Below are 130,594 nucleotides of genomic sequence, written 5' to 3' on the forward strand. Positions count from 1 at the left end.
AGATGGAGAATATTTGCAGCCACTGCAGCAGACTTTCATGTGTGTCCCCTCCTACACACCCAGAGCCATACCGACGTGCTCTCTCACTGTGCCTCTTTACCCTTTTGCACTATCAGCTGACCTACATCCAGCCCTTAAGGGGGCAAATCACCCTGCCCATTGTGTTGCTCAGGCAGAGCCTGATCCCAGGTTTGTCCTGTTTTAACTCAAGTCCTAGAGATCCACCTGGCAGCTCCTCCCAGCCCCATCACATCCCAGTTCAGCTTCATGCCTTGAGGGCTTACATTTGTTTCCCCAGCTCCTTAACCCCCCAGGAGGCTGGTTAGCATCTGTCCCTAATTACAGCAGTTAGCCCCCAGGAGGCTGATTAACACCTTCCCTAATTAACAGCAGCCTGTGACAACCTCCCCATCAGTACTGTGCAGGAAGAAGGTCAAGGTCGGACGTGTTCCCGTGTTTCTCTGCTGAGCAGTTTCACCGTTCGTCCCTGACAAGATCTTGCATCAGCCTTAACAGGTTTAATTTCTAATTAATTGCTCTCCTCCTGTTCCTCTCTGTCATCCCATGAGCTGCTTCTGCCCCCAGTTTCTCTTGTGTATCTCAGAGCTGTGCAACGGTTGCTTGGGTGGACTGTTGTCACCACCACCAAATGACATCAATTTGCAAGGTGCCCGGTATCCAGTGGCAGGGCTGGAGCCTCCATGTGCTGCCCAAGGCATCGCTTCTCCTTCCCGCTCTTGCAATCACCAAAAGCCTTGGGCATCAGAGAGGGAGCCCAGACCCCCAGGGAGGGCCCGCTGCAATACCAGCCCCGGGATGGAGGGGAGGTGCTGGCTACCGGCACGGGGCCAGGGCGTTAGCGGGAGGCACAGGAACCCCATCTCCCCCACCAGCAGCATCCCGTCCGCCGGTGCCCCCTGGGCTCTCCCCCATGCGGCTGGTAAGGGGGGACTGGGAGCTGCTCGACACCGGCTCCCCAGCACTTGGAGCCATCACCCAGGGCAGCGACAGGTATTTCTGCACCTCGATGGCTGGGCTCCGGCGGTCGGGGTCTAGCGTCAGCAGGCGCCGGAGCATCTCCAGCGCCCCAGAGCTGAAGCCTCGCCAGGATGCCGGTATCCCCCGCCCTGCTGTGCCACCCTGCCAGGCACTGAAGTCCTCGAACTGGGGGTCTGAGCTGGTGGCCATGGCCCAGGGGAAGCAGCCAGTGCAGAGGCAGAAGAGCAGGATGGCGAAGGCCCAGGCATCCAGGCTGGAGTCCAGCTCCAGTGTGTCGGAGCCTTGGAGCAGGCAGAGCTCTGGCGGGGAGTAGGGCAGAGTACCGGACATGGCACCCACTGCCGAGCCCTGCACGCGTGTGAGCCCGAAGTCACCCAGCTTCACTCGCCGGCACTCGCGGTCGAAGAGCAGCACGTTGTCCAGCTTGACGTCCCGGTGTACCAGGGCACGGCTGTGCATGAAGTCCAGCGCCTCGGCCAGCTGGGATGCGCAACGCTTCACCAGTTCCTCTGCCAGGCCCTCCTGCAGGCAGGGTGGCACCATCTCCTGCCCCACTGCCGCCTCCCCGAAGGGACTGCTGCAGCACCCAGACCCCCACCTGGCACCGCTGACCTGTGCTTTGCCCCACAGCAGCCTGTAGCCACATGCCCACACTGCAAAGGGGCTCCCCATGCATTGCACGAGCATGCACCCCACTACAAGGGTCTCCTCCCATCCACAGCGTCACTGCACCCACAGCAAAGGGTCTCTCCCCATGCACATTGTGGGCATACACCCCACTGCAAAGGCTCTGCCTGCATACTGGGAGTGGGTGCTCACTGCAAGGGGTCTTCCCACGCATACAGTGTCACTGCACCCCACTGCAAAGGGTCGCCACACAAAAAGCATGACCATGCACCCCACTGCAAAGGGTGTTCCCACACACAGTGTCACTGCATCCACTGCAAAAGGTGTCCCCACCGTGCACCCCACTGCAAAGCGTCTCCCCGCACACAGCATCACTGCACCCGCTGCAAAATTTTGCCATCACCCTCTCTTCCATCCTCCCACCCCTCCTAGCCCCCACCCTGCTCCAGCAGAGCACCAGGGCAGCACGCACCCCCGGGTTGAGGAGGGCACACAGGTCCCCAGCAGGAGCGAGCTCCTGCCCGAAAGCAAAGTGCGTGGTGCTCTCGAAGGCAACGGGCAGGGCACGCAGGCAGGCGGCATGGCTGGAGAGACACAGGGCGATGCAATACTCCCGCAGGAATGCCCGCCGCTCCGTCCGCTCCTTCAGCATCAGCTTGAGGACCACAGGTGGGCCTGGGAAACAGGGGGTGGGGGCCAAAGAGAGGTCAGCACCAGCTGGGGCACTGAGGGGGAGCAGAGACAGGGGTGGTTTGGGCAGAGCTGGAGTTTGGCTTGGGTGGGTCAGATGCAGTGGTGGGGCTGTGCACATCTGTGCACACCTGGGGAGCAGGTTCCCCAAACAGCAGCAGGGTCGCCCTTCCCCCCCCCCGCCCCCCAGCACCTCTCACCACCATCCAGGGGCTCTGTCAGCACCACACGGCCATAGGTCCCACTGCCCAGCTCCTCCAGCACGGCGTAGTGCTCCTCCAGCTCCCGCTGCGGCATCTCCCGACCCGTCTGTGCCATCAGCCTCTCCAGGAACTCCTCGTTGTCCTCCCCATCCTCATCCGACTCCTCCATGGGCCCTGGGGACAGCCAAGCCCCCCGTGTTGCTGCAAAGCTCCGCCATCCCCAGCCCCTTGCATGGGAGGATGATGTCAGCACCAGCCTCGTCACCCCAGAGCACCCTGTCGGGACAGCCCAGTGCAGCCCAGTCTAGCCCAGTCCAGTTTAGCCCAGCCCAATTCAGCACAGTCAATCCAAGTATGGCCCAGTTCCACCCCAGGAGCTCTCCCCACAGTCTTCCTGGCTGGGATAAAGCTCTGCCTCTCTTCCCCAGGCACTGTGCAGGCATGGGGGTCCTGGCTGGTGGGAAGGTGCAGCCCCATGCCAAGAGGTGATGGGGACCCCAAAATGCCCCTGTCCAGTGGTGCTTCGCACCCCTGATGGGGACCACAGGGAGCTGGGATGCTCACTCCATTGAGCTCCCATGTCGTCATGTAGGAGTGAGGGTCAGACCCACATCAGACCCCAGAGGAAAGGCAGATAACCCTGTAACCTCCCAGAGGAGGGACAGGCAGCTGCACATCACACCCCACAGCAGCAGTCAGGGCTCCATCTCTCCCCCTACATCCCCCCCGTTGCAAGGGGTCAGGGCTGGCTCTCTCCCACCCCACATCCTCCCCTTTGCAAGGGGTCAGGGATGCCCCTGTGCTCCTCCATCCCCAGCCCTAAAGCAGGATCCTGGACCCTTCTCCCATCCCACCACCTGCAGCTGCCTGCGCCGGCACAGCCGCAACGAGGTCATCGCCACCACCGGTACCTCCAGGTGTGCAGGGCTGGGACAACCAGCCTGTCCCCCCCACACACCCCCCAAAGCCATGGGGCTGAGCCAAGAGAGCCATGCAAGCAAGCCAGAAGCAGAAGCCAGGGTCGAGTGTCCCCCGAGGTTGCACAGGGACAGCCAAGAAGCCCAGGAGCAGCGCATGCCTCACCTGCGTCCCCTGCTGTGTGTCCCAGCAGGGCCGGCTGCTCCCGGGACACGGCTGGGTGCCCCCAGACCCACGACCGCCCCCGGCACCGGGAGCTGTGACTCAGACTTTCCTGCCCATTCCCATGCCGCCAGGCCGCGTTAATCTCTGCCGCTCGCGCCCAGGGAACATGTGTCAGCCCCAACGCGTGCCGAGGGCCAAAGATAGGCAGGAGGCAGGACAGGCAGGGCATTACATGAGGGGCCAGACAGACAGGATGGAGCTGGGGATGGGGGACAGACAGACAGGGTAGAGCTGGGGATGGGGAACAGACAGACAGGGTAGATAGAGCTGGGAATGCAGGGAGAGACAGGGCAGAATGGAGTTGAGGGTGGGGGAACAGACTGGGCATTGCATGGGGGAACGGAGGGACAGAATGGAACTGGGGATGGAGGACAGATGGACAGGGCAGAGCTGGGGATGGAGGACAGACAGACAGGGTAGAGCTGGGAATGGGGGGAGAGACAGGGCAGGATGGAGCTGGGGACAGAGGGACAGACAGGGCATTGCATGGGAGGACAGACGGACAGGGTAGAGTTGGGGATGGGGGGAAAGATGGACAGGATAGAGCTGGGGATAGTGGGACAGACCAGGCATTCCTTGGGGAGAAAGATGGACAGGATGGAGCTGGGGATGGGGGCTGAGCTGTGCTGGGTCCAGTAGGCTCGGTGCACCCAATGCAGGGTGGAGAAGCAGCGTGCAGGCCTCTTGGCTGTGCCTTAGCATGCTGCTCTGCACTGTCTGTCTGCCTGTCCCTATGCTGCTTGTCCACCCAGCACCACACTCTGTCCATCAGTCTTTGCAAGCTGTCCTCCACACTGTCTGTCCATCTGTCCATCCATCCCTCCATGCCACACAGTGCTCAGTCCATCTGTCCCCACATGCCTAGCTTCTTATCTTGGCTGTACCTTCTTGTGCTGTCTGTCCATCCCCCCAGGCCATGCATCATGCTGTCTGTCTGTCCATGCCCATAGTCCTCCGTGACAGCTGCCCCACACCACCTCTGCTTGTCCCCTCGTGCAATGCTCCACTCTGTCCATCAGTCCTTCCCCACGGTGCTGCCGCTCCATCCTGTCTGTCTGTCCTTCCTCACAATGCTGCTGTTCCATCAGAACAAGCTTCTCTGCTTCACCAAGCTCTGCTCCTTGACGTCTGTCTGTCCCCATGTGCAGTGCCCTGTCCGTCCCCCCATGCCTGTCCCCCATGCGATGCCATCACAATGTCATCCCACAACACAGCTCTAACCATGTCATGACACAGCCCAGCAATGCCATGACACAGCTCCATCATGCCACAACACAGCCTGACCATGTCCCGACACAGCCCAGCAACATGACACAGCCTGGTCATGCCATGACACAGCCCAGCAATCACAGAATCACAGACTGGTTTGGGTTGGAAGGGACCTTAAAGGTCACCCATTTCCACCCCCCTGCCACAGGCAGGGACACCTCCCACCAGTGACACAGCCCAGCCATACCACAGCTACACACCACCTGCTCCCCCACCCCCAGCACAGCCCCAGCCCCAGCCTGGCTGTGACCCCTCATCCCACCGCGGTGGCATCCCAGGAGGATGCAGCAAGTCACGGGCATCCCTCCACCTGCCTCAGTTTCCCGTCTCCGGTACCACTTCCCTGAGAGAACAGGGCGGATCTGTTTTGTTGTGTCATCCCCCCCACCCCACCCACTCAGCATCTCACAGCTCCAGTTTCACCCATCTATGTGCCATCTGGCTCCCGCTGGGGTGTGAGGCAAGGACCGGGAGCCAGCTGTGGGCACCAGACCCTCAGATGTGGGCCAGGATGGTTTGGGGACAGGGGGGACATGACACACCAGCCCCGGTTGTTGGCCTGTAGTGATCCCCAGAACCGAGGCATCATCCCATGGGGCTGGCACCAACCCCAGGAGACGCCATCCCCACGCCAAGTCCCCTCCACCACCGTCCCCAATGTCCCCAGCCACGCCGCCCCCGCATGTCCCTACCATCCGCCCTCCCAGCTCTGACTCACATCTGGGCCCCCTCGGCGGGGCACGTTCCTCGGGGGTCTATTTTGGGATGGGACTGGCAGAGCCCGGCTGGCCGCATACGCACCCGGTGTCCTGCCAAATAAGTACCAGCCCTGCCGAAACAGCCGTTGGCCATGGGGGTGTGGCCGGGGTGCACAGAGCCGGGGGGGGGGGGTCTCCCCAGGTTGGCGTGGGGGGAGTGCCGCACCGGAGGGTTGGGGCACCCTGCTCATCCCTCTGCCTGCACCCAAGGGCTGTGCCTGCCTCAGCATCCTCCCTCTCCCCCAGTTCCCAGGCTGGGTCCCTCCCCATCTCCCAGTTTTCAGGGCCATACCCTTCCCTCTCCCCACTTCCATGACCATCTGCCTCTCTGTCCCCATTCCCCACAGTCATACCCCCTCCTTCTCCCTACTTTCCACAATAATACCCACACCTCTGCCCAGTTCACATGACCATCTCCCTCCATCCCTCTCCCCAGTTCACATGACCATCACGACTCTCTCTCCCCACATCCCACAATAATACCCCTCCCTCTCCCCAGTTCCTACAACCATACCCCTCCCTCTCCCCATTTCCCATGACCATCTCTCTCCCCACATTTCCCACAATAACACCCATCCCTCTCCCAATTTCCCATGGCCATCTCCCTCTCCCCCATTTCCATGACCATCTCCCTCCCTCTCCCCTGTTCCCATGACCATCCTCCCTCCATCTCCCCAGTTCCTATGACCATCACGCCTCCCTCTCCACATCTCCTACAACCATACCCCACCCTCTTCCTATTTCTCATGACCGTCTCTCTCTTCCCATTTCCCACAATAACATCCATCCCTCCCCTCATTTCCCACGGCCCCCCTCCCTCTTCCCAGCTCCCAGGGCGTATCCCACCCTCTCCCTCCCCACCTGCTCTTCCCCCCATCCCATCTGCTCGCCAGGTCCTGACCCCGGCCCCGCTGGAAGGAAATTAATACTTGACAGCACATTAGTGGGACCAACTTGGCGGGTGGCCAATGGGGGGGAGGTCATGCCGTGGCCATTACCCACCCAGAGAGTGGGGGCTACTTCTAGGGGGATGACCCCCCAGCCCCCACCATGGGGCGCCAATCAAGGGGCTGTGACCCCCCGTGTCCCACTGGGGACCATCCCCAGGGTCAGGCCATCCAGCCCCAGCGGCACGTCTCCGGCCTCAGTGGCACGCGGAGGATGCAGGCGCGTGTCCCTGTCCGTCCCCTGTCCCGGGGGGTGGGGGGGGGGGGAGCCCTTGGCTGGCCGGTGTCCCGGGAGCGTGGGAGGGAGCGCGGTGGCAGGGCTGTGGGGGCGGAGGGACGGACAGCTGCGGGGGCACCGAAATAGCCGGCAGGCAGCCGGACCAGATGGCACCAGCTTGTCCCCGTCCTCGTCCCCAGGTCTGGGGGGGTGCACAGCCCGGTGCTGAGCCCCACAAGCCACGGCCCCACTGCCCCTGTCCTTGCTGTCCCTAACCGTGTCCCCCCTGTCCCCCTTCTGTCATTGCAGGAGGGGATGTGCCCCCTTGGTGTCCCATTTCCCCACGTCCTGCCCCTCTGCAGCCCATGGCCCCTATTGCCCCATGCCCTGCCCCTCTGCAAGCCCTGGCCCCCATTGCCCCACACCCTGCCCCCCGGCCCCTATTGCCCCACTCCCTGCCCCTCTGCACCCATAGGTCCCACTGCTACACATCCTGCCCCTCTGCAGCCTGTGACCCCACTGCATGGACACGCTCTGCCTCCCTAGTCCCCAGTGCCCCACATCCTTCCCTTCTGCCCCCTTGGCCCCTATTGACCCACACCCTGCCCCTCTGCAAGCCCTGGCCCCCGTTGCCTCATGCACTGACCCTCTGTCCCCCGCCAACTCCTTCTTCCCCCTAAGTCCCACTGCCCCACACCCTGACCACTCTTCCCCCCAAAATCCATTGCCCCACTTCTTGTTCTGCTGCCCCACCTGCCCCAGGCCCCCTGCCCTGGCCCCTGCCCCATGCCATGGGGCAGAGTAACAGGCAGGTCCCTCCCCCGGGCGGGGGGGGGGGAGGGAACTGGAGTGGGACAGGTGGCTGTGGGATTAGTGTTAACAAGCTGTTTCATAACGGGGTCAAGAGGCCACAATGGCGGGGGCGGGGGGGGGGGTGGCCGACACGACACGGCACTGTGGGCAGCAAGCCATGCTCAGCTCAGCCCCACACCTGGGACAGCCAGGCCCCTGTGCTCACCCCACTGCTGCCCCACGGCATGGCCATGGCTGTGCACAGGCACCCCATGGTGCCCCCCACATCTCTGGGCATGGACATGGTGCGGGCAGATGCTCAGTTCTCCATATTTAATGACTGGGAAGGAGGAAGAGGAGCTGGGGCAGGACCCCCAGCTCCCACACACGGCCTCCTGTGGGGTGTTGTGGGGGGAGGTCCCCATGAGGCCAGGGACTGCCTGGAGAGGGATGCAGGAGGGGTGCTCCACAGGGGGACACGGTGGCTGTCAAGATCAAGGGCCGTCTGGGGACAGAGCCACAGTGCTCAGGCGTCCTGCGAGGACAAAAGGGTGACTATGGCTTGATCCTGCTCTGTCAGGCCTCCTCGGGTGTCCCATGGTGGCAGGTGGGGTTGTCCCAGACCTGGCAGACCACGCCAACATCCTCCTGGTGGGTGCAGTCGTGGTGTCCCCAGGTGCGGTGGGCACAATCCCGCAGGGTTGCCTCCTGACCCCGGCAGCGGACATCATCCAGCCAGATGCGCCCAGCACCGGGGCCGAAGCGAGGTCGTCCCCGTGGGAGGTCACTGACTTTACCCGCAGCCCCGCAGCCCAGCTCCCGGCAAACCACCACCGCGTTGGTCCTGCTCCAGCCGTCATCGCAGACCGTGCCCCACTGCCCGGCGCGGTTCACCTCCAACCGCCCAGCGCAGCGCCCGGGGCCACCCACCAGTCGCAGCTGGAAGGGCTCTGCAGGGACACTGGGGTGATGCCAGCCCCACGGGACATCCCCCCACCGAGGGTCGCACCACCCCACCCCGCCGCACGCTCACCCTCGCACTCGACGGCGGCCACCCGCTCCATGGGGCAGGATGATGGCTGCCCCGGCTGGAGGTCGCAGTGCTCCAAGGTTGGCTCCTGCCCGGTGCACTGCACCTGCCGCAGCACCACGGGGGAAGCGCCGGCTGCCACGGGGCTGCAGGGTGCTGGGACGAGGCGCGGGCGACCGCAGCCCAGCTGGTGGCACAGCACCCGGGCGGCCGCCAGGCCCCAGCCCTCGGCACAGACTGAGCCCCACATGCCCTCGAAGAGGAGCTCCAGGCGCCCGGCGCAGCGCGAGTGACTGCCCGACAGCCGGGCTGGCACCCCTACGGCAGGGGGGGAAGGTGTACGGCACCAGTAGGACCAGTACAGCTCCAGTCTGCCCAACCCATCCCTAATCTGCCCAGCATGGCCTTGGTACATCCAGTACAGCCCCACTCTACCCAGTACAACCACAGTCTGCCCAGTGCAAGCCCAGTACAAGCTCTCCTACACGTGGTCCATGCCCCACTGCCAGCCACATCCCATGGTTGCTGACCCCACAGCCCCCAAGTGTCACCAGGGGAACACAGGGGTCACCAGGGGAGCCCAGGGGGACCCCAGGGGACTCCAGGGGGACACCAAGGGACACCCAGGGGACCCCCAACATACCAGATCCAGCCACGATGCTGCAGCACAGAGCTGGGGGGGGAGAGAGGCAACAGCTGGGAGTGGGGATCCAGCCCCCACCCCACAGACACCCCCCCACCCCACTGACCCCCAACACACCCCCCATGGACACCCCCACACGCTACGTGCCCCACTGACCCCCCAACACACATCTCACAGACACCCCAACACCCCACTGACCCCCAACACACACTCCATGGGCACCCCAACACCCCCCCCACCCCACTGACCCCCCAAGACACACCCCATGGACATCCCACACCCTGCATACCCCAGTAAAATCCCCAACACACACCCCAAGTGCACCCCCAGATCTGTGCCCCCCAAGTGCACCCTCAGCCCCATGGCCCCCCAGGCCCCAAGCACCTGCCCCTCCCCCCCCACCCCCCCAACCCCCAGCATGACCCCAGTCCCTCACCGAGGCACAGCCCAAGGCCAACCAGCCACCCCATGCTGCAGCTGCCTGGGACCTCCCCTCCCAGGGACCCCCCCCCTTTTAAAGTTTCCTCCAGGGAGGGCCTTGGGGGGGCAACGGTGGGGAGGAAGGGTGGAGGAAGCGAAAGCGCTATGGGGAAGCACTGAGGGAGCCAGCTCGGCGCCATGCGGCTGGCAGAGATGGGGGCATAGGATGGGGAGCAGGAGCAGGCTCCCCCTCCCAAAGAGGCTCTGCTGCCTGCAACCCCCAGATCACCCCCCTGCTCAAGGATGGGCCTGAGGTGGGGCTGATCCACCTATCCCACACCCCCCCCAGCCCCAAATGATGTTGCCCATCCTATCACTACCACCACAACCTCAAGATGCTCCAGGATTGGGGGGGTTGGGGGGGTCCAGCCCCACTTTATCTCATCTGAGGGTCACAGCAGCCCCCCCGGAGTCACCCAGTTGGGGGGGTCATGACCCCATCATGACTGAGAGCCAGTGGCAGGAGGGGTCCTCGGAAAGCCCCCCAGGAGGTGCTGAAGGGTCAAGGTCAGTGCTCGCAGGTCCCCCCGCAGCCCCCGCACCTCCTGTAGAAGGGCCTGCAGTTGGGGGGCCGGGCAGGGGTGGCAGCTGCCAGACTCCCCTCCCCACTGCTCCCCAGCTCTGGGTTTGACTGGCGGTGCTGCTGGTGGAGCCGGATCTGTGGGGCGAGATATAGAGACCCCCCCTAAAGCACAGCCACGAAAAATGCCCTCCCCAAACCTGTGTCCCTCCAAAAAACCCCAGAATTTGGGGTGCAGAGGGGGCCCCACATTCCCCCACTCACCAAGTCAGGACCCACCCCCATGCTGCCCCAGAGCTCTGAAATATGAGGGGTTGTCACCTTAGGAATTGGGGGTCCACTGGCAGGACCCACCCTGCCACTGTGTCCCCCACCCCAAGCTTACCTGCACATGGGGCCCCAGGGAGCACAGGGTCTGTTGGGGTGCGGGCAGGATGGGTGCCGAGGGGCTCCGTGGGGTGCTGGGAAGGTGCTGGGGGGGTCTGGGTACCAAGGGGCTCCGTGGGGTGCTGGGGAGGTGCTGGGGGTGTCTGGGTGCTGAGGGGCTCCATGGGGTGCTGGGGAGGTGCTGGGGGGGTCTGGGTCCTGAGTGCCTCTGTGGGGTGCTGAGGGGGTGCTGGGGGCATCTGGGTGCTGAGCTTCTCTGTGGGGTGCTGGGGAGATGCTGGGGGGGGCTGGATGCCAAGGAGCTCCAGCAGGGGCTGAGGGCATGGTGGGGGAGGATGAGTGCTGAGAGTCTCCATGGGGTCCTGGGGGGATTCTGGGGGGGTTGCAGTGCCGAGGGTCTCTGTGGGGTGCTGAAGGGGTGTTGAAGGTACCTGTGGGCTGGGGATCTCCATGGGGTGCAGGGAGGCTGCTGGGGAGGTCTGGGTGCCATGGGGCTCCAGGGGAGGCTGAGGGGGTGCTGGGAGGGTCTGGGTGCTGAGGGGCTCCGTGGGGTGCTGAGTGGAGGCTGGGAGGCTATGGGTGCTTGTGGGCTCCATGGGGTGCTGAGTGGGTGCTGAGGGCCTCTGTGTACTGGGGCTCTCCTTGGGGTGCTGGGTGGGTGCTGGAAGGCTCTGGGTGTTGGGGATCTCCTTGGGGTGTTGGGTGGGGGCTAGGTGGCTCTGGGTGCTGGGGGTCTCCTTCAGGGACTGGGTGACTAGTGGGGGACTCTGGGTGCTGGTGGGCTCTGGGGGGCACGGGGGGGGGATGCTAGAGCCTGGACCCACTTGGACTACAAGGGCAGGGGGTGCTGCTGGGATCAGGGTGGGGTTCTGTGATGGAGGAGGTGGGGGGGGGTCTGTGGGGGAAGCAGAGACCCCAGCAGGGCCTTGGTCTGGGTCCACATCTGGGGACGGAAGAAACACAGAGGTCTGTGAGGCCCCACTGTCTCCAGGCCACCCGCCCTGAGTGCTGGGTGAAGAACACTCCATCCATCCATCCATCCATCATCCATTCATCCATCTATCCATCCACCCACCCATACATCCATTCCCCTTTCCTTGCCATCCATGCATCCATTCTCCCACAGATCCTCCCTTGACATCCAGCCATCAATACCTTTCTCCTTTCTGTCCTTTTCTCCCTCTACCTTTCTGTCTAGTCAGTTGCCCCTGTGCCTCTCAGTCTATCCATGCCTACTCCCTACTGTCCTTCCACCCACCTCAACCCTCCAACATTTTAGCCTTTTCCTGAAAATTTCTTCCAGGAAATTCCTTGCTTAGTACCGTCTGGATCCAGATGTGCTGCAGGACGTGTGCTCCTCATCGTACCATCTGGACCTGGTTCTGCTGCAGCATGTGTGCTCCTCATGGTATCTTCTAGACTGAAATCTGTTAAAGAACCTGTGCTCCATGTGGCACCATCTGCATCCAGTTCTGCTGCAGGCTGTGCATACAGTGTGGCACCACTGGGACCAGGTTCTGCTGTGGGATGTGCACTCCACATGGTGGTATCATCCAGCCCCGTTTCTGCTGAAGAATGTGTGCTCTGCATTGCACCATCTGGATCCAGTTTCTCTGGAGGCTGTGTGTTCCTTATGGTACCTTCTGGACCTGGTTGGGCTGCAGGATGTGTGCTCCATGTGGTATCTTCTGGACCCAGTTCTGCTGCAGAACGTGTGCTCCATGTGGTACCATCTGGACCTGGTTCTGCTGCAGGATGTGTGCTCCATGTGGTACCATCTGGACCCAGTTCTGCTGCAGAACGTGTGCTCCATGTGGTATCTTCTGGACCTGGTTGGGCTGCAGGATGTGTGCTCCATGTGCTATCTTCTGGACCCTGTTCTGTTGCAGGATGTGTGCTCCTCATGGTACCATCTAGACCCAGTTCTGCTGCAGGACGTGTACTCCATGTGGTATCTTCTGGACCCAGGTCTGCTGCAGGATGTGTGCTCCTCATGGTACCATCTAGACCCAGTTCTGCTGCAGAACGTGCACTCCATGTGGTATCTTCTGGACCCAGGTCTGCTGCAGGATGTGTGCTCCTCATGGTACCATCTAGACCCAGTTCTGCTGCAGGACGTGCGCTCCATGTGGTATCTTCTGGACCCAGGTCTGCTGCAGGATGTGTGCTCCTCATGGTACCATCTAGACCCAGTTCTGCTGCAGGACGTGCGCTCCATGTGGTATCTTCTGGACCCCGTTCTGTTGCAGGATGTGTGCTCCTCATGGTACCATCTAGACCCAGTTCTGCTGCAGAACGTGCACTCCATGTGGTATCTTCTGGACCCAGGTCTGCTGCAGGATGTGTGCTCCTCATGGTACCATCTAGACCCAGTTCTGCTGCAGGACGTGCGCTCCATGTGGTATCTTCTGGACCCAGGTCTGCTGCAGGATGTGTGCTCCTCATGGTACCATCTAGACCCAGTTCTGCTGCAGGACGTGCGCTCCATGTGGTATCTTCTGGACCCCGTTCTGTTGCAGGATGTGTGCTCCTCATGGTACCATCTAGACCCAGTTCTGCTGCAGAACGTGCACTCCATGTGGTATCTTCTGGACCCAGGTCTGCTGCAGGATGTGTGCTCCTCATGGTACCATCTAGACCCAGTTCTGCTGCAGGACGTGCGCTCCATGTGGTATCTTCTGGACCCAGGTCTGCTGCAGGATGTGTGCTCCTCATGGTACCATCTAGACCCAGTTCTGCTGCAGGGCGTGCACTCCATGTGGTACCATCTGGACCCGGTTGGGCTGCAGGATATGTGCTCCATGTAGTACCATCTAGACCCAGTTCTGCTGCAGGATGTGCACTACTCATAGTACCTTCAGGACCTGGTTCTGCTACAGGACGTGTGCTCCTCATGGTACCATCTGGACCTGGTTCTGCTGCAGGATGTGCACTACTCATGGTACCTTCAGGATCTGATTCTGTTGCTGCAGGATGTGCACTATTCACAGTACCTTCAGGACCTGGTTTTGCTGCAGGACGTGTGCTCCCCAGGCTATCATCTAGAGCAAAATCTGCTGAAGAACGTGTTGTCCATTTGTTACCATCTGCATCCAGTTCTGCTGGAGGACATGCGATGTTCATGGTAGCTTCAGGACCCAGTTCTCCCAGATTCTGGTTACTCCACATGGTATCACCTGCTGGGACCACCATGGTGGGGGTCAAGTCCTGCCTTGCTTTCGGCCTGGTGCCTTGCGTGGTACCAACCGGATCCTGCCCTACTTTGGCTTGAGTGCTATCAACAGGGTCCTGTCCTGTTTGCCGTTGTGTGAACTGGATGGCAACTGCCACATCCTGCCCCGTTCGCAGCTGGGTGGCACCAACTGGATCCCGCCCTGCCTTGTGCTTGGTACCTTTTATGGTCCCAACCAAACCCCGTCCTGGTGGTTTCCTGGTGGTCTGGTTGGCACCTACCAGAATCTGTCCAGCTTTGGGCCGGGTTATCCGTGTGATACTGGTTGGATCCCACCCTGCTTTGGGCCGGGTGACACGGATGGTACTGACTGGATCCCGTCCTGCCTTGGACCTGTTGGTGCCAGCTGGAGCCCATCCCACTTTGGACCTGTTGGTGCCAGATGGAGCCCATCCTGCCTTGGATCTGTTGGTTCCCATTGGATCCCATCCTGCCTTGGACCTGTTGGTGCCGGCTGGAGCCCATCCTGCCTTGGACCTGTTGGTGCCGGCTGGAGCCCATCCTGCCTTGGACCTGGTGGCAGCAGCCGGATCCCGTCCCACTTTAGACCTGGTGGCACCTGCTGGATCCCGTCCTGCCTTGGGCTTGGTGCTCTGAATGATGCCAGCTGGATCTTGTTCTGCTTTGAGTCGTGTGATCCTGAGGATACGAACGGGATCTCGCCCTGTTTTCCCTTGGGTGGCACCGATTCGTCCCTGTCCTGTGGGGTGCTGGGTGCTGCGGGTGGCACCAGTTGCATCCCATCGTGTGGGGTGCTGGGTGCTGGGGGTGGTGCTGGCCAGACCCTGTCCTACAGGGTGCTGGGTACTGCTGGCCCGTGGAGAAGTCCCCGTTGGTGCCAGTAGGTGCCCTTGCCCTGCAGCAATGAGAGGATCGCTCAGCCCAGCTCTGGGGGGGCACCCGGAGCCAGAGGGTGGGGGCATCCTTGGGGACAGGGGCTCTGGGACATGGGGAGGGACCCCAGCAGGGAGGGGAGGTGCATGGGGGGGGGGTGTCAAAGATCTGCTCCAGCCCTGCAGCTGGGCCAGGGCAGAAAATATGGGATTCTGCATTGCGGCTGACCACCTCCCAGCTTCCCGAGACCTTGCATGGGGGGACAGGGACCCCCACGCCCGCTCCCCCTACCCTCACGGGGCGTCCTTGCGGCCGGCTCGCTGGCTGCTGTGCTCCGGGGGGAGCCGGGGCTGCGGGGCCGTGCAGAGGTGGGCACCCGGGCTGGCTTCACCCGCGGTGGGTGGGGAGTGGGCTCTGCAGGGTGGACATCCAGGGCGGCCAGTTCGTCTGCGGGCAGAGGAGAGTGGCGTGAGCCCTGCAGTGGGCGCACTGCATGTGCACTGCACACACCCACACTGCACACACACTGCACCCTGCCCACACACACACGCTGCACAGACTAGGTGTCCCTGTGCACTGCACACACGCTGCACCCTGAACATGCATGCACTGCACAGATTCTGTGTCCTTGCACACTGCGCACACACACTGCATGCACACACTCACACACTGTACACTGCCTATGCACACAGTGCACAAACTTGGTGTCCCCGTGCACTGCACACGCGCACTGCACCCTGCACACACGCGCACTGCACACTCGCTGCTGCTGCTTGCACTCCATGGACCGTGCACCCACGGGGTTTGCACTTCAGCTGCCACGTTCCTGTGGCCACCCACTGCCCCGAGACCCCCACCCGGGTACGGGGACCACGCATCCACTGCATCACCCTGCGGGGGCATGGCCCCAGCCCCCCACATCATGGGTACCTGCACAGACAACGGCGGCATCCTCCCGGTGCTGGCAGTTGGTGACACCCCAGGGGGAAGCTGGGCACCCCAGCAGGGATGACTCGTTCCCTTGGCACCGCACATCATCCAGCCAGATGGGTCCCGTGCCCTCGCCAAAAAAAGCTGCCCGGGGTGCGTCGAGGGCGGCCCCGCAGCCCAGCTGCCGGCAGACTACCGCCGCATCCGGCAGCCCCCACAGGTCGTCACAGACGGTGCCCCAGTGCCCAGCATGGAAGATCTCCAGCCGGCCAGCGCAGCGCCCTGCCGCCCCCACCAGCCGCATGATGGGGGGTCCTGGGAGAGAGGCTGGGGTGAGCGCCAGTGCGGGCCCCGGCGCCCATGGGGGGGTACCTGCGCACATCGGGCATGTGCACACCCTACCTGTGCATGCCATGCCCGTGCACGCTGTGCCTGTGCACACCGTAACTGTGCAGTGTGCCTGTGCACTGTACCTGTGCACACCTTGCCCGTGCACACCGTACCTGTACACGCTGTGCCCGTGAACACCGTGCCCATGCACTCCACACCTCTGCACACCATGGCCGTGCACACTGTACCTGTGCACACCATACCCAACCATAGCTTTGCATGCTGTACTTGCACACGCTGTCCCTGTGCACACCCTACCCGTGCACACTGCGACCTGCACGTGCTGTACTTGCACACGTTATTGCCATCCATGCTGCACCCGTGCATGTCGTACCTGCGCATGCTGCACCCGTGCATGCTGTAACAGGTGCCTGGGTGATGGTGGGCGACGGCGTGGGGGTCCAGGGGGGCTCAGTGGTGCCGAGGGGCTGGAAGTGGTGAGCTGTGGGGAGCGGCGGTCAGGCAAGGGGGGTCCCAGCTTGGCCCCCACCTGCTCACCGCACACAGCCCACCTGAGCAGACAGCGCTGGCATCCTCTTCATGGGCGCAGACGTGGGGACGCCAACCCCGGTGCCGGCACAGGGCCAGGCGCTCCTCGGTGCCTCGGCAGCGCAAGCCGTTGAGCCAGATGGGCCCCATGCCCTCTCCGAACCAGGCTCCCGATGGGGCGGCCAGAGCGACCCCGCAGCCCAGTTGCCGGCAGACCACCGCCGCGTCCGGCAGCCCCCAGTCATCGTCGCAGACGGTGCCCCAGTGCCCGCTGTGCTGCACCTCCACCCGCCCGGCGCAGCGCCCGGGGCCCCCAGCCAGCCGCACTGGGAACGGCTCTGGGGACAGCCCGTGCTCAGGCACCGGGGCCACCAGCACCCACTGGCACCCACCGGGACCCCCTGGGACCTGCTGGGAGCCCTGCGCCCACTGGGAACCGCTGGGACCTGCTGGGACCCACTGGGACCTCTGTACATGCTGGAACTTGCTGGGACCTTCTGGGACCCCTCCACCCATTGGGAGCTACTGGGAGCTCTGCACACACTGGGACCCCCTGGGATCATTTGCAGTCACTGGGACCTGCTGGGACTCCTGCACACACTGGGACCCACTGGGAGCTCCCCCTCACTGGGACTCACTGGGAGCCACTGGGCCAGACCCCTCCCCCACCACTGCCCACCCCTCTCCCGCCCCCCCAGTACCTGTGCTGCGGGGTCCCAGCAGCCCCACTGGAGACCGAGTGGAGAGGATGAGTCGGGGCACTCAGGCATCCAGGCACCCCAACCCTGTCCCAAGATCCCCAGGGACTCCCCCCCAGCAGTGGGGCCCAGCACCCAGTGCCCTGCCCAGTGCCCACTGCCCTGCCCAGCATCCCAGTGCCCAGTGCCCACGGCCCTGTCCAGTGCCCAGCGCCCTTCCCAGTGCCCAGTGCCCAATGCCCCATTCCCAGTGCCCTTCCCAGTGTCTAGAGCCCTACCCAGTGCCCAATGCCCAGTGGTCTTCCCAGTGCCTGGTGCTCCATAACCAGTGTGCTCCCCAGTGCTCAGTGCCCAATGATCAGTGCCTTGCCCAGCTCCCTGTGACTGGTGACCAGTGCCTTTCCCAGTGCCTGCGCCCCATGGCCAGTGACCAGTGAGCTTCCCAGAGCCCCACGACTATCATCAACCAGTGCCCAGTGCCTTTCCCAGTTCCCAGTGCCCAGTGCCCCATGTGCAGCAACCAGTGCCCAGTGCCCCTTGCTCAGTGCCCTGTCCAGTCCCCAGTGCCTCCCATGCCCATTGCCCATCACAGCCCACCCTACCCTGCTCCCCTCCCCATGCCCAGTGCCCAGGACAGCCCAGAACATCCAGTGCCCTGCCCAGTGCCTCACAGCCTTACCTGTATCCTGCACAGCCCAGTGCCCAGTTGCCAGCACCCCACAGTGCCCCACACTCAGTGCTCAGTGCCCAGCACAGCCCACAGTTCCCAGTGCCCTTCCCAGTACCCAGTGCCCAGTTCCCAGTGCCCACTCCCCTGCCCAGTGCCCAGCACAGCCCACAGTGCCCAGTGCCCAGTTCCCACTGCCCTTCCCAGTGCCCAGTTCCCAGTGTCCACTGCCCTGCCCAGTGCCCAGCACAGCCCACAGTGCCCAGTGCCCAGTTCCCACTGCCCTGCCCAGTGCCCAGTTCCCAGTGTCCGCTGCCCTGCCCAGTGCCCAGCACAGCCCACAGCGCCCAGTGCCCTTCCCAGTGCCCAGTTCCCAGTGCCCACTGCCCTGCCCAGTGCCCAGCACCACCCATTGTGCTCTGCCCACCCCACACCCCCCCCTCCCCCGCAGTGTCCCACAGCCCCAGCTGGGCGCAGCACCCCATGAAGTGCAGTGCCCAGTGCCCCCAGCAGTGCCCTTCCCTTCCAGTGCCCAGGGTAGTGCCCAGACCCTGCTGTGCAGTGCTCGTGCAGTGCCCAGTGCCGTATTCAACCCCTCTCCCAGCACCCACCCACACCCGTGCCATACGCACGCAGCCCCGTGCAGCGCAGTGCAGCGCAGTGCAGCCCCGTGCAGCGCAGCCCCGTGCAGCGCAGTGCAGCGCAGTGCAGCCCCGTGCAGTGCAGGCGGTGCCGCCGGGCTCACCCAGGAGCAGGAGGGCGAGGGCCATGGCGGGCGGTGGTGGCGATGGGGACGGCCGGCGGGCGGGGAGGACGAGACGGGGCTGCCGGGCCAAGGATGACTCAGTCCGTCCGTCGGTCCGTCCAGGGGCTGGGGGGGCTGGGCCAGGGGCAGGGGGGGCCCTGGGCCCCCTGGGCTGGTGGACAGAGGGGGGGGAGGGTGTCCCCCCCATTGTGTGTGTGTCCCCACCCGACCCGGTGGGGCTTGGGGCAGGGCCGGGGGGGGGGGTTAATGCCGGAGCCACGCCGGCACCCAGGGGATGCATCTGCAGCGCCCACGCGTGTGCACGTGGCCTCCCACCACCCCAACACGCGTGTGCACGTGGCCTCCCGCCACCCCAACATGCATGTGCATGTGGCCTCCTGCCACCCCAACACGTGTGGGCACGTGGCCTCCCACCACCCCAACATGCGGGTGCACGTGCCTCCCACCACCCCAACATCTGTGTGCATGTGGCCTCCCACCACCCCAACATCTGTGTGCATGTGGCCTCCCACCACCCCAACATGTGTGTGCACGTGCCTCCCACCACCCCAACATGTGTGCACATGTGGCCTCCCACCACCCCAACACGCATGTGCATGTGCGTCCCACCACCCCAACACACGTGTGCACGTGCCTCCCACCATCCCAACATGCGTGCGCATGTGGCCTCCCACCACCCCAACACATGTGTGCACATGGCCTCCCACCACCCCAACATGTGTGTGCATGTGGCCTCCCGTTGCCCCAACACGCGCGGGCATGGGGCCTTCTGCAGCAGCACATGGGCACAGGGCACACACAGCTGTTGTACACTGACACGTGCACAGAGACAAGTGCACACATGTGCACGCTTGCACACACGTGTTCATGCACACATGCACAGACATGCGCATGCACGCACACACTTGTGCACACACACACACATGTGCACACACACATGTGCAGACACATATCCATGTGCACACCCATTCATGCACACACACTTGCATACACACATGCACATATGTGCACATGCACACATGCATACACACGCGCACACACGTACACACTCGTGCACACACACGAACACACATACAGACAGCTGCACACAGGAGCATGCACATACACACGCACACGTGCACATGCACACGTGCACACACACGTGCACAGACACATGTGCAGGCACACACATGCGTGCACACACACGTGTGCACATACATGCAGATGTGTGCACATGTACACAGGCACGCATACAAGGAGTCTGTGGGGCCACACTGGGGGGGATACTGGGGCCATACTGGCGTCAGCGGGGCTGTACTGCGGGGGGGGGTCACAGGCCCGCTAGGGCTGAGTGGGGGTGAGGGTGCTGAGAGCAGGGCGGGGGACAGCGGGGCAGGGTTTGGGGACTCCTCTGGCTGCACGGTTGGGGGTACCCCTGTGCCCCCCCCGACCCATATGTCCCCCATTGTCCCCCAGAGCCCCCCTCCCCCGGTCCCCTGTGCCCTTCAGTGCCCCCAGAGCCCCCCAAGATCCCAGTGCCACCCCCCCGCCTCCCAGTGCCTCCCTTTCCCAGTCCCACCGCACCTCCCCGGTGCTCCCAGCAAAACCCGCTTCCCAGTAACCCCTCTACCCCCTGCCCCGCCCCGCAGTGCTCCCCATGGTCCCTCCCACCGCCCCCCCCCACCCATGGACCCGCCCAGGCCACGCTGCATCTCGCAGCCACCGCCCGTGGCCCCGCCCCCTGGGCAGCAGCCCCGCCCCTAGTAACTGTCCCCGCCCCTAGCGACGGCCCAGCCTCCCCCGGTGCCCCTCCCATTCGCCGGGAAGGAAGAGTGCGGGGGGGGGCACCGTTTATTGACCACGCCCACAGCGGACCCAGGCGTCCGGGGTCCCGACACCCCCCACCCCAACACCCCGGGGACTCCAGGGCTAAGACACACCCCCCCGCCCCCCAGGTCACGCCACGCAGGGATAGCTGGGGGAGGCCAGGGGCAGGGGGGGTTGTGGGGCATCCTGGGGGGGTCCTGGGTGACCCTGGGGCATCCTGGGGGTCCCGGGGGTCATGGGGGTCCGGCCCCCCCCCCCCCCCCCCCCCGAAGATGTGCCTCACTGAGACCCCGGGGCTGAGCCCCCCCCAGCTCTGGCTCCACAGGGGGGTCTGGGGGGTCCCAGGTGGGGTCTGTCCCCCCCTCAGAAGGTGTGAACCAGCGGGACATTGGGCAGTTCCGGGGCGGGGGGTCCCGTTCCCGTCCCCCCCCCACCACTGCCACCCCCAGCCACTCCCCGGGCCGGGGTGGGGGGCTGCCCCCCGCCGCTGCCCCCCGGCACCGGCTCACCCCGGACCAGGAGGATCCGGGGGGAGCCGGGGGGGGGCAGCTGGGCCAGCGCCTGCAGGCAGAGGCGGGCAGGTCCCCCCCCAGCCCCCCGCAGCAGCAGCACAGGGGGCAGTCCCCCAGCTGCCCCCACTACCGCCAACCGTGGGGACGGGGAGGGGGACAGGCCCCCCCCTGCCACGAGCACCTCGGGGGGCTGCGGCTGGATGTTGGGCACCTCTGCGGCCTGGAGATGGACATTTGTCACCTCCATGGGCTTGAGTTGGACGTTGGGCACCTCTACAGTCTTGAGTTGAACGTTGGGCACCTCCATGGTCCTCAGTTGGATGTTGGATACCTCCATGGTCTTGAGTTGGATGTTGGGCACCTCCACGGCCTTCAGTTGGATGTTGGGTACCTCCACGGTCTTCAGTTGCACGTTGGGCACCTCCACGGTCTTGAGTTGGATGTTGGGCACCTCCTCTGTGGTCTTGAGTTGGACGTTATTGAGTTGGACGTTAGGCACCTCTGTGGTCTTAAGATGCATGTTAGGCACCTCCATGGTCTTGAGTTGGACACTGGGTGCCTCCACCATTTGGTGACAGGCGTTGGGCACCTCAGTAGCCTGGAGATGGACATTTGTCACCTCCATTGTCTTCAGTTGGATATTGGGCATGTCCGTGATCTTGAGATGGATATTGGGCAGCTCCATCATATGGTGATGGACACTGGACACCTTGGTGTCTTGAAGATGGACATTGGCCATCTCTGTGGTCTGGAGATGGACGCTGGGCACCTCCGTGACTTGGAGATGGACACCGGGCACCTCAGTGGTTTGATGACACACACTGGGCACCTCAGTGGTCTGGAGATGGACACTGGGCACCTCTGCGGCCTGGAGATGGACATTTGTCACCTCTGTGGTTTGGGGATGGACACTGGGCATCTCAGTGGCTTGCAGCTGGACAGTGGTCACCTCTGCATCCTGGAGATGGATGTTGGGCACGTCTGCGGCCTGGAGATGGACACTGGGCACCTCCATGGTTTGGTGATGGATGTTGGTCACCTCAGTGGCCTGCAAGTGGACATTGGTCACCTTCGTGGTCTGGAGATGGACACCAGGCACCTCTGTGGCTTCGAGATGGATGTTGGGCACCTCAGTGGTTTCGAGATGCACATCAGGCACCTCAGTGGTTTCGAGATGGACACTGGGCACCTCTGTGGTCTGCAGCTGGATGTTGGCCACCTCCATGGCCTGGAGCTGGATGTTGGGCACTTCTGTGGCCTCAAGATGGACACTGGGGACCTCCGTGGTTTGGAGATGGACATTGGACACCTCTGTGGCTTGGAGATGGATGTCAGGTACCTTGGTGGTTTGGAAATGGACATCTGTCACCTCTGTGGTCTGCAGCTCGACACCGGGCACCTCCGTGGCCTGGAGATGGACATCTGTCACCTCCGTGGCCTGAAGATGGACACCGGTCACCTCTGAGGGCTGCGGCAGGGCTTGGAGCTGGATGTTGGTGATCTCAGAGGGCTGTGGCAGGGCTTGGAGCTGGACATTTGTCACCTCAGTGGCCTGCAGCTGGATGTTGGTGACATCCAAAGGTTGTGGCAGGGCTTGGAGCTGGATGTTGGTCACCTTGGAGGACTGTGGCAGGGCTTGGAGCTGGACATTTGTCATCTCGGTGGCCTGCAGCTGGATGTTGGTGACCTCAGAGGGTTGTGGCAGGGCTCGGAGCTGGATGTTGGTGACATCCAAGGGCTGTGGCAGGGCTTGAAGCTGGACATTGGTCACCTCCGCGGCCTGAAGTTGGATGTTGGTGACATCCGAGGGTTGTGGCAGAGCATGGAGCTGGATGTTGGCCACCTTGGAGGGCTGTGGCAGGGCTTGGAGCTGGACACTGGTCACCTCACTGGCTTGGAGCTGGATGTTGGTGACATCCAAGGGCTGTGGCAGGGCCTGCAGCTGGACATTTGTCACCTCGGCAGCTTGGAGATGGATGTTGGTGACATCCAAGGGCTGTGGCAGGGCTTGAAGCTGGACGTTGGTCACCTTGGAGGGTTGTGGCAAGGCTTGGAGCTGGACATTTGTCATCTCGGCAGCTTGGAGCTGGATGTTGGTGACATCCAAGGGCTGCGGCAGGGCTTGGAGCTGGACACTTGTCACCTCCGTGGCTTGGAGCTGGACATTAGTCACCTCTGCAGCTTGGAGCTGGATATTGGTGACCTCCAAAGGTTGTGGCAAGGCCTGCAGCTGGACATTGGTCACCTCGGCTGCCTGCAGCTGGACGCCAGTGACCTCGGGGGGCTGCGGCCCCCGCGGGGGAATGACGCCCCCCCTCAAGACGATGACACTGGCCCCTGCCGGGGCCCCCGTCACCGCCTGGAGCTGGACACGGGGCAGCGCCTGCCCCGTGCCGGGTACCAACAGGATGCTCTGCCCGGCAGCGGTGGGTCCCAATGCCCGGGGACCCTTTCCCGCCCGGGGCGCGGGACCCTCGGCAGGCAGGAGGGTGAAAGCAGGGGGCTCAGCTGGGGGGCCGGGCAGCAGGAGGAGCTTCCGCGGGGGTGCCGGGGGGCTGGGGATGAGCTGCAGGCCCTGGGGGGTCTGCACCAGCAGGAAGGTCTGGGCCTCGGGAGACGGCGGCGGGGGGCGGCGGGGGGTCCCGCGGGGCCCAGGGGTGTGGGTGCGGAGGTGACGCTGGAGGTAGGAGGCCATCACGAAGGCCTTGGGGCAGAGCGGGCAGCGGTAGGGGCGGGCGGCGGAGTGGGTGCGTCGGTGGAGCTGGAGGTTGGAGGAGTGGGTGAAGGTTTTGCCGCACTGGGGGCAGGCGTAGGGCCGCTCGCCGGTGTGGACCCGCTGGTGTTGCCGGAGGTTGGAGGTTTGGGCGAAGGCTTTGCCGCAGACGGGGCAGGCGTGGGGCCGCTCGCCGGTGTGGAGCTGGCGATGGCGGCGGAGGCAGGAGGTGTTCTTGAAGGCTTTGGGGCAGTCGGGGCAGCGGTAGGGCCGCTCACCGGTGTGCTGCCGGAGGTGGTACTGGTAGTGGGATGCCCACTTGAAGGTGAGGCCGCACTGGGCGCACTCGAAAGCCCGCAGCCCCGTGTGAACCCGCTGGTGGATCTGGAGGAGGGAGGAGCGCTTGAAGGCCTTGCCGCACTCGCGGCAGGCGTAGGGCCGCTCGCCTGTGTGGTCCCGCATGTGGTACCGCAGCCCCGAGGAGCCCTTGAAGGCCTTGCCGCACTCAGTGCATTGGTAAGGGCGCTCCGGGGCGGGCTGGGGTGCCACCGGAGGGTCGGGAGCCTCGGGGGGGGGATGCGGTGGGACAGCGGCAGGGTGGCTGCGTTGGTGGCCCAACAGCCCGGCCAGCTGGGTGAAGGTCTTGGGGCAGACAGTGCACTTGAAGGGCCGCTCGGCAGCGTGGCCATGACGGTGCCGAGCCAGCCCCGAGCTGTTCTTGAAGGTCTTGCCGCAGGTGGGGCAGCGGTGAGGGGCGGCTGGGGGGGTCACTGCTGTCACCGAATGGCTGCCTTGGTGGCCCAGCAGCTCCTCCTCACTGGTGAAACTCAGCGGGCAGGCAGAGCACTTCCAGAGCGTCTCTGGTGCCGTGGTGGGCACTGGGAGGAGCGGCGGCACGGCAGAGTGGCCAGCGTGGCTCTGGAGGTGTTTCTGCAGGCAGGCATCAGAGATGAAGGCCTTGGCGCAGGTTGGACACTCGTGGGGCCGGGTGCCAGCGTGGGTGCGCCGGTGGAGGAGGAGGTTGGAGGAGTGGGTGAAGGTTTTGCCGCACTGGGGGCAAGCGTAGGGCCGCTCGCCGGTGTGGACCCGCTGGTGTTGCCGGAGGTTGGTGGCTTGGGCGAAGGCTTTGCCGCAGACAGGGCAGGCGTGGGGTCGCTCGCCAGTGTGGGTGTGACGGTGACGGCGGAGGCTGGAAGAGTTCTTGAAGGCTTTGGGACAAGCGGGGCAGCGGTAGGGCCGCTCACCGGTGTGCTGCCGGAGGTGGTACTGGTAGTGGGATGCCCACTTGAAGGTGAGGCCGCACTGGGCGCACTCAAAGGCCCGCAGCCCCGTGTGAACCCGCTGGTGGGTCTGCAGCAGGGAGGAGCGCTTGAAGGCCTTCCCGCACTGGGGACAGGCGTAGGGCCGCTCGCCCGTGTGGCCCCGCTGGTGGTAGAGGAGGGCGGAGGAGCCCTTAAAGGCCTTGGGGCACTCGGGACACTTGTAGGGCCGCTCGCCCGTGTGGCTGCGTTGGTGGTGGGCCAGGCGGGACGACCACCTGAAGGCCTTCCCGCACTCCCGGCAAGCGTAGGGCTGGTCGGCTGTGCCTGGACCACCGGCCCGGGACCCGGCTGGCCCTGCTGGTGATGTTGCTCCCGCCATGCTGACGGCCCTGGTGGGGGGACGGACGACACAGGGGGGGGCTGGGCAGGGCGCGACACGCTGCGCCCCCAGCAGAGGGATCCCCCAAGGACCGGTCGAGGGGAGGGGGCGGGGCCTCCGCGCGGGGGCGGGGCCTCCCCAGCTAGGGCGGGCTCGGCCTCGGCGCGCTGGCAGGGCGGGGGGAGTGGCCCGGGCTGCAGGGGCGGGGCCCCGCCGCGAAGGGCCCCGCCCCCAGCAGTGTTCCCCTCCAGGCCCCGCCCTCGCCGAGCGCTGATCCCCGCCAGGGCCCGCCCGCTTTGGTCCTCACCCCCCTCCAGACCACGCCCCCTCCAGCCCTCCTCAGGACACGCCCCCGTCGGCCTGTGCTCGCCCTCACGCCCCGCCCCCGCCGCGCCTCCAGGCCCCGCCCCCGCCTCCCCGCAAGCCCCTTCAGGCCCCGCCCTCGCCGCCCGGCCCGCGCAGGCGCCGCCGCCGCCGCCACCGCCCCGGCCTCGCCGCCGCTGCCCCCCGGTGCCCGCTCACCTGCCGGGAACGGCGCGGGGAGGTGCCGCCGCGGCGGGGCTGGGCAGGGCAGGGCAGGGCAGGGCCCGCTCCGGCCGCCCGCCGCCGCACGCCCGCCCGCCCCCGCCGCCGCGCAACGACTGGGCCGCGCCGCGCGCGCGGGGCCACGCCCCTCCACGCGCCGCGCGCACCCCGTGGCCGGGCCGGGCACGCGCGGGGGCTCCTGGGAAATGGAGTCCGCGGCGCCGCCATTTTGGAGCGGGGAGGGAGGTGAGGGCCTCACCGCGCGTCCCCGCCATAACGCGTCCGGGTACTCGGCGGGTCATGCGCGACAGGGGGCCGGGTGCCCGGTGAGCCGCGTGTCGTTCGTGTCCCCGCCCCCACTCAGGGGATTTGGGGGGCTCGGGGAGTTGGGGGTCCGAAGACTTAGAGGAATTGGGGGCCTCAAGGGGTTGGGGGGGCGTGGGCTCCGTGGGGGGACAGGAGGTTAGGGGGGTTGATGGAGATTTGGAGAGGTTGGGAGGTTCAGAGGGGTTGGGGGAACTGGGAGGCAGGAGGCTGGGAGACTGATGCGGATTCGGGGGGTCAGGGGGGTTGGGAGAACTGGGGGGCAGGAGGTTGGGGGGCTGATGGGGATTCGGGGAGTTGGGGGCCTCAGAGGGGTCGAGGGGGGGCTCAGAGCGTTTGAGGGAACTGGGGGGGGGCAGGAGGTTGGGGGATCTGATGGGGATCTGGGGGGCTGGGGATTGGGGGGCTGGGGAGGCTCAAGAGGGTTGGGGGAACTGGGGGGACAGGGGCTTAGGGGGAGCTGGGGGATTTGTGGCTCACGAGGGCTGGGGAAGCTGGGAGAAAGGGGGAGACAGAGGGTGTTGGGGCAACTGATGCACTATGGGGGGCAAGTGGGTTGGGGGAAAATGGGGGACTGGGAGTGACTGGGGGGGTTGGGGGGTCCCCCATGACCTCCCAGAGGACCTGGTGCCACTGAGATATGGGGTGGGGACAGGAACAGGTGGGATCCCAGTCACCCTATCTCCCTTGTCCCCCGTCTCCCTGTCCCCCCAGCCCCCCCAGTGATGTTCCCTCTCCTGCAGGCCACCCCCTGCCCCGGCCATGACACCGAGGACACAGTGATGGGCGCAGGACGGGAGCCCCCTCCCCCGCTACCCGAAGGAGCCCCCGGAGGGGAACAGCAGCCACCCTGGTGAGGGTGCCTGTGGGGTCCCTGCTGCCCCCCCCCCCCCCCCCCCCCCAACTTGAGGACTACCTCTGCCATGTTCCTTGGGAAGGGCTTGTCATAAGAAAGAGGGTGGGGGTCCCCTTATTGCCCCCCCCTTATATCCCCCCTTATTGCCCCCTGCTTATGGCCCCCCCATCTTCCCCTTTCCCCCCTCCCGTTGTTGCCGCCTCTTGCTTGCTAGAGTCAGACCATGCTTCCGCCCACCTTCCCTGTGCACGGGGAGCGTGCCAGGTGTCCCTGCCCTCCAGCCACCTCCATCCACACCCTCTGCACCCTTGGGGACCTTGTGTGGGATGCAGAACACCCGCCCTGCCTGCGGTGCTGCTGGCGACGATGCTGGCAATGCTCCAACGCAAGTTTCCCAGCCCGTGTGCAGGTGGCGTTGGCTGCACCGAGCAATTCAGTGGGCCATCTGAAACGCTTGCTCCTCCGTGACTCCCAGTGCCACTTTCCCTGGAGCAGGAGGCTTCTCCGAGCAACAGAGGCATCAGACAAGCCCTTTCCCTTCCCCAGAAGGTGTTCCCTGTCTCTAACGGTGGCTACTGTTCTTGGTACAACGTTTGCAAGAGGAGGCTCACCCGAGATCAGCGCCCCGTGCAGAGGGGCAGTGTGGGAAGTGGTTTGAAACCCAGGTAAAGTGGGTACAGCAAGTTACAGCTTCACTTCTCCATACTTTGTTGGCCCTTTCTACCTTATTCAACCTCATTTTATTTTAACAACCAGGGGAATAGAAATAATTGGCAAAAGGAGCTTGCTTTGCCTTCCACCCTCCATTTGCAGGTCTCCCCAGACATTTGCCATGAAGCAAGCACTTCTGGGGGTGGTTGATACCAAGGAGCCAGCACCAGTCTCCATCGGTTGGCTGTGGGCTCCAGCTTCAACAAAGCCCAAAACTGAATTCGTAGCTTAGAGCTTTGTTGTGGTGAACCCAAGGTTTGTTCCTGAGGTTGAATCCTAAAAGCAACCCCAAGCTGATGCCTGCCCCAGCCATTTTTGACTGATGAGACTCAGTTGTAGTCCTTGGGTCAACCATGGAGACCCCATCCCAGACCACCTGGGTGAGCCAAAGAGAAAGGAAGGATCATGAGGAAGATGGCAGATTAAGCCAAGCAAGAAAGGAAGACAAGCTAGGCAGGAAGACACGGTGTCTGGCATCCTCTGCTCAGCAGTTAATAACTGGGAGATCCTTGGCTGACCTGCTGCCAGTCGGGGTCCCATGGCCATGTCTGCAGCCTCACCGCCCACGTTGGCCCGTGGGGATGGAGAAAAGGACCTCTTGCAGATGGCCTCAGCAGGTTTGAGTTGAGTTCCTGCTTCAGATTTCAGTGAGATAGTAGCTGAAAGTGGAAGAGGCTGCTCTCCTTACCCACCAAGAGCACCTACTGTCCCAAGCCTCTGAGCTGCTCATGAAGGGTTGCCATGCTGGTGCCCGTGCCTGATCCGGTGGTCTCAGGCCCCTCGGTGGGGCCAGACCTGAGTCTTTTCCTCATTAAGGCGATGGGCCATTTGATGTTCATCCATTTTCTTGTCTGTTGGCTATGGAGTCCGCATCATGTGTGAGCAGACACACTCGCTGGGGCGAAGCTAAGACCCTACAACCAAGCCCTGCAATTCTCCTGGCTCTCTCCTTCCCCCTTCTGATGTCGTCTTGTGCGATGGACACATGGGGTATCACCCACAGCAGCTGCGGCCAGAGGATGCTTGCTGGTCACCAAGGATCAAGCTGAAAGCAGAGGATTCAGTTCCCCTTCACCCACTGGACTCCGCGTGATGCAAGAGCCACTGAGGAGCTGGCGGACGGAGCAGCGTGGAAGGTGTCCTCGCCCAGCTCCCTTCATCAGGTCTTTGTCATATTTCTTCTCCAGTCAGTGGTGGTGGACCTGACCTCAGCCTCTGCCAAGACTACCTCTTCCCACTCTCCTGCCAGGCTGGGAACAGCTTCTCCAAAAGTCCTTTGCTGTCAGCTGGGCACACTGTGGATGACAAACTATCCACCCATGTTGGGCTTAGGGCTGCAGAGATCCTCCTTGTCCTAGCAGGGCTGTGTGGTGAGTGCTCTCGTGTTTCCCCTTGCGTTCCCCGCTCCCTGGTGTTGGTTGCACGTTGTGTTTTGGGACGTGGCATGCCAGAGTGCTGCCACTCTGTTTCTGGGCGGTTTGATTGTGGTTGATGCAAATTTGTAAGGTGCACATGTGGACCAACACCCATGGTTTCATGGTTTAAGGTCTGTATGTGTGTAGAGCAACGCCCATGGTTTCATGAGTGCTTCTGCAAGTAGGGTAGATGCAGACCTGCCAAGCCCAGCTGCAACAAGAAGCTCTCCTCCAGCTGATGGCTGCAGAAGGTTTGAGACTCCCCCAAAAGTGCCAGTATCTTCTAGAAGGTTCACACCACAAAGAGGGGAGAAATTTTTATGGCGATAGAGTTGCACAGCACATTAGGAATAAGCAGTGAAATGTGGGAAGGGTGTAGAAACCAAGTGCACTGAGTGTGTCGCTGTCATTTCAGTAGCACTGACGATGGGCTATGAAGCTTGAATGGCCAAAAGATGAGGAGGAATGGGATTTACTTGCCTTGCGTTGGGAAGGAAATATCATGGTGTTGATGTCCATGGGTCAGCCTGGTCTGAGGAAGCAGGATGGGTGCTTACAGAAAATATGTGCTTTGCTCAGCTGGATTGCCCTTCTCTTCCCACCTAACTTTGGACAAACCTCAAGGCATCTGTGGTCCCCTCAAGGCCGGTGGGAACAGGGAGGTATCTCCATGCCCTTCTAAGAAGGATGTCTGCATCCAGTGAGTTATCCAGGACTGGATGCACTTGCTTGGGAGCCACCTGGACTCAAATGCAGTCTCCCTGGGGAGAGTACCACATGGGTGGTACATCCTGCAGGCACCTCTTCTTAACTGGTCACCCAGACTCCTTTGAGGAGTGAAATCTCCTGAATTAGCTCTGGATGAAGAGATGTTTGCTTTCTCCCCACAGGCTCCATTACCCTGAGAGCTCCACAGCCTCTGCCGCTGCTCCTATTACTGGTCTCGATCATCCCTTCAGTCTTGATGCTGGTCTGCGGGGCTCTTCTGTACCAGAGGTGAGCTCTGCTGTGAGTGAAGGGGGGACGGAGTTTGCAGAAGTGTGTGGTTGGAAATGAGTTTTTTTCAAAACATTTATGTCAGCAGAGTTGGGGCAGAAGGTTCTTCTTCCCTGTGGCTTATGTTGAAAGGAACTTCCTTTTCTGGTTTGAACTCTTCTCTCCCCGTCCCTTTGCCCTTTCTCTTTGTTTCCACTCTTCCCCTTTCGCTTTGACACCATCTTCCCTGCTGATTACAGACACACTGGGAGGTGGGACAGCCCTTGAAGCCTTCTTAAACACTGCCTGCATTTTCCTCTGCTGCCTGCGCTGCCTGTACCTCAGACAGGAGCGCTGAGCAGAGTATGGCTCTGTGGGTTCCTAGCTCCCCGTTGGCATGGGATGTTCCACCTTTAGCCTGAGGGGTGAGAAAAGACCAGAAATTGTGTCTGTTCCTGAAGTTTTAGGGCTGTGGTGGAGACTCTTGCAAAGTGGGGTTACCTGTGTTAAACATCCCCATGTTGTCTTGTTGAACATCCGTCACGCTGATGAAGGGTGCTGTGTGTGGTCCATATGCTGGATCGAGGGTGGCTTCTGCAAAGCAGGCTTCATGTCTGAGTGCTGGCAGGGGCAGTGGTGGTATGCCCTGTGCTGCCAGCATTGCTGGCGAAGCCAAAGAGATTTGAGCTGTCTCCAACAGAGCGAGGATCCTCAGCTGGTCTTGTTAAAAAGGGGAAAGTTTGAGCTGTGTGGAGAAAACCGTCGACTGAATCACCACCCTCTGCAGGTTTTGTGCACATGGAGGAGCTGGGTTGTCTCTGACACGTCCATCTCAACATCTGGAGAAGAGCAAGCAGCAGCCAAGGTGGCTCCTGCTGGGGATGCCAACAACAAGGGAGCTCAGCAGTCTGTGACCAGCCCGGACCTAAAACTCCAGTGATGCCGCTCCATCCCAGCACACAGCTCTTTCACCAAGGGCCCTGGACCACCTCGTCTCTGCAGAACTAGGTCACTAGATCCACCACCCATCTCCATTCCCACCTCAGTCAGATACCCGGAGCGATACAAGGCGTGACACACAGTGTGCGGCACCAGCGATCTGCGCACACAAGGTATTTGAGGTGTAGAAATTTAAAATTTTGTTTTTTTCAATTTTTCTTCCAAATTTTTTTTTGTGCATTTGTGAAAATAAAAACATTCTCTAAGACTCAAGCGATGTTTTACTCTTGGAGGGTTTTTTCTTTTTTTTATAGCTAGTCAGTAGCGGCTGAAAAGTTTACCCTGAAGTATATGCCAAAGGCTTGTTTCCCCCACAGTGGTTAAGTTGAAAGTTTTGCAAACTCCCCCTGAGAGCTCAGTTTAGGCCTCACACAGATATTTAGAGCCATCTGAGAAGCCCTAGTTCTAGGACATTGATATGGGACTGGCAAATGTGACAAAGGACCTACAGCTGACTAGATGCATCTGTATGGGGGCAACTGGATCTCGCTGATCTCTTCCATCTGCTGTATTCCCAAACACACTCCTGTGCCTTGTGTCCTTGACGTCAGTCTCCTGGGGCCTCTCAGAGGACAGGGTCTTCTCATGAAGGGCTTGGAGGGCATGGAGGGGCGAGTCAGCCATGCAGAGGGACGTGGGCAGTAGGTTTAACAAGCTCTGGTCATAGAAATAAGCACTGGGTACCACCGTGGCTCATGCCAACCCAAGTGGTATGAGCAGCCAAGCAGGACCCTGTGCGAGCACCCTGCCACGTGTCCAGGACAGTCCTGCTCACGAAGGACCAGGAAAATAGGTAGCGAACCAGAGGGAAAGCCTTCCATTTTCAGATTCACATGTTTTCTGAGATACCATCACACTTTGCTCTTCCCTTATCTGCTGGCAAAGCAATATTGCACCCAAACTGACTATATATGGCACTTTGTGTTGCGTACTTTTTCTTTGTTACCCCTAAAACTATTTTTGTCCAGATCCAGGCCTGCAAGCTGACAGTCGGTGAGCTGCTGATAGCCTTAGGCTTTCCATTGTGCCCCATCTCTTATCACCCCATGCCTGTCCTCTACACCGACTTGTGTGTTTCCACTTCTCACGGCTACTGCTGTAACACCAGCTTTATGTTTCTCCCTGGGTTTGAGAGCCCCACGACACCCCTAGATGCACTCCTAGATGCTTCTGGAGGGGGTAGGGACTACGGCAGGGCTGGATCCTTCACCCCTTATGCAGTCTCCCAAAGCTATCTCAGCAGGTCTTGTCCCAGCAGGCACCCAGGTCCTGGCACCATGACCTGGGGTATGCAATGCATGGTCCCCTTTGTGCTGCAGGAACACCCCTTTGTCAGCTGAAGCACACCTTATTTCAGGCACTTAGAGATGAAAACACATCAGAATGAAGAGTTCTGCCTTAGGCCACAAGGACATCCTGTGGTGACCCCTAACTGCCTTGGTCCTGCTCTCTGCTAATGAGCAGGGTAACAGTCATTCCCTTAATGACCCTAATGAGGGTAAGAGAGATACACGCAGCAGGCTTTGCAAAGTTAGCTTTTCTTTCTTCTCATTTCTGAAGCTGTGGCCCAGTTATGCCCTGCCTAGGAAAGAGTTTCCTTTTCAGCCTTTTCCTGGAATGGTTTAGAGAAGTTCAGCTCCAGGGTCCTCCCTTGCATGGCTGGGTGGTCATCTCCGGCTGCTGCAGAGCCTCCCGCTCCTTCATCTGCTCTGCAGATGAGCCGTTCTGGACATATCCCTGGGTTGCTTCAGTTTGATGCAACCTGGATATTCGACCAGGGGTGCTGGGCTGGCTCTTTGCAGAGGGCTGGGTGGTGAGACAGGAGATCCAGCCACCGTTGTGGTGGGACAGGCAGTCCACCCACCACCCAACATCTCCTTGGGCACTGACTACAACCTGCCCATCCTTCGGGTTGTGTTTAAAGCCCATGGAGGTGGCAAGAAAAGGCTAGAAGTGGGGTAAAGCTCTTTTTAAGGGTAGAAATGGGATCTGGGTGACTGAGTGCCTGTGTCTAAATGGCACTGAGGGACATTACGGCACCTTGCAAAAAGGAATTGCCACCCACGCACAGGTCTCCGAAACATCCAAGGTTGGAGTGTGGTGATCCTACACATATTTTCCAGCCTGTCCCTGCAGTTCCTTTCAGAGCCCTCTGCAAATGGGCCCTGGGGGTAACTCCGGTCCGTGCCCTGCTGTCCCAGGACGCTGACACTTCTGACCCATCAGCCACACTGACTTCTCCGGGAGGTGATTAAATAAGGCAATGGCCCTTGCTAACAGAGATACTTCTCCATGGGATCTCCATTTTTGTGCCTCCTGAGTATCATGGCAGTGATGATCCCCTGGGAGGGATCTCCTGAGGGAGGCCCTTGGTGGAGGTTCAGTATGGAGGACACCAAAGGATGGGTAGATGAAGGGGTGGGGAGTCCATGTCTGGGCAGGCAGCTGTTTGCTTTGTATCCTCCTCCCCTACTCCCCAGTCACGGCCATGACACTGAGCACAGCTTAAGTCCCTCCCCAGTACCATCTGCCCCCACTCCCAGTCCTGGTGGGGCAGAGTCCAGCCAGGGCTGCTTGGCTGCCTGTGCCAGATCCAGAACCCCAAGGATCCTCAGGGGCTCTGGGGTGGATCCATTTATACAAAAACATTTCAAGCTGTGAGCTGCCTCCATCCCTGTTATGACTGATGGATTCTCCCCAGCTCAGGTTATTCCTTGGGATCTCTTCTTTACCTTTATCTGACAGAGTTTGCAACCAATTAATTCATCGTTGAAGGGAAGGATGAGAGATTTTGGACACTTCATATCAGCAGAAGATGCTGAGATGAGAAGGCCAAGGGGTGACACAAGTTGAGTCTGCTTTGCATCAGGCATGGTGGGCTGAACCATGGAGATGCTGGCACGTGCAGACCTCAGTCATTTGCAAAGACTCCGAGTGCTGAAGTGCAGATATCTGTGCTGGGCTACCATTACAGTCACTGGGAGCAGGCAGCAGAGAAGAACAAGCCGCACAAGAAGATTCGAATTGCTCCTCCCATCTTGCATCCCCACCTTGCAGAGAGCAGTTCGTGATGCTCAGCTCTTGGCACATACATGATCTCTTTGTTCTCCCTGGAAGGTGCAAGCAAGTTTGGAGACTGCAAGGCAGTCACAGGATAGTGTTTCCAACTGCTTGCCCTCGAATAATGAGGTAATTTTCTGCCATCTAGCTGCACATTTGTGCAATGCAATGCAAGGAAATTCATGGTGCAACCATGTCTGGCTTTGTCTGTTTTCCTTTTCCAGTAGGCAGCTGCAAATGAGTTCTCGAAAATCATTATCTACATGTGCTGCAGCAGCCAAAAAAACCCAACAAAACCTTGCATACCCTAGGAAGACCACTGAGGACAAGACAGGACAGGGGGTATAATTTTACTGCAATATACAATCCTGATTCTTCCACGCCTTTTGTAGTGCATGTAGTGCTGGTCACCACATCTCAGGAAGGGTGTACTACAACTAGAGCGGGTCCATAGAGTGCACAAAGGGCTGGGAGCTTCTGGAAGCTGCTGCCCCAGGGAGGGTTGTGGGGGCTGATCTGTCAGCTGATCAGCAAAGAGAAATTAGGCAAAAGCATGAATAATGCATCTAAAAGCAAATGCTAAAGGGAACATGCTTAAGACAAGAAGTCTAGATGCTGGGAGGCTGGAGGCCATCAGAAGAAGTGGCCTGGTTTGCATGTTGACCCCACCTCCTGGCTGGGTTGGATGGAACACTTCTCAGACCTAGCAGGAAATGCTGTATAACTTATCTTTAGCTCTTAGGAGTTAAAGGTAAGTAAGTTATACAATGATCTCTTGGTCAAAATAGGCATCCCTCAACCTCAAACTTGCTTCCATGTCTCTGCTCACAGAACCCTTAAAAATGCGTCCGTGAGGGATGTCAGCATGGCTTGCAGTCCAAGACTGTCCAAGCTGTGATGCCTGCAAAGCTCTTGCACCCTCCCACCACTGAGACCATGAACACACAATCCCCCTCCTTTCCACTTGCTCTCAACAAATGCAGTGAGGGTTGGGTTTCAAAATGCAGCTGCTGGGATAGAAATGCTGGAAATAGAGCATGGTTTGGGGTTTTTTTTGCCCTCTGTCTTACTAGCCAAAAATTACTTGTTTACCCTGGGCATCAGTGATTTCCACTTTTCCATCATGCATTCCACACCTTGCAAGACTTCACAACCCAGCCCGTTATATTCAAGCCTGCAGGGATACAACCTCACTCGGTTTCCCTGGCTTTACAGTTCTTGCATGGTGCTTACATGGCTTCACAAGGAGATATTGGATCATCCAGACTCATGTTTCCAGGTTGAATGGTATTAGTAGCTATGCAAGGAAATCATGGTGGCAAGATGTTGTGCCTCCGTGCTGTGTCATGCCAAGGGCTGGACCTTAATTACCAGGGGGTTGATAAATCTTCCTGCAGCCCCTAAAATGATGTTCAGACTACAGGAAGCTGGAGGTGGGCAGGGAAGCTATTGGGTCTCCTCTTCTTGGCATGAGCCTCCCACAGTGACAGCAGAGAACGGAGAAGGTGGGGGAGCTCTCGTTAGGAAAGGCTTAAACTTTGCAGCTACAAAAGGTTGAAAATTAATTGTCATCTTCCACGACAAGGCAGTAAGGATTTTATATAGAGGCCAGGCTGTATCCAGCTGAGCAATGTGGACTGTGTGGGACCAGGAACTGCCCAGGGAGGGAGTCTGAGGCAAGGACTCACCTGTGGAGGATGGGTGACCTTCCTCCCTGGCCAGGAGCTGAGAAGGGAAAGGGGCTGCACAGAGCTCCCCTCTTTGCTCCCTCTGCCAGGCATGACCATGCCCAGCTCCGTCATCTCTGATGATGGCATGGCCAGGAGCCCACCCAGGCCAGTGTCCTGGCCCCAGGGCTCAGTGATGCTCTGCTCTCCTTGCACCAGCCCCAGGGACTGGGCAGGCTCCTTGCCCCATAGCCATGCCTCCAACCCCAGCCTTGGGATGCAAAAACCCACAGGTCATCCCGGGGGCCCCGTTACACCCCATCCCACTGCTTGCAGGTGACAATATTCACTGAAAACCTGAATTATAGTTGGAGCATGGAGACGTGTCCTGGTTTCGGCTGGGGTAGAGCTAATTTTCCTTCTTAGGAGCTAGAATAGTCCTGTGTTTTGGATTCAGTATGGGATTTGGTATGAGAAGAATGTTGATAAAACAACAATGTTTTCAGCTGTTGCTAAGAAATCAAGGACTTTCCAACTTCCCATGGCCTGCCTGTGCGCAGGTGTACAAGAAGCTGGGAGGGAGCAGAGCCAGAGCACCAGACCCAAGTTAGCCAATGAAATATTCCATATCATATAACATCATGCTCAGTGTATAGAGGAGGGTTGGCCGGGAAACTGGCTCTCTCTTCCAGGATTGCAGTTTTGGGATTTTCCCTTCTCTGGAATTGCTAGCTGGGACCAGGCTGGGTATTGGTCAGCGGGTGGGGAGCAATCGCATCATGCATCACTCATTTGTATATTCTATTATTACTATTATTAGCATCATTATTATTTTATTTCATTTCAATCAAATTGGTTTTATCTCAATCTACGAGTCTCCCTAACCTTTACCCCTCCAATTCCCTCCCCCATCCCCCAGGGCAGGGGGAGGGTCAGCGAGCGGCTGTGTGGCGTTTGGCTGCTGACTGGGTTTAAACCTCGACAGAATGTTTAGCGCAAACCTGGGTGGTTTTGCTAAACCATCACCCACATCAGAGATTGGTCTGCAAATTCCCTTCAACTAAGGATGAGAATCAACACAGCAGGGGGGGTGCCCGAAACCTGAGTGTGTTTGCAGCTTAATCTCAGTGGCTACAGCGGTTTCTGGACCACCCTCCCCTTATTCTTTATATTATGCGATACTCCCAGAGTACAGGCTGTGCGTTTCATACGCGCGATGGCTTCAGTGACATGACTTTGGTACAGAGTCCAGCCAGAGCATGCTCTTCAGTGTACACAACCCCTTGAAACTCCTTATTTTGTCAGGGGAAAGGAGGCTTCTTGCCCTCTGCAAGCACTCTGGGGGTGTCTCTGTATAGCGGGGATTCACCTTTGGATACCCACAAGATGAAACTCGGCTTTTCCTGAGGGTGTAAACCTCCATAAGTGAGCATTGCAAACCCTCCTGCTGCCGGATCCAGAGCCCAGAGCTGGCTGGGGGAGGTGGGGATGAAATGGGGCAGACACAGCTGGGAACGGGGGGAACCTTCTAGCAGACATGGCTCAGGTGCTGGGGGGTGGGCACTTAAACCACTTAAAACCAGAGGGCAAAATCTCTGGGGACAGCAGGGAGGAGGGGTCAGTGCAGGAGGAGGGTTGAGTGCTGGGCAAACTCAGGGCATGTTGCTGCAGAGGAGGGGACAAACCTGCTCTCACCACCCAGGGCACCCAGCTTAGCTTGCAGCTCACACTGAGATGGTCACCCATCCTAAGGCATTTGTGATGGGCATGGGGTTTTGGGGACGTTGTCTCCTGTCCCTGCACAGCAACCTGGCTGGCTTCGCTGGAACAGGGCTCCTCCTCTACCTGGCGTGCCTCTGTGGTGAGTAGCTCTTGCGTGGGGGAAGGAGCATCCTAGGAGAAAGAGGGGGTCGGTGATCTGCAGGAATCTGGGGGGACTGGGCTTGCAGATGGATGGGGCAAAGCTTCCTTTGATCCACCAGGCTTTAAAAAGGAAGAGAAAGCAGTGGATGGGGAAGGAGACCTCGTTAGCCAGGTAATTAGCCTGGCCTCTGCACTGCTGCCCTTGCATGTTTGGGAAGCGGTTGGGAAATGCTTGGAGCCTCACCAACCAGTGACAGTCAAGATCAGAAATTGCTTATTTGTGTTGGCCACCTCTTCAGGGCCAGCCAGTTTGTTTACAAAGGGCACAAAGTCCTCATCCCTGCAGCGCAAACAAGAGCATTTATTCTGCTCTGCACCCTGCAGGCACAAAGTGTTTCCAGGAGGTGACCAACTGTGCTGCAAGTGGGATGCCAAGGTGCTTTTTTTAATTTTTTTCTGCCTCTGCCTGCCTCGTTTTGCATCCCCTTCCCCAGGGGATGCTGCAGCCTCTACCCAGACCCCAACCTGGGCATCCCAGAGTGGCTTGGCCACTCCAGCGCTTATTGCCACAGCAATTAAACACTCATGTTTACCTTTCTTGCTCTAGTTTCAGCCCATGTAATGCCCTCCTCTAAGATGCAGCTCCACTTGGCTAGGGCCCATGGGCAAATTTACTGCACAGGCTCCCTATCGCATCATGCAAATCACTAATTAAAGCACCAGGCTGCACACAGACAGACCCCCCCTTTCCTTCAGACAGCTGGCAGCTACTCACTGCATACAGTTTCCTGGAGTTTTCAGTCCAGCTGGCAGTGTTTTCCTCTTTACTGATTTGGAATACTAAGCAAAAAAGTATCTGAAGCCCCTTTAAAGATAATTGTCTTTCAAAAAGGGGGTTTGCAGAGCATTTTCTTTCATGGGCTTGGATTTTTGGTTTTTTTGGTTTGTCTTTGAGCCAAAGGAGAAGCACATCCATGGTTCACATAAGGCACTGTGTGCAGAAGCGCCAGGAAGCTCATGCAGGCGACACAGCCTTTCCCGGTGCTGCTTTTGTGCACCAGACCCTCTCTATATCCCTCTTTCAGACCCAGTTGCTTCCCAGCGGGCTCCCCTCCGCCTGTCAGATGGCCCACACCGCTGTGCCGGCAGGGTCGAGGTCTTCTACGAGAACCAGTGGGGAACAGTGTGTGATGACCACTGGGACATGGAGGATGCTGGCGTAGTGTGCCGGCAGCTGGGCTGTGGCACAGCGTTATCCATCCCTGGGACCGGGCATTTCAGGGCAGGGACCGGTCCCATTTGGCTCGACGATGTCAACTGCACGGGGACGGAGGTCGCCCTGTCTTACTGCAGGACGAAGGGCTGGGGAAAGAACAACTGCCACCACGGCGAAGATGCCGGTGTGGTGTGCTCAGGTAATGCCCTACGGAAATTATGGGGTGGGGGTAACAATGACACATGGTCTGCAAAGCAGTTCCCTTGCAAGGAGTGTTGCCCCCCAGTTTTCCAAAAGCTCCCTGCGGCAAAGAACACCCATGGCCCCAGCAAGGGATGGTTCTGTGGTTTGTCCCGTACAAGGGACTGCAGGCTGGGGAACAATTTGGGAAGCAGGTTTGAAGATGTTATCTGTGCTAATTCCACCTTCCCGAGATGCTGAACCACCTCTGGGAGAGGTGTAGGGACCCGTTGCACATCACACACCTCTGTGGTGAGCAGGACCAGGCATGCCTTGCTTCGGCTGCGTGGTCTGGGGGCCCGGGTGAGGCTAGAGACCCGTTGTGGTTTGCAGGCAGGCACTGCGAGATGCAACCTTAGGCAGGGAAGAGAACGGCCAGGATGACATGCCCAGATTCCTCCTCCCCATCACCAACACACGAGATAGGATGGTTTCCATGCTCTTGGCTCTGGTGAGCTGCAATCAGCTAGAGAACACTCTTTTATGGCCACAAATTGTGAGACTCCAAAAGCTTGGAGCTTTGGTGACTGATCAAGGTGCTCATGGCAGTTGGTAGATACTGGAACCACCAATGAATCACAGAATCATCTAGGTTGGAAAAGACCTTGAAGATCATCTAGTCCAACCATTAACCCAATGCCAGAATTGTCCCAACAGACATTGGCACACGAGTGTGCTGAGCCCCCTCGGTTGTCACCTTCACCTGCAAAGAGGATGTGGTGCCCCATGAACCCCAGGAAAAAAAGATTTCCTCCTTCTCCCATCCCAGCATCATCAGGATCTCCAGCCACAGCTGGAAAGACCACAGGTTGCTGGGACCACGTGGCATCACCCCTGTCCCAGCCCAAGTTGGCTACACATTGGTGACCACTGAGTGCCATCAACCACTGTAGTGGAGTACAGAACAGTCCTGCAGAAATGAGGGCAAGGGGGTTTTCATGCTGCACCTCTTATGCCCTCTGTAGACTCATCCAGCCGCCCTACGGCCATCCACGCCCATCCTGCAGAGCTCCGCCTGGTAAATGGCCCCCACCGCTGCTCTGGAAGAGTAGAGGTGATGCATGACCACCAGTGGGGAACCGTGTGTGACGACGACTGGAGCTTCCCTGACGCCAGCGTGGTGTGCCGGCAGCTGGGCTGTGGGATGGCGGTCTCAGCCTATGGCAGAGCTCGCTTTGGCCAGGGCTTGGGCCCCATTTGGCTGGACAATGTTCTGTGCAGTGGGACCGAAGCTGCCCTGTCTGAGTGCCTGGCCAGACCTTGGGGTGTCCACAACTGCGACCATGGAGAAGATGCCAGCGTCGTGTGCACAGGTAACATCATGCTTGTGGACCAGGAGAAGTTCAGTGTTCAGTGGAGGATGCTCTGCTCCACTGATACTGGTTTCACAGCTTGCAGCCAAGGGCTGGACAGCAGACACCTGGGTGGGTGACCTTGTCCCCCTTGTCCCAGCTCCAACAACATGCCGCGCTGACACTCTTTAGCGCACAGGTCCGTGAAAGTAAGGAGCAGCGGGGATAATAGGAAGGGAACAATGCCCTTTGGGCAACATGCAGAAAGTGTGCTCGCATGGGCACCAACGAGTGAGGGGAAGCACCGGACGGGGCGCTAGATGCTCCTAGCAAGGTCCCAACCCACCATGCTACAGGGACCAGGAGCCCACAGGCTGTGCAAAGGTGGGGTGGGGGAGCCCTGAAGTCTTTTTGAAGAAGGGGCAATGGCAATGGGGGTCTGCAGAAAGTCTCTCCCTTTGCAGTGGTGCTGCGGCCATGTGAAGGGTTCATGGATGGTCACCCAGGAGGACTGAAAAATGGATTGTAGACGTTCATGGTTTGCTTACGCTCATGTTGAATGGGCACAGGCTCTGAGATTGCATGGCTAGTTTTGCCCACACCTAAGATGTTTAGCCCCAAATTTTAGATAGTCAATGGCATTTTGTGGACACGGGAAACCCCCCCTGTGCAAAACACAGGGGAGCAGCCTCTGGCATGGGTCTCACCACGGTAGCAAGAAGAAGTACCCTGGGGGGAGACTGGGTCTGACGCTCCTCTTGTGTCTTGTATCACAAGCAGGCACAGTCACCGACGCACCAGCTCATCTGCGCCTGGAGAACGGCCCCGGCCGCTGCGCGGGGCGCGTGGAGGTGCTCCACCACCATCAGTGGGGGACAGTATGCGACAACGGCTGGAGCCTGGATGAGGCGGCGGTGGTCTGCCGGCAGCTGGGCTGCGGGACGGCCATCTCGGCCCTGGGCTCGGCTCACTTCGGGCAAGGGTCTGGCCGCATCTGGCTGGATAATGTGAACTGCACGGGGACAGAAGCCGCCCTCTCTCAATGCCAAGCCAGGCCGTGGGGATCCAACAGCTGTGACCACCAGGAAGATGCTTCTGTGGTGTGCTCAGGAGATCCACGTTAGTCGGAATAAGTACTGTGGGGGTTGGGGTGCAGGATCAGCTCAGTTGCATCCCAGGTAGCCAGGGATGGGTGCCTTTACCCCAGTCTGATTTAAAAAATTAAAATTAAATTGAGAGAAGGGTATGAATGCCACAGTAGGTGATACTTTTCCCTGTGGTAGCGCAGGTTGTGAGACCCCAGCATGCTGTTAAGATGGTTTTGTGCAGGAAGAGCAAGCCCGTCTCCTACCTCTCCCCTTTCCGATAGCTCTAGCTACACAAATTCATCAGACAATGCCTCCTACCACCTCCCGTAGGCACTGGTGACCCCCGGACCTTCCCATAGTCACTACTGACCCCAGAATCCTTTGCCAGGCTCCAAGCCCCACGCTCTGGAGTGCCATCACCCCAGTGAGAAGCAAATCCCAAGCCAGACCTGTTGGTGTAGCACCTTTTCCAGGCAGCTGGAGGCTGCGCTCATGGAAGGATGCTTGGATTTTCCCACAGCTTAGCATGTTGCAAGGGCCAACTAGAGCCGTGGATGATGGTCAGGCATGAACATGCCCCTTGCTCCCTTCACAGATGTGGACACTTCAGGGCAGCACACACTGCGGCTGGTGAATGGCTCGAGTAACTGCCTGGGGAGAGTCGAGGTCTTTCATGACCACAAGTGGGGGACCGTGTGTGACGACACCTGGGACCTCCACGATGCTGCTGTCGTGTGCAGGCAGCTGGGCTGCGGGATGGCACTGTCGGCACCAGGCTCGGCTCATTTCGGGCCAGGGGAGGATCCCATCTGGCAGGACGGCGTTCACTGCAAGGGGACCGAGTCCGCCCTCACCGAGTGTGAGCTGAGCAGCTGGGGAGAGCACAACTGCGCCCACAGCGAGGATGCCGGCGTGGTGTGCTCAGGTAACACCAGGCTGCAGAGACCGGGGCGGGTGAGCCAGGATGGTTGGTGTTGATCCAAGGAGGGGCTTGACGGGTGCTGGAGCTGCTGTTCTACACCAAGACTGTGCCAGGCTTTCTCCTCTCTGCTCACTCTTCTCCATTCCCATCATCACAGCAGAAGTCAGCTTTCACCCAGCCACTTGGCTTAGCGTTGAGCAAAAATGCCACCCTGCCTTAGGCAGGAGTTGCGCACCTAACTCATATTGTTTTAATCTAGACTATGTCCCTCTAGCTCATCAGTGACAGCATCCTGGGATGGGCAAAGCCTTGCTTAAAAAAAACAGAATCCAGGCTCATCTTTCCTAGACACAGAAGTCCAGTGCCACTGGGGAAGTGGGCATGGGTGTCCCATGCACGCCATCTCACAGATACCAGCCCTGCGGTTATGTTGCTTATTAAGGCGTCTTGTACAAGGGGATGAAGTAAGGCAATCCATGCCTTGTAGCTTGGTCAGAGGCACTGGTGGCTTGCCTTCATCAGGGCACCAGAAAAAAATGCTTGGGAACAAGTCAGAAGCTCACATCACTGTATGGGGTTGGAGGGGCCACCTCACCCCCTTGCGCTCTTCTTTGCAGGCACAAACCCCTTGCAGCTGCGGGTGAAAGACGGTCCCAGTTCCTGCGCGGGGCGGGTGGAGGTGCTCTACAACAGGACCTGGCACGGGGTGTGCGGCAGCGGCTGGAGCCTGCTGGAAGCCAGGGTGGTCTGCAGGCAGCTGGGCTGTGGGCCAGCCCAGTCGGCGCCTGTTGGAGACCAGTTCAGCCGTGGGGATGGCCATGCCTTACTGGAGGGGCTGAGCTGCCAGGGGACCGAGACGCTGCTCCTGGAGTGCCAGCAGAAAGGGATGGGTCCGGGGCCGTGCAGGCAGGGCTCAGCAGCCGGTGTGGTGTGTGCAGAGCAGAAAGGTGAGCACCAGGATCTCCTGTCAGCTGCTCTGTCTGCATCGGGGCCAACCCAGTGCAGACACATGGTGGAGGCTCCTATCTGAATCCCAGTCTTGGCCTCCTCCCAGGCAGGCAGAAGTGTTGCCATAAGCCTTTTTGCTGGGAGATGTTAGGTGGGCAGGGTAGAGGTGCCTGCAGGCAGTGGCTGTAAGGCAGTGGAGTGGGACCAACTGGGTGAAGGCATCTCAGTGGCCATGAAGATCTGAGCATCCTTGGTGGACACGCTCTGTTTGCATCAGCCCCATCACCCTCCCGAAGCAGAGGGTGAGCTGTCACTCCTGCTGATGTGAGTCAGGCCCAACAACCAAAAGGGCAGTGAGGGAGGATGTTGCAAGTCCCCAGAAACATGCAGCAGAAGGGAAGGGTGAGAGGGGCAGGCCATCCAACCAACTCCCTCTGAGCTTCACTCTTCCTGCAGACCTTACACAGTCCTGCTCGGTGCTGGCAGGCCTGCTTGGCACAGGGGCAATACTCTGTGGGACCCTGTTGGTCCTGTACCTGTGGACGAGGTGTGGAAGATGGGCTGGACGCTCCCCAGGTAAGAGCAGGACCACAGCATGTGGTGCGCCTGGGCTGCTTGTGGAGCTGGCTGCACTCCTGGCTGGCCTGGATGCACCGCAGCCTGGGGCTGGAGATTGCACCTTCCATACATCACCCTGCTCCTTCACTTTGCAGACAAGACACTTATAAAGAAGACAGAGGACACCGAGCCATCATCCGAGGCTTAGGCAGCCATGCTCCTGGTGTTGAAGGCAAGGTTGCAGCAGGACCCCAGAAGACCCCATTCTGTGGAACAAGAAGAGCAGAGCAGTTGCTGTGATGGTCAAGCAGAGAGGACCCTGCTCTGGCAGAGCGGAGACCCCTGCCCTGTGTGCCCCATAGCCCCCAGCTCACTGCACTTGAGCCTCTGTGTGTCCCAGTTTCTCCATGCAGCACCACAAAGTCCCTCAGACCCCAAGCAAGGTCTTCTCAGAATAACTCCTATCTGGTCCTCTGGGTAGGCTCCAGCATCCTAAACCCATCTGCATAGACCCCTCTTATTCCCAGCCCTATAGCCCCTTTATAATACCTACAACGCCCTGCAGAGTCAGCTGCAGTGGCACCTGGTGCCATCACCCTCACCACATTTCCTGCGGGATCATACCTTTCCCCCTAATCTCCCATGGAAGTGAGGATTACTTCCTGATCCAGACGCAAGCAAGCAGGGTGCTCTCCTGCACCATACACAACCATCTTTGCAAAATGAGGAGACCGCTTAAAAGCCTATCCAGAACAGGGTGAGAAGTCCCTCACTCGTATTTATTCAATGCACTTTTGAATACCAGTAAAAACCCTGGAACACAAAAGAACGAGAATGCAGTGTGACAACAAATTCAGGGATATGGAGTGACTTGGCCAGGTGAAGTGGTGGAAAAATAGGCCCCTTGGGTATAGAGGGACTGTAGATGATCGGTTCAGATACAGAAGACTCAAAATTGCTAATGCTGGGTGAGATATTGTCCTGGCCACCAGCAAGGAAGGGTCACCTTCCTAATGGAGCAACCCATGGAGTCAGGTCTGAGCCCCAAACAATCCACCACTTTGGTGAAGCAGGGAGGAGCCATGGGCAGAGGAATGTCCCAGTGCTATGGGGAGGGAATGAAGGGACCACAGGCTTGACCAGGTTGTGATGAAGGTGTGCCTTGTGAGCTGAGCTCCACACAGGGGCGTGAAAGGGAAGAGTTGGTGCAAGAGGCATCAGGGAGAAGACACACGTAATGGAAGCATCACAGCATGTATTTCAGCGCCCTTCAGGTCCAGCCTCTCCTTCCCTCCCAGCCAGCAGCTTGCAGCTGTGACCAGGTTGCATCTTGCTACTCGTCCTAAGCCCCAGCTGCAGGAGCCTCCCTTGCCAGGTGTCTCCTGTCAACATGTGGCCACAGGGTCATCTTCTTCTCCTCCATGGACATCCATGGGACTTCAGGGTTTTTGATCCTTCTGCTGACACCTGATCCTTCTCATCTTCCTGCCAGCTGCCCCAGCAGATCTGGTCCTCCAGCCTTGCCTGTCCAAAAGTTTACATCAAAGGCCCAGGGCTCATTCTAGCTCTGAATAGAGTGTCCTCAGAATAGGGAAAAACGATCTTGGACCCAGTTTTGTGCAATAAAATATGTGCACCATTTGGAGAAGGTCTTTGTAAAAAAGCTGGGGTGAGTTGATGCTCTTCAGGGCTCCAAATGCAGGACCAGCATCTGCTCGGTCCCAGCTCAGGCCATGGGTTACTCCGCAGAGATGCTCTGCAGGACTGCAGTGTCTCAAGAAGGGGTTTCAGACTACCCGGGGGGACACAACACCCAAATTCAAAAGGAGCAGAAGGGACATAGGACCATGACTCACTTGCAGAGTGGCTGTTTATCCAAACTGTGAAAACAGCCCCAGCAGAAATGTCCTTGCCCAGGGCTGCATCGGGCTATGACAGTTCACAGCATTTCCATGCCAGTCGGTGCAGCCTGGTTGTTTGCAAAGAAGGGGAACAAAGTCCTTGAGCCCACCGAGCCTCGATACAAATGCATATAGTCACCCTTCCCAACTGCTCAGCTTTTTATGATATGAGTTTTGACTTATTTCCAGGCTAATTTTCACCTGCTTATTCTTCTACCTTTGTTTAGTGCACCTCTTTTTTCCTTCTGGTCTTCAGCCCTAGCTCTGCATGCCTCTAGGGTTTGGGTTTCTCCTGTTTGATCTTTGTACAGGCAGAAATCTACTCTCCACTCTACTACCCCTCTCAGGTTTTGCTGAACAGATTAAACTCAGTCTGAGACCTTCCTGGCCATGCTGTCCTCTTCTCATTACATGCTCCAATTTTGCTTCTTATTTTTGCACAGACATGGGCAGAACCATCCACCCTGTTTCTGTCAGGGGTCACATCCTTGCCCAATGCAATCCCCATCTCCAATGTACCACCAGCACAGCACCCACCTCTGTCTGAACTCTCCTATTTGGAGCAACAAGTGATGTTAACTTGATGACCCTTTTGCAAAACTCATTCTTTCCAGTGGCATGCTGCTCTGCCTTCGAGTCCTTTCCTTGCACAACTTGAGCATGCCGCCATGAAGGGATGGGAGGACAGCAAACTCTTCCACCCTCTCAGCATGTTGTGACATGCTTGGGGAGCAATTTGCAAGGGACATGCCTGGAGCATCATCTGCATAACAGTATTTGGGAAGCAAACTGCTTATCCAAAAGGGACCCTTGGGGTCTTGCAAGTGCAGCCACAGTAGGCTAAGAAAATGGCAGTTCCCATTGTTTTCCAAATCCAACCGAGCTGTTCAAAGCATCACAAGGTGGGTGTGAGACCCTTTCTCGTCATGGATGGTGTCCAGGCTCACCTGATGGCAAATGGCTACAATGCAGGCGCTGGTTCCACCCTCCACAGTAAGGCTATTTCCAGCCTATAGTAACCTATTTTCTTGCAGCCGATGGTGCCTCACCCCCCAAAACCCAACCAGACACTTTCTAATGAAGGTAACGTAGGTATATTTCCCCAGTTCTGTGCATAAAGGCCTGGTTTAGCCTGTTGAAAGTAGATATCTTGTACCAGTATGCATCAGGGCAGCTGAGGTGCCCACAGGGGATGGCACGTACGAGACGGGACCCGAGCGTCGAGAAGGTTTTGTTTGCTCCATGTTTTCCTGGAACAGCTCACCATTTCGCAAGCTGATGACAAGACTGGCCGCTGCATGGGGCAGCGGGTCAACTCCTGGCAGAGCTTCACAGGAGGTGAAACTCCCAGGGCGGGAGCAGGGCAGCAGAAGAGGAGGGCTCACTGCAGAAATCCCAGTCTGCCCTCCTAGTTGGCCAGTGGGACACCAGGCTCAGCTGGCATCTTTCACAAAGACAGTTTACTCCAACCTCCAGCCCGTGGCCAGGCTGCGAACATGGGGATGCTGGGTGGTCTCCACCCTTCATCCAGCCACCCCAGGGGCAGAAACCAACCCACCTGTGGTAGGACCAAGAGCGCGGGGACTGTCCTCTTGATGGCGTGTCTTTGGGGTGAGTGGTATTCACCTTTGCTGCTGACTACGGGGAGCCCATTGGCCATGTCAGCTTCTCCAGCCTACTCAGCTAGCACTTTGTGGCGCACAGCAGAGGCTGGTCGGTGGTCCTGGGTTTCACTCAGGGGTCTGGGGTAGGGGGGAATGGTTTATGATGGCTTTGGAGGTGGGTGAAAGGTTTTTCACATGAGCTCAGCTATCTCTGCTGCATTCCAAGAGTCATACATTGGAGGTCTACTTCTGCACACGTGGTTTTGCCCCGTAATCAAAGGCTTGTGCCACATAATTAAAGGCTTGTGAGCATTACAAGAGTGGAGGGAAGCATGCCTGATCCTGAAGCTGTCTCACAGCTGGCCACGGCCTCCTGCCCTGCTTTAATCTTGGCTTATCCTGGACCATACATGGCAAACTCATGGTTTTACAGCACTGAGGAGGCTTGGTCAAACCCATCAGCAGTGTGCATTAACAGGGTTGGCTCCCCATATGACAGAGAGGTGAGGAAGTAGAGCCCCACATTGCCAGGACAGGGCTGGCTGGCTGATGGATGTGCAGCACAAGGAACTGAATAGTTTTTGGGCTAACAGGGCAGACAGGCAAGATGCTGGCAAGAGACACGTCCCTTCTTGTGCTCAGGCAGAGCCATAAGGAAGCTGCAGACCCTACAGGTCCCTTATCCGCAGCCATGGTTTGCTCTCACATTGGTGCAAGGATGGGGAAGAGTTCTGCTGCAAGAGCAATATCGTGCTGATGGTTCAATGGCAACTTCACTTTGGAAATGGTTAAGAAAGGTCTCAGGGCTTTGCCCAAGCTGCCCCAGCTCAGAGCAGAAGCTTTGATTTGGGCAACGCTCTTAGTGCTGGTTCACATTTACAAAGGGCACGAGCAGAAACACTCATCTGATCAGGTTTGGAGTAAGCAAAATTAGGAACGTGCTTTTCCTGCTGGTTGTGATTTAATTTTAATTTCCAGGCTGATTAGTTGCTAGGGTCAGTTTGTACCACTGCCTCTTGGAACTAAAATTTTGCTTTAACTTGCTTGGGTTTCCTCCTTCTTTGTTGATTCATGAACAGTACAATTTTCCCACTTCTTTTTTTTTTTAAAGTCTGCTCCTGGAAAAATTCAGTACGGCATTTGCCTCTTCAACAGTCAGTATCTCCTGGCTGGCTGGAGACATCTGGGATGGGACTTGTCCACCCAAGCACAGTCAATGCACAAGCGACCAGGCAGTGCTTGCATGAAACATGCCGAGAAATCTATCAATCAGCTGCAGGGTTGATTTATTGTGTTATCACAGGGTAGCCTCATCGCTCCTAGTAAAAATAAGGAAGGAGAGCAAAAGGCACACAGGGAAAGGGTGAAGCAGAAGAGCCAGCCATCATCAGGACCGTGCTCTTACCCTGGGGACAGGAGAGCTTGCAAACTGTAGACCGAGTGCCCCCCGTGCATCTGGTTCAGCCTCCTCATAGAAGTGAATGCTGAGAGGCGGCTTTGCAAAGGGGCTTTATTGCAAAGACACTTTACTGCAAAGACGCTTTCCTGCTCCCCGCTGCACAGCCTGAATGAAAGAGTTGAGCTAGGCACACCTGCACGCAGCATGCCACAGCTGCTCAGATGCTGTTTGTATTTGAATGACTCAGGGATTTGTTTTTTAACCTGTTTCATCCTCTTTCTGGCCCCCGTGACTTCCCAAGTGCTACAACTGGCCCCTTGCTTGCTGATGGCCAGACCCACGCGCAGATCAGCGCCTGAGCAGTTCAGAAATCATTATCCATGGTCAACAAGCTTATTTACACAATGCAATCATATCCCTCTTGAACTCTTTTTTTCTGCTGACCCAGTTGAGCTCTCCACATGACTAACGCCCAGTTATGGCTCCTTTCTGCACCATTTCCCTTCAGTTAGCGCTCTTGCAAAAGCGTGCGTATGGGACCAGCAGCAATCTCACATCGTGGGTCTTGCACATTACAGAATCACAGAATCATCTAGGTTGGAAAAGACCTTGAAGACCATCTAGTCCAACCATTAACCTAACACTGACAGTTCCCAACTACACCATATCCCTTAAGCGCTATGTCAACCTGAAATTGCCAAGACCCTGAGCTCAAGCACTTTTCCACTCATTCCCACAAGCTTTCCACGCCGCTGGACCCCAAGGCATTACCCACTCTTGATGGTGAAGTTACATCTTTGCTGATGGCCACTTGTACAAAAACATGCATGAGCTAAATACCCATTTTCTGTGCCTGTTACGTGAGCAAGAAAAGCGTTCCTGGGGTGTGGGATCCACACTGAGGTTAAGATGGATAAATTCAGGGTTTAGATGCAGAGAAGGGTCTCAGTTGACTACAGATGCCCAGAGCCACCTGAGATGCCCAGGGCAGGTGTGGGATGGTCAACACCACTTCTGAAACCCTTTTTGGGGGGGCAGGAACTATCGCAAATATGTGAGCAGCTGAGCCCCATCCACCCCCAGGATTTCACCTCCCCTTCTCTTTCCCCTCCTGGCTTTGCAGGCGCGGCTGCTGAGAGCCCAGGGGGGTTCCTTCGCCTGGTGGGTGGCCCCAGCCGCTGTGCTGGGCGGGTGGAGGTGCTCCACAACGGGACGTGGGGGACAGTGTGCGATGACGGCTGGGGTTCCCCTGAGGGCCGGGTCGTGTGCCGGCAGCTGGGCTGCGGGACAGTGCTGTCAGTGGCACCAGGAGTTCGGTATGGAGAAGGAACGGGACAGATCTGGTTGGATGAGGTCAACTGCACCGGGGAGGAAAGGAACCTCTCTGAATGCCGAGCCAGGCCGTGGGGGGAACACAACTGTTACCATGTGGAGGACGCCAGTGTTGAGTGCTCAGGTAGCCCAGGACAGCAGCCATCTGGCTGTGCACCACCTCCACCCCTCCATCCCTTCCTGCTACACCAGCAGTGGTGCACAACCCTTCTATGACTGTCCCCTTGGGGTACCCACAGACTCCAGCATCACTGCCCTGGGCACCCTCCAGCTGCTCAACGGCCCCAACCGCTGCGCCGGGAGGGTGGAGGTGCTCCACAACCACATGTGGGGGACGGTCTGCGACGACGGCTGGGACCTGGTGGATGCAGCAGTGGTGTGCCGGCAGCTGGGCTGTGGCACGGCGCTGTCAGCCACCAGCGGGGCTCACTTTGGGAGGGGTCACGATCCCATCTGGTTGGATGAGGTAAACTGTGCCGGCACCGAGGACACCCTCTTCGACTGCCGGGCCAGAGCATGGGGGGACAACAACTGCTTCCACGGGGAGGATGCTGGAGTGATATGTTCAGGTAACTCACCTCAAGCTGCAAGAGGGGTCAATGTCCAACTTTTAGGGTTTCCTAAGGCATCATGGGATGGCTCCTGCTTACCCTCCAAGGGTGCTTGCCCCCCGCATCCCCTTTGCAGCTCTGGGGAGCACCTGCAGCACCCAGGTGGGCAAGTTGCCCTGCAAAGCCTTTGCCCGCCTCCTGCTGCTGTGGATCCAGTGCTAAGCTGCAGGAACAGCAAAAGGGCCCTTCGCTTGCAGTTGCGTGCATGAATTATCGAGGACCCGCCCCAAAGCCTGGTTTGACTTGGGGGCAACTAGGCTGTACCATACAAAACTTTCTGCAGGTGTAATTTGCCCTCTCCAGTTCCTGCCCATCCAGCCAGGCCAGGTCTGTCTCACCCATCACCTGCGATGAAGGGCTTTTGATGGAGTATTTGGTGCGCTCTTTTATTTGGGCTGCACAGCAGGGAGCAGGAAAGCGCCTTTGCAAAAAGGCGACTTTGCAATAAAGTGCCTTTGCAATAAGGTCCTGCACAGGGGCCAGGGCAACCCCCAGTATCAGTGCAGGCTGGGGGATGAAAGGATCGAGACCAGCCCTGTGGAGAAGGACTTTGGGGTACTGGTGGATGAGAAGCTGGACATGACCCAACAATGTGCGCTCGCGGCACAGAAAGCCAACCATATTCTGGGATCCATCAAGAGATGTGTGGCCAGCAGATTGAGGGAGGGGATTCTCGCCCTCTGCTCCACTCTCCTAAGACCCCCCTGCAGTGCTGGGTCCAGCTCTGGGGGCACCAACATCAGAAAGACACAGACCTCCTCGAGTGTGTCCAGAGACCACAAGGATGACCGGGGGGCTGGAGCACCTCCCCTGTTAGGACAGGCTGAGAGAGTTGGGGTGTTCAACCTGGAGAAGAGGAGGCTCCGGGGAGACCTTATTGTGGCCTTTAAATACTTAACGGGAGCTTATAAGATGGGGACAGACTTTTTCACAGGGCCTGTTGCGATAGGACAAGGGGTCATGGTTTTAAACTAAAAGAGGGGAGATTCAGACTAGATATAAGGAAGAACTTTTTCATGATGAGGGCAATGAAACACTAGCACAGGTTGCCCAGAGCAGTGGTAGATGCCTCATCCCTGGAAACATTTAAGGTCAGGTGGAATGGGGCTCTGAGCAACCTGGTCTAGTTGAAGATGTCTCTGCTCAGTGCAGGGGGTTGGACTAGATGAGCTTTAAAGGTCCCTTCCAACCCAAACTATTCTATGAGTCTATGATACAGTGACTTTGCAATAAGGTGACTGTGCAATAAAGCCCCTTTGCAAAGCCACCCCTCAAAATTCACTTTTAAGAGGATGCTGAGCATTGCAGGACTCGGTCTCCAGCCTGGGCGCTCACTGTGCACGGAGGATGCTCAGACTGGAGCGGAAACAGCTATGGCTCTGACTTACCCTTGTATGTTATTGGCAGCTTCAGGGGTGTCCACGGCCACTGAGCTCCGCCTGGCCAACGGTTCGACGCCCTGCGAAGGCAGGGTGGAGGTCATCCACAATGGCACCTGGGCAGCCCTTTGTGATGAGGGCTGGGGTCTGGCTGAGGCTCGTGTGGTGTGCAGGCAGCTGGGCTGCGGGAGAGCGCTGTCGGTGCCTGACAAGTCACATTTTGGGCAAGGACCTGGGCAAACGTGGCCCAACAGCGTGAGTTGTGTGGGCACGGAGACTGCCCTCTCTGCATGCAAGACGAAGCCCCGGGGCAATGGCACTTGTCACCATGGGAGAGAAGCTGGCGTGGTGTGCACAGGTAACCACCTCGCAGTGGTGGATCTTTGTCCATGACGTTTATTTTCTACCTTTGCAAGCAGCCCTGGATGACATGCCCTCTTCGTGGGCATTTCCATCACAGAGTGTCATGGGGTGCCTGGGGGGCTGGAGAAACTTTGGGCATCCTCCTGGAGGGGTCGGTTCCGATGCAAGTGGGTGGGATGCTGCTGCAGTGCCCCTTAGCCAGCAGGCTCTGGGGATCAGCCAACTCCTTTTTGCGATGATTAGACATGCCTGCAGCACCTGGTGCAACACTCAGCTACTTGAGAAGGTGCCAGAGCAGTTTTCCTTACCCAGGGGACACAGCGTGCTGGCCCTTCCCCATATTTCCCTCCTTTAGGTAACTCAGAGGGTGACCAGGTCCGGCTGGTAAACTATGGCAGCCGCTGTGCTGGCAGGGTCGAGATCTTCCATAACAAGAAGTGGGGGACTGTGTGCGATGACAACTGGGACCTGCTGGATGCCGAGGTTGTCTGCCGGCAGCTGGACTGTGGGCAAGCGCTGTCGGCCCCCGGCGGGGCTCAGTTTGGGCGTGGGGACGGCATCATCTGGATGGATGAGACGAACTGCACGGGGATGGAGAACACACTGTCTGACTGCTTGGGCCGGCCGTGGGGCATCAATAATTGCTACCATGGGGAAGATGCCGGCGTGGTTTGCTCAGGTGACAAGTGCTCACTCCACACAAGGCAGTGGGGAGGGGGTCTGTGTCGTGTCTGCACCCCCAGGTAAGACTGGGGGTCAGCACCAGCAGCCAGTGGGGTTTTCCCAGACCCCCCCTTGCACCTGATGGTCCATCGGAGTGCAGCTCCTCCCATCCCAAGGTGTTTATTTAAGGCAATGGGAGGCATTCCTACAGGGATCCCCATTTCCTGCCCTTCTGCGAACCCTCCTGCTCCAACAAGACCAACCCTTTGCAGGGAAGCTTGTTGAAAGCAACTCACCCAGTGAGCAATTCTTGTAGGGAGTGGGGCTGGGGTCCAGGAGGGTGCAGGACCAGCATGGACCACCGTCTGCAGGGAGATGCTGTGGTGCAGGGTGCTCCTGGGGAGAGTTTTGGGTTTCACCCCTCCTGTTCTCCCATCCTCTGTGCCTTTTGGCAGCTAGAAGAGGGGCTGGGAGCTTAATTGCAATAGGATAAGCATGGAGGGAAACTGGTGGCTGTCTGAAAGCATTAATAATTCTCTCGGGTGTTCGCAGACTCGATCATCCCTGAGCCGGCTCATCTCCGACTGGCAAATGGCTCGCACCGCTGCACTGGCAGAGTTGAGGTGCTTCACCAGGAGGAGTGGGGAGCCATCTGCAACCATGGCTGGGATAAGCAGGATGCTGAGGTCGTGTGCCGGCAGCTGGGCTGTGGGAGGGTGCTGCCAGCAATGGAGGGGCTGGAATTTGGTGCCGGGCCCCCACGCATCTGGCTGGACAATGTGAATTGCCAGGGGACGGAGCCAGCCCTTACAAAATGCCAGATGAGCCCATGGGGAGAGAGCAGCTGTGGCCACGGAAAGCACGCCAGCGTGGTATGCTCAGGTGGGTTTCACTCTAGCACCAGTAATGGGTCAGGATGCACCGGTAATATCCCCCATCCCAGTTGGGAGCAAGATGCCGCCTTCACTCCACTTGCTGCTGAGTCAAGTAAACCCTTTGGGAAGTTCTTCCATGAGGTGGGGATGAGATGCTATGGGTTCAGAGGTGATGTGACCAAGCAGCACCAGCTACGTGCCAAAACGCAGGGTCCTTCTTCTTCCCATGAAGGGGTTGGGTGCTCTGAGCATCTCCCTGCCTGTTGCAGGCTCGGCTGTTTCCAGTTTCGCCCCGGTCCGGCTGGTGGATGGTCCAGGTCGCTGCGCTGGGAGGGTCGAGGTGTTTCACAATGATAAATGGGGGACGGTGTGTGACGACAACTGGGACTTTACGGATGCCAAAGTGGTGTGCCGGCAGCTGGACTGCGGGATGGTGGTATCAGCTCCACGGCGGGCTCGCTTCGGGGAGGGACAGGGACCCATCTGGCTGAACGACGTGCACTGCTTGGGGACCGAGGCAGCCCTCTCTGAATGCAGAACCAAGGGCTGGGGTGTCCATGGATGCGAGCATGGAGAAGATGCCAGTGTGGTGTGCTCAGGTAACCACCACTTGTCGTGGCACTGGGAGCACTGCAGCAAACTCTACCATGGTCCTCCTGGTCTGGGGTTTGACTCTGCTTTCCTCTATGAGTGCAAGGGTTTGCGATGCAGGAACAGTTTGCAGCCAATCTGAAGACCCTTTGCTCTGAAGTCAGCCCCTCGTGGTCCATCCTGGTGGAAGAGGGCAGCTGTATGCAGACGTTAAAGTCAAAGAAAAACAAATGCCTTGCCCATCTGCACGGCTATCGCTAAAAATATGGTCTCCAGCATGCTTGTGGCTGATGTTACCTATCACAAATCCCAGCAGTTAGCACAGGCCAGAGACCATTTCCATCAGGCAGATTGCAACATGGCCACCTACTTCTCCCCAGCAGGGCAGACTGCAGTACGAATGGGTCTTCAACTGTTACAGTCAGGGAGAACTCTCCAACACCTTTGTTGATCCATGGTAGATGTTCCCTGTGATGCTCAGAGCTGCATGAGCCCATGAGAGCCCATCTCCCATCCCTCTCGCTGCTCTCCAACTCTGACTTTCTGCCAGAGGAACCCCGCAGCTCATTTGAGTGACTGTTAAGAAGCTGGGGCCACTGGGTTGCAACCAGGTTGCTTAATATCAGATGGACTTTGCTTAATATCTGGATGTCACTGACCAAGACAGCCAGAGTTGAATTCAGTCACCCCAGCATGGGAAGGTAGCATCTCATCCTAGTTGGGCTAAGAGATCCTACAGGAAAACCTGTGCCCTTCAGGAGCAGAAGCTGGAGGGCAGGCGAGGTATCCCAGGAGTCCCAAACACACAAGGACACCTACATCTTGGTGACAGAACCCATTCCTATGTGTCTCCTTTAGGAGGGTAAAGCATATAGGGTCCATTGACTATATTTGGTTAAGCCCATGCTAATCAAGCCTTGGGCACCACTTGGGCTAGTTCACATCACACCTCAAAGATCTGCCCTCTCTGTTGTTGCAAGAACATCCTTGACCCCCAAGGCTACTCAGCCTCTGATGTAAACCCATTGCTGGCAGACAGAGGTTTCATGGGGCAGAAGGTATCGCCTTAACACATGTACGCTCTCTGATGTTGTAGGATCGGGCATTTCTGACCTCGGAAACCTCCGTCTGGTGAACGGCTCAGACCCATGCTCCGGGAGAGTTGAAGTGTTTCATGATCAGCGCTGGGGGGGCATCTGCACCGATGGCTGGGACCTGGCCGAAGCCCGTGTGGTGTGTCAGCAGCTGGGCTGTGGGGTGGCACACTCTGCTGCGGGGTCTGCCCAGTTTGGGACAGGAGATGGCCTGATCTGGGTGGATGCCGTGGAGTGCACCGGGACAGAGGGGGCCCTCTTCGAATGCAAGGTCAAGTTCTGGGGCGCTGAGAGCTGCAAGTCGAGGGGGCACGCAGGCGTCATGTGCTCTGCAGCTGCAGGTCAGTGGCGGTGAGTCGGGGATCAGTCCTCCCCTGGGGGAGGCTGTGCAGTCCGACCAAATTTGCTCATCCAGCTCCCCCTTGTCCTGGCTCAACCAGCCCTTGTTCCTGTGGTCCCACCAGGAAAAACAAGGTGTTTTCTGTTTTGAGGTCTACCCATCCCTGGCTTCCTTCCAGCAAAGTGCTTGGAAATCCCAAGCCTGTAAAATGTAGGTTTTCCATCACACGCAAAGAGCCCTGGCACACCAGGGTTGCAGCTACCCCTGTGGGGTTTTTTGATCCATGCTACCACACAGCATCTAGTCCTCAGGGAGTCCCTTCTCTTCACCAAGCTATTGCTTGCTCAGGTGCACGATGCACTTGGTGGCTCCTTGCCTGCTTGTCTCCATGGGGATACTCATATCATGGGAGCTCCTCAGTAATTTGGCCAAGTTGACAATCTACTGGGCATGGTCCTAGCAGGCTTGTCCCAAAGGGTGCTCACACACGCACACCCAGGGTGCAGCAGTAGCAGAAATGCTACATGCTGGTGGAGGCCTAGCAAGGGGAGGTCCATCACGTTGCCGGCCGCTTGACAGGCAAGAATTTCTGGCCAGGATTTACTGTTGTCTGATTCTGGTTTTAGACTTGGACCTGGGGAGCTCAGAAGCCCTACGGCTTGTGAACGGCCCGCACCGCTGCGCTGGGAGGGTGGAGGTCTTCCACAGCCACCAGTGGGGGACCATCTGTGACGATGGCTGGGACCTGAACGACGCAGCCGTGGTGTGCCGGCAGCTGGGCTGCGGAACAGCCATGTCAGCCCCAGGCTTATCTGGTTTTGGGGAAGGATCTGGCCCCATCTGGCTAGATGGGGTGAGTTGCCTTGGAACAGAAGCCACCCTCACTGAATGCTCGTTCAAGCCTTGGGGACACCATGCATGCAACCACGTGGAAGATGCCAGCGTTGTGTGCTCAGGTAACTCTCACCACATGCTGTCTCTGTAAGATGGACCAAGCCCTATCCTTCTGCAGGCTGGGAACAGTCTTGGAACAAGCTGGCCAAAAAACTGCCCAGATTGGTAGAAAGTGCATTAAAATAACAGGGTTCAGAGACGTAGGAAAATACGATACACTGGGAAAAAAGCAGCATGGCTTAAGAAATGCCTCAATGTCTGGCACCATTGGAGGTGGTTTCATGGGGTGAGGCACCTGTACCCTTTTGGGAGTGGCAGCTGGAGGGTGCATGGGTGCTGCTTGAGTGGCAGCAGATGCAACTGTGCCCTGCCCCAGCTCAAAAGCAGGCAGAGTGACTTGTGCTGCCGGCACTGTAAAATGCCAGGATGTGCAGATAAATGCAGAAAGATGCACTGGAACCAGCTGCTCTCATGTGATACACACTTCTGAGCTAGCTGCTACAGGTCTAGCCTTGGCCTCAGAAGGTCAATGTAGCAGTCAGCTGTCAGGACAGGGACAACCAGAAAAAGATCCTTTGCCATTTCCTCTAGGGCAAGAAGTGGGTAGCACCAGGTGATGGAGCTTCCAAGCGAGGGGGAAGGAAAGCACGGAGAAACACTGGGGAGGACACTTGGGCATCTTTTCTTCCCAGCATGGTGTTCCTCAGGTGGAGACACACATGCTTTCTCCTGTCCTGTCCTCTGAACCAGGGTGCAACCACCTTGAGGGTGCAACTGGTGGAAGGGATCTTCTGCAGTTCCTTACACCCTGCAAAAATGCCCGTGCTCACTTTGCTGCAAGTCCCTGAAAAAGGGCAAGGGACGTACAAGCTCACTGCAGCAACACCACCCAGACCTGCTGTGGGGAATGTCCTGCCCTCTCCAACCCATCAGGTGTTAAGATGCACAAGCATATCTCTAATAATGCCCATTTTTGGGTATTTTTCAGGCTCGGGGATTGCCAGCATCCCCAAACTTCGCCTGGTGGGTGGTTTGGGCAAGTGCGCTGGGAGAGTTGAGGTGTTTCATAACAACAACTGGGGGACGGTCTGCGACGACAGCTGGGACCTGAGTGATGCGGCGGTGGTGTGCCGGCAGCTGGGCTGCGGGGTGGCCCTCTCAGCCCCCAGCTCAGCTCAGTTTGGGTGGGGAACTGGCCCCATCTGGCTAGATGACGTGAGCTGCACGGGGAAGGAAACCGACTTCTTCGAGTGCCCAGCCAAGATGTGGGGCAGCCACAACTGTCACCATGGGGAGGACGCCGGTGTGGTGTGCTCAGGTGAGAGCCGGGACGGGGCTGGCCAGAGGCAGAGCTCCTGCTGGTACCCAGGGGCAGGCAGCTGGGCCCCTTTGCAGGAGATGCTGTGTGCAGGGCTGGTGTAGGGGCTCCTTGCAGCTCTCACCCATGTGTATCTCCTGGACCTTCACCTCAAGGCCAAGGGTGAGGTCCTGCACATGAGTTGGCAAAACCCCCAGTATCAGTACAGACTGGAGCACGAAGGGATTGAGAGCAGCTCTACGGAGAAGGCTGGGGATACTGGTGGGTGACAAGTTGGACATGAGCCAGCAATGTGCGCTTGCAACCCAGAAAGTCAATTGTACCCCAGGCTGCATCAAGAGAAGTGTGGTCAGCAGGTCGAGGGAGACCCGCTCTCGTGAGACCCCCCTGCAGTGCTGTGTCCAGCCCTGGGGCCTCCAGCACAAGACACAGACGTGTTAGAGGGGGTCCAGAGGAAGCCACAAAAATGGTCAGAGGGCTGGAGCACCTCTCCTATGGAGAAAGGCTGAGAGTTGGGGTTGTTCAGCCTGGAGAAGAGAAGGCTCCAGAGAGACCTTACTGCAGCATTTAAATACTTAGAAGAGGCTTATAAGAAAGAGAGCAAGAGACTTTTTACCAAGGCCTGTAGTGACAGGGCAAGGGACAATGGTTTTAAACTAAAAGAGTGGAAATTTAGACTGGACATAAAGAATTTTATGATGAGGGTGGTGAGACACTGGAACAGGTTGCCCAGAGAAGCCCCTACCATCATTGGAAGTGTTCAAGGTCAGGTTGAATGGAGCTTCAAGGCCCTGATCTAGCGAAAGATGTCCCTGCCCGTGGCAGGGGGTTGGACTAGAGGATCTTTGAAGGTCCCTCCCAGCACAAACCGTTCAGTGACTCTGTGACCCTGGGGCAGCCTCCCCCTGGTCAAATGGCAGCACTCAGCCACATCAATCCCTTTTGTTGGCCGAATGCTGGCCCTGTCCTGCTCCTCCCTGGAGATGTGTGGGGTGCTGAAGGTAGGGGGTGGCCCAAGGATGCAGGCAGGGGCGGTCCAGGGATAGGGGGGTGCCCTCCAGCCATGTGTTCACCTATTTCTCTCTCCACAGAAGCAGGCAACTCCAGCTCCATTGACCTGCAGCTGGTGGACGGGCCACACCGCTGCGCCGGGAGAGTGGAGGTGCTCCATGCCGGGCAGTGGGGGACGGTCTGCGATGACGGCTGGGACCTGAAAGACGCGGCGGTGGTGTGCAGGCAGCTGGGCTGTGGCAGAGCTGAGGCAGCCCCTGCCCGGGCTCGCTTTGGGCAGGGGACAGGGCGCATCTGGCTGGATGATGTGGCCTGTGCTGGGAGCGAGGACGCCCTGGCCCAGTGCCGAGCCCGTCCCTGGGGGCAGAGTAACTGCAACCACAGAGAAGACGCCAGTGTGGTGTGCTTAGGTACATCCATCTCCCTCAACACGGGGTGTCCCAGGGGGGTCAGGGGTGTCCATCCTGCATCTCGCTGCGTCCGGGGTGGTGCTGCAGCAGGATGATCAAGCCCTTCCTGGGGTGGGAGCGGGTCCTTTTGCCCCAGCCCCGGGCATTGCCACCAGCACCGTGTGTGTCCCCAACCCACTGTGATGTTTTTGCGGTGCTTCCAGGCACCGGCGCAACCAACACATCAACTGTCCGGCTCATGGGCGGCCCACATCGCTGCGCTGGGAGGGTGGAGATCTTTCACAATGAGCAATGGGGGACAGTCTGTGACCACGGCTGGGACCTGAGAAATGCGATGGTGGTCTGTCGGCAGCTGGGCTGCGGGGCGGCTGTCTCAGCCCCGACAAGAGCTTCTTTCGGGAGGGGGATGGATCCCATCTGGCTGAACGGTGTCGCCTGCATCGGGAGGGAGAACGCCCTCGTGGAGTGTCGGGCCAGGCCCTGGGGAAACAGTGGTTGCACCCATGAAGAGGATGCCGGCGTGGTCTGTGCAGGTGATGCTCATTCCTGCGGGGTCCTAAAAGCACAGCTTGGAGCTGACCCTCCCAAAAAACAAAAGCCTTTTCCTCTCCAACGTGACCTCAGGAGCATTGGCTGCAGGAAGATTTCAAGGGCACAGGGGCTCATCCCCTTGGCAGACAGTGTTGGCTCCCATCCCCACACCCCAGTAGCTCGGGAAGCTGCCCCAATCCAACCGCCCTTGGCACAGCTGAGCAGGGAATGGGGGGAAAGAGGACATCGATACCCAGTTTGGGATGTGGGCTGCACTGAGACTCTGCTGGATCCCAGCGAGGCTCCAAGAAAGGGGATTTATTTCTCCCCTTCCCCATCAGGGACTGAGTCTGGAGGCCAAATGTAGGTGCTTGGTGGTGCTTAGGAAGCTCAAGGGCCATGCCTGTCCACACATCTCTGCAGGCAGGGTCAGGCCAGGATCTGTCTTTCTGTCCCACCAAGGCTGGGCATCTGGCCTAGGTTTGCACCCCGACTGCTGCCGCCAGAAAGCCTCCCCTGGACACGTGGCCCTCTTGTCCTCAACGCTGCATCTCCTGTTTCTCTGCCCACAGAACAGGCCAGGTCAGCGGTGGCCGAGGTCCGCCTGGTACAGGGACCGAACCGCTGTGGTGGGAGGGTGGAGGTGCTCCACGCCGGGCAGTGGGGGACGGTCTGCGACGACAGCTGGGACCTGAGTGATGCGGCGGTGGTGTGCAGGCAGCTGGGCTGCGGGGCGGCCGTGGCAGCCCCTGGCAGGGCTCGCTTCGGGCAGGGGACGGAGCGCATCTGGATGGATGACGTGAACTGCACCGGGAGCGAAGACAACATCGCCCAGTGCCAAGCCCTTCCCTGGGGACAGACTAACTGCCACCATGGAGAAGATGCCAGCGTGGTGTGCTTTGGTACATCCCATCCGGCAACACAGGGCGTTTGGGGGACAGACGGACAGGAGGGCCTGTACTTCATCTGGCTGCCTTTGGGGAGATGCTAGACCTGGAAAGGCAGGATTTTTGGGAAGGGGGGCTGGCAAAGCATCATAGCCCCTTTTTGGCCAGTCACGTCCCCAACCCAGCAACAGGTTCCCACTGCATTCATAACCGACATCTCATCAAAACCTTCACACCCCCCTCCCTGTCCTACTAAGAGAGTCAAGCCCTGACCCCAAATCCCCAGCCTGGTCCCCATGGCCTGGTCCACACACGTGTATGGAAGAGATACCACCATTTTAGGGCATGAAGGTGCAACTGAAGCCCATCCCTACAGCCATGCTCTTCTGGAAGGGTTGGGGGGGTTGCATCCCTTGCTGGGGGGGACCATAATGACTCTGTATTTGCACTTTGGCTTCTGGTTTGGGGATTTTGTTTTTTTGGTGAGGTGATGGGCATCCTGTTGCCTTTCCTAACCATATTTCTCCTGGCAGACGGCAACGTCACAGAGGAGGTGCAGGTCCGCTTGGTCAACGGCCCGAATCGCTGTGCCGGGAGAGTGGAGGTGCTTCACGAACAGCAGTGGGGAACTGTCTGCGACGACAGCTGGGATTTGAAGGACGCCAAGGTGGTCTGCCAGCAGCTGGGCTGTGGGACAGCCGTGTCAGTCCCACACCAAGCTCACTTCGGACCAGGGTCGGACCCCATCTGGCTGGATGATGTGGAGTGCACCGGCACGGAAACCACCTTCTCCCAGTGCGGCCTTAGGAGCTGGGGACTCCATAACTGCAACCACGAGGAAGATGCAGGAGTTGTGTGCTCAGGTGGTGCCCAGGGGGGATGCTCAGATGTCCTAAAAAAGGGTTTTATCTGGGACTGGGAGGCTGGCAGCACTGGTGGGACATCACTGATGGGAGACCTTGCAAGGGAGCTGAGTGGGGGGAATGGTGCAGCAGGTGCAGGTGGCACATGCCACGCACACGTGTGCACCTTGCACACCCCTCTCCATCTGCCAGCGGGGTCGGAGGGGCTGTCTCACCCCCTTTGCTCCCTCTTGCAGGCACAGACCCCTTGCCGCTGCGCGTGCGGGACGGCCCCGGTCCCTGCGCAGGACGGGTGGAGGTGCTCTACAACAGGACCTGGCACGGGGTGTGCGGCAGCGGCTGGAGCCTGCTGGAAGCCGGGGTGGTCTGCAGGCAGCTGGGCTGTGGGCCAGCCCAGTCGGCGCCTGTCGGAGACCAGTTCAACCGTGGGGACGGCCATGCCTTACTGGAGGGGCTGAGCTGCCAGGGGACTGAGACGCTGCTCCTGGAGTGCCAGCAGAAAGGGATGGGTCCGGGGCCGTGCAGGCAGGGCTCAGCGGCCGGTGTGGTGTGCGCGAAGCCAAAAGGTGAGCACTGGGATCCTCTGCGGTGGCTGCAGCGGGTGGGGGGAAAAGGTCCCAAGGAGAGAAGAAAGTACAAAGGTGGTACCTTCATCCTGGCAAGCTCCTAAGGCCCTTTCCTGGAGGATGCGCCTCGTTTTCTGCCACCCTTGGGAGCATCGGGAGATGCTTTCCTGACCCCAAAACTCACTCACCCCTCCCATTTCTTCTTGGAGTCCAAATTTCCTTATTCCCCCCCCCAACCCTCTGGGCTCCCTTCAGGACCAGCCCCTATTTTCTGAGAGAGGTTGTGGTAGAGCTGGGTCAACCTTGAAGGATGGAGGGTCAGAAATAGGCCTGCGCGAGCTGTAGCACCCCAAGTCCAAAGCGGGATAATGCACCATACAGCTGACGGGGGTTGTAGGAGCAGCAGGAACATGGAAGGTTGCTCCAACCTCCCCATCCCATCATCCACCCAGGGAAATGGGTCTTAACGTGAAGCCTGATTAAGCAAAGCCCATCTCAGACACCAGCCGAGCTGCTGGGGGAGGTCAGGCTACGTTCAGTGTTTGGCTGTTACTGGTCTTGGCTGGAAATGGGATCCCGAGTCCGCTCTCCCCCCAACCCCAGGTGCTTCACCATCCTGCGTGGGGCTGATAGCGGTGCTGGCGCTGGTGATGCTGCTGAGCGGGGCCCTGCTGTGGCTCAACCTGAAGAGGAGGTGCCTGGCAGCAGCCCAGGCTGGAGGTGACAGTCCCACCCCTCTGTGTGCCTGCTCCAGCCACCCCAAAACACCCTGGGGGACGCTCAGTGGCTGTCAGAGCCTGGTGACAGCCCGGTGTCCCCTCCATCTCACAGCCCCCCGGCACCAGAGAGCTTCAGCGATGTCCTTCCAGCCTGCCATCTACCTCCCCACCAAGGCAGAAGCCCCTGAGGACGCCGACACCGAGACGATGCAGCTGATGAAGGAAGACGCTGCCCCGTGATGTGGCCCTCCCCCAAGTTCATGCCCCAGGGGTTGCACCAGGCTCCCCATTTTCCCCAATCTGCAATCCTGAAGACCACAAAGCAGCAGCTGATGGGCAGGACATTTCAAAAGTAGCTTGTGCCAATGACTTCTGTCAGGAGCCCCAAAATAGCCAGCCAAGGGGGTGTCTCCCAGTCTGGTGACATTTATTTAACCACCTTCACAACCTCGGAGCAGCCCCCATGGCTCAGGAGGAGCCCGACGAGCCTGGCAGCCGGTGCAAGGCTGCGCTAAAGGAGCAGAGGAGAAGAAGGAGGGGTGCAAATGAATTAAAAGGGGGCCCCCAACCCTCTAGGTGTGACGGGTGTGAGTGCTGGGGTGTGGGCCATGAGCTGCTTTTGTGCTCCTCTGTCACAGCTTCCCCCAGACCTTGGATGGAGGCGAGTCCCCCATTTCTTGACCCTCCCCAGATGCCAGAGCTGCAATGTGCTTTATCCCGCAGCCCCAGATACTCAGCCCTCCTCCCTGGATCCGTTCTGGGGCAGCCACAGAGCCCCATTCTCCTTGCCCCACACCCCCAACCTGTGACCCACCCTTTGGGACCCAACCATGGGGAACCTCCTTGCTGAGGTTCACAGGGGCACAAGACGTGCCCTTGCCTGGTAGCTCGTGGTTCTCTGCTGGCACCCCATGCCTAAAAGCATCCCAGTGCAGAGGGACACCGATCCCAGCCTTGCCTCGGGGTCCATCAGGCTCGCAAACTGAGGGCTGCACCCCCAAAGCACCTGGGATGGGGGGGGGAGGCCAGGAGGCCCAGCGAGCAGAGGTCCCAACAGCAGGAGATGGCGCCTGCCCAGGCAACCGACGCCTTCCTTGCCAGAGACTGAAGTAAGCGTGGGTACACTGTGCCTGATCCTCCCTCCAGCTTCCCCCGGGATGAATGACATCCCAAAACTGGGAGAGGCACAGAACCAAAGGTTATTTCCGTGTTTCTTTTTCCTGTGACGCTTCAGAGGGGTTGGAGAGCACTGTTCCCAAATTAAGAGCAAAATCAGGGCTGCTTGGGCTCCATCACATTCAGAAATAAACTGAAAACACTCCACAGGAGCCCCTGTAAAGCTGGCCCCTAGATCCCGCCTGAGAAACTCCAGGGGTTCACCAGATGCTGGAACAAACACCTCCAGATGGATTGGAAAAGCTGGGCAGTGCCAGCACGAGATCACCCCTCAGGCCATGGCCGAGAGGGGAGCAGGGGGTCTGCAGGACATCCAAGCAGCACAAAACCTGTAATAATTTCCTCCAGTAGTGAGGCCATCCCTTTCCTTGCCAACTACCAAGCTGGTGCTGGCCATAAGGTCACTGTTTGGTGACCTTATCCATTGCTGGGTGACCACCATCGCTTGATCATGCGACGCATGATCCCAGCAGACGAGAAAAGCCGTAATTCCAAGACGGGCATCTCCAGGAGCAGACAGCCTGGGGCTTGACCCACCACAGATGCTCCTCTCTCCCCACCCGAAATGCAGATCAGGGAGGTTAGCTTGCTTTGGCCTCCAGGATGCCCAGGGCTGGAGATCCCACAAGGCAGGATGTCCATCAAAGGCTGGGGCTTGTCCAACCACAAGAGCACCACCTCCCTAGAGCCAGCCGAGATGCCCTCAAGCACCCCAGACACTCTGGGGGGCTGGCATATAGGACATAGGGACCATAAGAGACACAAGCTCTCCTGGAAGAGGAGCTGAGGGCCAGCTGGGTACCCCAGATCATCTCTGATGGCCTCAGCAGTTGGATGCAACCCCAGATCTCTGCCAATTGTTTGGACACCCCCTCCCTGCCACCACAGGGACACGCGGACAAAGCAGATCTCAGGATGGGAACCTGTTGACATGTGTCCACCACTGGCTGGGCTACAGAGAACGTTCAGGGACAGGCTCAATCCCAAAATCAAATCACAACCTCATGACCCATGGCCAGGAACAGACTTATGAAGAGGCCAGAGCTGCCCCAGTCCTGTCTCAAGGGCTGAAATGGGAGGAAACTGGGAAGCTGTGGGGCAAGGGAGAAGACCAACAGGACCAGAAGGCCTACAAGCATCCTTGCAGAGGGATCCACCAGCCCAGATCCCAAGACGGCCCTACCGGCCCACCCTGCACCCATCTGTGGGGCACGGGCTTGGCAGTGCCAAGCGGGATCCGCCCCACACCCTGGATTTGGCGGGTCTCTCCTTACCGCGTCTGCTGGCAACGCATGCCAGGTGACCTCCCACCCCCATCTGAAGGATGCTGGGGGAAGGTACTGGGTGGGAAGGAGGTAAGACCACCAAGAAATGTACCAGCACCAAAAGCCCATGTCAAGACCCAGCCAGATATGGCTGTGAGCTGGAGGAGACGATGAGACAGAGCCGTCATTAAATAACCATCCTGTAATTACTGTGCAGAGCGCCAAGGAGCGCACACATCCCACCCCCCCGTTCCCAGCGCTACAGGGACCGTACGAAAAGGGGGGACAGGGTGGGACCCAGGATCTCCGGGAGTCCAAGGGACAACACAAGGGCAACGGCGCAGGTGAGGACAGAGTTTTGTCTCACCCCTGAGAACAAAGGTCCGCATGCCACCCCCCACACACAGCCACCAGCCATGGGGGGACAAATCCAGGCTCCAGCAGCAGCGCGGGGGGAGCTCCGGGAAGCAAGAGGAAGAAGAGGATGCAGGGGGCTGGTCATGACTTGCTTGCCCGTACCCCATCCAGGTTCCTGCCTGGAAAGTCCCAGGAGCGGTTGGAGAACTTACAGCACTGGGCATCACTTGCTGAGGCTCCCAAAGTGGACGGCAGCAGCACGTCCCCCCCCTTTCTTCTGCTCCCTACCAGTCCTGCCAGCACCCTGGGGCGGAAAAAAAGGGGGTGATTAACCACGTCATTAGCAGCAGCATGAGATATGGACGGGACACGTGAACCCAAAGAGGTTTCGGGGGAAAGGGAGGTGCCTGCTCCTCACTCTTCCCTGTGATCCTTCTTGCTACCCATACCATCATCGTATCTCCCCCCGCCAAAAAGACACGCAAGTCTGTCCCCTACTGCAGGCAACAGTGTGCCCCGACTCCCTGGGAGCCCCCAGCCCCGGCTGAGCCATGCTCACTGGGATGACTGGGGAGGGAGACCTTGGGATGACTTGAGGGGGTCTCAGCCCTCCTCCTTGCACAGGGCAAAGAGGAGGGCTCCTGTCTGCCCACCAGCGCTGTGCCACGAGCCACGGCACGCCACGAGCCACGGCACGAGCGACGGCACACCACGAGCCATGGCACAAGCCACGGCACACCATGAGCCACAGCACGCCACGAGCCACGGCACGCCCGCCAGGAGCTTGCAGCTACCTCAGCCCATGGGCTTGGGGAGCGTCCTGCTGGGATCACCCCCACGGAGGAAGGAGGAGAGCACGGCGTGGGTCCAGGTTCAGCGAAGGGCTGCAGCTCAGAAGCGCTGCAGCGTTTTGGGGGTCTGCGCCATTCTTTGGGCACGTGTAAGGGGTCCCCCAGCCTGGAGCCCATCTGCTGTTGGTGGCGGCGTCCTTATGGCCGCCACAGGCTGCCAACGCCGTGGCTGCGCTTGCCGCGCCGGGGCTCAGCCGTCGCGGTGCACGCGCTGGTGCTGCAGCAGGTTGGAGGGGTGAGCGAAGCCCTTGTCGCAGACGCTGCACTTGTAGGGCGTCTCGCCCGTGTGCACCTTCTCGTGCACCGCTAGGTAGGCCAGGTCCTTGAAGAACTTGTGGCAGAAGCTGCACTTGTAGGGCCGCTCCTGGCTGTGCACGCGGTGGTGCTGCAGGAGCAAGGAGGGCCGGGCGAAGGCCTTCCCGCACACCTCGCACTTGTAAGGGCGCTCCCCCGTGTGCGCCCGCTCGTGGATCACCAGGTAGGACGACTGCTTGAAGGCCTTCCCGCAGGTCTTGCAGACAAAGGGGCGCTCACCGGTGTGCACCCGCTCGTGGGAGGAGAGGGCGTTGGACTGCTTGAAGCCCTTGCCGCAGAGCGGGCAGACGAAGGGACGGTCGCCCGTGTGCACCCGCTCGTGCACCTTGAGGCTGTGCCCGTAGGTGAACTTCTTACCGCAGACCCCACAGACGTGGGGCTTGTCATCGCAGTGCTGGCGCTGGTGGAGGAGCAGGGCGTTGGAGGTGGGGAAGTCCTTCCCGCAGTCGGCGCACTTGAAGGGCTTCTCGGCGCAGTGGGTGAGCGCGTGGCGTTGCAGCTCGTAGGGGGTCTTGAAGCTCTTGGCGCAGCGGGGGCAGCGGAAGGGACGCTCGCCGCTATGGATGCGCCGGTGCTCCTGGAGGTTGGAGGAACGCTTGAAGCGCTTGCCGCAGAGCTCACAGCGGAAGGGCCGTTCCTCTGTGTGAACCAGCCGGTGGCTTTTGAAGTCCGAGTGGCGCTTGAAGGAGGCCTGGCAGAGGTCGCAGCGGAAGGGCCGCTCCTCGTTGTGTACCACCTCGTGGCTGAAGAGCTCCCAGGCCCGCTTGAAGGCCTTCTCGCAGACGCCACACTGGAAGGGCTTCTCGTCCACGATCACCTCACGGATCTCCAGCTCGCCGACGCTGCTCGCTCCCCGCTTCGAGTGGGCTGGCAGCCCCGTCGCCGCCTCCTCCAGCTCGCCCACCGCGCTCCCCAGCACCAGCTTGGCAGTGGAGTAGATGCCACGCTCGTCGATCAGCTGCACAAAGTCCGGCTTGGGACGGACATCGCCGGGAAGGGGCAGCTCGGGGGAACAGGGCCGAGACCCTCTCTCCTCCTCCTCTTCCTCACTGCTCCGTGGCACCTCCTCCAGCCCATTCTCCATCACCCTCTGTCTGAAGTTGCCCGTACGGCCCCAGATCAACCGCAGCCTCTTCCCCCGGGAAGGTCCCGGCTCTTCGGTGCTCTCCCCCCGTCCTGGGGATGCGGGGACGCGGCTTGTCTCAGGCTTTAGGCACAACCGGTGCTTCCGCCGGCACGGCCGCAGCTCCCCCGGCGCCTGGTGGCACAGGGAAGCCCCCTCGTCCTCATCAGTCTTCTGGCAGGGCCTGCCTGCACCCCGAGGGGTGAGGGAGCCCTGCCCACGGCAGCACCGTCCCGAGCGGCGTGGAGAAGCTTGTCCGAGCTGCACCGGGGAGCCTTCCCCCAGCTCTTCCCTCGGCTGTGTCCCGGCTGCATCTTTCTCCTGAGCCTCCTCCTGCTCTTCTTCACCTTCAGGCCCATCTCTTTCGGAAAGCAGGGAGAGCCTCTGGGAAAAGGGACACTCACAGGCTGGAGGACCTGGCTGCCCGTCCATGGCAGCCCCTGCAAAAATGAGAAAAAGAAAGAGCGTGAGAGGAGCAACAGGCTGGAGCAAGACGGTGAGGGAGGAGGTGTGAAGATGAGGATGTGGTGGCAGCAGCGCAGAGGGAGGTCAGAGATTCAGTTATACAGGAAGGGAGGGGGAGAAGGAGGCAGATGCAGACACTACAGAGAGTTTGCAAAACCTGGCATCACCAATCCCTTTCCCCTTCCAGGGACCGGGGTGACAGGCAGACCTAGTGCCAGAGAAACGGCCCAGATCGGCGCTTAAAAGCCATTTTACCCATAAGCCTGTTACTAGCACCCAAAAGCAGGTGCTATTCATAGCAGGAAGGGATTCACTTCCTTGCAGGGCTGGCTCATAGTTACCTGGTCAGAGCAACAGCCGAGGGACCAGCCCCAACCATCAAAGGCCACACGGGCTGGCCGGCAGCTTCCAGTCTGGAAAGCTCCTCGGAGGGTGCTTGGTGTCCCCGGGTGCTTACGTGACCCCTTGTCTGCAACAGGGAGCTGTTGGCCGTGTCTCGGGCACAGGCAAACAGGGATTCAGCCCCCAGCTCCTGGGGATTCAACAGCACAACTCGGCTGTGGAGCGTATTGGGGTGGTTTTTCAGATCCCTTTCTCAGCAAATGCTCCTCTCTTAGGCCGGTGTTTTTCCAAGCTCCATCCACCACTGGTTGGTTTAAACCAGGGGTTTTGGAGGGGTCTGCTCTCGGGGAAGGGATTAAAGTGTACAGGCAGCACTCGCAGACCTTGCGAGCCAAAGGAACAGAAAGAGGCAAAGCAAGAAAAGCACAAGGGCAGCAAGGCAACATATTTGGGGGAAAAAACAGAAAACGTCTGCCAGAGCGGAGCTTCTACGTGGCAAAGCAGAGAAGATCTGGGGGGTTCAGCCCGAGACAGGCAACCACGAGGGTCCCAAAAAACCTTACGTGTTCCTAAAACACAGCAGAAGAGGTATTCCCCGAGCAGGCAGCGCCACGGCGAAGCCAAACCCCTGTGAAAACAGCTTTGGCGAAGACGGGGCGATGGCGAGTTGCCATTTCAGTCATGGAACTGATCAGGACAACCGGTCCTACCCGCGGAGCAAGAGCTGGGGGCATCACGCGTAGCCGTGAAGGAATTGCTGCCGCAGGCTCTAAATAAAAGTGAGAAAATATGTCAGGAAGGGAAAAAGAATAATTTCAGTGGAAGGACGGGGCTGGTGTGGGAGCGAAGTGGCAGCGGGCAGCAACAGAGGAATTTGCAGCAGCGCAAAAGGCTCCAACCGCAACTGTGTAGGAACTGCTGGGCCAAAAATACATGATTTTTTTCACCCCCCGCCACAGCATCAGTGACGCCCCCAGCCCATCCAGCATCCCCAGCACCTGTGGGATGGCCAGGAGTCCCCACGCAGCCCAGGTCATCACCCCTTTTCCACCCCAGAACACCCCAGATACTCCCAGCATGGCCCAGTCCTACCGCCAGTATCAACAAGGATCCTCCCTGCGCAGCCTGATATCCCCTCCCACCCCGAGAACACCACAAGCCCTCCCAGCATGTCCCAGTATCCCCTGGTATCACCCAGACACTCCCATCACATTCCCCTCCTAAAACCCATTACAACCAGGACCTTCCAGTATGCCCCAGTCCCCCCAGTATCAAACAGACCCTCTCATCTGTTCCCTCCCCTCTGTTACAACCAGACCCTCCCAGTACACCCCAACCCCTCCCAATATTAACCAGACCCCTCAATTCATCCCTTCCCTCACCCCCACTACAACCAGACACCCCCAGTGTGCCCCAGTATGCCCCAGTTGCCCCGAGTATCAACCAGACGGTCTCATCTCATTGGCCTCCTGCCCACCATTACAAGCACACCCTCCCAGCATGTCCCAGTCCCTCCCAGTATCAGAGCCTCTCATCCCACTGACCTCCCCTTTCCCCATTCCAACCAGAACACTCCAGTATGCCTCAGTCCCCAACAGGATCAACCAGACCCCCTCATCTCACTGCCCTTCCCCACCCCATTCCAACGAGACCACCCCAGCATGCCCCAGTCCCCCCCATCTCATCCCTTCCATCCCCCCATTACAACCTCCCCATCCCAATATGCCCCAGTTCCCTCCCAGTATGCACACGGGCGCTCCCATCTCATCTCGTCCCCCACCCCATTGTAACCAGTCCCTGTCCCAGCACTCCCCAGTCCCCCCCAGTATCAACCAGCCCCTCCCCGCTGTCACCGCGGATCCCAAGCCGTTCCCTAACACCTCCCCTCCCGGAACCACCGTTCTCTGACCCCGGCCCAGCATCCCGGTGGATCCTCCCAGCTCGCCCCCTCCCCGCGGGGGAGGGGCTGGCGCGGCCCGTTCCCCCCTTCCGCCGGTTCTGCCGACCCCGTCCCCCCGCGCTCACCAGGCGGCGGCTCCCCCCGGCGGCGCCCCCCACCGCCGGCAGCGCCCCGCAGCGCCCCCCACCGCCACCGCCACCGCCGCCCCTCAGCCCCGGCCGGTGCCGGAGCCCAGCACCTCCCCCGGAGCCGCTTCCGGCCGCGCTCGCGCTGCGCGGCGACGTCACTTCCGGGGCGGGGCGGGGGGAGCGCGGGGGAACAGAAATGGGGCGGGAAGGGAACGGCCGAAGCGCCCGTGGGCGCGGGGACATGCAGGTGGGCGCGGGGCATCCAGCCCCAGCCCAAGGGTTCGTGCTCTGGGTCCCCCCGCTGACCCAAAGGGCCCTTTGGGCTTCCCCGGGGGGACGCCCCGAGACGCTCCCGCCGCCCCGCGCCGTTCGGTACCGGGGGCTCGGGGTCCCCCCGGAGCGCGGACACCCCCTCAGCCCTGCGGGGGTACCGGGGGAGCCCAGAGACCTGCCCAGGGAGCCAGGGGTGGCGCAGTGCTTTGACCTCAGCTCGCCAAGAGGCAAAGCACAAACTGCACTGGGCAGGGAAAGAAAAGACATGCAGGAGCTGGGTGAAAAGACACCGCATCTCAAAAAATAAAAATAGAAAAAACCCCAAACCTAGGTGGCAAATAACCACAGTCAGAGGAGGTGAAGGAAGTCCTTGGAAGCGCAATCAACCCAGATGAGCAATGCCTCCTCGGGATCCCCAGGACTTGGTTTGGGGAAACTGGGGGAGCTTGAGGCATGGTGACCTGGTGGCATGGACCTCTTTGAGGTCCCTCCCAACAGAGGCCCATCGTGCCAACCAGCCTGCAGGGCTGCACCTTTCAGGCACATAAAAGCTGCCACATTCTCTCGATGTTCAGCAGGGAAGGACAGGAATCGCCTCCCCATGGGGCCTGCTGCTCCCCATAATCCCTTCAGGACACGCTGCTGCTCCCCATAACCCCCGCAGGACACGCTGCTGCTCCCCCTAACCCCCTCAGGACACGCTGCTGCTCCCCATAATCCCTTCAGGACACGCTGCTGCTCCCCATAATCCCTTCAGGACACACTGCTGCTCCCCATAATCCCCTCAGGACACGCTGCTGCTCCCCATAACCCCCGCAGGACACGCTGCTGCTCCCCATAACCCCTGCAGGACACGCTGCTGCTCCCCATAACCCCCTCAGGACACGCTGCTGCTCCCCATAACCCCCTCAGGACACGCTGCTGCTCCCCATAATCCCTTCAGGACACGCTGCTGCTCCCCATAATCCCTTCAGGACACACTGCTGCTCCCCATAATCCCCTCAGGACACGCTGCTGCTCCCCATAACCCCCGCAGGACACGCTGCTGCTCCCCATAACCCCTGCAGGACACGCTGCTGCTCCCCATAACCCCCGCAGGACACGCTGCTGCTCCCCATAACCCTCCACCAGCACCGCGGACGCCTCCAGAGGAGACCCAAATCTTGATCGATCCCAAGACAAACCCGTTGGCTATCTGGATCTTTGATTAACCATTCAGTGCCTGTCCTGTGTGTTTAACCAGCACATCCTATCCAGGCAAGATCTGAAAAAAAACTGGTGCAAAATGGATATTGATATTTTTGCTGCTTTATTTATTTATTTCTAATTTTCCATCCAACTGGGGACGATGTCCCATGGGATCTGCAGCAGCGGAGGAATTGCCCAGGCTCCTGGAAAGCGTGATGTGTTTGATTTCTGTCCCACTTCAGCACAAATGGGTTTTCTTCAATGAGGCTTCACTCCTCTAGTACTACTTTAATTAATTCTGAAGTGATAACTTTAATTAATTAACTAATTCATTCTAAATTGCTGTGGATTCTGGTTTGAGTAAGTTTCAGGTTTCTTTCTAAAACCTTAGCGCTGAAGAAATTAATTTATTCTATTCACACCTCATCACTGTGTTAGGATAGCATGCGTTCCTTCATTCTTAGCTTTTAAATATTATCTAATTGCTATTAATTCTGACATGACAAGTTTGATTTGGAATTGTTCCATGTTAATATTTTTAATACTTGGCAATCTTTATAATTACAAGCTTTTCCTTGAAGTTTAACTTAAATGCCCTGGCTGCAGTTTAAAATACTTTCTTTGCCTTTTTTTTTTCCTTTTCTTTTTATTTTCTCTTTTCCCCAGTAGCATGGATGGGTTTTTTTAATGAGAAAACTTAAAAATTTCTAAAACTGAATATATTAATTTCTGGTTTTCTCTGTATCTTAACTAACCAAACACTGCTTATAAAGTTTTAATACCTTTTAATATGATGAAATATGTATTTCTAAAATACAGATGATGCCATTTTTTAGCTAACAGTTCATCCACGCCAAGGTGTTTACAAACATATTTGTTATCTAATTATTTTTAATTATTTTTAATAATTACTTTTAATAATTAATGTAATAATTACTTAGGCTAGTATACCTACTTTTTAGAGGTAGACAAGCGTACAGTTATTTATTAACTGTGATTATGAAAGACCAGATAGATTTCTTTTAGGTCTGTTCTGAAGAATGTAGATACCCGCACGGATTGCAAAGGGAAAAAAAAATGGTAATATTCCGAGATTTTCCTTGTAGTTTTTAGTTTTGCTTAACTTGTTTCTTAACTCAAAGCAAGGAAGGTGGTGGGTAGTCCCAAGGGTTAATTCAATTTCCCTGCTTCCACTGCTAACCTCCTATGGGAGTGGGTTCACATTCCTCTTTGAAGTGTTTAAATATTTCTTAATCCTATTTTCTCTCCTGTTTGCTTGAAAAACAAAGCAGGATGAAAGGGAAATTGCTGCTTTAGTTGGCTGTCTTAAAAACCAACTGTCCTATGCCCCAAAGCCAATATTTACTTCTCAAACACTCTGCAAACACCAACCCGGTTCTTACTGAACTTCCTTTTTGTCAGGACGCATCACTCCTGAGATTGGAGGAGACGATCCTTGAATAGGAACCAGTTTCCTTGGGCCCCTCTTGCCTCCAGGGCTTTATTCTGTGTTACTCTGCCAAGCAGATCCCTGAAGAGGCCGAAGTCTGCTTTCCTGAAGTCCAGGGTAGCGAACTTGCTGTGATCCCTCCTTGATGCCTTAAGGATCTTGAACTTCACCATTTCATGGTCACTGCAGCGAAGGCTGACCTTGAGCTTCCCCCCTCACCCCAGCCCCTCCTTGTTGGTGAGAACAAGGTCCAGCATAGCACCTCTCCTCGTTGACTCCTCTATCACTTTGAAAATGAAGTTCTCATCAACACATTCCAGGAACCTCCTGGATTGCTTATGCCCTGCAGTGTTGTCCTTCCAACAGATGTCAGGGTGACTGAAGTTCCCTATGAGGACCAGGGCTTGTGGATGTGGCCCTGCTCCTCTCTGTCTATAGAGGGCCTCATCCACTCGGTCTACCTGGTCGGGTGGCCTGGAGCAGACCCTCACTGTAGTGTCTCCTGTCTCTACCTTCCCTTTACTCCTGACCATAAGCTCTCGGCTGGCTCCTCATCCATCCCCAGGCAGAGCTCCATGCACTACAGCTGGTCATTGACACAGAGGGCAATCTGCCCTGCTCGTCTCCCCTGCCTGAATTTTAGAGGATTTGGCCTACATTCAGTTCCTGGAAAAACATTGAGCACAAAGGCAATACTTCTATTTGTAGCCGCCTAGAAGATAAGATGCAAAGTCTTACCAATGAACACGGGTTTGTTGGGATTAACTATCAAGTGAGTAATCAACTGTACAAATACAAACCAGGAATTACTGGCTGGACTCACGGCAAGCGGGAAGAACCCAAGGATCAGTATCAAAGCACAACTGGCTGTAGCTCAGCAAGCCTTGGGTATTGCGAAAAAAGCAAACCTCACCTGAGACTTCTGGAACAGGGGGTCCTCTCGCATACGAGATGTCTGTGTGACTGTCATCTTTTCCCAGGAGTCCTGAGGTCTCTGCTGCACAGCAGTGGCTGGGAGTGTGCAGCAGCTTTCAAGAAGGGTGTTGGCCAAGTGTTGGCTTCCTGGAGACTAGCCAAAAGGGAGGCAGTAAGTTATCTAAGCACGGAAAACAGGACAGAGATGGAGAGATTGAAAATGTCCTCAGTGGGCAAAACTGAAAACTAAGCAAACAGATGAGAGCAGTCTTCAAATGCTAAAGTACAGAGCTCATCTGTATTCTCTCCTGTGAGGAAAGGCTGAGAGAGTTGGGGTTGTTCAGCCTGGAGAAGGGAAGGGTCTGGGGAAACCTTATTGCGGACTTTCAATACTTAAAGGGAGCTTATAAGAAAGATGGGGACAAACCTTTTAGTAGGGCCTGTTGCGATAGGACAAGGGATAACAGTTTTAAACTAAAAGAGGAGAGATTCAGACTAGATATAAGGAAGAACGTTTTTACGGTGAGAATGGTGAGACGCTGGAACAGGTTGCCGAGACAGGTGGTAGATGTGCCATCCCTGGAAACAGAATCACAGAGTCATCTCGGTTGGAAAAGACCTTGAAGATCATCCAGTCCAACCATGAACCTCACGCTGACCGTTCTCAACTCCACCAGATCCATCAGCACTGGGTCAACCCAAAACATTCCAGGCCAGGCTGGATGGGGCTCTGAGCAACCTGACCTAGTTGAAGATGTCCCTGCTTATGGCAGTGGGGTTGGACTAGATGACCTTTAAAGGTCCCTTCCAACCCAAACTATTCTGTGATTCATCTGCTCTCAGTTGGATGCAATGCTCTCTTCCACCATACACAGCTTTGATACTGAATTTAATATGGACCTGACTTTAATGTGGACTGATGCGTGTCTTTGAGAAGGCCATGGTCCTCCACAGGCTGAGATTTGTATTTATTCAGGCCTGATTTTCTGGCCCATCACTTTCAGTTTTCATCTGCTGGACCAGCTGTTGCAAAGAAAAGACTTGCTACTACTACCCTCATTCATCTTCCCTGTGAGTTGTCACCCACTCCTACTCTCCATTTCTGCCAGGGGTGTTCTCTCCTTGTCTGTCATCTCCAGAGGGTATCTCCACACTCTTCCTTGGCATGGGGAAGACAAAGGAGGTGTTGCAAGTAGTCCCTGGTTTGTACAGTCTAAGAAGAGGAGTTCCTCAGAGCTGCGCAAACTCTTTTCTGTCCAACACACACTCCCTTGGATGAAAGATATTCCTGTGTGTTAATTTTTTGGTCGTTCAGCAGTAAAGTATATTTTCTGTGTGTTCAGCTGAGCTGTTTTGCACCTGCCTCTGAGGTTCCTAGACGATGCTGAGCTATGGTCCTGTGGGCCCACCTTGCCCAGATGGCTAGTGCAAATGCAAAGAGGGGGTTGAGGGTTTTGCTGAGTAGTGGAGGGCACGGTGCAATTCTCCTAGCATCACATCTCCTTCCCTTTAGGATATCCACCTCATCAGCCCGCCCTGGGGCATCTTCCCCCTTAGCCATCTCCAGTATGGGTGTCTGAATCTGACACCCAACTGCAACTGCCTTCTAGGAGTGCTTGATTGTCTCTGCTGAGCATACAAGGTGTCTAAATGCATTTTTCCAGATGGAGAAGTTGGCACAAGGTAGATCCCACCCCCAGCGGCAGCAGCATCATACCTCTGCTCAGCCGTGTGACTGTCTGGGTGATTCAGCCTCACAGGGGACCAGTGGGCTTGGCTGTCCCATCCAGGGACAGCATCCTGCGGCTTGCACATCTGACTCTGTCAAGACCAGGAGGAAGTCTCACACCAACTGAAAATTAACTGGATTGTGAACACACACAAACCTTGCAACCAAATTTCATGGAGACTTCCTGTCTCTTGGGACAAACATGGGAGAAAATCTGGAAAAAACTATCAGGTTTGGAAGACGCCGCTTTCAGCAGGGGAAAAGGTTTCTTACATCTTCTCGTGCTGTGTTAGCAGCATGGGGTCATACCCATCTTCCCAGCTAAGCCTGGGCACTGACCTATTCCTGCAGCTGCCTCAAGCCAGTCCTGGAAGGCAACTTGCAAAACCCTGTCTCCCCCCATCCCTGCAACTGATGCTCCAGAACTGACTGTCCTGAGAGGACTTATTTGCTCAGCAGGTTGCCGAAACAGCTCACTTTCACAATCCCGCGGCTTACGTGATGCGCATGGCACAAGAGTCACTTCCTGGCAGAGCCTTGGCTTCTCGTACTTGCTGGGCACCTGCCACGGGGAACGGAGGGAGGTTTTTGGGGTGGAGGGGAGGAGTCGCGACAAGGGAGACTTCTCAAATAGCCAGTCCCTTGGGTGCATGTCCTGCCTCCTCCCTGCCCTCCTCTCCCGTGGAGACGACGAGTGCACAGTATCTTTGCCACCAACATGAGGCTTGTCCTCCTGGCATGTCTCTGGGGTAAGTGAGGTGGGATTTTTTTTTTGCTTTGCTTTTGGCTTGGCATCTCTTTGCCAATGGTTCTCCTCTTCCACTATTGCTTCTTCTACAGCCCATGGCACAAAGCAAATGGGACATTGCAAGGAACTGAGATGCAATTGGTGGTATTTGATCCATGTCTGATAGCTGAGTGTGGACACTCAGATCCCCTCAGATGTCACTAGACAGCCACAGGTGGACAGCTGGGTGCTGCCCCACCAATACCTAGACACCTTGAGAAGTGTGTCATCCAGGAACTGAATCCCATCCCTCATGAGCAAAGACAGCAGCACACAAGGTGGAGTTCCCTGCCCCTGTTTCTCTCCTGTGGGTTCCTAGTCTCTGTGGGTTCATAGAATCACAGAATGGTTTGGGTTGGAAGGGACCTTTGAGGTTGTCTAGTCCAAACCCCCTGCAACGAGCATCTTCAACTAGGTCAGGTTTCTCAGAGCCCCATCCAACCCGACCTTGAATGTTTCCAGGGGCGGGGCATCTACCACCCCTCTGGGCAGCCTGTTCCTGTGAGTCACCATCCTCATTATAAAAAAATTCTTCCTTAAATCTTCCTTTTCCCATGCATCAGGGATAAGGCCAGACCTGGTGGCAATGGGCAGAGGCACTGAGTATGCTCGGTGGCTCTGGTACGTGGACAGGCACTTCAGGCTCCCAAGATGATATGTTACCTGAATGCAACTGGAATTTACAGAGAAAGGGGATAACCATTAGGCATCTCAACCCATAAACTTTAAAAGTAGCTAAAAACAAAAAAAAAAAGACAGATGGAAAAAATACTTATCTGGGCAATAACACTAATGCTTGTCCTGGTGTCAGCAGTTCTGCCCCTGCCTGAAGCTGTTGGTTAGTGCTTGGGATCTTGCCCAACTGCTGTATTTAGGAGAAGAAATTCTTGTTTGTGTTCAGGTCTTCTTTGCTGTTGACCTTCTACAGTGGGCACAAAGTCCCCTTCTCCTGAGTTTTCAGGAAAAACAGATCCTGGCAATTTTTCCTCAGGCTTTCCCTCTCAGCGTTTACCTTGACCTCTAGTCTAATATTAGAATAGAATAGAATAGAATAGAATAGAATAGAATAGAATAGAATAGAATAGAATAGAATAGAATAGAATAGAATAGAATAGAATAGAATAGAATAGAATAGAATAGAATCGAATCGAATCGAATCGAATCGAATCGAATCTGTCTGGACACTGACTTTCAGGTGACTGAATCTGGACAAGAGGAATCCTAACTTCTCTGTTATGGTATTTTCACATTGTCTGCCCAAACAATATTTTTTTTTTTCCCGGTAGACTTGGGCTTTTTAAGCTTTTGTCTCCTTAGCTGATCGCTTTATCAAGAAAGTCCCACGGACATGCACTAGGATAGGCAAAGCCCATTGACAGCTGGGTTTGGGAGACAGAACAATGATGGGCTCTAACAGAGCTCACGGAGTCTTGTCTCGTGCCTGGTGTTTTGCTGTCCTGAATCTCACGAGACTCAGACTAACATCCCGTATTTCTTCTATTTCAGCTTCCCTTGCAGGAGTCCTGCTGGCAGGTCAGTATTTGTAGTCAGCACGCACAGCTATCATAAAGTGTCATCCAGAATGATGCTGTGTCTGATCTGGATATTTAAATATGCTGCTTGGGGCCAAGAGACCTTGGTCTGAAACCTGCTTCTGTGGCCAGTGATCTTCTCTCTGTAAACCACATTCTCTTGATTAGCTGATGGAGAAGACCTGCCTCTTTACCTCCCGTATGCTCTGTGAGGTGCAGCTGGTACATGCTGGAGATCTCTGGGCGAAAGGAGCAGTATGATCCAAAACACTGACAAAACAGCTGCTCATTTTAGCAAAATTAAACCATAAATCAGGATACCCTCGATGCTGGGGTCTGATCTCCATGAGATGGAGCAATGCCTGGTGTCCCCTTGGCTCCATGAGCCAGTGTGGAGGTGCTCCAGGGTTTCAGACCCTGGCACTTTTCAGTCCCTGAATTTCTCCCTCTACACCCCAGATCCGTGCAAAGGAACCAGGGTATCTTAGAGATCTCATTCTTGATATTAGGGTGGCAAACAGTGTTGTGATCGGAGGTTTGGCAACTGGAGCCAGGTTTTGAGAGGGATTGTGTGTCCTGGTGGGTTCAACAACAAGAACAGGACTGAGTAGGTCCTTTCCACTCCCGAGTGCTGATTGTCTGTAGGCCCACAACAACACCCAGCAATCACTGCCAATAGCTGAGCAAACCCAACTTGGGGAACGGGTAGAAATATCTCAATTCTCTACACCCTTCTTCTAGTCCTTGTAGCAGCATTTGCTGGGAGACATTGGCCTTAACTACGGGGAAATTTACCCAGAACCTGAATGCTGGAGTAGGTTTGAGGGGGGCTATACCTCTCCTTTTACAGCTGAAAATGAACCCTGTGATTTGTATCTCAGAACAGACTTGTGGTCCCACAAACACCTGCAGCTTTTGGCTATTCCCAGCTCGAAACCCAGTTCCCAACCACCAAAGATTTGGGATGCCAGAATACCCTGGGCTTTTCTTCCCCCCGGTTTGTCAATAAAGACAGACACACTGGGCAGAAGAAGCCCTCTTTCTCATTCCACACCTTCACCATGGGGTGTCTTCTCTCTCCAGAAGATGTAAACACAGCCAAACTGGAGATCCGTCTGGTGGGTGGCCCCAACAGCTGCTCTGGGAGAGTCGAGGTGCTTCACGAGGACGTCTGGGGGACTGTCTGTGATGACCAGTGGGATCTACGGGAGGCAAGGGTTGTGTGCAGGCAGCTGGGCTGTGGGACAGCACTATCAGCCCCTTGGGAGTCAAAATACGGGGAAGGGGATGGCAAAATTTGGCTGAGTGACATGAACTGCAAAGGGACAGAAGCGACCCTCACTGAATGCGAGGCGAAGCCATGGGGAGAGAACATCTGCAACCACGTGGAAGATGCCAGCGTGGAGTGCTCAGGTAACCTCTAAGTGTTTTCTACTTCATGCCACATTGTCCCTTCTGCCTCAGATAAGCCAGGGTGCAATTTCTGACCCATTCAGTTAGGAGGTCAGGCGTGCTGGATGACTTTGTTCAGCTCCACCTTCCTACCCTACTGGACCCAGAGAAGTTGCATCACAGCTCCTGGACCTGGAATAACCTGCAGAGCTGGGAGAGGACACAGATAGTCCCCTCCCTCCCCTGACAGCCTCCATGCTGATAATATTTTCCCTTCAACTTTTCTTCTTAAGCCAGAATTTAGGAAGGGAGCCTTTGACAGGTGTTTGGGATGAGCAGAGACAGTTTTGGTACATCGTGGGAGATTCTGCTTTCTCTAGGTGGTCAGTGGCACAGAGACGTGTCCCAGAACTTCTCCATCATTTGTTTTTGGCAGGAACAGAAATACCTGAGCCAGGGCCAGTCCGGCTGGTGGGAGGCCCGAACCGATGTGCTGGGAGGGTTGAGGTGCTTCATAAAGAACTTTGGGGCACTGTGTGCCATGACGACTGGGATATAAATGATGCCCAAGTTGTGTGCAAGCAACTGGGCTGTGGGGATGCGGTGCTGGCCCCCATTGGAGGCAAGTTTGGACAAGGACTTGACACCATCTGGCTGGATGATGTGAACTGCACAGGGGTGGAAGCTGCTCTCTCTGAGTGCCCAGCGAGGCCATGGGGGGACCACAATTGTTACCACAAGGAAGATGCCAGTGCAATTTGTTCAGGTAATCCTTCCATTCTCCCGCTTTTGCCAGCCATGCGTTAGGGTGTCCTTACAGTCAATGTGGGCACAACCTTGGACAGGAGCAAGGGTTCCTACAGAGCACTCTCCTACTGAGTTGGTGCTAACCTAACAGTCCTTCTGGTGGCCTGGGGTCCTTATGCCACAGAAGAAGGCTTCAGTCGGGGAGGTTCTCTCTTCTTTGCTCACTGGGGTGCTCTGTGGCCATTTTTCTTCAGCTCAGGCTTGAGATTAAGCCTGCCATTGTGCTTCTCGCATGTTATATGTGGAGAAAGCTATGGAGGAGAAGGTGCTGTGTGCAGGGCAGGGTGGGGATGTCTGGGGAAGAGCGGGGACACACACCAATGCACATGGACCTGGGCATGCCCTCTCTGGATGTGTCTGCAGACTCGGGGATCACCATCTCCACTTCAGTCCGCCTGGTGGGTGGCCCCAGCCGCTGCTCTGGGAGAGTCGAGGTGCTTCACAAGGATGTCTGGGGGACTGTCTGTGATGACCAGTGGGATCTACGGGAGGCAAAGGTTGTGTGCAGGCAGCTGGGCTGTGGGCCAGCACTATCAGCCCCTCGGGAGTCAAAATACGGGGAAGGGAAGGGCCAGATCTGGCTGAGCGATGTGAACTGCACGGGGACAGAAGCATCCCTCACCGAATGTGAGACGAAGGCGTGGGGAGACAACATCTGCAACCACGTGGAAGATGCCAGCGTGGAGTGCTCAGGTAAATCCCCCTCCATCACCCATCCTGCACATGCTGGGCAGTAGGATGGGCAGATCCCTCCACACACGTGCCCCCTGCCTGAATCAGGACTGGTCCTGAGCCCCAGTGCAGCTCTGTGGTGTCTGCTGGTGGGAACAAGAGAGGGACACGGATGGTTAACTCATCCCATCCCTGGGTGCAGTGCTTGCCCAGTGACCCAGGGAGGACACGTGGATGTAGCTGACCCGGGGGCAGCATTAAATTCTCTCCTACCTGAGACTGCTCTGGTCCCTTGTCCCGCCTCTGGGCTGCAGGGTGATTACCATCAGCAGGCTCCTTGAAGCAGACAGACAATAGAGCCTGCAGCCATCCATGAAGACCAGGAAAGCTTCCTCCTGCCCTTTTCCCACAGCCCCTCTCCCGGGCTTTTCTGTCTTCCTTCCCACCCCAGAGAAGCCCTTTCCATATCTCCAGTGTGCTCAGAGACACCTGAGCCTCTGCTGAGCAGACAAGCCTTCCACAGGTGGTGGGATGTGTAGGACTTAACATTTATTTTTTGGGCACTGGTGCAGAGGTGGATGTGCCTGAGGTGGGGCCAGTCCGGCTTGTGGATGGCCCAAACAAATGTGCTGGGAGAGTCGAGGTGCTCCACGAGAACCGGTGGGGCAGCATCTGTGATGACCACTGGGACATGAAGGACGCCGAGGTGGTGTGCAAGCAGGTGGGCTGCGGATCACCGCTGTCAGCGCCAGGAAGCGCCCACTATCGTCGAGGGTCGGACATCATCTGGCTGGATGATGTCGAATGCAAGGGGACAGAAGAGAGCATCTTTGACTGTCAGGCCAGGCCGTGGGGTGAACACAACTGCTATCATGGGGAGGATGCCAGTGTTACTTGTACAGGTAATCCATCACCGTGGCATCTGAAGTGGTGTGGGGACAGGGCCAGACTCTTCTAGCAGAGCCAGCAGGCTGGACTGCAGGGTACAGAAGGGGAATTACAGGGCAGGAAGGGTCCCCCCAGCTCAGGATAATGCTGGTGGAGGCAGGGAAGTGGATACAGGAGGGAGCTGTAAGGAATATAGAGCATCTGGTTAGGATGGATGTGATGGGACCAGGTGGTGGGAGAGGGTCAGCAGCAGAGCAGAGGCAAACACACCGCTGACAGTTTGACTATGGGATGGATTCCTCTGTGGAGATGCTGACAAGGAGGCTTTGTATAGGGTGAAGATCCTAAAGGGCAGAAAGAGGGAAAGTGGGGCAGGACAGGAGGTAATGACAAGCATCAGTGCGGGCAACAGCGTCTGGGGCGAGATGCATCTGTACTGGTGCATCATCAATACTCAGTAAATGTCTGAGTTGGACTCTCTGAAGCTCTTGGGAGCTGAGTTCCTCACTTCTCATGCCCTGTTGGACAGACCCTGCACGGCTGAAGGGAGGAACCCTGGGGGTCTTTGGCTGGTTTCATTATGGAGGAGCAGGGCTGTAGGGTCTTGGCTTTCACCTGGGTGCTGCACAGGGTCATGCCATCAAGACCACGTGCTGCAGTCCTCTGGATCAAGTCGTGCATTGTGCCACAGGGTCGGAGTCTGCACTTCACACAGTCCTGTCCTGGCTCCAACAGCCCTGTCCAAAGCTCAGGTGCTGGGTTCCTGACAGCCCCAAATATGTGGGTAAAACCCAACCTGCGGACCTTCTTCAGGAGCAGTCTTTGTCGCTTCTAACAGGCAATTCTGGTGTCAGACAGTTCCTGGGAGCAGATAGTGCTTTACCTTGCCCCTTTCTCTGCAGTTAACAAGAAACTGGAGGATCCAGAAGCACCGTGAGTGCCCGACTGGCCCCACTGGCCCATGCTCATCTTGCCACAGAAAGACGTGCCAGCAAGATTCAGCTGAGGAGACAAAGGGCAGGGATATTGCAGAACCACCAGTGTGCCATAAGGGGATCCAGGGTTTGGCAAAACCGTTCTCTCCCATCCTTTGAAAGATCTACAAACTTGGTTATAACTCCAGTGATGGAAAACTCACCTCAACACATTATTCCCACTGAAAAGCAAATATCACAAAGTATCAATAAAGTGCCCCTAAAACTGAGCATCTGGCTGTCTCATAAATTGCTCATGGGCCTCTGCTGCCTGAACACACACCAGGCAACTGTTGGTCCAACATGATGAATATTTATGTGAGTAATGAACATGATCGATATTTATACCAACCAGCATCTCAGATCCGCAGAGAAACATTTGCCTCCACTAACATTCAGGCCAGTAACAAGGGCAGCCATGAGAACCTTGGGAAGGGTATTAAACATTGCACAAGCTTGTCTCTGAAGGGTGATGGTGATGTCTCCTTTTGTTTGCAAAATTTTAGACTTGTTTCCTAATAATTTGTAATGACAACAGACAGTGCAGTAGAAGTATTAGCATTCAAAATAAAACAGTTAATTTTCTCAAAAATCTATAATGACTTTTTGTATTGAAATATTTACATAATTGCAGCTTCAACTTGTTCTCTGCAATTCAGCTAAACAAATTCTAGCAGGCAGCCCAAACATTCCCACTTTATGTCGTTATGAAGCTTATATTTTTTAAAAATATCTATGCTCTCTACATATAGATTAATAGATATATAACTATAGATAAAGAGAGAGGCTGTGTGTACCCGTACACATAACAACTTTTCAATTATCTTTTCAGTTGGAATAGGGAATTAATCTTTGCAAATGTGAAGTTCTGAGTGCGTTTTCCAGCTCTAGTATTCACAATTGCATAAATCACCGCTATATTATTAGAACGGTCGCCTGCAAAGCATCTTTCAGCGTATGGTTAAAAGAATAGTGTGTGGTACCAAATGCAGAGTAGGAAAAAAAATGTTATTTTACCCTTCTGAAAGCTGTCCTTCTCCTTTTCTGAAAAACAAAGCAACAAACCAAGAAATAGAAGAGCATATTACATTTTTTAGAACATGGGTTCCCCTCCCTGCTGGCATCGCCCTGGCAGAGGTGGCCTGGAAAAGTGCCGAGCTGAGGGTGGCTGAGCCCACCGGCCCCTGGCCAGGTCCAAGGCGGGGGGTTGTGCCTGGCCCCTGCACCCCACACCCACCCGCCTGTGAGTGCAGGGGGATGCTCATGGCTTTGCAAGGGGTCTTCAGGAGCCCGGCTTCTCAGGATCTCCCCTTAGAGGACAGTGGATCCCACCGCACAGGATGGGCTCAGCTGGGCTCAGCACCAGCGCAGCTCAGCTCAGCCACTGCTCCTTGCTGCAGCTGCTGGGTCTCGAGTGACCTTGCTCTAAAAAAAGCCCTCCCTTCCCCACGTCTGCTCTCTCAGCAGCGAGGTAGTCGCCTCCTGCACGCTCTGCATGCTCAGAAGTCGACCACACTATTGCTTGGCCAGACCACTCCTTCGTGCGCGCAGCAGCGGCTCTTATATTTAGAAATGAGATTTCCGTCCCGCTCCCCAACATCAACCCAACCGCTCCTTCCGAAAGACGTGTGTCCCCGTGACGCTTTGCTGGGCAGAGCTGCTCTTGAAGCAGACTTGGAAGCAGCAGCAGCAGCTGCAAATCTCCAAGCCAGGGGCCAAAAGGAGGTGGGGGCGAGCAGAGGGCTGGGGGCTGGACACTGGAGCGGCGCTTGGTGTGGCCATGAGCCCGCTGGCGTGTTCTGGACTGGATGATGACGAAGACAGGCTGCACCTTCCCAGCCCGCTTCGGAGGGCGTTTTCAGCACAGCCCGTGAGGCTCTGCAGTGCCAGCACCCACATTAGTGCATCTCGATCACCAAGCCCCTGTGGACACCCTGCGTGGATGAGGGGCAGGTGACGGTGGCTGCATCTCTCACCCGGGCCACCCCCTTGGGCTTCTCTGCTGGCGAGGAATGTCTCGGCAGGATTTGTTGTGCCTGGAGACCTCCCTGCCCCACACCAGCACCCCGGGACGTTTGCTGAGGCCTTGCATGCACTGGGCCTGCTCGGAGTGATGCTCCTTGGGGCTCTAGATCAGTGGAAGAGGTCTCCCCTTGCTCTTCTCCACCTCTGGTCTGGTTTTGTGAGGAAGGGTGCTGAAGTGGCGTCTGGCCAGACGTACCAACAGTGGCTTTTCTGTCAGCCAAGGTTTGGCTCCTCTGAGTCCCCTCACTTCCCGTGTGCACCTCCAAGATGAAGGCAGGAGGCATCACTTCCAGCCCTGCCTCCGAGCCTTTCTTCATGAGCTTGGCTCTCACCCTCCTTCCCCCTTTACCGGCGATGGAGCCAGCTTGCCTTCTGCTTCCCAGCCAAGTGCTCCCCTCCTGCCTCCACCCCAACCTTGCCCCTGAGCTCCCTGGCACACCAAGGGCCCAGATTCCAGCACTGGGAGTTTTACATCAGGGACCAACTTGGCTCCTGGGTCAGTGACAAGACATGTCGGTGTGGGATGTTTGAGACTCCGCGGGGGGAAGGTTGAGCCTGGGGTGCATGTGGAGGTGCTGATGCTCAGACCCCATCCCCAGCTCTCCCCCAGCCAGACACCCCCCCTCCTGTCTGCTGGGTGAGGGTTTCAGCCGAGTCCCTGCCCCACAGACGGGTGGGTGTGGGGTGCAGGGGCCAGGCACGGCCAACCCTTGGACCTGGCCAGGGGCCGGTGGGCTCAGCCACCCTCAGCTCGGCACTTTTCCAAGCCTGACATGGCTGTCTGAGGCTGCAGTGGGGATAGTGGGGAGCCCAGTGTACTGAGGACATCAGAGGGCGAAGGGGACAGGGATGTCTCCAGGCGTTCCAGCCCCGCTGGCACAGGGACTCCATCTCTCCAGCATGAGGGTGATGAGGAGGTTGGATGCCAGGAGGAGCAGGGCGAGGCCAGAGCGCAGGATCCAGACCCAGAGGGGCACGGCTGGCCCTGGAAGAGAGGAGGGTCACAACGTGGACAAGGCATGTCCAGGAGGAAGGAGATGCTGGGAAGGGCTCATGAGCAATCACTCACCTCTGGGTGGGAGCACTGCCTTGTGCGAGGGGCTGCTGCCTGTCAGAGAAATGCAGACATTATCAGTGTCACTGTCCTGTGCTGGGACCATCCCAGACACCAAGCAGACCCCCCAGCTCATGTCTGGCTTCATCGAACTTCAGGGGGACCACCCAGCTCATGGAAAGCTCTCACCTTTTCTGATGTTTCCTTGTAAAGGTAAAGGGGGGACCTGGGAGCATCCCTGGCACAGCCAAGACTTGTTGGCACCCTGAAACCTGGCTGTCTGTTCCTGGGCACTGCCAAGACACACGTCAGCATCGGAGGTGAGTGCTGGAGAGGGAGGGGGAACGTTTGGCAGGGGATCTCTCTGTACAGCATCCCTCAGTGGAGACGAGACACTCAGCCGGGTTAAGGACGCCCTGCCCTGCGTGCCCCAGCACACAGCTCCATCCTCAGAAGAGCCACGTGGTGACAAGTGCCCTGTCCCTTTGGCCCACACCGTTGTGCCACATCTCACCTCTGACAGCCAGGTGCTGGGGAGCGCTGAGGGCAGAGCTCCTCACCCAGTTTCTCTCGTTCCTGTGCTGGTACCCACACTCGTATGTCCCTGCGTTCCCCAGGGTGACGTTCAGCACCAGGCTGTGGCTCAGTTTCCCCTGAAGGGCTTTCAGGCTGTACTTCTCCACCCCATCCTTGCAGAAAAAGATTCGGGTAGCGGGAGACTGCAGGCCAATGGAGCATTGAAACAAAACCCGTTCTCCTTCCCGAGCACCAAAGGTGTTCAGGACGAGCTCAGGAGCCGGGAGGTCACCTGGGGAGATGGCACAGGGATGCCCCGAGCAGCGTTAATGTTGCTGGGGCTGCAAAACGCCCCTGGATGTGGGAGGGAAGAGTCTCCTCTCCGGCATCCACACACGGGGAACAAACCCCCTCTCTCTCGGCCCATTATCAACCCCCACACACCTCCCTCATCTGCCCCATTGCTCTGCTCACATCACCTGGGGAGCTGCAGGTGTCCTGGGTGGTCATGGTGGCACCTGCACCGTGGGGCAGAGAGGGTTTTGTTTAGAGGGGCAGAGACCCGCACACCGCCGTGCCCCTGCCCTGATCCCCGCTGCCGAGCCCTTTGCTGGGCAAACACCTTCCCGCCCGTGTGGCTCCATCCTGCATCTCCTTCGTCTCCTGGCTTGACACCACCCCAAGCCCATTTTGGGTGGGTTTGTGGTTCCAGGTGGATGCTGGCGGCTCCCTAAAGCACTCCAGCATCTACCAAGTCTCAGGCTTGACCTGACCTCCCTTAGAGGTGTTGGGAAAACGTGCCCTTTGCTCAGAGCTGTGCCGTAGCTGGAGGAGGCAATCGTCTTCCCGCCCTCATGACAACAGCTCTGCCCCTCATTGCTGCCCGGCTGCTCCGCTCGCCCTGTCCCCATCCTCCCCTGTCCTGCCCCGCTCGGCAGCCCTCCGGTCCAGAGCGCCAAGGCAGAGAAATGCCCCGACTCACCGAGCAGCAGCAGGAGGAAGGCAGGGCCAGAAGGACGCAGCCTGGCACAGCCCACCTGCCCCAGCATTTTCTGGGGTGCTGCGGGAACACCCTGTCCTTGAAGTGTCGCTCTGCTCTGAGCTGGGGATGGCGCTTCAGGAGCTGCCTGGCCCGTGGCTTGCAGCGCGCCTGGGACGGGTCCTGCTGCATTTCTGTGGCCAGCAGAGCCTTTCCCACAACGAGAGGCTGTGACGAGGGGGGCCCTGCCCCAGCCCCCACAGTGGACGCTGCAGCTGCAGAGCCCCCACTTCCGTTTCCGTACGCTCAGACTCCGGAGCACGAGCCATGTTTGCCTGTCCCTGGGGGAGCATCGTCCCTGCAAAGCCCTCCTGCCCCTTGTCCCCCACTCTGCTTTGCATCGTCGGGGCTGGAGCTGCCCCAGCCGCTCATGCCTTGGGCTGCGCCTGGTCATGCAGAAAGTATCATCCATGGGAATGACCCCAAAGGCCCCACTGCTGTGGCTGGGCCCACACACCCTCAACGTCTTTCCCCTGCTCTCTCCACCCAGCTTGGGGATGCTGGTAGTTCTAAGGAATCTTCTGCTGACAGCAAGAGTTACTGTGACAACCCTCCACCCACCCTTCCCCTCTCAGCACTGGGCATGATGTCCTTCTCTTTCGGAGTCCTTGCATACAATATAGAAATAAATATTCTTTATATTCTCAATTATTTAAATGTCAATAAATTCTGTCCTCACTAAATATTCCCAATCCAATCCTGATATCTACTCTGGAAACCCGGGGCTCCTCCCTTCCAAACCTGTTTTTGGCTGTCTCCAGCATCCTGCTGGTTGTTGGACACTACCTCAGGTTCTCCCTCCAGATGTCAACAGAGTCGGACTGGGCAGAGTTGAGGTGAGTTCAGCTCTTGATGAGACTTTCAGGCTGTACAAGTTCTTCTTGGCTCCAAGACGTGCAGATTTAGGGGAGGAAAAGGCCAAAACCCCATGGTGCAGGGATTTTCCCACAGCTCTGCTGTGGCTGTCATTGCCCTCCTTGCACGGTGCCAGCCCAGCCCAAGGGTCTGTGGCCATGATGGGCCTCAGGAGGGTGAGGCTGCTGCCTTTTCTGTTTTGAAGATCTCCATGCCAAAGTGCTCTGAGCTTCACTGTACACCAACTTATGAGAAAGCCAGAGGTGATGCCACTGTCTTCTGAGTTACCCAAGAGAAGACAGTGCATTCACGTGGATCCTTCCTTGCTCTCTCTCTCTCTCCTCTGCAAGGATCTGTGGGCGTTTGCTGGACATTCCTGGAGGAGCTCTGGATGGTTCCTTCTTGTGTTGCAATTCTCACATTCCCCACCCAGTTGGGGCTTTAACTCTTCTGGATGAAATATTTGCTTGGAGAGACCTCAAAAGACCCCCAGACCCTTCTGCACTAAAACACCTGCTCCCAGCTTTGTGAAGATCTTCTTGTGCAGGCAGGGAACGCAGAGATGCAGAGACAAATGGGGAAAGCATGGAAGATCTGCCAGCTGTAAAGAAAAGCATGAAGATACATGCCAAAGGAGCTGCTGTTTCCTTGTGTGAGGAGAGGTCTTGAGTGAAATGCGCCCAAGAGCCACTGTCTGGCTCCAGGGGTTGTCACTGAAACCTGGTGCACAGGGCTCACACAGGGACATCAAAACCCAGCTGGCTTGGAAAGCTGCAAAGCTCTTCTTAGCTAAATCCTCAATATTAATGCAAACCTGTAGCTACCAACTGGTGATAATTTCGATGCCAGAACACAGGTGACCCTTGCATGGTATTTTAACACTCCAATGGCATGATCGGTTTTGGGTACGGTAAGGGCAACAAATGACTTTTGGTTGGGATTTAGGTTTGGGAAGGAAAGCAGAGCCAAGATGAGAAAAGAGAGGCAGCAGCGGAGTGGGAACATGAAGCTTTTAGGGTCTGGTAGATGTCTCAGCTGAGCTCAGGGAAGAGGCAGTTCCCCTTCCTACCCCCGTGTCCCTCTACAGTCTCTTCAATCCTCTACGGCCAACCCTCTCTATCTCTAGGGCCATCTCTGGGCAGCTCAGTCCCATTCCTGAAGGGATGTCTAAGACAGAGGTGCAGTCAGTGATAGAAATCCATAGGCGTTTATTCTTCATTTGAGCGAAAGCAGATCATCATCACACATAGCTATTAACAGAGAGGTGCGAGCACATCAGCGCCTCTGTACCGGTGTACCCGTATGTCCGTATGAGCTTCTGTCTGGGTTGATGTCAGAGCTCGCCCGTGCTCGTGCCACGCAGTTTATTTTACGCAGTGGGATGGAGAAGTCTTCACTTGAGGTGTTCACGTATACATTTACAAAATTTGTAATATATTTTATATGTCTTTATAGACCATACATTGTAAATACATGTGCAAGTCATTCATAGACTTTTGGTTCAAGTCATCCAGGATACAAGTCTGATGTGTGTGGAAAGGGCTGGGTGTGGTGGAAGGGCGGGGTGTGGCCCTGTTGGCATGGACAGGGCTTGTGGGTGGGTGTTGCCCTCCCAAGCCAAGCGCTGGCAATTCCCCAGCAAGAACTGGTGAAGACGAGCGAAGGGGTTGGCACACAGCAGGTTCCTGGTGACGGGAGCCTGCGAGGGTGCCTGGAAAACGCGATCTGCCTGGTGGGTGCAGATGGGATTGGGAGGGGAAAGGCGGCGAACATGGTCTGCTGAGGAGCTGGGGGAGCATCCCCAGGGCTCCCAGCACAGCCCCTCCCCGTGACAGCAAACCCTGAGTAAGCCCAATGTGGACACACCAGCCCCACTTCGCTGGCGCAGGAGCTCTCTGCCAGAGAGAAAAGGCCAGCGCGGACAATTCCCCCCGTGCCCTCGCCGTGCTGGAGCACTATCTGGGCTGGCTGCGCGCGTGGTTCACCATGGCGTACGCTGTGGTGATGTTCGTCTCTTGCACACGAGGCTTTCGAGGGAAAATTAAACCATGTTATTTCATTCACTGGCTACAGGCCCTGCGCTAGCCTCTGGCCCTGGGCTGCAGGAGCGCTGGAGGGAGCTGTGCCCTGTGGCTCACCAGACTGGGTTAACAAGGCAGCAAAACTAATAACAGATTTGGGGTAGTACTGTGTTTCTCAGTGGCCCCTTGTTTCTTTGGTGTTGCTTTCCCACAGATTAGGGTTTCAGGTTTTTTTCTCCGCTTGAAAAGCCCCCAAATTTTACATCAGGCATTTAGCCATGAACCATTCTTCCAGGGAAAGTGTTTGCAGAAGATACCAAGAGAAAATAAAAATTTACTTGATGGGAAAAATATCTTCTTGTTGGAGAAGTGTCGCTCTCTTCAAGCAGAAAGGGCCATCAGGGGAGGCGAGACATGGGCAGGTGGACACAGAAGTAAATGTGTTTTTCTCTGAGTGCATCCCATGAGTTCGTGGTGGGAACGGCCCCGTGGGACTCTCCAGCCCAAGCCACCAGTGCAGACCCCGCCCTGCCCACCCCACCCCTGGGGGCCCCGCTCTCTGCCACGACTCACCCTGTTACATCCAACGTGGGCAATGGTGGAGTCTGGTGGGGGCAAAACCGCACTGTTAGCCCTTGCTTCCCGTTCTGGGGAGGGATGTGACCCACCCTGCCTTTGAACGGCAGATCCCCTGGGGTCAGGACTGAATCCCCTGTCCTGTTTCCCCCCTAATTTCACCCCGCTCTCGGCAGCAGAGCAAGCTGCCCTTCCATCTGTGGGTGCAGGGGCACTGGGGTTTGGCTGCGTTTCCCCCAACCCACGGCATTTTCCCTCTTTGCCCAACCAGCAGACTCTTATCTGCCGCTCGGTGCCTGCGTGGAAAACCAAAGTCACCCTGCAAATAGACCGATGGAGACGGATGGTGGGGAGAGATCCCCCTTCCCCATCCACAGCACGCCCCTTCCCTGCAGCCTGCAGTTGCAGAGTTAGCAAGGGGAGGTTCTGCCGTCGCCCATGAACGGACCCACACCCTCAGCTGCTGCACTCTGCTTTGAAGCAGAAATCATGGCAAAGGGAAAACGTAGAGAGGAAAAAGCACCAGTCCCGGGGGGCTGGACTGCAGCCCGGGGTCCGAGTGCAGGGACGGACCTTCCCAGGAGATGGGTTTGGGCTGCTGTCACCTTCCTTCTGCAGCAGAAGCTGGTCTGTGCGTGCAAGGAAGGAGCGGGGCACAGCACAGCCAGAAATCCGCCCTTGATCAACGGGCAGATGTTTTGCATAACCCGGTGGGACTGCACATGGATTTGGGAAAGGTCCTGCAACGAGGGGAGGGGACGGAGAGTGGGAAAGGGGGTTTGGGGCGTTTCCCTGCAACTCTGTGCAGCTGTGGAGAGGGCGGCACGGCCGGTCGATGGGCGCAGGGCTGCTGGCAGGGCCGGAGGGCAGCCAGCGGAGGAGCAGGGGCCCCCCGCAGACAGAGGAGCCCGTGGCTCACGTGGAGGGGAGAGGTGGTACTCACACTGTATCTCGGTGTAGTTGGTCACTTCTGGCTCTTGGCTGGGAAGTTGCTGCTGCCTGGAGAGGAGGGGGAAAGGGTTTTGGGGTCCGTGCCCAGGCTGTGATGGGGCCAGCTGGGTCACTGCCATGGAGGATGCATCAGGTCCTTGGTTGGAACCAAGCTCAGGGCAAGCCCTGCTCCTCCCTTCCTCCACCCAGGGGAAGACACCCACAGACACTGGGTGCCTGGGATGCCCCCGTCTCCATCACCCTGCAGCCCCACAGCCATCAGGGTTTGCTGCTCACCTCTGGCATCTCTCTCTGCAGGCTGCTGCAAGGGAAAGAAGGGGAGAGGTGGGGGGCCAGTTACTGCACAGCCCCGGCATTGCAGGCACTGGGCTGGACGAGGAAGATGATGGGCTGGACCTCCACACCTCACTCAGGGAGGGACTTTCCCAGCCCAGCCTACGCATCTGTGCATCCTGCTTCCCCGAGTGGCTTCTCCCAAGCTCTCAGCAGCTGTGGACAGCCCAAGCGTTGAGGAGGAGCCGTGTTTGCTCCACTCAGGCCAGCTCGGAGACTCCCTCCTTGTGCCCAGAGGGCTGGGAGCAAATGCATGCCTGCCTGGGGCAGGGATGCATTTGGGCTCTGCCTCCCCACTCTGGCATCCAAGCACAATCACCACTGAGGAAAGCTCTTGTCAATCTCAGCACCTTTTCTCCCCCCAGGTGATAAAGGGAAGGCCTGAGAGACACAGCTTCCAGGAAACAGGGGGTACGGGCAGACCATCCAAAACAAGGAAGGGTCAGAGAGCAGCAGCCCTGCATCAGGGTGCAATTTTGGCCTTGAAGTTTACCCTCGATTTCCCCAAATCCCTCACCTTTTTTCACGACACAGTAGCTGACTGCAGCCAGCAGGAGGAGGGAGCCGGTGACCACTCCCAGCACGATGCCTGAAGAGGAGGGATCTGGGGGGGACAGAAGGTGTTGGGGAAGAGGAGACATCATGGGGAGTGCAAGCAGAGAGCAGGACATGCCCTTAGAGCTAAGATAGATCCTGTTTGATGAATATCCCCGTGTCCTGCTGTCAGCAGCCCAGCATCCCTCAGCGTGACACTGGGGTCACTGGGTGTGTAGGGAGGGAATCGCTCATCACTCACCCGTGGTCGATGGCCCTGCCTGGGAGCTGGACCCACTGCCTGGGAGGAGAAAGGGACAGGGTGAGAGTCTCCATCTCCCCCAGGTACTGCACAACTGAGCAACTGCTGGGACCCCCCCAATCCACCATATCTCAAGCATTGTGATAAATAAATGCAGGTGTTGCACGGCTCTGGCTCTGGATTAGATCTGGCACCACCACGCTCCCCTCCCCATGATGCTGGGGGCAGCAGAGGAGCAGGAAGCCCTCCCGTGCCTGGCAGGAGTTGCCCCCGTGGCAAAGGCTGGGCTGAACTGCACGCTGACCTCCAGCATCCCAACTGCCCGGGGACACGCCATGGGGCACGGCAGGGTCCCTGAACTCCTCTGGGTTCTGTGGAGCCCCGGAGTGGTGCCTGCCTGCGCCCCAGTGCCACATCTCACCTCTGACAGCCAGGTGCTGGGGAGCGCTGAGGGCAGAGCTCCTCACCCAGTTTCTCTCGTTCCTGTGCTGGTACCCACACTCGTATGTCCCTGCGTTCCCCAGGGTGACGTTCAGCACCAGGCTGTGGCTCAGTTTCCCCTGAAGGGCTTTCAGGCTGTACTTCTCCACCCCATCCTTGCAGAAAAAGATTCGGGTAGCGGGAGACTGCAGGCCAATGGAGCATTGAAACAAAACCCGTTCTCCTTCCCGAGCACCAAAGGTGTTCAGGACGAGCTCAGGAGCCGGGAGGTCACCTGGGGAGATGGCACAGGGATGCCCCGAGCAGCGTTAATGTTGCTGGGGCTGCAAAACGCCCCTGGATGTGGGAGGGAAGAGTCTCCTCTCCGGCATCCACACACGGGGAACAAACCCCCTCTCTCTCGGCCCATTATCAACCCCCACACACCTCCCTCATCTGCCCCATTGCTCTGCTCACATCACCTGGGGAGCTGCAGGTGTCCTGGGTGGTCATGGTGGCACCTGCACCGTGGGGCAGAGAGGGTTTTGTTTAGAGGGGCAGAGACCCGCACACCGCCGTGCCCCTGCCCTGATCCCCGCTGCCGAGCCCTTTGCTGGGCAAACACCTTCCCGCCCGTGTGGCTCCATCCTGCATCTCCTTCGTCTCCTGGCTTGACACCACCCCAAGCCCATTTTGGGTGGGTTTGTGGTTCCAGGTGGATGCTGGCGGCTCCCTAAAGCACTCCAGCATCTACCAAGTCTCAGGCTTGACCTGACCTCCCTTAGAGGTGTTGGGAAAACGTGCCCTTTGCTCAGAGCTGTGCCGTAGCTGGAGGAGGCAATCGTCTTCCCGCCCTCATGACAACAGCTCTGCCCCTCATTGCTGCCCGGCTGCTCCGCTCGCCCTGTCCCCATCCTCCCCTGTCCTGCCCCGCTCGGCAGCCCTCCGGTCCAGAGCGCCAAGGCAGAGAAATGCCCCGACTCACCGAGCAGCAGCAGGAGGAAGGCAGGGCCAGAAGGACGCAGCCTGGCACAGCCCACCTGCCCCAGCATTTTCTGGGGTGCTGCGGGAACACCCTGTCCTTGAAGTGTCGCTCTGCTCTGAGCTGGGGATGGCGCTTCAGGAGCTGCCTGGCCCGTGGCTTGCAGCGCGCCTGGGACGGGTCCTGCTGCATTTCTGTGGCCAGCAGAGCCTTTCCCACAATGAGAGGCTGTGACGAGGGGGGCCCTGCCCCAGCCCCCACAGTGGACGCTGCAGCTGCAGAGCCCCCACTTCCATTTCCGTACGTTCAGACTCCGGAGCACGAGCCGTGTTTGCCTGTCCCTGGGGGAGCATCGTCCCTGCAAAGCCCTCCTGCCCCTTGTCCCCCACCCTGCTTTGCATCGTCGGGGCTGAAGCTGCCCCAGCCGCTGGTGCCCTGGGCTGCGCCTGGTCGCTGGGCATCCCCAGCTCCCCATGGGGCCAGCAAACAACGTCAGCCTCTCCCAAAACGCTTCGGGTCGCAGGACAGTGATGGGAGGTGTCGGTGTGGGAGGTTTGAGACTCTGCGGGGGGGAAGGTTGAGCCTGGGGTGCATGTTGGAGGTGCTGATGCTCAGACTCCATCCCCAGCTCTCCCCCAGCCAGACACCCCCCCTCCTGTCTGCTGGGTGAGGGTTTCAGCCGAGTCCCTGCCCCACAGACGGGTGGGTGTGGGGTGCAGGGGCCAGGCACGGCCAACCCTTGGACCTGGCCAGGGGCCGGTGGGCTCAGCCACCCTCAGCTCGGCACTTTTCCAAGCCTGACATGGCTGTCTGAGGCTGCAGTAGGGATAGTGGGGAGCCCAGTGTACTGAGGACATCAGAGGGCGAAGGGGACAGGGATGTCTCCAGGCGTTCCAGCCCCGCTGGCACAGGGACTCCATCTCTCCAGCATGAGGGTGATGAGGAGGTTGGATGCCAGGAGGAGCAGGGCGAGGCCAGAGCGCAGGATCCAGACCCAGAGGGGCACGGCTGGCCCTGGAAGAGAGGAGGGTCACAACGTGGACAAGGCATGTCCAGGAGGAAGGAGATGCTGGGAAGGGCTCATGAGCAATCACCCTCCCAAGTTGGGAGCACTGTCTTGTGTGAGAAAGAAATGCAGACCTTGTCAGTGTCACTGTCCTGTGCTGGGATCACCCCAGACCCCCCAGCTCATGTCTCGCTTCACTGGACTCATGGGGAACCACTCAGCTCAAACAAATCTGCCCACACGCGTGTCCCACCAGACCATTTCTCTGGGTGCTCAGTAGAGAACATGAGCAGTAATGCAGGAAAAATCAAATCGCAAGAAAGCAGCTGTACACCCCCCTCTGCTGTTGTAATGCAGGGATGTGATACGGGGTGTGGGTCTGCTGAGAGAGAACACGGGGCTGGTGGTGTCTACAAGCTGGTTATTGACCTCGCAAGGGGTTTTCTGCTCGGACTCTGGGCGTAAAAAGGAAGGTTAGGCAGGCCCGTGCACAGACCTTCCTGGAATGGGACGCAACACATCTGACTGGAAACTGTCCTTATCGTACCCCAGCCCTCACCAAAACCAGTCCCCATGCCCCGAAGCCTGGCAGCCCCACCCCTGTCCCGCAGACGTGCCCCTCTCCGACTCACCCAGCAGCACCGAGGCAGTGGTGGGCAGACCCGTCACGGGCGCCCAAACGGCCGGACCCTGCGGCACCTTCCCCACCCCTGGCCAGCCGGAGCTGTCGGGCTCTGCTTTCTGAGCAGCTGGGGAGCAGCAGAAGAGGCTTCTGCTCCGGGGTTTGCTGTGCCTGGGAACGACCCGCGTGTGGCTGGAGGTGCCTTCCCACAAAGAGGAGCCTGAAAGTCTCTTGGTGGTCCCCTGCTGACCCCTGCTCATCATCTCGGGCTTTTCTCGGGGCCTGCCCCGGCTGGTTCCACTGCTGCAGGGTGGCTGTGTGCCCTGACGTCTGATTTTTCAGGGGGTCTGTGTGGCTCACAGCAAGCAGCCTCTCCTGCCCTCTGTTCCTTGGCGAGAGCCACGTCAGGGATCACCCATCAACCCAGTTTCCCCATGGGTCCTCTCCTGCCCAGTGCTACACCTCTGACCCTGCACATGGGGTGCACTCCTGGTTCTGGGAAGACCCAACTTTCTATCTTAAGAGCATGGGAACTAGGAGAGCAGTGGAGAAGCAGCATCTCCAAGAGGGTTTTTTGCAGGTGGAGTTGTTGGAGAGCCGGCATGGTGGCCAGGTCAAGGGGCGGTGCAGGACTATGGCGGCAGCCTGTCTGTCTGCACGGAGGATCTGGCCGCTGGCACGGGGCTTCTGGGCCTGTGGAGATGAGCAGCAGCAATGCTGGAGGAGTAGAGACAATCTGTAAACCCACCACAGGTGCCCGTGATATACCAGGCTCTAACGTGTGCATTGCACATGGGCAGAGTCTGCCTAGGAGAAGAGAGATGGGAACTTGGGAGCCCTCTTCCAAACGAGGGGAGCTGGAAAGGACTGGCAGAAACGTGAGTGCAGGGGGATGCTCATGGCTTTGCAAGGGGTCTTCAGGAGCCCGGCTTCTCAGGATCTCCCCTTAGAGGACAGTGGATCCCACCGCACAGGATGGGCTCAGCTGGGCTCAGCACCAGCGCAGCTCAGCTCAGCCACTGCTCCTTGCTGCAGCTGCTGGGTCTCGAGTGACCTTGCTCTAAAAAAAGCCCTCCCTTCCCCACGTCTGCTCTCTCAGCAGCGAGGTAGTCGCCTCCTGCACGCTCTGCATGCTCAGAAGTCGACCACACTATTGCTTGGCCAGACCACTCCTTCGTGCGCGCAGCAGCGGCTCTTATATTTAGAAATGAGATTTCCGTCCCGCTCCCCAACATCAACCCAACCGCTCCTTCCGAAAGACGTGTGTCCCCGTGACGCTTTGCTGGGCAGAGCTGCTCTTGAAGCAGACTTGGAAGCAGCAGCAGCAGCTGCAAATCTCCAAGCCAGGGGCCAAAAGGAGGTGGGGGCGAGCAGAGGGCTGGGGGCTGGACACTGGAGCGGCGCTTGGTGTGGCCATGAGCCCGCTGGCGTGTTCTGGACTGGATGATGACGAAGACAGGCTGCACCTTCCCAGCCCGCTTCGGAGGGCGTTTTCAGCACAGCCCGTGAGGCTCTGCAGTGCCAGCACCCACATTAGTGCATCTCGATCACCAAGCCCCTGTGGACACCCTGCGTGGATGAGGGGCAGGTGACGGTGGCTGCATCTCTCACCCGGGCCACCCCCTTGGGCTTCTCTGCTGGCGAGGAATGTCTCGGCAGGATTTGTTGTGCCTGGAGACCTCCCTGCCCCACACCAGCACCCCGGGACGTTTGCTGAGGCCTTGCATGCACTGGGCCTGCTCGGAGTGATGCTCCTTGGGGCTCTAGATCAGTGGAAGAGGTCTCCCCTTGCTCTTCTCCACCTCTGGTCTGGTTTTGTGAGGAAGGGTGCTGAAGTGGCGTCTGGCCAGACGTACTGACAGTGGCTTTTCTGTCGGCCAAGGTTTGGCTCCTCTGAGTCCCCTCACTTCCCGTGTGCACCTCCAAGATGAAGGCAGGAGGCATCACCTCCTGGTCTGCCTCTGAGCCTCAGATTGTGAGATTGGCTCCCACCCTCCTTCCCCTTTCCTTACCTTTCCTCACACATCGCCAGCAGAGATCACAGCAGCCTCCTGGCAGGCACCGAGCTTAATTCGGTGGAACCTGGTGCCCTCGTCAGTGTTGGCGGGTTGACTGTTATACATCCCGGCGTAGAAGTCCTCCAAGTTGCCAAGGTGGACTTTGTACAGGGAGATCTCCATGGCAACCTTCATGTAGAAAATGCTGTAGTTCAAGGGGTTGGAGAAGAGGATGGCCAGCGTGAAGGTGTCTGCCGCGTACACCAGGACCCTCAGGCACCCCCAAAAATGGATCACAGAGTTGGCAAACTGGCAACTCTCCATCACACCTGGTGGGATCCTGGGGCTGGGCGGCATGGAGCTGTAGCTGCTGAAGCAGTAGATCCTGGAAGGAGAGCACAGGTGAGGAGGAAAAGGGGGAAGATCACTTGGGCTTGCGAGGGAGATGGTCCAACCACTGGGAGACGATGGTCCAGCCACCGGGAGATGATGGTCCAGCTTGGACCTTCTGCCTGGATGCTGGGGGAAGGAAGAAAGGAAGGAAGGAAGGAAGGAAGGAAGGAAGGAAGGAAGGAAGGAAGGAAGGAAGGAAGGAAGGAAGGAAGGAAGGAAGGAAGGAAGGAAGGAAGGAAGGAAGGAAGGAAGGAAGGAAGGAAGGAAGGAAGGAAGGAAGGAAGGAAGGAAGGAAGGAAGGAAGGAAATAGGGGGAAAAGAAGGAAAGAAGTGAGAAAAGAGGAGGGACCCCCCGTGCGGCACCCAGGGGGTGGGGAGGGGAGGGACCCTCCTGCAGCACCCAGGGGTGGGCACCCCCACCCCCCCGTGCCGCACCCAGGGCACAGCCCCTCCCCCGCCCCCCGCCAGCGCTCAGAAGAGGCGGCTCCTGCTCGCCCCGGTCCCGCCCATTCGCCCCCTTCCCGCCCGTCCATTGGCCGCCCGCGCTGTCACTCCTGCCCCCTGCCGCAGGGGAGGGCTTCCCCGGCTCCGGCGGGGGGGCGGGTCTCGCCATGATTGACAGCAGATTCGCCCAATGAGGCGCCATGCAGGTGTTTCCCTCGCTGCCCCCCCCTCCATACGGCGGCCGAGAGGGGCCGGGGGTGCGCGGGGGCACTGGGATGGGGGGTGCGCGGGGGGGTGCAGAAGGGGGGGTGTCCATGGGGCGCACAGGGCGGGGGTGCGTTGGCAAGGGGGGTGCAGTGAGGGGGGGGTGCGGGGGGTGCACAGCGGGGGAGTGCGGGGTTTGGGGGTGCGGGTTTGGGGGTGCGGGGGGTGCACAGGGAGGGGGTGCGCAGTTTGGGGTCCTCGGGGTGCACGGAGCTGCTCAGCCCCCCCCCCCCCCTCCCCCCCCGTTAACCCTTTCCCCGCCGCTGCCGGGATGCGGAGGGTTAAGGCCGGTCCCGGCGCTGAGTGACGGCGGCGACGGCCACCGCGGGGGGGGCGGGGGGACGGGGAAGGGGGGGGGACCGTGGGGGGGGGCGGCGGGGCCGGGCCCGGCCGCTCCGGCCCTTTGTGTCGGCGAGCGGGGAGCGGCGGGGCTGCGGCGCCGGGACCCCAGGTCCGGGGGGGCTGCGGGGCGGGGAGGGGGGTTTGCAAAACCGGGGGGGTCTTTGCAACGGTGGGGGGGACGGGTTGCAAGGCGCGGGGGGGGGGGGGGGGGGTGTCTTTCTTTGCATGGTCCGGGGGGGGGCGGTTGCAAAGCTCCCGGAGCTTCTGCAAAGGGGAAGGGGTGGCGGGGGGGCCACATGGCAAGGCCCGTGGGGGGGCTTTGCACGAGCCTGGGGGGGGGTAAGGCCGCGGAGGGGGGGGCTTCAGGGTTCCGGGAGCTTTTGCAAGGCTGGAGGGAGGGGGCTTTGCAAGGTTTGGGGCGGGGGGGGCGTATTGCAAGGGTCTGGGGGCTTTGTAAACTGGGTGATGGGGGGGCCGTGTTGCATGGTTTGGGGGGGGGGGTTGCAAGGCTGGGGGAGTCTTTGTGAGCTGCCCGGGGCTTTGCAAGGGGCGGCGGGGGCATATTGCAAGGCCCGGGGGCCTTTCCAAAGGCCGGGGGGGGGGGGGGGGGCGTATTATGTGGTGCTGGGGGCAGTTTGCAAAGCTGGGGGGTCTGGGCCGGGGGGGGCATACTGCAAGGACGTTGGGGCTGCGGGGGGGATATTGCATAGTCCGGGAGGGAGGGAAATAAGCTGGGGGGGCGCGGGGGGGACGTGGCATTACAAGATTGTGGGACTTCTGCAAGACTTGGAGTCGCCTCGGGGGGGGACACACGTTGCTATACCCGGGGGCTTTGCAAGAGCCTGGGGGCTTTGAAAGCTCGGGGGGGGGGCGGGTAGGGATGTTGGATGTTGGGGGGGGGGGGATTTGCAAAGCTGGGGGGCTGGGGCAGAGCTCTTGCAAGGGGGCGGGGGGCACGCTGCAAAACCTCGGGGGTCGTTGCAAGCTGAGGGTTGGGGGGAGCACATTGTATGGTTCTCCGGGAGCTGTGGGGGCGTCTCTGCAAAGCCGTGCCCTGCTGCCCCCCCGCAGAGCCCACCCACCTCCGGAGATTTGGGGGGACGCAAACAGCCCCGAGGGAGCAACATGGAGACCCCGACGACGCGACCCCGTTGGCGGCTGCAGCCGGAGCGGGGCCGCCGGCGTCCCGCGGCCCCTCGCCCCCCCTCGCCGTGCCCGGAGGAGGACGCGGCGGGGGCCGCCGTGTCCTCGGAGCGAGTGGCCGAGCGGCGCCGCTGGCCGCGGGGGGAGTGGGCGCGGCGGCGGGTGCCGGCGCTGCACGGCGGCGGCGCCGGGACCGAGCTGCGGCGGTTGCGGTTCCGGCAGTTCCGGTACCAGGAGGCGGCGGGGCCGCGGGACGTTTGTCGGCGGCTGCGGGAGCTGTCGCAGGGCTGGTTGCGGCCGGAGGTGCGGAGCAAGGAGCAGATCATGGAGCTGCTGGTGCTGGAGCAATTCCTCAGCATCCTCCCCGAGGAAATCCAGAGCTGGGTCTGGGTGCGACACCCCGAATCCTGCGCCCAGGCCGTCGCCTTGGCTGAGAGCTTCCAGCTGGGACAGGGGGATCCCGGCGGGGTCTGGGAGCAGCAGGTGAGAGCGGCGGCCGATTCCTGCCCCGGGCGGGGGTTTGCAAGGAGCTGCCACCCCAAAACCGGGTACAACCCCCCTCCCCCAGCATTGCTTCCAAGCTCATTCCCATGGGACACCCCCAGAACTGACCCTGGAGAGGCAGGAGGTTGGGGGGGGGGTCCCTGGGCACCCAACTCCCCTCCGCAGCCCCTGGGTGCTCCTTGGGTCCCGCAGGTGACGGTGCGCGTGAAGGTAGAGGAGGTGGCCCCAGGGGACGTGGAGGACCCCGAAGTGGCTGGGGACCCACCAAGCCACCCATCGGAGTTGTCCCAGCTCCCCTCAGGGGACAACTGGCGGGAGGAGGTGGCCCGGGGCAAGGTCAAGTTTGTCCCCGAGGAAGAGGAGCGGCGCCTGCAGGAAGCAGGTAATGGGCTCAAGGAAGCAGACCCTTCGGCTCCCACCGAAAAAAAAAGGGTCGAAGAAGCTGCTGTGGGAGGGAGGGGGGCTCAGGGGTGGTGGGGTGTCTCCTGCAAAGGGCGTGGTCCGGTCTGGTCCTCCCCACGGATGTTCCCATGGTGTCATTGCTCTTTTTTGGGGTGGTTGTGTTGCTCTTGGTGGAGGATGTGTGAGAGCAAAGGGGGAAAAGGGTCGGAAATGAGGTCCTGGTGCTGGGAAAACTCTTGGGGTGTTGAGGAAGGAGAAAGATGTGACCCCAGGAAGGCTCCAGATGGAGACTTCTGTGATGATGCCACCACCTGTGATCTTGAGCCCTGTGCGGTGGGAGAAGAAAGGTCTCCTTGGGCTCAAAAGCCAAACGGAAGCGAGGAGAAGTGCTAGGAGACCTATCAGAGATGTCCGCACCAGTGTGGGAAGCTGGAAGATGGCCGTGTTCTGAGTTGCAGAGAGGTTGGAGAAGGATGGAGATCTTGGAGTGAAGATCAGGAGCGTCGGTAGAGAGCTCTTGTTCTCCCCGTTTGTCTTCTGGAAATCGTGAGCCCCAAAATCTCGTTCCTTTCCTCCACCATCATCTTCTCCTTCCCGGTGCTGCTGGAAGCGCTGCTTTAAGGTGTCGTGGTGTACCAGGAACAGGCGCTGGAGGATGGTGGGCTCCTCTCCGAGTCCTCCTGCAGCCATTCTTGCTCCTTGAGCTGGCTAGGCTCCTCCACTGGGGTGGCTTCAACTTCTTCCCTCTCCTGGCATGGCCCGATGGCCACCCAGGGACAGATTTGGGGTTTTGCTCAACGGTGGGAGCTTGACCATCTCCACCATTGCTGGAGGAGATCAAGGGCAGTGGGGTCAGAGGAGAAGGGTGGTGTCTTCCGTTGAGAACCAACCCATGAAGCGTGTTCTCCTTCCCCCCGCAGGTCCCACCACAGCGAGCAGAGACCCAGAGGTGTCCATTTTACAACGGCAAGACCGCCCACACCCACCCAGCACCCTCCAGGGTGTCCCAACAGCCGGGACCCCTGCCCGGAGAGGGAACCACCGGCGACAGATCCCACAGGATCCCACCACCTTCCTACAGCCCCTCACCCAAGGTCCACCTGGACCGGTGGAGGATGCCAGGAGCCCGGAGAAGCCCTGGGTGAAGCGGGAGCTGTCGGCGCAGGGGAAGGACCGTCCATACCCCTGCAGCGAGTGCGGCAAGAGCTTCGGCCGGTTGACCCACCTGAAGACCCACCAGCGAACCCACACGGGAGTGAAGCCCTACGCCTGCGGGGCTTGCGGCAAGAGCTTTGGCCACCTCTCCACCCTCACCACCCACCAACGGCTCCACACGGGCGAGCGTCCCTACGCCTGCGGCTCCTGCGGCAAGACCTTCACCAACCCATCGGACCTCAACAAGCACCAACGGTCGCACACGGGTGAGCGACCCTACCCCTGCGCCGCCTGCGGCAAACGCTTCAGCCAACAGTCCAACCTCACCATGCACCAGCGGAGCCACACCGAGGAGCGGCCCTACCCCTGCAGTGCCTGTGGCAAGAGCTTCAAGTACTTGGCGGACCTGACGGTGCACGAGCGCTCGCACACGGGCGAGAGACCTTTTCCCTGTCCCCACTGCGGGAAGAGTTTCAGCAACAAGTCCTCCCTGGCCCGGCACACGCGCATCCACGCCCGGGCGGCCGCCAGGGACAAGTGATGGGGTTTGGTGACGGGGAAGATGAGGAGGTGGTGAGGGGTGGCCACCACGGGGGGATGGTTGAGGCTGGGCGGGTGGGGTGGAGATGGCGGATGCCCTGGGTGGCCGGTGGTGGTTTCCTTGCCGGCCGGTGCCATGCGGCCACTGTGGGTGGACTGGTTTGCCCGGAGGAGATGCAACGTAGATGGGGGTCGATGAGCTGGTGCTTGATGTCCCTCCCCCACGTGCCCAGTGGCTCCAGGACTTGGCTCACTGGTCCCAGGAATGCGACATGGGTGGGGATGAAGACGAGCTGATGACTGATGGCCCCCACGAGTCTGGGGGGTCCAGGACGCTGCATCCCAGAGGTGTAACACAGCTGGGGATGAAGAGCTGATGATTGATGTCCCCGTGAGCCTGGTGGTGCCAGGACGTGGCCACCTGCTCCCGGAGGAGACGCAACACAGACAGGGATGAAGAGGAACCGATGGCTGGTGTCCCCCAAGAGCCTGGTGGCTCCCTGGTCCTTCACCCGTCTCCTCTGGGCACACCCACCTCCCCTCACCCCAACCCCGCCGCTGGGACGCCCCATCCTCCCCTCCAGTCCAGCATCTCTAGTTGCAATTTGCCTTTTTTTCCCCCCTTTTTGGTATTTATTCATAGCAGTGAGCGCCGTCCCCTCCCACCCCGTGTGCCGGGCCTTAAACTTCAGAGACCGACCTACCTCACCGGCCGCTGGCGCCGGGGCCCAGGGCTGGACGCGGGTGCCGGGGCGACCCGGGCAGCGCTTCGCGCCTCTGCTTCCCTCCCCCGGCCAGTTCACCCCCGCGATTTTTGCCCCGCCTTTGCTGTAACGATGGTTTTACCCCCATCTCTGCGCTGCTTTGGGTTTTTTTTTCTTGAGGGGTGAAAGCGTTAAGGGAGGTTGCAGCCGGGCGCGGGGCGGAGCTCCGGGGAGGGGGGGCGCGGGGCCGGCTGCGCGCCGCGGGGGGGTTGCGCCTGCGCCTGACACCCTGCGCCGCGCCGGGACGGCCGCGCTGCAGCTGCGGCGGTTCCCGCAGCGCCGCTGCCCCGCCCCGGGCGCAGCCTCGCACCGCGCGTTGCGCTCGCGTTTGCGTTTTGCGTTGCAGCGCTCCGCACGCTGCGTCCCCCCTTCCCCGCAGCCCCGTGCTGGCCGTGAGCCCCGTGCTGGCCGTGCGGCGCAGCGCGGCGCGCAAAATGCCGCGCAGGGTTTGCGCTGCGGCGCCGCGCTGCGCGTTTGCAACCCGGCGCATCCTGCGCGCTGCAGCGCTTGCAGCAAGTGCGGTGCGGGGGGGTGCAGCGCGGTGCGGTGCTTTGCAGCGCACTGCACACACGCACCCCCCCCGCAGTCTGGGGGCTCCCCAAGTCTCTGCCCTTCCCAGCCCCCAGGACCCCCCCCAAAGTCCTCCTGCCCCCCCCAACCCTCCAGGAAGCCTCTTCCCCCCCTTCTCTGCCCCGAGTGGGCGGGGCGCCCGCTCTACCCGCGCCCCGATTGGCCGGTTCCGCTGTCGCTCCTGCCTTGGCGGGAAGGGGGGGGGGGGTGTCAAGGACGGGGTTAACCCCTTGGGCGCCGGGGGGCGGCTTTGGGCCCCCCTCACCCCGCGATGATGCCACCCCCTGAGCGTCCTCCGAGGACACCGCCCCCCCCTCCGGCACCCTGCGACACGTCCTTGCCTTTGCATCCCTTATTTTGGCTTTTTTTGCCTTTTTCCTCACACTTTTGCGTCTAAAATTACTTTTTGGGGAGTGTTCTAAGGAACCACACACCTGAATCTGTTTGCTCTGCAGCGTTTTTCATGAAACGCGAGGAAAAGGCAACACGGGCGGCGCGGCAGGAATCTGTGTCCACGCAGCAGAGAGGTTCCTCCACGGGCGGCTGCTCTGCCGGGCCGGAGAGAGGCGCCTGATGAAAGTTATGGCAGAAAAAAGGAAAAATAGGGACCCTAAATGGATTTGTCTGCATCCTGCGCTGGTGCCATTCTGTTTCAGGGAGAGATGGAGATTATTGGGGAAAAAAACCAGAAAATACAGACTGTAAAAGCAGCGTTTTTCGGTATTCCACGCTTGCTGTGTCTTTTTGAGGGGAGATGGAGGTTATTTTGGAGGAAATAGAAAATAAAGACTGAAAACCCCACATTTTTCAGCATTCCATGTTGTTTCAGAGAGGGATGAAGGTTATGCCATGAAAACGAAAAATATGGAAGGCCAAAAAAAAAAAAAAAAGGCATTTTTCTGCATTCCAAGTTCCTGCCATCCTAATTTGGGGTGAGATGGTAGTTATTTGGGGAGGGAAAAAAGAAAACCAGAAGAAAGCAGACTGCAAAAAGCCACGTGGCACTGCGTTCTCCGTGCCACCGTGGAAGGTGCCAGAGGCACCGAAAGGCCTCTGTGTCCCCTACGCCCGGCACGGCGCGGCCTCGGCGATGGGCCAGCACTGCTTGACGCTGGCCCGGACACCCCCCACCGCCCGGCCACGAGCCCACCCCGTCACAGCCACGCGGTGCAGGTGGCCACCGCCAAAGTCACGGGTCAGCTGAGCGGAGAAGGGGACGCGGACGCCCGACTGGCGTCCCTGCAGGGCCACCACACACGCCGTCCGGGGCCGCACCTCCTCCTCTGCCACGTGGGTCTGGACAACGTACTTGCTGGTGCTGGCTGCCCCCACCCAGGGGACGCTGGTGACGTCGGTGACCTCCCAGCCCGTCCCAGTGAAGGTCAAGAGGGCGGCTCGCAACACCCCGTGGATGGTGGCGAAGACCCTCTGGTCCACCTCCCAGTCGTTCTCCACCTCAGTGACCTCCTCCAAGGTGGCCGCTCTGCTCAGCGCTCGGCAGCCCTCGTTCCTCACCGTGGTCTTCGTCAGGGTGACGTCCTCCCCGTGCTCCACCGCCCCGCTCATGTTGTAGCGGACGTCGGAGATGGTGACGTCTGCTGGGCCCTTCTTGACCACCAAGACTTGGTACCACTTGTACCAAACCTCCTGACCATCCACCATCATGAAGGCAGCCCTCTGCACTTTGGAGATCTTGCCCAGGCCGTAGTGGTTCCTCCCGATGAAGACATCGATGGATGGGCAGCCCTCCACGGCGTTTTCAGGCACGCTGCCGAAGGAGTCATCCACCCAGTCCAACGCCTCGAAGTCTCCCACGTTGACCAGCACCTTGAAGCTGTGGCTGTTCCGCTCCCGTTCTCCGTACGGGAAGAAGCAGAAGGGGCCGCGCTCAGGGATGTAGGCACCGGTGTTGCAGCCGAGCTTCTCCGTCGAGCAGACGTACTCCATCCTCTTGGTGTAGTTGTTCCAGCTGGAGATGGCATCGGCGGGCAGCTCGCCTTCGAAAGTCACCCACTTCAGGTACGAAGGTGGCTCCTCGTCTCGCTTCCTCCGGGGAGAGCTCCAGCTGGCGCCTGCGGGGCGGAAATGGGGGATTTTGGTGAAATGAGATGGCTCCATCCTGCCCCACCAGCTCAAAGGGGCTGGAGGGACATCGGGCAGAGACCCACCCCTGAAAAAAAGGGGTGAAAAAAACTGAAAAAGGGGAGATTTAGATGAGAGCTAAGGCAGAAATTCTCCCCTGTGAGGGGGGTGAGGCCCTGGCACAGGTTGCCCAGAGAAGCTGTGGCCGCCCCCTCCCTGGAAGGGCTCAAGGCCAGGTTGGACGGGGCTTTGGGCAACCTGGGCTAGCGGAAGGTGGCCCTGCCCGGGGCAGGGGGTGGCACTGGGTGGGTTCAAGGTCCCTCCCTGCCCAAACCCTCCCGTGACTCTGGGATTCACTCCACGGCCGCAGCCCCCCTCCCCCTGCGCCGTGCGGGGGGGCAGAAGGTGTAAGAGTCGGGGGTGAGGCTGAGGCTGGGGGGGGTTCCGGGTCTGGTTCTCACCATCCCGCTCGGTTTTAAATCACCAATAAATTTAATAAATCTCCCCCGCGGTGAGTTTTGCCCACAGTGGTAACGGGGACACGATCTCCCCAACTCTACCTCAACCCAGCAGCTTTTTGTCTGATTTTCTCCCGTTCCAGCCCCCCAGCAGCTGGTCAAGGTCACCCTGAGGGCGGGACTCACCCGGGGGGGGCGCACGGCCCCTTCCCCTCGCTCCCACCGTCCGGCCTTCGCTGCTCCATCGGCCCCGCCGCCTGCTCCCGCGAGGAAGAGGAGGGTGGCAGCGAGGAAGAGCTGTGGGGAAGACCGGGGGGGTGTCACCCTCTCACCATTCACCCTCTCACCATCCTGTGCCACAACGGAGGGTCCTGGCCAGGAGCCGGGTCGTTTCCCCACGTCCCTTTGTCCGTCTGATTTTTGGGGTGAAATCCCGCCTGGTTGTATTGATGTGGCTTTAATTTTTAACCAGCGCAGGGGAGGAAGGTGGGGAAGGGCGAGAGGCTGGGAAACGCAACACAGAACGTGCTCATAATAACCGTTTTAAAATTTTATTTCTTTTAATTTTTTAACTAATTATTCTCTGGGAGTCAGGAAGCATCCCTTTTTTACCCTGAAGAGGTTAAAAATCCCCCAAATAACCCAAGCCCCTGCCCGCGAAGCGCCGTACCTCGCGCGCTGGCATCCCGCTCGCCGCCTCCAGAGGCTGAAATTTAAATACGTATTTTTAATAAAGAAACGTATTAACTTCCGCAGCCCCACGGCCACATCCTCCTCCCGACCCGGGAAACCAGCCCCGATGGTCCAGTCCTTGCAGGGGACAGGCGCTCGCTCCTCCTCCCGAACGCCCAGCTCCACATTTTGGGGCTAAAACTGACCGTTTTGGGTCCTGCTGGGTGCTTTGCCCGCGAGCCGTGGGCTCAGTGCAGACCCCGCCGGCACTCGCCCGCTGTTTGCTGGCTCCCACCGCGCTCCCTACCTCGCCTCTGCTCCCGCTCTGACAGAAATCCCTTTTTTGGGGTGTTTTCGGTCCTTTTTGGGTCACTTCTAGACCACAGCGGGGTTTTCCAGTGCAGCTTGAGCTCGCCCGGGGCCACACAAACCCTGGGAAATGCCGAAGTCTGAGCAGAAAAGAGAAGTGTGAATAAATGCGAGGAAAAAAAAAACGAAGAAAACCCAAAAGATGCTGACTGCTACTAGAAATTTTGAGTTGTTCCGCTTTTTGCAGAAATTTAGCATTGTGGTGTTGTGGGGTTTTTTAACACAAAAAAAATGTGTTATTGATACTCAAAAGCATCCACGAGTGGCACGAACACCCATCGCCAGGCGGCCGGGAGGTTTCACCTACCCAAAGCGGTTCGTCTCGCCCCAGAACGCCGCTCAGAAATCCGTATTTATGGAAAAATCACATAAATCCCTATTTTTCCCCATGCTAAAAAAAATAATCTACATTTTCTGCTTCAAACCTGCAAATCAAAGCAAATTAGAACCAACTCAGATCACCCACGGCTCGGACACAAAAACATCAGCGAATAGACCCAGAATTCACACGGGTGCTGGATTTGGGGACTTTCCCCAAGAAAGGGAAGTTTCTGCAGCGAGGACACAGCGGTTTGGGGAGATTTTGCCCCAAAAGGGGGAGGTGGCTGCCGTGCGCATGCGGTGTTTTCTCATCTGCCCCAAAATGCCGTTTTTTAGCGCAGAAATGGGACGTCCAGCAGTTTGGCGTCGAACCAAGGCTCGGGGGGGGGGGAGGCAGCCAGGAGGCACCCGGGGGTCCGGGGCCCCAAACCAGCCCCCCCCCAGTATCCAGAACCCCAAACCAGTCCCCAAACTGGGGAGGAACCCGGGTGTCTGGGACCCCAAACTGACCCCCCCCCCGCCCCCCAAAAAGGACCCGGGAGTCCGGGCCCTCCCCCCACCCCCCACCCCCACCCCCCCAGCAACCCCCACCCCCACCCCCCAACCCCTCCCCAGTGCTCCCAGTCCCTTACTGGGTGGCACTGGACACCCCCCAGGAACCAGCCGGGGGGAGGAGCAGGTACCAACGTGCGGCCTTTATTGCCCCGGATCAACCGCCCTGGGGGGGGGGGAAATACCCCCCAGAGGGGCAAATACCCGGGGGGGGGGGGGGAGTGCAAATACCCCAAGAGGGGGCAAATCACGGGAAGATGGAGGCAAAGAGCTCCTGGGGGGGGGGCAAAGAGCTCCCGGGGGGGGCAAAGAGCTCCTGGGGGGGGAAATGCCCCAAGAAAGAGTCAATAACCCAGGAAAAGGGGCAAATAATGCCGGGGGGGGGCAAATAGCCCTGGGGGGAGCCCAGGTCCTGTAGTGTGTCTGCGATGCTCCTCCCAGCCCAGGGAGGGTGGGGCAGGGTGAAAGGTCACTGGCGTCAGCCCCAGAGAGGTCACAGGTCACCAGAGGTCAAGGGTCAGCCCTAAGGGCCAGAGTCACCAAGAAACCGCGCGGGGGAGGGGGCGGCCGGTCAAGGTCAGAGTCACTGCGGGGTCGGCAAGTCACACGGGGTCAGAGGTCACCGCGGGTCACACGGGGTCAGAGGTCACCGTGGGTCACACGGGGTCAGAGGTCCCCAGGGGTCGCACGGGGTCAGAGGTCACCGCAGGGCGTGGCAGCCGGCCGCGGGGTCAGTCCCGGCGCAGGTTCTTCAGCCGCTCCTCCAGGTCGGCGTCGGCGTCGGCCAGAGCGGCCGCGGCCTCGGGCGCCCGCCCCTCCCCCGCTGCCAGCGACCCCCCTGGCGGGGGCAGAGCTGGGGGCAAAGGGCAGAGGTCAGGGTGCCGCCACCCTCCACCCCCCCAGGCCCCTGAAATACCCCCCAGCCCCCACATACCCCTGTGCCCTCCACGATGCCCCCCCAGGCCCCTTAAACTCCCCCAAACGCCCCTTAACCACCCTCCCCCCCCCCCAATTCCCCCAGACTTGTATCTCCCACCCATTTCCCCCCCGACGCCCCCCCAGACCCCTCAAACACCCCCTATCCCAAAAACGCCCCCCCCCGGCTCCCCAGTGCCCCTCAGGGCCCCTTCAATCCCCCCAAATGCCCCCAGATGTTCAGTCGCCCCCCCGGTGCCCCCCCGCCCCAGCACCCGCTCACTGGCCAGCTCGTCGGTGAGGTTCAGCCCCAGCTCGTCCAGCACCTGTGACACCACCGCGTCGCTGCGGGGGACAAGGGGGGTCAGGGGTGACACCGGGACCCCCCCAGCGTCCCCACCCAGGGTGTCCTCAACCTTCCCCCCATCCCCGTCGCCACACCCCCCCAGCCCACCCAGAACATCCCCACGTGTCCCCATCGTCCTCTTGTGCTCACCGTGTCCCCATGTCCCCGCTCCCCAAACCCCCCTCTCTGTGACCCCGATGTCCCCATGTCTCTGTCCCCTCATGTCCCCACCCCACCACGTCCCCTTCTTGCACCCCCACCCCAGCATCCCCATCCCCCACCTCTCCTCCTCATCGTCCTCGTCCCCCATGGCGTCATCGATGGCGTCGTTCATCAGCTCCTCTTTCATGTCCATGATCTCCGCCTGCTTCTCAAATTCCATCATAATTTTCTGGATCTGGGGCAACTTCAGCTGGAGGGGGGACACAGGAACACGGCACGTGGCACACAGGGACACGGGGATGTCCCCGTGGCCACATTGGGCCATTCACGGCAGTTGCAGCCTTGGGTGTGTCCCCGTGGCCATCTCAGGTGCCTTGTGGTGGCTGTGGTCTTGGGGATGTGCCCATGCCCGCCTTGAGTGGTTTCTGGTGGCCGTGGCCTTGGGCACATCCCCTGATGCAGCTCATGGTTACCACAGTCTCACAGCCATCCTCAGGCCACCGCAAGCAGCTGGTGGTGGCCATGGACACAGGGATGTCCCCCTGCAGCAGCTGGCAGTAGCCATGGTCTTGGGGACATCTTCATGGGCAGCCCAGGGCAACCTGTGATGGCTGCAGCCTTGAGGGTCACCCCCGGGGCAGCTTGTGGTGGCCACAGTCCTTGGGATGTCCTCGCTGCAGGGCAGGTCACGGTGGCCACATTCTCAAGGGCATCCCCATGGCCACCCCAGGGCACCTCACAGTGATCACAACCTTGGAAACATCTCCCACGAGCACCTCACAGTGGCCATGGCCTTAGGGACATCCCACGGGCACCCACCTGCCGATTCATGGTGGCCATGGCCTTGGTGACGCCCTTCATGGCCTGGGCCATGGAGTTGTTGGACTTGAGAGTCTGGATCTTGAGGGACACGGCCTGAACGTTGGCCCTCATGGTGATGAACTTCTTCACGTAGCGCCGCGTCCGCACCAGGTCCTTCGCCATAATCTTCACCGCGTCCTGAAGGCCGGGAGGAAACATCGAGTGGCCGTGAGGTCCCCAAGAGGTCTGGGGGATCTCTAGGGACCCCTCTGTGTCCCCCAGGTCCCACCATGATCCCCGACACATCTCAACAGTCTCCTGGTCCCCTTGTATCCACCGTGGTCACCTGGGGACTTCCATGGTCCCCCTCCACTCCCCACCATGTCCCTGGTTCTCTCCAACCGCTCATGTCCCTGCCACATCCCCCGGTCCCGTCACGGTCCTCGGGCTCCCCTCCAGCATTCAAGTCCCCTCCACAGTCTCCTGGTCACCACTGTGGTCCCCCAGTCCCACCACTGTCCCCCAGGAGCCCTCCACGGTCCCCGGTCCAACCACGCTTCCCCGGTCCCCCAAGTGTCTCAATCCCCTCCATGTCCCCACCACGGTTCCTTCCAAGAGACCTGGATCCCCCCGTGTCCCCTGGTCCCCTCCATGTCCTGCTGTCCCCACCATGTCTCCACGTCCCCTCTGCATTCTCCTGCCCCCACCATGGTCCCCCTCAAGTGCCTCAGTCTCCACCATCAACTCTGGTCCCCACTACAGTCCCCTGGAGCCCTCTGCATCCCCTGGTCCCCTCCATGTCCCTGGTCCCCTCTGTATTCTCCTGGTGTCCTCCACATCCCCTCCGTGTCCCTGTTGGTGTCCCCTCACCATCTGGCCCTGCTTGGCCATTTTCTTGATGTCGACGATGATCTTCTTCTCCTGCGCCTCGAGCTTCTGGCGCTCACGGTCGAGCTCCCTCATGGCGCGGGCCAGAGCCCGCTGGTTCTGCCGCAGCAGCTCCTCCGGCGTCTTCCGGCGCCCAAACAGCAGGTCCATGGTGGCAGCAGCACCTGGGGACAGGGACGGGCGGGACACGGACATCGGGGACACGGACGGGGCATAGACAGGAAGGCCCAGACATGGGGGGGGTGAATATTGGGGTACACAGACATTGGGGACATGGAGGGACAGGGGGGGCACAGTCATGGGAAACGTGGACACGAGGGACACAGAAGGACAAAGGGACCATGAACATGGGGGGGGACACGGAGACGAGGGGACACGGATGGGGGGACAGAGGGGACAGGAGGAAATGGGGGGAACACGGCAGGGGACAAGGAACACAGGAGGGTAAATGGAGACGTGGGGGGACACGAAGAGGGGGACAGAGATGGGGCGTGGGGGGGACACACATCATGGCGCCATGTGGGGTCTGTCCCAGAGCACCCGTCACCCCCAACCTGCTGACACCCCCCAGGGGCGTTTCTTACCCGCCCCGGGCCCAGCTGCCCCCAAACCCTCCCCAGCAGCTGATTTACCCCCAGGCCCCGCCCCCTCGCCATGGCAACAGGATGCTCAGCCAATCGCCGGGTGGGAAGATGCGCCCAGCCCCGCCCCCTTCCTCGCGGGTTCGTCTCCTCTCGAGTCCTCCCGACTCTATGGTGCAGGCCTAGAGCACCCTCCCGGGCCTTCTGCACGGCGCAGGCCGCTCTCTATGGTCTCGGAGGCCCCTCCCACCTCGGAGGACCCATGACTCTATGGTCGCCCCCAACCCGACGGCGGCCCCTCCCCGAGAGTCCCTTCTAGCCGCCCTGGAGGTCCGGAGGCCTCTCTATGGCCCCGGGCCTCGCTCACTCCCCCATGTCACCCCGGTACCGGCCGCTCTAGCCCGTTCCTCTCTATGTAATACCGGTACCGGGCCCCTCTAGACCGCACCGTGGTTCTGTGACCCGCCCCGTACCGGGCCCCTCTATCCCACCCCCCTCAGCTCTATGATACCCGGTACCGAGCCCCCTCAGCCCCCACCCCCCGCTCTATGGTTCCCCGGTACCAGGCCCCTCCAGCCCGCTCCCCCGACCCTATGGCTGCCGGTGCGGGTCCCTCTGTCCCCCCGCCCGCTCTCCGTGGCCCCGGCGGCCTGTCCCGGCCCCTCACCCCGATCCTTCCTCGCCTCCCGGGCTCTCCCGCAAACTTCCGCAAACTTCCTGACGTCACCCGGCGTCAATCACGTGACGAGCGACATCACAGCCCCGCCCCCTCGGCCGTCAATCAGCGAGCGGGGACAGCCAGAGCGGCGCCCCCGGAGCGAGGGCGGCCCCTGGCGGCGTGGATGTACTGGGACAGACTGGGACATACTGGACTGGACACACTGGACTGGACACAGGAGCATACTGGGAGTGACTGGGATAAACTGGGAAGGCCATCAGAAAAACCTGGGGGGGGAACTGGGACACTGGGTCACACTGGTGGAGAGGAACTGCTGCACAACACTCCAGCTGGAACATACTGGGGCCACTGGGACAGGAAAGTGGGGCACCCAGGGAGCCAGAGAACATACTGGGAGGCACTGGGATGAGATGGGGCTTTACTGGGAAGCACCGGATCTGCTGGGAGAAAACTGGAGCAGACTGGGAGCACTGGGAGACACTGGGTCAGGGGAGACTGGGCCAGCTGGGAGGCACTGGGGGGCACTGGGACAGAGGGAACTGTGCGTACTGGGAGCCCTCAGACCAGAAGGTGCATATACTGGGCACACTGGGAGCTGTGGGACAGGGAAACAAGTATACTGGGAGCCCTGCAGCAGGGAACTGGGCAGACTGGGCAGACTGGGATTGGGAACCAGCTATACTGGGAGTGCGGGGACAGGGAACTGGCCATACTGGGCACACTGGGATTAGGGACTGGGCATCCTGGGAGCCCTGGGGCAGGCAACTGGGTATACTGGGAACCACGAGACTGGTAACTGGGCACACCGAGCTCCCTGGAGCAGGAAACTGGGCCCAACTGCCCCCGCCCCCCCCCCCATCCCAGTTTAACCAGTAAGACCCCCCCAATAACCAGCAACGAGGGGGGGGGGTCCCTCCACCGCTCATGACCGTCGCCCTTTAATCACCCACGAGAGCAGCGGGGGGGGGGGGAGGGCAGAGAAAAGAGAAGGGGGGAGCCCCCCCCGCCCCCGGGGGGGCAATAAATAGGGGGGGGCGGGGAGGGGGCGGGGCAGGGGGGGTTTGGGGGGTGTGAAGGGGCTGGGGGGGGGGCGGGGGGGGCTACTTGAGGCAGCGCTCGAAGTAGGTGGCCCCCACGTAGCCCCCGCGCAGGGAGCGCTGCACGTTCTGCTCGAAGAGGCGCCGGTTGCTCTGCAGCACCTCGGCCGCCTCCTTGTTCAGGGGGTCCTCGGGGTTCGGCTCCTGCGAAAAAAAAGGGGGGGGCCCAATTTATTACTGGGGGGCATCATGGTGCTTCCGACCCCCCCTTAATCCTTCAAGCACCCCGTCATCTGTTACCCGCCCCTGCAGACCGGGGAGCGGTAGGGACTACCGCAGGATGGGGAAGGGGGGGGTCCTTGTGTCCCTAATGGGCCCCCCCCCATACCTGGGGCCCCCCCAAAACTTCCCGAGAATCCTTAGTGCCCCCCAACTCCTCCATGCGCCCCCCTTAGCCCCTGGGACTCCTACTGCCCCCCCAATTCCTTAATGCCCCCCAAAACCTTTGGAACTCCTTATGGCCCCCCATTTTCTTCAATGCCCCCCCTAGGACTCCCTATTGCCCCCCCATACCCCTTAATGCCCCCCCCCCCAATACCCCTGGGATTCCCTGTTGCCCCCCCACACCCTGTAACGACCCCCAGCACTCCCCAGGATTCCTCACTGCCCCCAATACCCCCTTTGCAGCTCCTTAACACCCCCCAGCGCTCACAGGGAACCCCCCCAATGCCCCCCCCAATTTGTGGGGCAGGGGGGCTCCTCCTTACCAGCCCCCTGGTATCCCCTGGGGCTCCTTAATGCCACACCCCCCCGGGACACCCTAACGCCCCCCCAGAGGACCCCAATACCCCCCAGCACTAATTAACCCCCCAATAACTGCCCTTGGTGTCCCCCCAATACCCCCGACACCCCACACACACCCTTCAACCCCCCCCATATACCCTTTGATACCCCCCAAACCCCCCTTAATACACCCCAGGGCAGGGAACTGCCCCCTTATCCCCCCCATTGGGGTATCAAGGGGGGGCAGTATGTGGGGTTGGGGACACCCTGGGATGGCCCAGAACCACCCAATGTCCCCACAAAGTGACCGAATGTTCTCAGGGGGTGTCCCAGGGCCACCAGGGGCCACCTCAGGGTGTCACCAGGAGCTCCTCTGGGGTGACCCAGCATCGCCAGGTGACCCAAAAGGTGTCCCAGGGCCACCAGGTGCCACCCAAGGGCCACCCCAGAGCCACAATGGGGCCTCCACCCCCAGGCGCGTGCGTGCCCCAGCAGGACTCACCAGGAAGAGGTACTGCAGGCCGTAGATGATGGAGTTTATCGTCAGGACGGGCTTCCAGTCCTCTCTGGGGACAGAGCCGGGCGTCAGCGGGGACACGGGGGCCACCATGGGGGTGGCCGTGGCCACCTCGAGGTGACCGTGGCCACCCTGTGCCCACACTCAAGGTGCATGGGGCAACCGTTTGCCTCTTTGTCCCACCCTGGTGGGTCCCAGGGGCAGATGGGGACCCAGATCCAGCTGTGGCCACCCCCGGTGGGGCAGTGGCCACCCCGGGTGGGGCAGTGGCCCACCTGAGGATGTTGAGGCAGACGTTGCCCTCCAGGTCGATGTTGGGGTGATAAACCATCGTCTCACACTTCACCTTCGGTGGGTCGTGGGGGTAGCCCTGGCCGACCTGGGGGCGGGAGCGGGCATAGTGTCACGGCTCAGCCCCCTCCATGGCCACTGGCCACATCTTGGTGGCCACCAGCCCCTATCCCAACCCACAATGTGGACATCTGATTCCTAGTCGTGGTAGTCACTGGTCTCACAGTGGTGGCCACCAGCCCCTGGACCCTGCCCCTAATCTGCAGTGGGGACATGGGACTGCTTGTCACCTCTTGGTGACCACGGGCCACATCTTGGTGGCCGCCAGTTTCTTGTCCCTACCCCAAAACACACAGCAGACGGAGCCAATGATCACATCTTAGTGGCCACTAACCCCCAGGTCCCATCGTTAACCCACAGAGGTGGACACGTGGCTCGGTCACATCTTGGTGGCCACCAAATCCCCCCGCCCCACCTCCAATATACAGAGCACACACATGGCCACTCATCACGTCTTGGTGGCCACCAGCCCCTACCTTAACCCACAGGGTAGACACTTGGCTACTGCTCACACCTTGGTGGCCACCAACCTCGGGTCCCTGTCCCAACCCATATGGTGGCCACAAGCTATGATTGGTCATCTTCTGGTTGCCACAGGTCAGGTTTCAGTGGCCACCTACCTACTGCTCGCACCCCTAGGACAAGCTCATGACTATGGGTCCCACCCTCGTGGCCACAGGTCCCACCTTAGTGGCCACCCCCCCACTGCTGCCACCCCCAGCCCCTGGAGCAGCCCCGTGGCCATTGGTCCCATCTTGGTGGCCCCAGGATGGGTGTTGGTGGCCACGGGATTCCCCCTGGTGCAGGACTGACCTTAAAACTGAAGACGAATTTCCCTCCCTTGTAGAAGCCCTGTGGGAGAGACAGACATCACCAGGGGTGGGGACAGTGGGGGGACACATGGGACACGGGGAGGGGGGACACCGGGGGGGACCCCAAGGGACACATGGGGACAAGGGGGGGTGGGGAAATGGGCAAGACCCAGAGGGAAAGGGGAGGGCACAGGGGAGCCCCAAGGGACACGAGGGTCTTCTGAGGGGACAGAGAGGCCCCAGTAGGGGACATGAGGATACAGCTGGGATGGGGGGGACCCCAAAAGTGGTGGGAGGGGGGCAGGTGGGAACGGGGAGAACCAGGGGGAGACACGGGGACAGGAGGCGACAAAGGGGACTCCAGGGTGGGACGCTGGACCCCGGGGGCAGGATGGGGGGACCCAAGAGGGTGACGAGGGGACGGGGGGGGACGGGGGGACCCCACCTCGTCGGGGCAGATGAGGAGGCGGAAGTGCAGGAGATCGTCCTGGTCGGAGAAGTCGATCTCGCACGTCTTGGGCAGGTTCAGCTCGTTGATGTCTGGGGGAGGGGACACACGTGGGGGACGCGGTGACACACGGGGACATGGGCAATGTGGCCACCCTCCAGGCTGGGACATCCCGGGCCCAGCGGGGCCCTACTGGGACCAGTAACCCCCTGGCCCCACGGAGCCACACTGGCACTTGACCTTCACCCCACGTGCCCCCCAGCCCAGCCTCACTAGGACCAGTATGTTCCCCCATCAGGGCCTTACTGGGACCAGCCTGTGCCCCCCACTGGGACCTTGCTAGAACCAGTACGGCACCTCCTGGGGCATTACTGGGACCAGTATGCCCCACCCCCGCTTCGTGGGGCCTTACTGGGACCAGCCTGTGCCCCCCACTGGGGCCCTACTGGGACCAGTGCATTCCCCCCTCCCAGGGCCTTACTGGGACCAGCCTGTGCCCCCCACCAGGGGCACACTGGGACCAGCACGTTCCCCCCCCGCGGCCTTACTGGGACCCTCCCGTCCCCCCGCTCAGGCCCCGCCAGGCCCGTTCCGCCCCGCTGGGCCTCCCCGAGCGCAGCCGTCGCCCCCCGCAGCCGCCGCGGCCGGGCCGGGCCCGGCGGGTCCCGGGGAAGGCGGAGCGGGGCGGGTGGAGCCGCCGCGGCCCGGGGCCGGTCACCTTTCTGGATGCGGAGCTGGGCGGCCGAGGCCTTTTTGCTGGTGCCCTTGGTGCCGCCCGCCGATTCCTCCTCCTTCTTCTGCTGCTTCAGCGAGAAGAGCTTGATCATCCTGCCGGGCCGCGCCGCGCGGGGCCGGGGGGCGGGGGCCGGGCCGGGCCCGGCGGCGGCGGGAGCCGGGCGGGGCCCCCCCCGGCGGGGAGGAGGGGGCGGGCGGCGGCGCAGGCGGCAGCGGGAGCCGGAGCGGGGAGCGGCGGCGGCTCGGGGGCGGCGGGGGGCGGCGGGGCCGGCGCCGCTCGGCAACTTCCGGAACCGCTGCGGGGCTGCCGGGAAGGGGCGGGGGGGTCGGAGCCCTTCGGGGCTTTCCGGAGCGGGCTCGGGCGGGCGCCGAACGCGCTTCGGCTCTTTCCGGAAGAAAACCGACTCGTTCCGGGGTCTGCCCCCGCCGCTTCGGCTCCTTCCGGAAACGCTTCGGGTTCTTCCGGACAGGCGGGGGGGGGGGGGGGCGATGCGGCCCGGCCCGCCCCGAGCCCGTCCGGGCAGCGCCGAGCGCCGCCCGCTCCTCCCCCGGCAGCCCCGGGTCCCTCTGACCGCACGGCGGGGGCGGCCCTCGGCGGCCTCCGGAAAAGCTTCGGCTCTTCCCGGAAAAGCTTCGGCCGCCTCCGGAACGCCTCGGCTCTTCCCGGGAGTGCACTCCCCTCCCCGCTCCCTCCCTGTCTCACCGGAACGCGGCGGCTGTTCCCGGAAGTGTCCCCGCACAACGCACCCCTCCCCCCCAAAACCCAGCTCTTCCAGCCAATCCGACGCAGCGGGCGGAGCCTCGCGGTACCAGGGGCCTTCACCTCCCCCCAGTGGGCGCCGCCATCTTGGCTGGAGGCGTTGCTCCTCTCTCAGCCATGGGGCGGCCTTACTGGGACCAGTTGCCCCTCCCAGAACCTTCAGAGGGGCCATACTGGGACCAGTCCTTCCCCTCTCAGTGCCGCCCGTCCCCAGTAGGGCCAGCACCAGCCAGCCCAGCTCCAGCCCTGTAGCTCCCAGTCCAGGAGCAGTTCAGCCCCTCCCCAGCTCAGGGGGGGAGGATGGAAGCGGGGGGCAGCAGATGGCAAAAGGGGGGGATGCAGCCCCGAGACAAGGGAGGGGGTCGAGATGGTGAGTTTATTTCTCCGAGAGATAAGGACACCCCCGCGAGGGGGCGGGGACAGCCGCTGCAGGGGTGAGGGGACACAGGGACACCCCCATGTCCCTCCTCAGGGTCCTTGGGGTGCCGGGGGCAGGATCCAGCCCCGCTCTCCACCCCCCGCCCCGCCAAGGGGGGGCTTCAGGGGGCCAGGGGGCCGGCAGGGGGGGCCGGGGAGCCTTCAGCCTCGTCCAGGGGGATGATGGGCTCAAGGAAGAGAGCGGAGGAGAACTTGCAGTCGCCGAAGGCCGCGCTGAGCCGGGCCTCGAAAAACCGCTGCAGGCCCAGGATGGACTGAACATCCGCCTTGTCCTGGGGAAAACACCAGGGGTGAGGGGGGTGCCGGGTCCCCCCGGGCTCCCCAGAACCCCCCCTAGGGGCTCCCGCACCTCGGTGAGGCGGTTGAACTGCTGGATCATCCTCCAGACGTCGCGGGCGAACTCCTCGGGGCAGCGGTAGTGGGGGGTGAGCTTCTCCTGCAGCTTGGCGCGGATCAGGGTCAGGTCGATGGCGTCGTGGCCCTCCTGGGGAGGAGGGGTGAGGGATCCCTGCGGAGCGAGGAGCCCCCCCAGCTCGGAGCCCCCACCCCGAGGCACAGGACTCACCAGGGAGCTGGAGAGGCGGTGGAGGGGCCGGCAGGGCTCATGGCAGAGCAGCTCCAGCAGCACGTACTCACATTTCTGCAGGGATTTAGAGGGATCCCTCGGTCCTTTCCCGCACCACCGGACCCCCCCATCACCCCCCTTCCCCCCACCCCACACACACCTGCTGGTCCGAGGGGCAGAGTTTGTGGGGCGGCCTCTCCTCGAAGCCAGAGGCCAGGTCCTCGGTGGGGGGGGGCAGGTCCTGGCACAGCAGACACCTCCACTCGGGGCTGCGGGACCGGGGTGAGGGACCGGGGTGAGGGACCGGGTGTCCCCGCCCAGCCTGTCCCTGGCGTGTGGGCAGAGCCCCCAGGATTGGGCCCGGAGGTCCCTTGGGATCAGCAGGCGGATCCCGGGGACGTGGGGGGACCCGGGGAGGTGCAAGAGGCAGCGGGTCCCAGTTTGCCCCGTGGGTGGCAGGGACCAGCCGTACCTGGGGACCTCCTGGAGCGCAGGGAGGTGACAGTCGAGGTGGTAGCAGTGCTCGCATCGGTCGCACATCACCACGGCACCAGCCTGGCAGCAGACGCGGCAACAGGAGACCCCGGGGCCAGGGGGGGGTCCCGGGGTGGCCGATCCCAGCCCCAAGGAGGGGCCGAGGGGTTTCGGCACCCCGGGGTGCTCGGGAAGGAGCCCCACGGGCTTGGTGTCTTGGGCGTCCCCGATAGCGGCCTCCTGCTGCTCCTCCTGCGAGGCGGGGGGGGAGAAGGGGGTGAGACGGACGGACGGGGAGCGCAGTGGGGACGGACAGAGGGACACCCACCTTGACGGCGAGGGGGACGGGGCGCCGCGGCTGCACCCCCCGCTCGATGACAATGAGGCTGAAGTCCGCGGCCGAGGTGCCGGGGAAGACGCGGAAGACGGGGGGCTGCGCCGCGCCGGACAGGTCCAGGTCCAGCCGCTCCAGGCTGACCCGCGGCACCTTGCGGAGGAGGGCGCCCGCGGGACCCCCGGGGGGGCGGCTCCTGGGGGGCGTGCGGCGGGGTCAGGAGTTTAGAGGACCCCCCTCGACCCTCCCGGGTCGATTTCCTTGGCGTTTGGGGTGCTGGCAGCCCCGGTGCCCTCAGGAGGGGGGTGCTGACAGGGAGACACCCACCTACCCCGCAGCACGAAGGGGACAAGGGACAGGGGGGACCCCAGCTGCTCCCCAGCACCCCCCAGAAACAGAGCAAGAGGGGACAGGGACATCCCAGACATGGGAGACTGAGGGAGCAGGGGACAGGGGAGGGGACTGGGGGGGGTCACAGTTGCCCCAGGACAGGGGTGACAAGGGTCAGGGGAGCGCTGGGTACAGGGTGACGAGGGACAGGGGGGGTCCCCGTTGTCCCCAGGCCCGGGGGCTCCATCTTCTCCTCCCGCAACTCACTGTCAGAATGGAGGTGCCTTAACTCCCCCCCACCCCCCAAGACTTCGTTACCGCTTAACGAGCAGCTTCTTAACCAACTTCTCCCCAGCAGGATTAACATCTTTCCTCCTGTATAATGAGGTCATCATGGCACGCTGGGGGGTCCCAGGCAGCCCCCCCAAGCCCCAAAATTGGGTTCCCCCCTGCTGTGAGACCTCCTGGGATGGAGCCCCACTCCCTAGCCATGACGACGGGGACACGGTGGCCCTGTCCCTGAGGACACAGGGGAACGCGGCCACCTCTGGGTATGAGGTGACAAGGGTGGGGGGAACCCCAAGTATGGGGTGAGAGGGTGTCCCTGCCACCCCCTGGACACGGGGTGACAAGGGACAGGATCCCTGGTGTGGGGTGACAAGGGACAGTGTTGTCTAAGTCACCCCTGGGGACAGCTACATGGGGGGGGTCCAAAGCCACCCCCCAAGGCACAGCACAGGGTGACAAGGGCCAGGGGGTTCCCCCACACTCACCTCTTCACTCCGGTGACAACGGCTTCGTGGGGGCCATTGGCTGCTGAGAAAAACCCACATCAGGAGCCTTCCTCCCCCAGCTCATCCTCCTCCGTCCCCCCCCCCCAGGTCCCCCCCTCCCACATCACCCCCCCCACTCACCCAGCTCAGCGCCCGCAGCCGCGTCCCCTGGGCTCTCAGCCGTCTGTGGGTAAAGGCGGGGGGGGGACAGGTCGGGGCAGCCCAGCCCCTCGGCCCCCAGGGGAAACTGAGGCAGGATGGGCATCGCCAGCGCCCCCCCCCCGCTCTGTGGGACACTGGGGGTGCCTGGCCCCTCCTCAGCCCCTATTTGGGGTCCCGGGGGGGACTGCAGGAGGGGGCTGGGAGCGTATTGCCCTTTGCTCACCACCGTGGCTTGCAGCGGGCCCTGGAGAAGAAAGATTGGGGGGGGGGGGGGGCATTACCAGGGGGCACCCACGGGTGCAGGACCCCCCAAAAACACACCCCCGTGCCCCCCCGGAGGTACCTGTGAGGCGCCCATGGCGGGGCTGGGGCCACGGGGGCTGGTGGCCGGCGGCTGGGGGCTCAGGGATGGCGGGGGGAGGCTCCGCTCTGAGATGATGGTGCCTGCAAGGGGGGCGAGGGGTGTTGAGCGGGGCTCTGGTGTCCCCAGGGTGTGCCCAGGGGTGTCCCCTCCCCGGGGGCTCACCAAAGCTCTCGGCACTCTTGGTCCAGGCGTTGAGGTCCCACTGGAACTTCATGTCACCCTGCGGCTCCACAGGGTCCACGATCATCTTGAGGGCGCGGTGGAGCTGGAAGTAGATCTGGGGGGGGCTTGTCACAATGTCAGGAGCCCAAGGGGACACGTGGCAGCATCCCAGGGACACCCATCATATGGCAGGGGCCCCCTGGGGACACCGGTCACATCCCAGGGACCCAGAGGACACATGTGGCAGCGCCCCGGGGACAGCTGTCACAACACAGGGACCTCAACGGGACAGGTGACAGCCCCCAGCAACACCCATCCCATCGTGGTGACCCTGAGGGGACACATGACAGCACTCTGGTGGCACCTGTCATGTCACAGGGACCCTGAGGGGGACCCCCAGAGGACCCAGCGTGTCCAGGGACCCCGCTGCAGCACCCTGGGGACATGAACAGGGAGGCAGCAGAGGACATGGGGCACCCTGGGGACAAACTGCCCCTCAGGAGACCGTCTCCTGACCCCACACCCCCCAGAACGGGGAGAGCAGACCCCAGGCCAGGACCCAGCACAGCCCCGCCCCGGCTTCGCTCCGCGCACCTGCGTCCCCGCCCGCCCGCAGAGTCACGGCGACCAGGGAACCGACGGTCCCCAACCACCCGTCCCAGGGGGTTCCCTGCCCAAGGCGATGAGTCCGGGGGGGTCTGTGAGGGGCTTTGGTCCCCGCGGCAGCTCACCAGCTTCTTGGAGAGCAGCAGAGCGGTGCTGTTGTCGCTCTCCAGGGCCCAGGAGGCGAAGCGGAGGATGTGCTCCTGGTGCCGCTGCAGCTTGGTCATGGCCCAGTGCTGCCGCTCCAGTTTCTCCTGCTGCCCCTCGGTCACCCGCTGCGGGGGGGCACGGCGGCACCTCAGGGCAGGGGGACGGCGCTGGGAGAGGCGCCGGCCCCACCACGGCCCCTGGCTCACCTGGGCGTCGCTCACCAGCACCTTCCCACGCTTGTTGAGCTCCTTCATGATCTGCAGGATGGCCATCTTCACGTCCACCTGCACCCGCTTCTGCACGTCCGTCACCTGGCGGATGCTGCGGCAGAGCGGGGAAGGGCCGAGCGGGGTAAATAACTCCCCAATGCACCCCCCAGGGGGGTAAATACCCCCCCAGAGAGGGGGCAGGTGGGGCACCTACAAGCTGCGCACTTCCTTGGTGGAGCGCTGCAGGCTGGCGTGTTTGTCGCCCAGGCGCTTCACCAGCGTCGCCAGCATCTTGCGCTGGTTCCTGACCGCGTCCTCCAGGAACTGGTACCTGCGGGGGGGGCAGGGGGTCGCTGAGGGGGGCGAGAGCCCAGAACGCCCCGATGTGTGCCGGCCCCCACACCAGGGACCCGTGGGGGGCCCCAAACAGCCCCACAGAGACCCCCCCCAACTCCTGGAGCCACTGGAAGAGGGAACCAGCTCGAACGAGTTAACCCGCTCAATGCTCGTTAACTTGTTAGCCATTAACCAATTAATTAGGGTTATGGACCTGGCTCAGCTCACAAACTCATCACCCACAAATAATTTATTTAGTTACTTTAACTGAATTAGATCTTATGCATCAAAAATGCTTTTAACGTAACTAATCAGGTAAGCAACCTAACTAGACACCCGCTCAGGTAATGAATCAGATTAGTTACTGATCGACCAGGAAATTTAACCAGCCTGAGAGCAAAACCAGTCTATTCAAAAAAACTCAACAATTGAAGATCAATTAAAAAAAATCAAGCTAATTGAAATAACTGAGAACATAATTGATTCCTCACAACTAACAAATTTGATTATCTCCAACTGCTTAAAATCTAAAAGCAACTTAAGCCCCTCAAACCACCAGCGCCCTAATTAACAAAGTAACTAATCAGATAACATACCCATTTAGTTAAAAATTAACCAAAATTACCACTCTACCTGGTCAATCCGTTCAGTACTTGGCCAACTAATAACTAACATGCTTCAATTTTAAAATCAATATTAATCGATGAGAATAATTAGCCTGCAGGTTAACTTCAGTTCTTCAACAACTAGTCAATCAGTTTAATTAGTTAACTACCTTCTTACACAGTCACTAAACACACATTTAAGGTGCTGCAGGGCCTCGCTGATGAGGTGCACAGGCGACCTTTCCAGTCAACAGATAACATCAGTTTAGTTCCCTGAGTCGCCCCAAATCACCGCTTTTCAGGGCTAACCAGCAGGATAACCGAGTCAAGCCGTAATTAGCCACGGAAAATCAACCGTTATTAAACGAACCGCTGCCGCAGGCACTCACTGGTGGTCCTTGTGCGCGTTGAGCTGGCAATCCCGGCAGGTGAGCGTGTCGCACGTGTCACAGAAGAGCACCAGCGGCTCGTGCTTGTGCACGGAGCAGTACACGGTGCGCTCGCCCTCCTTCCCCTTGCCGCTGCCTGCGGGAAACGCCGTGTGACGTCACCGTGACGTCACCGTGACGTCACCGGCACCGCGTGGGACCCACCGGCAGAGGAGACGTCCCTAGGGGACAGGCACAGCCGCCGCGGTGGCACCTCCAGCCGTGCCCGGGGACACGCCAGCCACGGAAAGGCGGGTGACAGCGCGGTGGCGGGGACAGGGACAGACCTGCGGCCCGGACCGTGTGGTCCTTGGTGTACTTGACGCGCTGGTGTGCCTCCACGCAGGTCTCGCAGAGCGGCTCCGAGCACTCCACACAGTAGCTGGTGGCTGGCGCGTTGTCCTCGCAGCTGGTGCAGCACTGGGGAACAAGACACTCGGCGTGGGGACCCTGGGCCTGCCCAGCCGCGGGGAGCTGATTCACCCTAATTAACTGCTAATTAAGCTGTAACAGTGCGTTACCTGACTTGACCCCTGGCTGGCAGCAGATGTCTCGGCCCCGCTGTCCCTCAGGAAGTAGTTCTCCACCACGTCCTTCAGTTGACACTGGTGTTTGCAGATTGGGCAGTCGACCACTGCGGGGAGGGGAGCAGGGGACACATCAGGGGGGGCTGGGCCACCCCAAACCCCGGCCACCACCATCTGTCACTAGAGTCCCCTCATGGACCCGCGCAGAGCGTCGTGCCTGCCGAAACCGCGGAGGCTCGTTCGCGGGGCGGAGAAAGAAGAACCCAGAGGATCCCGGGTCCTGACAGTGACGGGCAGAGCCCCAAAACGAGCCCCAGCACGGCCCCGGGGCCGTCCCCGGTGTCATCGCAGAGGGGACGGCGCCTCGGGGGGTCCCTGCTCCCGGAGCGGGTCCAGCATCGACCCAGGTCGCCGACGGCTTTTTCCAGCCAAACCACGGGGTAGGAAAGTTCCTCCCGATGTCCACCATGAACCCGCACGGCTGCTGCCTCTTGCTCAGCTCCGTCATCCGCCTTCAAAGCAGCGGCTGATGCGTCCTTCCTCCTCCTCCTCCTCGCCAGGCTGCGGGTGACGGTTGAGGTGCCACCTCCCGCAGGTGGCACCGAGAGGATGTGGCGCTTCTGATCTCTCCAGAACCCCCCGCAGAGGGGGGGGAGCCGCGGCAGAGGCAACCGCCGGCAACGGGCTCAGCGCGTCCCCCGCGGGGTGGGACGGACCCAGGCGCCCGGGGGGCCCCGAGCAGCCGCGGGGCGGCTGGGGGCGGCCCAGCACAACCCGGGCAGGGCGAGGGGACCCCGCGGGCCGCCCCGGGCCGGCCAAAGCCCCGCTCGGGGAGCCCCGGGGGAAGCCAGGGTGTCAGCAACGCCCCTCCGCGACACCCGCAAAGCGCCCCCGGCCCCGCCCGGCCCTGCCGCGGCTCCTCCGCACCCCGCGGGGCCGTTCGTGTCCCCCGGCCACGCCCGGCCCCGTCCGCCCCGCGCAGGGCTCCCCGGCCCCGCCTCACCTGGCCCATCCGGGGCGGCGGCGGGGCCCGGCGCGGCGCGCAGGCACTCCCGGCAGACCGAGTGGAGGCAGGGCAGCAGCCGCGGCTCCCGCTCGGCCCGCAGCCGCTCCCGGCAGACGCCGCAGCGCTCCAGCAGGTCCAGCGAGTCCGGCCGCTTCCCGGCGGGGCCACCGCCGCCCCCCTCCGCCGCCGCCGGACCTGACATGGCGACCGCTGCCCCTCGGCCCCCTCCCGGGGGGCTCGCGGGCCCCCGCCGGCTGCGCGCGCAGGAGCCCCCCCCCCCTCCTCTGGGAGCAGCCAATCGGCGCCCGCTGTGCGGCGAGGGGGAGGGGACCAGCTGAGATTGACAGGGCTGGAAGGCAATGGGAGGCGCAGGCGGGTGGGGAGGGAGGGGCGGGAAGGAGCACGTGAGCGGCGCGGGGCGGAGCTAAAGGGGAACGGGCCAATCAGCTCAGCCAGTGGGTGGAGCCACACCTCAGCAAGCCAATAGGCCTCTGGAGACCGCGGACTGACAGCGCACGGATCCAATCCGCTTCTTCAAAGCGTTCCGTCCCCCAGGCTGGGCGGGCGAATGTTGTCCGAAACCAAAAGGGCGGGCGGGTGCTGCACCAACCAGCGATCGAGTCATTCCAGGGAAGGCGGTGACCTTTAAGATGGACGTTGCGAGCAACCAATCGACATCCAGATTCCTCAGGGAGGCGGGGAAGAGGCGCTGATCGACAGCTCAGCGAACCAATCACTCTAACACCAGTGTGTGAGCGTCTCCCCTCCCCCACTCCCAGTTTGGGGGGTTCCCAGTCCCCCGCTCCCAGTTTGCAGGTTCATGTCCCCACCCTGTCACAGTTCGGGGGGTGCACACACACACACCCTCCCCCACTCCCAGTGTGGGGGCTCACTGCCCATCCCCCATTCCCAGTCCATGGACGGGGTCTCTCCCAGTGGGAATGTGGCCCCCAACTGGGAGCTACTGGGGGAGGCGGGAGGACCCCGGCGGGTGCTGAGCCCCCGCGTCCCCTCCCGCCCTGGGGTGGGGCCCCCCCGGTCCCGCCCGTTCCTCCCCCCGGGTCCCCGCGGTGCCTCCCCCCCCCCCCTTCTTCGCCGCTGCCGCCAGCTCGGCCCGGCTCGGGGCAGGGCCCGCCCGAGGTACTGGGAGCGATGGGGGGTAAATGGGAGCACTGAGGAGGGACTGGGAGCACTGGGTGGGGACTGGGAGCGCTGGGGAGGGACTGGGAGCACTGGGTGGGGACTGGGAGCACTGGGGAGGGACTGGGAGCGCTGGGTGGGGACTGGGAGCACTGGGTGGGGACTGGGAGCACTGGGGAGGGACTGGGAGCGCTCGGGAGGGACTGGGAGTGCTGGGGAGGGACTGGGAGCACTGGGTGGGGACTGGGAGCACTGGGCAGGGACTAGGAGTGGTGGGGAGGAACTGGGAGCACTGGGTGGGGACTGGGAGCACTGGGGAGGGACTGGGAGTGCTGGGGAGAGACTGGGAGCGCTGGGTGGGGACTAGGAGTGGTGGGGAGGAACTGGGAGCGCTGGGTGGGGACTAGGAGTGGTGGGGAGGAACTGGGAGCACTGGGTGGGGACTGGGAGCGCTGGGTGGGGACTGGGAGCACTGGGGAGGGACTGGGAGTGCTGGGGAGAGACTGGGAGCGCTGGGTGGGGACTGGGAGCACTGGGTGGGGACTGGGAGCACTGGGGAGGGACTGGGAGCGCTGGGGAGACTGGTGGAGTGGACACTGGGGGGCATCGGGGGTTACTGGGAGTGCTGGGAGTTACTGGGGGTGCTGTGGGGGAGAAGTGGGTGCACTGGGGAGGCTGGTGAGGTTCACTGGGGTTACTGGGAGCACTAGGAGCCCCAGGGCAGTTACTGGGAGCACTGGGTGTTACTGGGAGCACTGGCTGACCACGGTGTCCCCGCAAGCGCCATGTTCCTGGCAAGGGCCCGTGGGGGCTGGTGGCCCCAGGACAGCGTCACCCTCCCGGCCCCCCTGGTGAGCCCCCCGTGTCCTCTCCTGTCCCCCCCTGTGTCCCCAGGTCTGTCCCTGTCCCCTGCAGGTCCTCGGGTGTCCCTTAAGGTCCCCCTGTGTCCCTCAGTGTCCCCCGGGGTCCCCTTGTGTCCCCACCACGTCTCTCTGCGTGTCCCCAGGTCCTTCCACATCCTCCTGTGTCCCCTTGTGTCCCCACCGTGTCCCCTTGTGTGCCCACGTCCCCCCGATGTGTCCTCAGGTCTCTCAAAGTCCCTTCATGTCCCTGTATGTCCTCACGTCCCCGCCTTGTCTCCCCCCATGTCCCCTCCTGTCCCCCCCATGTCACACCAGGTATCCCCTCACATCTCCCTGTGTCTCTGTGTCCCCCTTCACGTCCCCGTGTCCCCATGTCACACCACATGTCCCCCCACATCCCCGTGTCACTCCAAATGTCCCCATCTCTGCAGCAAATGCCTCACCCCGAGCTTGGCGCTGGGCCTGCGCGGTCACCCCGGGGAGCGGCCCCTCCCCTGCCCGCGCTGCCGACAGTGCCACCGCCAGCGCTCCGGCCTCGTCACACGTGCGTGGGAACACAACTAGCCCTTGGGGACACCGAAAGGGGTGCCAAGTGTCACCAAATCTGCTGCCAGGAACCACAAAGGACCCCGAAATACGGACATTAGAGAGCTACCACCAGCGCTTCAGCCTCGTCACATGCACATGGGGACACAAGTAGCCCTTGAGGACACCGAAACGTGCTCTGAGTGTCACCAAATCTGCCTCCAGGGACCCCAGAAGACCCCAAAATACGGACATCAGGAACCCCCTTAACTCTGCCCGCTGCCACGGGGACTTCAGGGAGCCACCGCCGGCGTTCTGGCCTGGTCACCCACCAGCGGGGACACGAGTCGCCTCGAGGACCCCCCGAATTCAGCTCCAGACACCCCGCTCCAGCTCTGCGCCCCCCATCTGTCCCCCCAAATTCAGCTCTGGGTGCCCCCCTGCAGCCTCTGGGTCCTGGAGACCTCCCCCATCCCCGTAACTCTGCCCCTCGGGGCCCCCCGCAGCCCTTGGGGGACACAGGGGTGAGGCTCCCAAATGGGGCAAAACCCTGCCGAAACGGGGAAGACTGCCCTCCCCCGAAGTGTGATGCGGGGGGTGTGGGGGAGCCGTGGCGGCGCGGGAGGGGTTAACACCATCGAGTCGGGTCCGCCCGCGGCGCAGAGCGGCCCCTGGCGGCGCCCGAGCGCTTCCGG

The 130,594-nt window shown here is 59.7% G+C and overlaps 15 protein-coding genes across 40 annotated transcripts in view; 6 read left to right on the forward strand and 9 right to left on the reverse strand.

The window, feature by feature from the left end:
• Nucleotides 1-348: 348 nt before the first annotated feature.
• On the reverse strand, nucleotides 349-5,743 carry SBK3 (SH3 domain binding kinase family member 3). Of its 2 annotated transcripts, XM_074810346.1 has the most exons (4): nucleotides 5,650-5,743; nucleotides 2,517-2,693; nucleotides 2,099-2,301; nucleotides 349-1,521 (listed from the first exon to the last, which is right to left on the reverse strand). In XM_074810346.1, exons 2-4 carry the CDS (start codon nucleotides 2,686-2,688, stop codon nucleotides 835-837), a joined length of 1,062 nt encoding a protein of 353 aa, XP_074666447.1. In that variant the 5' UTR covers nucleotides 2,689-2,693; nucleotides 5,650-5,743; the 3' UTR covers nucleotides 349-834. The 2 variants fall into 2 exon arrangements, with proteins under 2 accessions (XP_074666447.1, XP_074666448.1); XM_074810347.1 differs by lacking the exon at nucleotides 5,650-5,743 and having other exon boundaries at nucleotides 2,510-2,614.
• Nucleotides 5,744-7,963: 2,220 nt separating this feature from the next.
• LOC141917231 (uncharacterized) lies at nucleotides 7,964-19,243 on the reverse strand. 13 transcript variants are annotated; one of them, XM_074810344.1, is made up of 14 exons: nucleotides 18,691-19,243; nucleotides 17,282-17,308; nucleotides 16,604-16,918; nucleotides 16,426-16,533; nucleotides 15,702-16,016; nucleotides 15,063-15,218; nucleotides 13,480-14,793; nucleotides 12,028-12,534; nucleotides 10,704-11,648; nucleotides 10,341-10,456; nucleotides 9,319-9,348; nucleotides 8,679-8,781; nucleotides 8,270-8,595; nucleotides 7,964-8,180 (listed from the first exon to the last, which is right to left on the reverse strand). In XM_074810344.1, the coding sequence occupies exons 1-14, from the start codon at nucleotides 19,232-19,234 to the stop codon at nucleotides 8,172-8,174; spliced, it is 4,815 nt and encodes a 1,604-aa protein (XP_074666445.1). In that variant the 5' UTR covers nucleotides 19,235-19,243; the 3' UTR covers nucleotides 7,964-8,171. The 13 variants fall into 13 exon arrangements, 12 of the variants coding, with proteins under 12 accessions (XP_074666445.1, XP_074666439.1, XP_074666436.1 ...); XM_074810338.1 differs by having other exon boundaries at nucleotides 12,028-13,200; nucleotides 13,246-14,793; XM_074810335.1 differs by having other exon boundaries at nucleotides 12,028-12,930; nucleotides 12,976-14,793.
• A 1,280-nt stretch (nucleotides 19,244-20,523) lies between these two features.
• ZNF628 (zinc finger protein 628) lies at nucleotides 20,524-26,027 on the reverse strand. The gene is made up of 2 exons (XM_074810267.1): nucleotides 25,906-26,027; nucleotides 20,524-25,393 (listed from the first exon to the last, which is right to left on the reverse strand). Exon 2 carries the CDS (start codon nucleotides 25,381-25,383, stop codon nucleotides 20,881-20,883), a length of 4,503 nt encoding a protein of 1,500 aa, XP_074666368.1. The 5' UTR covers nucleotides 25,384-25,393; nucleotides 25,906-26,027; the 3' UTR covers nucleotides 20,524-20,880.
• On the forward strand, nucleotides 25,382-31,401 carry LOC141917215 (uncharacterized). Its single transcript, XM_074810318.1, has 6 exons — nucleotides 25,382-25,553; nucleotides 25,701-25,841; nucleotides 25,928-26,154; nucleotides 26,976-27,085; nucleotides 30,105-30,210; nucleotides 30,977-31,401. Exons 1-6 carry the CDS (start codon nucleotides 25,382-25,384, stop codon nucleotides 31,127-31,129), a joined length of 909 nt encoding a protein of 302 aa, XP_074666419.1. The 3' UTR covers nucleotides 31,130-31,401.
• Nucleotides 31,402-37,579: 6,178 nt separating this feature from the next.
• On the forward strand, nucleotides 37,580-44,868 carry LOC141917186 (scavenger receptor cysteine-rich domain-containing group B protein-like). Of its 4 annotated transcripts, none has more exons than XM_074810269.1 (8): nucleotides 37,580-37,776; nucleotides 38,864-39,193; nucleotides 40,200-40,547; nucleotides 41,304-41,645; nucleotides 42,210-42,539; nucleotides 43,154-43,483; nucleotides 43,941-44,060; nucleotides 44,198-44,868. In XM_074810269.1, exons 1-8 carry the CDS (start codon nucleotides 37,650-37,652, stop codon nucleotides 44,248-44,250), a joined length of 1,980 nt encoding a protein of 659 aa, XP_074666370.1. In that variant the 5' UTR covers nucleotides 37,580-37,649; the 3' UTR covers nucleotides 44,251-44,868. The 4 variants fall into 4 exon arrangements, with proteins under 4 accessions (XP_074666370.1, XP_074666371.1, XP_074666372.1 ...); XM_074810270.1 differs by having other exon boundaries at nucleotides 41,307-41,645; XM_074810271.1 differs by lacking the exon at nucleotides 43,154-43,483.
• A 2,435-nt stretch (nucleotides 44,869-47,303) lies between these two features.
• On the forward strand, nucleotides 47,304-63,966 carry LOC141917183 (scavenger receptor cysteine-rich domain-containing protein DMBT1-like). 5 transcript variants are annotated; one of them, XM_074810263.1, is made up of 17 exons: nucleotides 47,304-47,554; nucleotides 50,070-50,402; nucleotides 50,518-50,847; nucleotides 52,297-52,626; nucleotides 52,987-53,310; nucleotides 53,847-54,176; nucleotides 54,439-54,768; nucleotides 55,857-56,195; nucleotides 56,821-57,150; nucleotides 58,077-58,406; nucleotides 59,498-59,827; nucleotides 60,031-60,360; nucleotides 60,931-61,260; nucleotides 61,779-62,108; nucleotides 62,345-62,674; nucleotides 63,278-63,394; nucleotides 63,506-63,966. In XM_074810263.1, exons 1-17 carry the CDS (start codon nucleotides 47,440-47,442, stop codon nucleotides 63,631-63,633), a joined length of 4,986 nt encoding a protein of 1,661 aa, XP_074666364.1. In that variant the 5' UTR covers nucleotides 47,304-47,439; the 3' UTR covers nucleotides 63,634-63,966. The 5 variants fall into 5 exon arrangements, with proteins under 5 accessions (XP_074666364.1, XP_074666365.1, XP_074666366.1 ...); XM_074810261.1 differs by lacking the exon at nucleotides 47,304-47,554 and having other exon boundaries at nucleotides 49,910-50,402; XM_074810264.1 differs by lacking the exons at nucleotides 50,070-50,402; nucleotides 50,518-50,847; nucleotides 52,297-52,626 and having other exon boundaries at nucleotides 47,310-47,554.
• Nucleotides 63,967-66,021: 2,055 nt separating this feature from the next.
• LOC141917188 (uncharacterized) lies at nucleotides 66,022-71,412 on the reverse strand. 2 transcript variants are annotated; one of them, XM_074810273.1, is made up of 3 exons: nucleotides 71,313-71,412; nucleotides 69,851-70,056; nucleotides 66,022-68,920 (listed from the first exon to the last, which is right to left on the reverse strand). In XM_074810273.1, exon 3 carries the CDS (start codon nucleotides 68,910-68,912, stop codon nucleotides 67,233-67,235), a length of 1,680 nt encoding a protein of 559 aa, XP_074666374.1. In that variant the 5' UTR covers nucleotides 68,913-68,920; nucleotides 69,851-70,056; nucleotides 71,313-71,412; the 3' UTR covers nucleotides 66,022-67,232. The 2 variants fall into 2 exon arrangements, with proteins under 2 accessions (XP_074666374.1, XP_074666375.1); XM_074810274.1 differs by lacking the exon at nucleotides 71,313-71,412 and having other exon boundaries at nucleotides 69,851-70,381.
• Nucleotides 71,413-77,495: 6,083 nt separating this feature from the next.
• LOC141917192 (scavenger receptor cysteine-rich domain-containing group B protein-like) lies at nucleotides 77,496-84,152 on the forward strand. Its single transcript, XM_074810280.1, has 7 exons — nucleotides 77,496-77,619; nucleotides 79,164-79,190; nucleotides 80,273-80,602; nucleotides 81,018-81,347; nucleotides 81,752-82,081; nucleotides 82,633-82,962; nucleotides 83,851-84,152. The coding sequence occupies exons 1-7, from the start codon at nucleotides 77,589-77,591 to the stop codon at nucleotides 83,883-83,885; spliced, it is 1,413 nt and encodes a 470-aa protein (XP_074666381.1). The 5' UTR covers nucleotides 77,496-77,588; the 3' UTR covers nucleotides 83,886-84,152.
• Nucleotides 84,153-90,592: 6,440 nt separating this feature from the next.
• On the reverse strand, nucleotides 90,593-95,021 carry LOC141917216 (uncharacterized). Its single transcript, XM_074810319.1, has 8 exons — nucleotides 94,991-95,021; nucleotides 94,510-94,803; nucleotides 94,089-94,127; nucleotides 93,810-93,896; nucleotides 93,236-93,260; nucleotides 92,952-93,007; nucleotides 92,006-92,037; nucleotides 90,593-91,438 (listed from the first exon to the last, which is right to left on the reverse strand). The coding sequence occupies exons 1-8, from the start codon at nucleotides 95,019-95,021 to the stop codon at nucleotides 91,367-91,369; spliced, it is 636 nt and encodes a 211-aa protein (XP_074666420.1). The 3' UTR covers nucleotides 90,593-91,366.
• A 5,409-nt stretch (nucleotides 95,022-100,430) lies between these two features.
• On the forward strand, nucleotides 100,431-105,153 carry LOC141917191 (zinc finger and SCAN domain-containing protein 26-like). 2 transcript variants are annotated; one of them, XM_074810279.1, is made up of 5 exons: nucleotides 100,431-100,667; nucleotides 101,630-102,184; nucleotides 102,398-102,587; nucleotides 103,066-103,153; nucleotides 103,528-104,172. In XM_074810279.1, exons 2-5 carry the CDS (start codon nucleotides 101,684-101,686, stop codon nucleotides 104,030-104,032), a joined length of 1,284 nt encoding a protein of 427 aa, XP_074666380.1. In that variant the 5' UTR covers nucleotides 100,431-100,667; nucleotides 101,630-101,683; the 3' UTR covers nucleotides 104,033-104,172. The 2 variants fall into 2 exon arrangements, with proteins under 2 accessions (XP_074666380.1, XP_074666379.1); XM_074810278.1 differs by lacking the exon at nucleotides 103,066-103,153 and having other exon boundaries at nucleotides 100,435-100,667; nucleotides 103,528-105,153.
• Nucleotides 105,154-106,329: 1,176 nt separating this feature from the next.
• LOC141917197 (natterin-4-like) lies at nucleotides 106,330-110,434 on the reverse strand (the record flags this gene model as incomplete). Its single annotated transcript, XM_074810284.1, has 5 exons — nucleotides 106,330-107,708; nucleotides 108,363-108,473; nucleotides 108,847-108,882; nucleotides 109,156-109,297; nucleotides 110,171-110,434. Coding segments are annotated over 5 exons (1,563 nt in total), but the record flags the coding sequence as incomplete, so codon positions are not given.
• On the reverse strand, nucleotides 110,219-114,715 carry CHMP2A (charged multivesicular body protein 2A). The gene is made up of 6 exons (XM_074810306.1): nucleotides 114,451-114,715; nucleotides 113,185-113,366; nucleotides 112,333-112,512; nucleotides 111,633-111,763; nucleotides 111,289-111,350; nucleotides 110,219-110,943 (listed from the first exon to the last, which is right to left on the reverse strand). Exons 2-6 carry the CDS (start codon nucleotides 113,350-113,352, stop codon nucleotides 110,822-110,824), a joined length of 663 nt encoding a protein of 220 aa, XP_074666407.1. The 5' UTR covers nucleotides 113,353-113,366; nucleotides 114,451-114,715; the 3' UTR covers nucleotides 110,219-110,821.
• Nucleotides 114,716-115,384: 669 nt separating this feature from the next.
• UBE2M (ubiquitin conjugating enzyme E2 M) lies at nucleotides 115,385-119,853 on the reverse strand. The gene is made up of 6 exons (XM_074810307.1): nucleotides 119,129-119,853; nucleotides 118,408-118,502; nucleotides 117,964-118,002; nucleotides 117,075-117,178; nucleotides 116,785-116,848; nucleotides 115,385-115,703 (listed from the first exon to the last, which is right to left on the reverse strand). Exons 1-6 carry the CDS (start codon nucleotides 119,235-119,237, stop codon nucleotides 115,563-115,565), a joined length of 552 nt encoding a protein of 183 aa, XP_074666408.1. The 5' UTR covers nucleotides 119,238-119,853; the 3' UTR covers nucleotides 115,385-115,562.
• Nucleotides 119,854-120,262: 409 nt separating this feature from the next.
• On the reverse strand, nucleotides 120,263-127,619 carry TRIM28 (tripartite motif containing 28). The gene is made up of 18 exons (XM_074810268.1): nucleotides 127,369-127,619; nucleotides 126,360-126,472; nucleotides 126,126-126,258; nucleotides 125,800-125,935; nucleotides 124,684-124,800; nucleotides 124,467-124,581; nucleotides 124,239-124,385; nucleotides 123,508-123,622; nucleotides 123,325-123,425; nucleotides 122,961-123,225; nucleotides 122,820-122,862; nucleotides 122,365-122,421; nucleotides 121,711-121,912; nucleotides 121,381-121,634; nucleotides 121,069-121,177; nucleotides 120,909-120,983; nucleotides 120,693-120,827; nucleotides 120,263-120,615 (listed from the first exon to the last, which is right to left on the reverse strand). The coding sequence occupies exons 1-18, from the start codon at nucleotides 127,571-127,573 to the stop codon at nucleotides 120,445-120,447; spliced, it is 2,493 nt and encodes an 830-aa protein (XP_074666369.1). The 5' UTR covers nucleotides 127,574-127,619; the 3' UTR covers nucleotides 120,263-120,444.
• Nucleotides 127,620-128,474: 855 nt separating this feature from the next.
• The window catches only part of LOC141917199 (uncharacterized), a 4,816-nt gene continuing 2,696 nt past the window's right edge, over nucleotides 128,475-130,594 (forward strand). Inside the window, exons 1-3 of one of the 4 annotated variants that reach the window (XM_074810290.1) lie at nucleotides 128,475-128,511; nucleotides 129,293-129,362; nucleotides 129,806-130,594. The exon at nucleotides 129,806-130,594 is cut by the window's right edge and continues 33 nt beyond it. Coding sequence is in view for 2 of the 4 variants with exons in the window: in XM_074810289.1 (XP_074666390.1) it covers nucleotides 130,437-130,594 (158 nt within the window). In the remaining 2 variants the exon portion in view is untranslated. Of the gene's footprint in view, nucleotides 128,512-129,225 lie in introns of those variants that run through there. The other 3 variants (XM_074810291.1, XM_074810289.1, XM_074810288.1) reach the window with 3 other exon arrangements.

The sequence above is a fragment of the Strix aluco genome, chromosome 35, assembly GCF_031877795.1.
Source record: "Strix aluco isolate bStrAlu1 chromosome 35, bStrAlu1.hap1, whole genome shotgun sequence".
Taxonomy (NCBI): Eukaryota; Metazoa; Chordata; class Aves; order Strigiformes; family Strigidae; genus Strix; species Strix aluco.

Bases quoted from the DNA above. Each gene is read 5' to 3' on its own strand.
- SBK3 (XM_074810346.1), bottom strand. From the start codon at position 2,688: ATGGAGGAGTCGGATGAGGATGGGGAGGACAACGAGGAGTTCCTGGAG. The intron at 2,302-2,516 runs GTGAGAGGTGCT...CCTGTTTCCCAG, and splicing joins GACAGAGCCCCTGGATGGTG to GCCCACCTGTGGTCCTCAAG. The intron at 1,522-2,098 runs GTGCGTGCTGCC...CCCTGCCTGCAG, and splicing joins GTGCCCTCCTCAACCCGGGG to GAGGGCCTGGCAGAGGAACT.
- LOC141917231 (XM_074810332.1), bottom strand. From the start codon at position 19,234: ATGTTGGGGTGGTGGGAGGCCACATGCACACAGATGTTGGGGTGGTGG. The intron at 16,919-17,281 runs GTACTGGGGGGG...GGCTGTCCCCAG, and splicing joins GCTGGGACCCCGCAGCACAG to AGCCGTTCCCAGTGCGGCTG. The intron at 9,349-10,340 runs GTGCGGGGGCTG...CTCCCCCCCCAG, and splicing joins TGCAGGCCCTTCTACAGGAG to CTCTGTGCTGCAGCATCGTG.
- LOC141917215 (XM_074810318.1), top strand. From the start codon at position 25,382: ATGCTGACGGCCCTGGTGGGGGGACGGACGACACAGGGGGGGGCTGGG. The intron at 25,554-25,700 runs GCAGGGCGGGGG...ACCCCCCTCCAG, and splicing joins GGCTCGGCCTCGGCGCGCTG to ACCACGCCCCCTCCAGCCCT. The intron at 27,086-30,104 runs GTGAGGGTGCCT...TTCTCCCCACAG, and splicing joins GGGGAACAGCAGCCACCCTG to GCTCCATTACCCTGAGAGCT.
- ZNF628 (XM_074810267.1), bottom strand. From the start codon at position 25,383: ATGGCGGGAGCAACATCACCAGCAGGGCCAGCCGGGTCCCGGGCCGGT.
- LOC141917186 (XM_074810269.1), top strand. From the start codon at position 37,650: ATGGTCACCCATCCTAAGGCATTTGTGATGGGCATGGGGTTTTGGGGA. The intron at 40,548-41,303 runs GTAACATCATGC...TTGTATCACAAG, and splicing joins TGCCAGCGTCGTGTGCACAG to CAGGCACAGTCACCGACGCA. The intron at 41,646-42,209 runs GTTAGTCGGAAT...CTCCCTTCACAG, and splicing joins GGTGTGCTCAGGAGATCCAC to ATGTGGACACTTCAGGGCAG.
- LOC141917183 (XM_074810261.1), top strand. From the start codon at position 49,925: ATGCCCAGGGCAGGTGTGGGATGGTCAACACCACTTCTGAAACCCTTT. The intron at 54,177-54,438 runs GTGGGTTTCACT...TGCCTGTTGCAG, and splicing joins CGCCAGCGTGGTATGCTCAG to GCTCGGCTGTTTCCAGTTTC. The intron at 58,407-59,497 runs GTGAGAGCCGGG...CTCTCTCCACAG, and splicing joins CGCCGGTGTGGTGTGCTCAG to AAGCAGGCAACTCCAGCTCC.
- LOC141917188 (XM_074810273.1), bottom strand. From the start codon at position 68,912: ATGGACGGGCAGCCAGGTCCTCCAGCCTGTGAGTGTCCCTTTTCCCAG.
- LOC141917192 (XM_074810280.1), top strand. From the start codon at position 77,589: ATGAGGCTTGTCCTCCTGGCATGTCTCTGGG. The intron at 80,603-81,017 runs GTAACCTCTAAG...TGTTTTTGGCAG, and splicing joins TGCCAGCGTGGAGTGCTCAG to GAACAGAAATACCTGAGCCA. The intron at 81,348-81,751 runs GTAATCCTTCCA...ATGTGTCTGCAG, and splicing joins TGCCAGTGCAATTTGTTCAG to ACTCGGGGATCACCATCTCC.
- LOC141917216 (XM_074810319.1), bottom strand. From the start codon at position 95,021: ATGACCACCCAGGACACCTGCAGCTCCCCAG. The intron at 93,261-93,809 runs GTGAGGGATTTG...TTTCCCTTGCAG, and splicing joins CTACTGTGTCGTGAAAAAAG to CAGCCTGCAGAGAGAGATGC. The intron at 91,439-92,005 runs GTGAGTCGTGGC...TTCCCTCGAAAG, and splicing joins CCCACGTTGGATGTAACAGG to CCTCGTGTGCAAGAGACGAA.
- LOC141917191 (XM_074810278.1), top strand. From the start codon at position 101,684: ATGGAGACCCCGACGACGCGACCCCGTTGGCGGCTGCAGCCGGAGCGG. The intron at 102,185-102,397 runs GTGAGAGCGGCG...TGGGTCCCGCAG, and splicing joins GCGGGGTCTGGGAGCAGCAG to GTGACGGTGCGCGTGAAGGT. The intron at 102,588-103,527 runs GTAATGGGCTCA...TTCCCCCCGCAG, and splicing joins GCGGCGCCTGCAGGAAGCAG to GTCCCACCACAGCGAGCAGA.
- CHMP2A (XM_074810306.1), bottom strand. From the start codon at position 113,352: ATGGACCTGCTGTTTGGGCGCCGGAAGACGCCGGAGGAGCTGCTGCGG. The intron at 111,764-112,332 runs GTGGGTGCCCGT...TCCCCCCTCCAG, and splicing joins TGGCCACCATGAATCGGCAG to CTGAAGTTGCCCCAGATCCA. The intron at 110,944-111,288 runs GTGAGCGGGTGC...CTTTGCCCCCAG, and splicing joins CCTCACCGACGAGCTGGCCA to CTCTGCCCCCGCCAGGGGGG.
- UBE2M (XM_074810307.1), bottom strand. From the start codon at position 119,237: ATGATCAAGCTCTTCTCGCTGAAGCAGCAGAAGAAGGAGGAGGAATCG. The intron at 118,503-119,128 runs GTGACCGGCCCC...CCCCTCCCCCAG, and splicing joins CCAGCTCCGCATCCAGAAAG to ACATCAACGAGCTGAACCTG. The intron at 118,003-118,407 runs GTGGGGTCCCCC...TCTCTCCCACAG, and splicing joins TCCTCATCTGCCCCGACGAG to GGCTTCTACAAGGGAGGGAA.
- TRIM28 (XM_074810268.1), bottom strand. From the start codon at position 127,573: ATGTCAGGTCCGGCGGCGGCGGAGGGGGGCGGCGGTGGCCCCGCCGGG. The intron at 120,828-120,908 runs GTGAGTCCTGTG...CCTCCTCCCCAG, and splicing joins ACCGCCTCTCCAGCTCCCTG to GAGGGCCACGACGCCATCGA. The intron at 120,616-120,692 runs GTGCGGGAGCCC...TGTTTTCCCCAG, and splicing joins AGTTCAACCGCCTCACCGAG to GACAAGGCGGATGTTCAGTC.